General features: G+C 44.0%; 5 protein-coding genes across 7 annotated transcripts in view; 2 read left to right on the top strand and 3 right to left on the bottom strand.

The window, feature by feature from the left end:
* Positions 1 to 15,483, top strand: part of LOC130865228 (L-lactate dehydrogenase C chain-like) — a 16,398-nt gene extending 915 nt beyond the window's left edge. The window contains exons 3-8 of the mRNA XM_057756161.1: positions 4,997 to 5,114; positions 8,239 to 8,412; positions 9,891 to 10,064; positions 11,761 to 11,878; positions 14,114 to 14,237; positions 15,319 to 15,483. Coding sequence (XP_057612144.1) covers positions 4,997 to 5,114; positions 8,239 to 8,412; positions 9,891 to 10,064; positions 11,761 to 11,878; positions 14,114 to 14,237; positions 15,319 to 15,483 — 873 coding nt within the window. The remainder of the gene's footprint in view (positions 1 to 4,996; positions 5,115 to 8,238; positions 8,413 to 9,890; positions 10,065 to 11,760; positions 11,879 to 14,113; positions 14,238 to 15,318) is intronic.
* A 16,214-nt stretch (positions 15,484 to 31,697) lies between these two features.
* Positions 31,698 to 63,855, bottom strand: Tsg101 (tumor susceptibility 101). 2 transcript variants are annotated; one of them, XM_057756663.1, is made up of 10 exons: positions 63,722 to 63,855; positions 57,663 to 57,747; positions 52,261 to 52,326; positions 50,281 to 50,444; positions 48,225 to 48,351; positions 44,746 to 44,812; positions 42,503 to 42,594; positions 34,419 to 34,621; positions 32,932 to 33,171; positions 31,698 to 32,029 (listed from the first exon to the last, which is right to left on the bottom strand). In XM_057756663.1, exons 1-10 carry the CDS (start codon positions 63,761 to 63,763, stop codon positions 31,940 to 31,942), a joined length of 1,176 nt encoding a protein of 391 aa, XP_057612646.1. In that variant the 5' UTR covers positions 63,764 to 63,855; the 3' UTR covers positions 31,698 to 31,939. The 2 variants fall into 2 exon arrangements, with proteins under 2 accessions (XP_057612646.1, XP_057612647.1); XM_057756664.1 differs by lacking the exons at positions 42,503 to 42,594; positions 44,746 to 44,812.
* A 3,025-nt stretch (positions 63,856 to 66,880) lies between these two features.
* On the bottom strand, positions 66,881 to 104,497 carry Uevld (UEV and lactate/malate dehyrogenase domains). 2 transcript variants are annotated; one of them, XM_057756578.1, is made up of 12 exons: positions 104,432 to 104,497; positions 100,886 to 100,970; positions 100,256 to 100,321; positions 94,806 to 94,969; positions 91,235 to 91,370; positions 89,182 to 89,300; positions 86,057 to 86,159; positions 83,687 to 83,857; positions 80,095 to 80,268; positions 73,012 to 73,075; positions 71,937 to 72,060; positions 66,881 to 70,701 (listed from the first exon to the last, which is right to left on the bottom strand). In XM_057756578.1, the coding sequence occupies exons 1-12, from the start codon at positions 104,471 to 104,473 to the stop codon at positions 70,534 to 70,536; spliced, it is 1,416 nt and encodes a 471-aa protein (XP_057612561.1). In that variant the 5' UTR covers positions 104,474 to 104,497; the 3' UTR covers positions 66,881 to 70,533. The 2 variants fall into 2 exon arrangements, with proteins under 2 accessions (XP_057612561.1, XP_057612563.1); XM_057756580.1 differs by lacking the exons at positions 66,881 to 70,701; positions 71,937 to 72,060; positions 73,012 to 73,075; positions 80,095 to 80,268 and having other exon boundaries at positions 83,693 to 83,831.
* Positions 104,498 to 112,820: 8,323 nt separating this feature from the next.
* On the top strand, positions 112,821 to 113,407 carry Misfa (mitochondrial sheath formation associated). Its single transcript, XM_057756003.1, has 2 exons — positions 112,821 to 112,889; positions 113,309 to 113,407. The coding sequence occupies exons 1-2, from the start codon at positions 112,821 to 112,823 to the stop codon at positions 113,405 to 113,407; spliced, it is 168 nt and encodes a 55-aa protein (XP_057611986.1).
* Positions 113,408 to 119,604: 6,197 nt separating this feature from the next.
* Spty2d1 (SPT2 chromatin protein domain containing 1) lies at positions 119,605 to 141,511 on the bottom strand. Its single transcript, XM_057756508.1, has 6 exons — positions 141,228 to 141,511; positions 130,295 to 130,409; positions 127,883 to 129,403; positions 126,092 to 126,260; positions 124,042 to 124,119; positions 119,605 to 122,730 (listed from the first exon to the last, which is right to left on the bottom strand). Exons 1-6 carry the CDS (start codon positions 141,285 to 141,287, stop codon positions 122,637 to 122,639), a joined length of 2,037 nt encoding a protein of 678 aa, XP_057612491.1. The 5' UTR covers positions 141,288 to 141,511; the 3' UTR covers positions 119,605 to 122,636.
* Between the last annotated feature and the right edge of the window lie 1,819 nt (positions 141,512 to 143,330).

Here is a 143,330-nt window from a genome sequence, read left to right as displayed (position 1 = left end):
GTGGGTGTTGGGAATTGAACCTGGGTCCTCTGGAAGAGCAGTCAGGGCTCTTAACCACAGAGCCTTCTCTCCAGCCCCATGTCACTTTGATCAGTGTTGGAAACTTGTCGAGGGAGATGAGAAGCAAAGTCAGCTCTCACCCCCAAGTCATCTCTGCAGCCCTGAGAATGCATTTTTGTTTGTTTGTTTGTTTGTTTGTTGTTTTTTGTTTTTTTTGGTTTTTTGAGACAGGGTTTCCCTGTGGTTTTGGAGCCTGTCCTGGAACTAGCTCTTGTAGACCAGGCTGGTCTCGAACTCACAGAGATCCGCCTGCCTCTGCCTCCCAAGTGCTGGGATTAAAGTGTTTGTTTTGTTTTTAATACAGTCTCACTACATAGATAGCTGCAGCTGGCTAGAACTCGCTCTGGAGACCAGGTTGGTCTCAGACTCACAGAGATCCGCCTGCCTCTGCCTCCCGAGTGCTGGGATTAAAGGCATGGTTTTTGTTACCACTGCCTGGCTCAGAATAAATTTCCTTTTTTTACTATTTTTATTAAAAATTTCCACCTCCTCCCATCTCCCTCCCTCTCCCCCCACTCCCTGTCCCCCCTCCAGTCCAAAGAGCAGTCAGGGTTCCCTGCCCTGTGGGAAATCCAAGGTCCTCCCCCCTCCATCCAGATCTAGGAAGGTGAGCATCCAAACTGACTAGGCTCCCACAAAGCCAGGACATGGAGTAGAATCAAAACCCAGTGCCATTGCCCTTGTCTTCTCAGTCAGCCCTCATTGTCAGCCACATTCAGAGAGTCCGGTTTGATCACATGTTCCATCAGTCCCAGTCTAGCTGGCCTTGGTGAGCTCACATTAGATCAGCCCCACCGTCTCAGTGGGTGGGTGCTCCCCTCACTGTCCTGACTTCCTTGCTCATGTTCTCCCTCCTTCTGTTCCTCATTTGCATCTTGGAAGCTCAGTCCAGTGCTCCAATGTGGGTCTCTGTCTCTATCTCCACCCCTCGCCAGATGAAGATTCTATGGTGATATGCAAGATATTCATCAGTGTGGCTATAGGATAGGGCTAGTTCAGGTGCCCTCTAGAGTCAAGTCTCTTGCCAACCCTAAAATGGCTCCCTTAATTAAGATATCTACTTACCTGCTCCCATATCCACCCTTCCTCCATCCCAACCATCCCATTCCTCCAAGCTCTCCCCTTCTCCCTTCTCTCTCTCCTTCTCCCCTTACCCCATGCCACCCCCACCCCAAGCTCCCAATTTTTGCCTGGCAATCTTGTCTACTTCCAATATCCAGGAGGATAACTATGTTTTTGTTTGGGTTCACCTTCTTATTTAGCTTCTCTAGGATCCCGAATTATAGGCTCAATGTCCTTTGTTTATGGCTAGAATCCACTTATGAGTGAGTACATACCATATTCATCTTTTGGGGTCTGGGTTACCTCACTCAAGATAGTGTTTTCTATTTCCATCCATTTGCATGCAAAATTCAAGATGTCATTGGTCATTGTTATTTACCACTAGGTAGTACTCTAATATGGATATATTCCACACTTTCTTTATCCATTCTTCCATGGAGGGGCATCTAGGTTGTTTCCAGGTTCTGGCTATTACAAATAATGCTGCTATGAACATAGTTGAACAAATGCTTTTGTAGTATGATAGGGCATCTCTTGGGAATATTCCCAAGAGTGGTATTGCTGGATCCTGGGGTAGGTTGACCCCAATTTCCTGAGAAACTGCCTCACTGATTTCCAAAGTGGTTGCACAAGATTGCATTCTCACCAGCAATGGATGAGTGTTCCCCTTACTCCACATCCTCTCCAGCAAAGGCTATCATTGATGTTTTTTATTTTAGCCATTCTGACAGGTGTAAGATGGTATCTCAAAGTTGTTTTGATTTTCATTTCCCTGATTGCTAAGGATTGAGTATGACCTTAAGTGTCTTTTGGCCATTTGAACTTCTTTGGTTGAGAATTCTCTGTTCAGGGGCTGGAGAGATGGCTCAGTGGTTAAGAGCATTGCCTGGTCTTCCAAAGGTTCTGAGTTCAATTCCCAGCAACCACATGGTGGCTCACAACCATCCGTAATGGTCTGGTACCCTCTTCTGGCCTGCAAGCATACACACAGACAGAACACTGTATACATAATAAATAAATAAATAAATAAATAAATAAATAAATAAATAAATAAAATATAAAAAAAAAGAGAATTCTCTGTTCAGTTCACTGCCCCATTTTTTAATTGGGTTAATTAGCATTTTAAAGTCTAGTTTCTTGAGTTCTTTATATATTTTTTCTTTCATTTTTTTATTGATATTTATTGAGCTCTACATTTTTCTCTGCTCCCTTCCCTGCCTCTCCCCTCCTCCCTTCAATCCTCCCCCAAGGTCCCCATGCTCCCAATTTGCTCAGGAGATCTTGTCTTTTTCTACTTTCTACTTCCCATGTAGATTAGATCTATGTAAGTCTCTCTTAGTGTCTGCATTGTTGTCTAAGTTCTCTGGGATTGTGGTTTGTAGGCTGACTTTCTTTGCTTTATGTTTAAAAACCACCTATGAGTGAGTGAATGTGATAATTGTCTTTCTGTGTCTGGGTTACCTCATTCAAAATAATGTATTCTAGCTCCATCCATTTTTCTACAAAATTCAAGCTGTCATTATATTTTCTGCTGTGTAGTACTCCATTGTGTAAATATACCACATTTTCCTTATCCATTCTTCGGTCGAAGGGCATTTAGGTTGTTTCCAGGTTCTGGCTATGACAAACAAAGCTACTATGAACATAGTTGAGCACATCTCTTTGTGGCACAATTGAGCATCCTTTGGATATATACCCAAAAGTGGTATTACTGGGTCTTTTTTTTTTTTTTTGGTTTTTCGAGACAGGGTTTCTCTGTGGTTTTGGAGCCTGTCCTGGAACTAACTCTTGTAGACCAGGCTGGTCTCGAACTCACAGCGATCCGCCTGCCTCTGCCTCCCGAGTGCTGGGTTACTGGGTCTTGAGGAAGGTTGTTTCCTAATTTTCTGAGAAATTGCCTCACTGACATCCAAAGGGGTTGTACCAGCTTGCATTGACATCAGCAATGCAGAAGTGTTCCCTTTTCCCTGCAACCTCTCCAGCAGAAGTTGTCATCAGTGTTTTTGATCTTGGCCATTCTTACAGGTGTAAGATGGAATCTCAGAGTTGTTTTGATTTGCATTTCTCTGGTGACTAAGGATGTTGAACATTTTCTTAAGTCTCTTTCAGCCATTTTAGATTCTCTGTCAAGAGTTCTCTGTTTAGGTCTGTACTACATTTTTTTTTCTTTTTCTTTTTTTTTCTTTTTTTTTTTTTTTTTTTTTGGTTTTTTGAGACAGGGTTTCTCTGTGGTTTTGGAGCCTGTCCTGGAACTAGCTCTTCTAGTCTTTTGGTGTCCAATTTCTTGAGTTCTTTGTATATTTTGGAGATCAGACCTCTGATGTGGGGTTAGTGAAGATCTTTTCCCATTCTGTAGACTGTCGTTTTGTTGACCATGTCCTTTGCTTTACAGAAGCTTTTGAGTTTCAGGAGGTCCCATTTATTAATTGTTTCTCTCAGTGTCTGTGCTGCTGGGGTTATATTTAGGAAGTGGTTCCCTATGCCAATTCGTTCAAGAGTACTTCCCACTTTGTCTTCTATAAGGTTCAGTGTGGCTGGCTTTATGTTGAGGTCTTTGATCCATTTGGACTTGAGTTTTGTGCATAGTGATAGATATGGGCCTATTTACATTCTTCTACATGTTATATCCTGTTATGCCAGCACCATTTGTTAAATATGCTTTCTTTTTTCCATTTGATAGTTTTTGCTTTTTTATCAAAGATCAGGTGTTTGAAGATGTGTGGATTGATATCTGGGTCTTCTATTTGGTTCCATTGGTCCTCCTGTCTGTTCTTATGCCAATACCAGGCTGTTTTCAGTACTGTAGCTCTGTAGTAGAGTTTGAAGTCAGGGGTTGTGATGCCTCCAGAAGTTCTTTTATTGCCTAGGATTGTTTTGGCTATCCTGGGTATGTTGCTTTTCCATATGAAGTTGAGTGCCATTCATTTGAGGTCTTTGAAGAATTTTGCTGGGCATTGCATTGAATTTGTTTTTTGTTTGTTTTCTTTTTGTTTTTTGAGACAGGGTTTCTCTGTAGCTTTGAAGCCTGTCCTGGAACTCACTCTGTAGACCAGGCTGGCTTCAAACTCAGAGAGATCTGCTTGCCTCTGCCTCCCGAGTGCTGGAATTAAAGGCGTGCTCCTCCACAGCCCGGCCTGAGCACTTGCTATTCTTACAGCCCCTTCATCAAGTGGACTCACTACCTGGAATTCCAGCTCTGGAGGATTGGTGCCCTCTTCTGGTCTCTGAGTACTTACTACACACATGTTACACATACACACCATGCAGATACCCACATACAAATAAATGTAAATAATAAAATATAATCTCTAAAAATGTAAAGATGCAATTCTATAAAATTCTTACGGTTTTGTAAAGGTAAAGCAATTGATACTTCTCCTGCATTCACCTGTTCACTTGGACCTCTGGTCTCTCCCTGCATATTAAGCAACTATATCATTTTTACCAGGAAGTGGTGGCGCATGTCTTTAATCTCAGCACTCAGGAGGCAGAGGTAGGCAGATCTCTGTGAGTTTGAGGCCAGCCTGTTTTACAGAGAAAATTCTAGTTCAATCAGAGCTACACACATGCGCGCACACACACACACACACACACACACACACACACACCCTGTCTTAAAAAAAATAAAATCATTCCAAACTAAAACAAAAAATCCTACAAAACCAAAAACAAACAAAACAAAAGCCTACAAGATTTCACTGGTTTTAAAGTGGACATATAACAATTTGTCATTATTATTTCAGTGCTGGAGATCTGGCTTGGCTTTACACACAGGGCAGGGACTTTGTCAGTGAAGCTCCGCCCTCTACCCTGGAACCCTTCTTGGTCTCCTAAAGGTCTGGGCCATGGTATCTGTGATGTTTCTGTGTTTCAGAATCTGGCTGATGAACTCGCTCTTATTGATGCTGATGCAGACAAACTGAAGGGAGAGACCCTGGATCTTCTGCATGGCAGCCTTTTCTTCAACACTCCAAAAATCATCTCTGGGAAAGGTTGATTTTAGTGTGATAATTTCACTTTCAAAGATTCGTAAGAAGTACTCAATTTTGTCATATGTAACGGCTTGGATACCTTATAATCCCAACATTTGTGAAGTGGAGGTAGAAGGACGATCAGGAGTTGAGGCCAGCCTCAGCTACATACTGAGTTTGAGATCAGCCTGGACTACATGAAACCCATTTCAAAAAGTCAAAAAGGTGGGCTGGATAGATGGCTCAGTGGTTGAGAGCTTTGCCTAAGTTCAGTTTCCAGCAACTACAAGGTGGCTCAAAACCATCTGTAACAAGATTTGGTGCCCTCTTCTGGCCTGCAGGGATACATGCAGGCAGAACACTGTAAACATAATAAAAAAATCAAAAAGGTAATTAATTAACTTTACCAAACTGACTGCAATAAGTATATAATTAAAAATATCACTGATCTGAGCAGTGGTGGCACATGTCTTTAATCCCAGCACTTTGGAGGCAGAGGCAGGCAAATCTCTGAGTTCGAGGCCAGCCTGGTCTACAGAGCTAATTCCAGGACAGCTAAGGGAAACTCTGTCTTAAAATATCAAATAAAAAAAAAATCAAAAATTACCAGCATACATACATTAGGACATACAATTTGAAGGCTAATTTCCACTTGATTTATTTATTTATTTTGAGATAGAATCTTAGCATATGGCCATGGTTGACTTGAAACTCACATAGATCTGCCTGCTTCTGCCTCCGGAGTGCTGGGATTAAAAGTGTGTTCCACCAAGCCCAGAGTAAAGATTTCATTAATTCATTTATTGTTTGTTGTTGTTTTTGTTTTCAGACAGATTCTATGTAGCTCTGGCTGTTGTAGAACTCGCTATGTCGACCAGGCTGACCAAAAACTCACAGAGATCCAACTGCCTCTGCCTCTTGACTCCTGGAATTAAAGGCGTAAGCCACCACATTTGCAAGCCTGATTGTTATTATTTTTAAAAAGAATATTAAATTGCAATGGGGGAAATTTGGAAGGCAGAACAATACAAAACCCCTTTGGGGCTGGAGAGATGGCTCAGTGGTTAGTGATGCTCACTGCTCTTGTAAAGGATTTGGGTTGATTCCTAGCACCCACGGGGTGTCTCACAACCATCTGTAACCCCAAGAGATTTGATGTCTGCTACCAGACATGTGGTGTACTGACATACATGTAGGCAAAATACTCAAGCTCATAAAATATTAAATGAGTAAGTCATAAAATGACCACCACTGGTGGTAGTTATTTAACTAAAAAGTATCCTGGAGAAGCCCCGCAAACACTTCATAATTGACCCAAAATATGTAACCGTAATTTTAGTTAATTTTCTGACTTTTCTGTTTATCTATCTACCTGTCTTTCTATCAACTATATGTCTATTATTATTATTATTTGCTTTTTTGAGGGTCTTTCTACATAGTTCTGGCTGTTCTGGAACTCACTATGTAGACCAGGCTGGCTTCACACTCACAGAGAGCTCCCGGCCCCTGCCTTCCAAACGCTGGGACTAAAGGTGTGCACCACCACAACCTGCCTATTTTTAGTATTATTTGTAAAGATTTATTTATTTATTGTGTATACAGTATCTTCAGTATTCTGTCTGCATATATGCCTACAGGTCAGAAGAGGGCACCAGATCTCACTACAGATGGTTGTGAGCCACTATGTGGTTGTTGGGAATTGAACTCAGGACCTTTGGAAGAGCAGGCAGTGCTCTTAACCACTGAGCCATCTCTCTAGCCCCTATTTTTAGTATTTTTTACATGATGTGTCTGTGTATACACACACGCACACATATGTACATGCAAGTAGTTATGTGCACATGATTGCAGGGACTTGTGGAGGCCAAAGGCATTGGATCACCAGATCTGAAGTTAGAGGAAGTTGGAAGCCACCAGATATGGGTACTAGGAACTGAACTTGGGTCCTCTAAAAAATCATGAAGTGTTTTTACCACTGAACCATCTCTCCAGCCCCGAGACCTTGTTTTCATTGTCTTGGTTTTTAAAGTGTGATAAAGGCCCTTCTTACCAAGCCTGATGACCTGAGTTCAACTTGAGGGACCCGTATGATAGAATGAGAGTCCTGACTCCCCCAAGTTGCTCTTTGACCTCCACATGAATTCCATGGCATGGCACACTCACGCACATACACACACAAATAAATGAGAATATAAATGTCTTAGATACTTAAAGGCATTGCTAATTGAAAAAGCATCTAATGTTTAATAATCATAAGCAAAGCTTGTCTTATTAGGGTTGGATATAGTAAGTGAAATAATTTCCAGGCTGATAATTACATTTAGTAACATTTTGGTTTATTACTTGTGTGAATTAGAGATCTGACTTATTTGTAATCTAAAATATGGTTTCTTTTTTTTTTTGTTTTTTTTCGAGACAGGGTTTCTCTGTGGTTTTGGAGCCTGTCCTGGAACTAGCTCTTGTAGACCAGGCTGGTCTTGAACTCACAGAGATCCGCCTGCCTCTGCCTCCCAAGTGCTGGGATTAAAGGCGTGCGCCACCACCGCCCGGCTTAAAATATGGTTTCTTATATAATTAGAGGTAAATCTGTTCTTTCCTTTAGAATCCTAAAACAGATATAGAAATTCTCAAGAGTTCTAAACTTTTTTTCTTTGATTTTTTGAGACAAGGTTCCTCTGTAACAGATCTGACTGTCTGGAACTCACTCTGTAGACCAGGCTGGCCTCGAACTCACAGAGATCCATCTGCCTCTTCCTCCCAAGTGCTAGGATTAAAAATGTGAGCCACTGCCACCTGGCGAGTTCTAAATTGGGTATTGCTAAAACGTCAGGGCACTGGGGATTTAGTTCAGTGGTGGCATGGCTGTTAGTTCAATTCCCAGCAACACAAGAAAGCAAAAACTGAAGCCCGAGAGCTGCTGATTTCCTTGCCCTAGGCCTTTCTGACAACTGGGAATGTGGGTTAAAGCAGGTGGCAGTTTAGGAGGTGGTTTTATGAAAGCTGGCAACAAGTCTGGTATGCCTGATGCTACAGTGTGGGCAGTCTTGTCTTTTTCCAAACCCAGGATGTGGAGGTACAGACGAATACGAGTCAGGCGCAATGGTGTCAGTCCTGGTCCAAACACCGTCCTCTGCTTCCTTCTTAGATTACAGTGTCTCTGCCAACTCCAAATTAGTTATCATCACAGCTGGCGCCAGGCAGAAGGTGGGAGAGTCGCGCCTTGACCTGGTCCAGCGCAATGTTGTGATCATGAAATCCATCGTTCCCGGCATAGTCCAAAACAGCCCCGACTGTAAAATACTGATTGTCTCAAACCCAGGTAAGGACCCCGTCTCCTCTGGGGTGATGATTGGCCTGCACCATTCCATTCTAAACTCCGCTAAGGTTGCATTTGTGTGTTATAATCTTCGTCCACTCAAAGTCTGCCATGCCACAAGTTTTGATAGACGCCATCATGGTGCCATCCCTGTAGATCTGGAGCATCTCTCTCACCGCTGCAGGGCCGCTTGACACATTTCCTGGAACTTCCTAAACAAAACAAAACCAGGCAGAGAGTACAAGCTTTTCTATCCAGGCCCTTTTATAAAGCACAGTTATTTTAGGTTCATCTGTGTCTGGGATGTGTCAGGAATATATATATATATATATTGGTTTTTCAAGGCAGGGTTTATGTGTAGCTATGGAGCCTGTCCTGGAACTAGCTCTTGTAGACCAGGCTGTCCTCGAACTCACAGAGATATGCCTGCTTCTGTCTCCCGAGTGCCACTTGGGATTAAAGGCATGCGCCATCACGATCCAGCCACTTGTCAGCCTTTCCAAAGTGTAGCCCTAGTGTCTTATTTTTGAAGATTAGTATGGCCAGATATTGTGTGCTGACACCCTTTCTACTATCACTTGTGCTTCCTAGCTCTGTTAATTTTTCTTTATTTTATTTTATTTACATGGGTATTTTGTGTGCATGTATGTCCATCCACTGCATGCATGCCTAGAACCTCTGTCAGAGAGGGGTGTTGGATTCCTTGGGACTGGAATTACAGATGGTTGTAAGTTTCATTTGGGTGCTGGGAATCAAACCTGGGTCCTCTGGAAGAGCAGCCAGTGAGTGCTCTTAATTGCTGAGCCATCTCACCAGCCCTCCACAAAAACATTTGCAAGTCAAATCCTCCTCACCTCCAAGTGTGTTGTGGCTTCTTGAGGTTGGGTTTCATGAGTCTGCAGTCTGTAGATTTCGGTTACAAGGCACAGGAGTTTCCACTGCGTTTGTTTAGTGATCAGTTAATGACTGGACAGAATTTTCTTTAAATGGCTAAGACCTTAAGCAATTTCCCAAACCTTCCTGCCCTCCTTTCTTGGGTGTGTCTTCGGGACCCAGATCAGCAGTTTTTGACTGCGCCTTAGCCATCACGTTTCCGTTTCTGCTTGCACAAGTTGCTGTGATCTTTCTGCATTGCCAACACACCTGCAGCCTGCGCTGGCTGTGCCCACGCACTGTTCTAGGTAACGCTGATAGTGCAGGTGGCAATAGAAACAGGAAATCCAGGAGGCTAAAGAGGCAGAAACTGACCCATTATTAGATTTGCTGAAAAGCCTTTAGAGTATCTCAGAAGATGCTGTAAGACTGTACGGGCGAGTGATTTACATGAAAGCCCCGAGCGTCTCTACTCTTTAGATCCACTGTACTTTAAACTCCGATGAATCTGCATTTGACTCCAGACAATGTATCTTTTTATAAAAGTGCCTGTAAATAGAAATGGCTATGGATCTTTCTCTAACGCTGTTTGAAACTGTTCTTCCTAGTGGATATTTTGACTTACGTGGTATGGAAGATAAGTGGCCTCCCTGCGACTCGTGTAATTGGGAGTGGCTGTAACCTAGACTCTGCCCGTTTCCGTTACCTGATTGGAGAGAAGTTGGGTGTCCACCCTGTAAGTTGCCATGGCTACGTTCTTGGTGAGCACGGCGACTCCAGCGGTGAGTGTAGCCAGTGATGGTGTAAGTGCCCTTCCGGGGTTCAGTAACGCTTCTCTTCAGAGCCCGTTCTCGCCGGGATAGATGAATAATTTTTATTTTCTTATTTTCTTTGGTGTATGCTTTTTCTATTTGTATGCTTTCCAGACTGTTTTAATTGAGCTAGGCATGGTAGTGTCTACCTGGAATCCCAGAACTTCAGAGGTAGAAGCAGGAGGATAGCTAGTTCTAGGCCAGCCTGGGCTACAAAGCAATACCCTGTCTGAAACAATGAAAAACATTTATTGATGCATACTTATGCATATGTGGAGAGTACATTGAGGTGTCTTGATCCATATGTATGTGACACAGTGATCACGTCAGCATCTTCAGCTTTGTGGTCACCTCATAAATCTATCATTCTCTGTGCTGAGAACACTAAAAAACCTAGCTAGTTTGAAATAGACAATATTTCAAAATTATTTTTATTATTTTAAATTACATGTACGTATGCTTATCTGTGTGTGGGTATGTTCACCTGAGTGGAGGTGCCTGCAGAGGCCAGGTATTGCATCTCCCTGGAACTGGGGTGTAGGTGGGTTGTGAGCTGCCTGATGTGGGTGCGTTATCTGTTCCTCACTGTTGAGCCTTCTCTCCAGCCGGATCCACTCATGTGCACAAACCCACATACAAACACACATGTACCCCTAAGTAAAAATCACAGTATACAAAGAAAAATGATAAAGTAAATCTTAACAAGAAAAACCCTAACTTCTTGTGTTTATATATGATGTGAGCTAGCACCCTAACATTAAAACACGCATAGAAAATACAACTGGTGGGGAGGGGGGCTGGAGAGATAGCTCAGTGGTTAAGAGCATTGCCTGTTCTTACAAAGGTCCTGAGTTCAATTCCCGGCAACCACATGGTGGCTCACAACCACCTGTAATGAGGTCTGGTGCCCTCTTCTGGCCTTCAGACATACACACAGACAGAATATTGTATACATAATAAATAAATAAATATTTTTTAAAAAAGAAAATACATCTAGGTGCAGTGGTGAACAAGTGTAATGGCAGCACTTAAAAGTCTGAGACAGGGGTTTGCAGACATCCTCAGATACAAAGTTCAACACTCTCAACCAACCAAAAGCCAAAAGTTGTGATGTATGCCTAAAATCTAATAATTTGGGGAGGTGAGGTGGAGGCAGGCAAGTCAGAAGTTTGAGGCCATCTTTGGCTGTACACGGGATTTGAGGCCAGCCTTTCTTAAAAACAAAGAACAAGTGGTTGGAGCGATGGCTCAGAGGTTAGGAGCACAGAGGTTAGTTCTTCCAGAGGTCCTGTGTTCAATTCTTACTAACCACATGCTGGCTCACAACCATCTATAATGAGATCCAGTGTCTTCTTCTGGCATGCAGGCACACACGCAGGCAGAACACTATATACATAATAAAATAAATCTTAAAATAAAAAGAAGGAAACCTGTCAGTCAACTCTAGCCAAGTGTGGTGGCATATGCTTGCCATCCAGCGCTCAGGGCAAAGGCAGGAAGATAGGAATTGGAAGGTAGCTGGGTCCTTTCTTAAAAGAACCAAACCAAAACCAGAACAGAATCCCCTCCCCCCAACAAAACACCCCAGCACTAAACTCAAGCAAGTGACTCAGCTTTTGGCAAGAGGAGCAAAGAGGAGAGCTGTTTTTTCGTTTTGTTTTCTTAGTGCCCTTGTGGAGTGGTGTGAACGTTGCTGGCGTACCTCTGAAGTCACTGAACCCAGCATTAGGAACTGACTCAGACCAGGAACAGTGGAAAAAGATCCACAATCAGGTGGTGGAAAGGTGACAGCGGTTCTGTGATTAATGCCCCAATAATCATTATTAAGAATAAATTTTGACTGTGTGGTGGTGGTGCACAGCTTTAATCCCAACACTTGGGAGGCAGAGATAGGAGGATCTCTGTGAGTTCAAGGCCAGCATGGTCTACAGAGCAAGTACTAGGTAGGATAGGCTCAAAAGTTACAAAGAAACTTTGTCTCAAGAAACAAAACAAAAGGAATAAAAAGAAAAAATTTGCCGGGCGGTGGTGGCGCACGCCTTTAATCCCAGCACTTGGGAGGCAGAGGCAGGTGGATTTCTGTGAGTTCGAGACCAGCCTGGTCTACAGAGCTAGTTCCAGGACAGGCTCCAAAACCACAGAGAAACCCTGTCTCGAAAAACCAAAAAAAAAAAAAAAAAAAAAAAAATTTGAGGGTAGGAGAGATGGCTCAGAGGTTAAGAGCACTGGCTCTTCTTCCAGCGGTCCTGACTACAATTCCCAACAACCACATGATGGCTCACAACAATCAAAAATGAGGTCTGGTGCCCTCTTATGGCATTCAGGCAGAACACTGTATACGTGATAAATAAATAACTCTAAAAAATTAAAATAAAGTTTCAAGCTGAGCTCTGGTGGTGCACACCTTTAATCCCAGCACTTGGGAGACAGAGGAAAATGGATCTCTGAGTTCAAGGCCAGCCTGGCTACAGAATGAGTTCCAGGGCAACTGGGGCAGTTACCCAGAGAAAGAAACCCTGTCTTGAAAAAAATGCAATAAATTTTGCAGGTGTCTGCAGAGTGGTTAAGCGCACTCGCTACTCTTCCAAAGGTCCTGAGTTCAATTCCCAGAACCACATGGTGGCTCACAACCATCTGTAACTCTAGCTCCAGCAATCTGCTGCTATCTTGTGGCTTCTGTGGGAATCAAGCACATAGATGATGCACATACATATGTACATACATGCATACACACATACATGTATGCATACGTACATGCATATACACAATACATACATGCATACATACATGCACAATACATACATGCATGCATGCATACATGCATGCAGGCAAAATGCCCATACACACAAATAAATAAATGTTTTAAGGGAGTTAATTTCACATAGAAAATGCCTGTAGTTTTGTGTTGTAGCTTTGTATCTTTGGTTTTGTGAGAGGAGCATTCCAGGCTTCTGACATTCCTACAGGAGGCCTTCATGGTCCATACCTGCCTCTGGCTCTTTATCTGTACTACCACTCTACAACTTGAGTTACTTGTTTAATCTATTCCTCAGAGTTTCTTTGATGGACATGTCTGATTATATATACGGGTATATATATTTGAGACAGAGTATTATCCTGTCATCCAGGCTGGCCCTGATCCACAGAGATTTCTGCCTTCATCCGCCTAAGTGCTGGGATTAAAGATGTGCACCATCACTTGAGGCCTGCACCACTCACTTAAATTGGTCGGAAAGTTGTATGTAGTAACTTTTAAGGTAATTGGAATCTATGTTTAGATAATTAAGCAGCAATAAAATATTAAAAGTTCACCAAGTGGTGGTGGTGGTTTATGCTTTTAATCTCAGCACTCAGGAGAAAGAAGCAGGCGGGTCTCTGTGAGTTTGAGGCCAAGCCTGGTCCAAGACAGCCAAGGCTACACAGAGAAACCCTGTCTTGCAAAAATCAAAACAATAAGTAAAAGTTAATTCTGTCTTGTGGTGCATATGCCCTAGTATTCTGACTTCATGGTAAAGAAGAACCGATTCTTTTGTTGTTGTCATTGTGCTGTTTTGCTTTGAGGCAGGGTTTTTATGTAGACTAGGGTGACCTAGAACTCTAAAGATCTGCCTGCCTCTGTCTCCTGAGTGCTTGGGTTAAAGGCACACAGAGATCTGCCTGCCACTGCCTCCCGAGTGCTGAGATTAAAGGCATGTGCCACCACTGCCCGGCCGAATTGATTCTTAGGTGAAATAAAATGACATTTTATGTGACTTATTTTTTTGAGACAGAGTCTTATTGTGTACCTCTAGCTGGCCCAGAACTCACTATGTAGACCAGGCTGGACTGGAACTCACAGAGATTCACCTGTGCCCCCACTGTGCCTGGCTGAGATCTATCTTATAAGCCATAAACACTTGTGGAAGAACTCTGAGAAAATGTGACTCGCAGGGCACAGACACACAGACCCTTCAGAAGCAGCACGGTTGTCTCTCCGTCGACCTCTCATGATTTTGATTTCCCTCCTTGTGCACCCGCAGCGGCTATGAGGTCCTTCGGCTGAAGGGCTATACCTCCTGGGCTATCGGGCTCTCTGTGACAGATCTGACAGGATCAATACTGAAGAATCTTAGGAAGGTGCATCCAGTTTCCACACTGGTTAAGGTATGCCCAGAAGAAATGTTCATCTATCATTCCGGGTTACTGGTGAGATTGAGCGTAAAGTAACTTCAGAATGAGGCAGGTGACGGAGAGTTCCCCGCAGGAAGGAGTATCGGAAGAACACAGGAACGAGGGGCCCACCCTGTGCTCCCAGGAAAGTTGTAGAGAGCGTGAGATTCTGGGCATGGATAGGAGGTTGGGGCACTGTCAGTTTATAGACCCTGACCCTCAGTGCTCGGACCTGACATGTTTACAGCCACCCACAAAGGCAGCCCCAGAGGGATGGGCGGCAGGAAGATGGGAAGAGTTCACTAGGCATTTCGTCTTCCAGGGGTGGCCATGGGGTAGGTAGTAGGGGACAGTAGATTCTGGCTTATGTAGGCAGATGTATGGGTTGCCCAGACTATAACGGAGTCTCACAGCTGTTTCTGTAGCCATGGCTATGGGAGTGGAGAGAACGCTGGGCCACTGGCCAGAATTCCACAGCTGAGTACCATACGTCCTCGTCTCCAGGTCCCTGTCCCGCCCGAGAGTCCTAGGGTGTATCTCTAGGAAAGGTGGCAGTTAAGAGGTACAGAGGGGTAGGGTTACATCTCAAGGACATGTCCCCACATATTACACTGGGCCTGTTTGGGTAGCTCTGGGCTTGTCCTTTGGGATTTCACGTGTGAAGGCTTGAGAAGCCATCTGTAGCAACTGCTGTCCAAACTCAGTGGTGCCCTCTATTAAAAGGTACAAAGTAGAGACTTCCTGGTCACCACCGGCTTTAGCCTTCACTGTCCCCTCAGTGGTACCCAGATAGAAAGGTCACAGAAAGACAGCACCACACACTTCCCGTTAGACATCAAGGTCGCCTGTTCAGGGAGGGTGATTTCATCTTTCTGGGACCTGACTTAAGACCTCTGGCACATTGTTCTTGTCACTGGCTGTCCGTGTGGTCCGGGACAAAGACGGCTCTGAGTCCTGCCAAGGATCACTCTGCCTTCTGCATAGCTCTGCTTGATGCTGTAGGCTCCTGCCCGTTTTTAGTCTGAAGTGTTCTTGCATGGTGGCAACCAGACAGTGATGTGAGCTTGTGTTTCAGGGCTTGTACGGGATCAAGGAGGAAATCTTTCTCAGTGTTCCTTGTATCTTGGGAAGAAATGGCATCACAGACATTGTGAAAGTGAACCTGAACCCCGAGGAGGAGTCCCTGCTCAGGAAGAGTGCAGAAACGCTCTGGAATGTCCAGAAGGACCTGGAGTTATAGCCTCAGCATTCGACAGTTTCACATACGCATGATTACATAGTTCACATTGCAAATGTTTCCATATAATAAAAGGTTAAACCTATGACCTGACACCAGTCTCTCTTGAGATCAGAAAGATAAATGCTAAAGATGTTTCTCCCCTCCCCTGTCTCAAAACTCCAGACCCCTGGCTGGCCTCAGGGAGCTCTAGCCTCAAAGCGCTGGGGTTAAAGGCCTGCACCACGAGGCCCAGCTGAAATTCCTGCCTTTTGTAAATCCTCTGTGTCTGCCTAGCAATGAAGTCTGTACAAGGTGGAACTACATTTCCATGGAACCAATGAGTGAGCCGCTCTCAACTCCACCAGAGCAATGTGCCAACTCATTGCAGCACAACTGAGGTTCCCACACCACAGGAAATCCTTCCTCTAGCCCTGAGCTTTCACAGTGTGTTCTCTTCTATTCATGTGGCTTCATCAGTGCCCATGTCTAGGCACAGTCTTTACTAAAAAATATAAGATCATGCTTATCAAGGGGCTGGAGATTCGGCTCCATGGTTAAGGAACTTGCTGCCTTTCCAGAGGACTCTGGTTCGGTCCCCAGCACCCAGCATCATCTGTAACTCCAGTTTCAGATGATCTGACTCCCTCTTCTGCACTCCCTGATCACCAGGCTCACACACACACAGGCAGAAAATAATGATAAAACTTTTTTTTTTATGGTTTTTCGAGACAGGGTTTCTCTGTGGTTTTTGGAGCCTGTCCTGGAACTAGCTCTTGTAGACCAGGCTGGTCTCGAACTCACAGAGATCCGCCTGCCTCTGCCTCCTGAGTGCTGGGATTAAAGGCGTGCGCCACCACCCAGCTTTTTTGGTTTTTCGAGACAGGGTTTCTCTGTGGCTTTGGAGCCTATCCTGGAACTAGCTTTGTAGACCAGGCTGGTCTCAAACTCACAGAGATTCACCTGCCTCTGCCTCCCAAGTGCTGGGAATAAAGGTGTGTGCCACCACCACCCGGCATGATAAAACTTTTTAAAAAGACCATGTATTTCAGAAGAAAACATACAACTTCTGAGGCAGGGTAAGGCTGGGCGTGGTGGCGTCAGCACCCAGGAGGCATTGCTGTGCTGTGACAGGACTCTGTCCCAGTGAGCCACAGTGTTCGGGGTGCTTCAACTAAGGATGGCTGCCCAGTGTTGGAGAACTGTCAGTCACTTTCAATTGACATCCAAGGCAGGGTTTCTCTGCGTAACTGCCCCAGCTGCCCTGGAACTCGCTCTGTAGCCCAGGATGGCCTCGAACTCACAGAGTTCTGCCTGCCTCTGCCTCCCAAGTGCTGGGATTAAAGGCTTCATCTTTTTTTTTTTTTTTTTTTAAGATTATGTATACAGTATTCTGCCTACAGGCCTGAAGAGGGCACCAGATCTCATTATAGATGGTTGTGAGCCACCATGTGGTTGCTGGGAATTGAACTCAGGACCTTTGGAAGAGCAGCCAATGCTCTTAACCACTGAGCCATCTCTCCAGTCCCCAGCTTCATCTTTTCAATGACTTGTTTTTACTGTGTGTGTGTGTGTGTGTGCGCGTGCGCGCGCACATGTGCTTGCTTGTCTGTCCAGGCACCACATGCATGCAGGTAAGTGAAGAGGCCAGAAGAGAGCAGGGAATCTCCTGGAGGTAAACTACGAGCCACCTGGATATGGGTGCCGGGACCAGAGCCCAGGTCCTCCATAAGAGCAGTGAGTGTTCTTAACTGCCAAACCATTTCTCCAGCCACTCAAAAAGTCCTTTTGTCCACCAAATTAGAACTCCACTTTAGGATGAGCCCTGATTGACTATCCAATCCCAAATGGTCAGCCAGCCCTCAAAGGAAAATACAAGCACCTCACTGGGTTGTATTTATATGTTATTTGTACCTATGTGTGGTAACAATGGTTAAAGAGAGGAGGCCTGGGCTGCAGAGATGGCTCAGTCATGGCTTCCCATAGCCTCACACATTATGGTTCACGACTGGCTGTAACTCCAGTTCCAGGGACCTGGATTCCTCCTGGAGGCCTTGCGTCATGAACGTGATGCTCATGAGAGCAAACATCCACCCACACTAAAGAAATCTTTGTATTTTTAAAAAGAGGCCATGACTTTGGGAGGGGGCCAGTAGGGAATGTAAAAGGGAGAAGAGGGAGGGGAAATGGTGGAACTGAATTTTATTACATTTTAACTAAACACAAAAAACTTAGCTGTGATAAGGACTTGGCTCTACCTGAGAAAACATCGGTCAGCCCAGGTTTGGTACTGTGTTCTGCCTGCATGTATACCTACATACCAGAAGAGGGCACCAAATCTCATTATAGATGGTTGTGGGCCACCATGTGGTTGCTGGGAATTGAATTCAGGACCTCTGGAAGAACAGTCAGTGCTCTTAACCTCTGAGCCATCTCTCCAACCCAAGAAAGTAATGTAGTTTGATTTTACTGGAGACAGTAGTTGAGCGACCTTGAACTTTGTTGTTGTGCTTTTTTGTTTGTTTGTTTGTTTGTTTGTTTGAGTCTTGGCTGTCCTGGAACTAGCTCTGTAGACCAGGCTGGCCTCAAGCTCATGGAAATCTGCCTATCAAACTCTTGTGTACTGGGATTAAAAGTTTGCTTCACGGGGGCTGGAGAGATGGCTCAGTGGTTAAGAGCATTGCCTGCTCTTCCAAAGGTCCTGAGTTCAATTCCCAGCAACCACATGGTGGCTCACAACCATCTCTAATGAGGTCTGGTGCCCTCTTCTGGCCTGCAGGCATACACACAGACAGAATATTGTATACATAATAAATAAATAAATATTTAAAAAAAAAAGTTTGCTTCACTACCTGGGCTAAAGATTTTGGAGTTTTAAAGAGACTGAGTTGTGGGTTTATTTTTGTTGTTGTTGTTTGTTTTTGTTTTCTTTCTTGACACAGAGTTTCTCTGTGTAACAGACTTGACTGTCCTGGAACTCACTCAGGCTGGCCTCGAACTCACAAAGCTCCACCTGCCTCTGCCTCCTGAGTGCTGGGATTAAAGGTGTATGTCACCACCACCTGGAGAGACTGAGTTTTGAAGTGACTGAATTTGTAAAGATTGTGGACCTTTTAAGTTTGTAATGTTGTATAGTTTGACATTTAAATATATGATCTTGGGGATGAACAAGAAAGAAAAAGTTATAGATTAACAGTGATGTGTTTGTGTGTCGAGCTGCGGGTTGGTTTCATGTGAACTTTTTTTTTTTTATATTTATTTATTATGTATACAATATTCTGTCTGTATGTCTGCAGGCCAGAAGAGGGCACCAGATCTCATTACAGATGGTTGTGAGCCACCATGTGGTTGCTGGGAATTGAACTCAGGACCTTTGGAAGAGCAGGCAATGCTCTTAACCACTGAGCCATCTCTCCAGCCCCATCATGTGAACTTTTTACTAACTAGAGTCAGCTCAGAGGAGGAAACCTCAACTGAGAAACTGTAAGACTGGGCTGCGGGCTAGCCTATGGGGCATTTTCTTTATTTTCTTAATAATTAACTTATTTTTTATTTCATGTGCTTTGGTGTTCTTCCTGCATGTATATCTGTGTAAGGGTGTTGGATCCTGGAGTTATAGACACTTGTGAATTGTCATATGGGTGCTGAGAATTGAACCTGGGTCCTCTGGAAGAAAAGACAGTGCTCTTAAAGACTGAACCATCTCCCAGCTCCCAGGGCATTTTCTTAATTAGCGTTTGATGGGAGATTAATTAGCCAATTGTGGGTGGTGCCACCCCGGGAAGATGGTCCTGGGTTCTGTACTAAAACAGGTTAAGGCACTAAGCAACACTCCCGCATGGCCTCTGCACCAGCTCCTGTCTCCGGTTCCTGCCCTGCTTGAGTTCCTGTCCTGACTCCTTCACTTATGAACAGTGATGTGGAAGTGTAAAGCAAGTAAACCCTTTTCTCTCCAAGTTGTTTTTGGTTATGGAGTTTCAGCACAACAATATTAAACTAAGGCACCCTCTTAACTGCTCTGCTCTCTCTTCAGCACCCCTCCCCCATTGCTTTTAGTCATAGAATGCAGCGCGCCTTTACACTGTCTTATTGTAGACTGACATTGGTGTGGTTACTAAAGGAAGGGCCCTGGCTTTCAGAGCTAGATGCCATAAGCGTTCATAAAGATCTATTTATTTTAACTTTATGTTTATGGATGTTTGTCTGCATGTGCACCACATGTACTGCTCGTGGAGGCCAGAAGGGGGCGCCAGATCCCCTGGGACTACAGTTACAGATGGTTGTGAGCTGCCATGTGGGTGCTGGGCATTGGATGTGGGTCTTCTGGAAGAGCAGCCAGTGCTCTTAACTGTTGAGTCATTCTCAGGCCCTGCTCCCCTTTCTCGTAAATATCATGTGGCACTAAGAGAAGCAGCTGTGGGGACTGGAGCCATGCTCCAGGGATGCTCCAGGGATGCCCCAGAGATGCTCCAGAGATGCCCTAGAGATGCTCCAGGGATGCCCTAGAGATGCTCCAGAGATGCCCCAGGGATATCCCAGAGATGCTCCAGAGATGCCCCAGGGATATCCCAGAGATGCTTCAGATGCTCCAGAGATGCCCCAGAGATGACTAACCTGCACTCCCTCTCACTTCTCTTCCTCCCTACCCAAGACTCTTCATTCTTCCAAGGAAGTGGCGATGTCCTAAAAGCTTCCTGATAAAGGGGTCCAATAGGAATTCTTTAGCAGTTTTTTTTTTGGGGGGGATGGGTGGCCGGAATTTATGGTAAAACCCTGAAGGGAAATAGCAATGTTTCTAAAAATAATTAAATTGTACTGTAATAATGAGCTTTCATTACTTTGAGACTCACTTTGTTCCACTTAGCGGTGTGCTCTGAGTGTGCAACAGTGGCTATTGTAACAGGCATGTGTTTGCGTGAAAGAATTGCTGGAAGACCGGGGCTAGAGATGGCTCAGCTGTTATGAGTTGGGCACTAACAATATTGCTCTTGCAGAGGATCTGGGTTCTGCGCTCAGCGCCCACATAGTGGCTCACAACTATCTGTAATTCACAGTCCCAAGAGATCTGATACCCTCTTCAGACCTCCATGGGCCCCACTCATACACAGTACACATACATGCAGACAAAAAAAAAAAAAAAAAAAAAACCTCATAAAATGTATTTTGATGTTTTTCAAAGAGTGCTTGTTGCTGTTGTAGAAAGTCTGGCTTGTTTTCCCAGAACCCATGCTGGGTAGTTCATGGCTGCCTATAATTCCAACTATGGGGTCACCCAGCCTCTGCGGGCCACCTACACTCACATGCACATAATCTAATGTCCTTTTTATGAGCCATGCTAACCCCCAGGATTCCCCATCTTCTTGGGTATCTCTAGGCTGTGATGGGTTCAGAGTTTTGCCTTCGTGACTGACTGTTGTCACTGGCAGGTCTCTGGTAGCACCCTCCCTTGGAATGTCGTTTTCCTGTAGTCAGACTAGACAGACAGGAGCCACTTCCATCCTTACCCCCACAGATGCTCGGCCACCTGGTTCAGGCACTGCATCTCTAGAGCAGGTTCTGTTTCCCTGATTTCTATTGCATTTCTTGGAAGTCTCTGTTGTTCACACTAAAGAGACTTTTGCTCTTCTTCTTCAAGGATGGAATATTCCCAAAAGTATTTTCTTTTGCATGGAATATTTGGTTCTGTTCACCTATTTATCATTTATATCATATGGCCTCGTGAATCTTATTTTACTTTTAGGTTATAACATTGACTGTGTGTGTTTGTTAGAGGGGAGTGAATCGAAAGCCTTATACATGTTAGGCAAGTGATCTACCACTGGCCTATAGCTTCAGTTCACATAAATTTGAGACAGGGTCCTGCTAAACTGTTCAGGCTGGTCTTACTTTTTTTTTTTTTTTTTTTTTGTATAGGCAAACCTGAATTTGTAATCCTCCTATCTCAAACTCCCAGAAACAGATTAATAGGCCCTAACCACTCATCTAAAATGCTAACATATGTCCCCCCAAACTGAGAGTTATCTGTAGCATGAATAATAAACACCTAGGGACAGATACTGAGGTTCAAGCACCAAACCACTAGAGAGTTCTTACTTCTACCAAGGCTCAGACAAGCAAAGGGGTGATCTCGTCCTCAGTATGACTATAGACTGCAATGTTCTCCACCAAACCTCAAACTGCAGACTGAGACTCCACATGGAGTTTACTTTCTTTGTGGCACAAGTAAGCCACTGGGCAAGAAAATGCCCTTGCCTAAACTGCTGACAGTATTTTGTCCTAACTGGACAAGCAGGACACAAAAAAAGAGTGACTGCCAAACCTTGTCAAGACAAGCGAGGAGAGTCCTTCCAAAATCCTGTATCATAGAAAAGTCTGTTGAATATGCTAGGCCTTTAGGCTGAGGATGAATGCCCCAACATTGCAGAGGAACTTTGGTGAGTCTCCAGGCAGCCAGCTGTTTCTGTCATTTCTCACAATTTTTTGGAAGTCACTTGTGTGTACTTCCTGCTTACTCAGTTAATATTATTTCTTTCTTGGGTCTCTATAACCAGATAGTTATAGTTTTTCTTGTTTAGGAGACTCAGAAAAGAGAGTCACTAAAGAAGTGTAAAGTATATAAGGTTGAGAGATATTAAAAGTTAGTTTTAGATGGTAATGCAAGTTATGATAGAAAGTAAATTAGGTACAAGACTTTGGATTCACCAAGATAGGATAGATAATAGAGTATTTTCTCCGAATTTGTCAAATGCAAACAGACTAGACATTGTTGATGTACTTATTGCTTGTATGTATTATATATTGTTGTTGTACTTATTGTATATAGTTCTTCTTGTATTAGTTATAATCTCTTTGATTTTAGACAAAAGGGGAAATATTTTATTTGTGTTTTAATAAATAAAGCTTTCCTGAAGATCAGTATGCAGATCTAAGCCACTAGAAGCCAGGAAGTGGTGGCTCACATCTTTAATTCCAGGACTCAAGGCCACCCTGGGCTACAGGAGATTGAATCTGTCTAAAAAGAGAAATAGAAATAGAGGTCACAGGAAGGTGGTCCCAGCACTCAGGAGTCACAGGCCTTTAATCCCAGCACTAGGGAGGTGGAGACAAAAGTGATATGGCTGGGCAGAGAGAGGTGCATAAGGCAGGAGGAGACAGGAGTTCATTACAGTCTACAGCAGTCACGCTGAGGAAAGGATCACCTTTTTGTCTGAGCTTTGGTAGAGGTAAGCCTACCTAGTGGCTGGCTGCTTTGCTTTTCTAATCTTCATCTTGAACCCCAATATCTGTCTCTGGGTTTTTATTATTCGTGCTACAGTTCTCTCACTGAGCCCCTCAAAGCAACGCCTGTTTCTTCAGATACAGCTTAGGTTTGTAAAATAATATCATGTGATCTAGTTTAAAATGAGAAGTGTATAGCCAGGTGGTGGCAGCTCACACCATTAATCCCAGCACTCTGGAGGCAGAGGCAGGAGGATCTCTGTGAGTTTGAGGCCAGCCTGGTCTACAGAACTAGTTCTGGGACAGTCAAAGCTACACAGAGAAATTCTGTCTCAAACAAACAAAAACTGAAAGTGAAGAGTTCAGCTCTGGACTTGTGCTAAGTGGGGTAAAGTAAAACAAACTGATCAAATAATCTAAATTGGGATTGCGCTTAATTTAGAACACAAAAGCATTATTCTGGCAGGGAAAACCATGTAAACAATATAGTAATAAAGACAAACTATGCACTTAATGGGATAGAACAATGGCTCTGGAAGAGAACCAAGTTCAGTTTCCCACATGGCCACTTAGAACTGTCTGTAACTCTAGCCCCAGGGGATGACGCCCTCTTCTGGCCTCCATGGGTACTGCATGCACATGGAGCATACATGTGCATGTGCGTGCGCACACGTGCACACACACAGTTTACTTTTTCAATTCTCTGAGGTATACACTGTAGGGAACCTTGAAGTTGGTTTGACACCCCAAGACAAAATTCTCAGCACAAAGGAGATTTATTTGCCCCAGAAGGACAGAGGGCATAAGGGACAAAGGCAAGAAGTAATTGAAGAGGGAGAAGGGGAAGGAAAGAAAGAGGGGAGAAAAGGGGCAAGGGAGCGGTAAAGGAATATTTGTCTCAGGGGGACAAAGGACTGCCTCTGGGTAAAGAGGAGATAGCTGTGACACATAAGAAAATGGTGGCTATATTAAGGTAAAGGGGAAAGCCTGTGTTGGGATGAGGTGTTTCATTTTAAGGGGGCTTTTGATTGTGGGACTTCAATACTTTCATAGCTGGACCTTTGCAGTCAGCCTCAGGAGGAGGAAGTGACCTAATAAGGGGACAGATCTTGGTGGCTAGTTTTAGGAATGTAATTTAATGGTTTTTAGCAAGGCAGAGGGAATGGGGTAGCCATGTTGGTCATGCTCAAGCCAGCTAGAGCTCCTTCATTACCACGTTTTTGTTCTATTATTAGGTCACTAGGTATTGGGTAAGTGGGTGTTGTTCTCTGGCTGCTTCCTGCTGACATTGGGGCATCATTGTTAGGGGACCCAAGGAAGCTGGGTTGTTGGTCAAGGCCTGGAAGAGCAGCTGTTTTATTTGTCGTACCATAGGGAAATGCAGTCTGTGAGGGTGGACCAGGCTGTAGATTCCAAGGAAACAGCTGAGGTGGAAATACCATTGCTGGAACAGTCTTGTTGGTTTGGAATCTGGCAGGACAGACTAGAAACAGAGGTAAAGTTAAGGAGTTTAGGGGTGTACATTTGAAACTTTGGGTTCATGCCCTGGTAGTTGGGAAAAGGAGTCCCAAGCCCAGAGAAAGGTGGAGAGATTCCACCCTCAGGAATAGGCAATAGGCAGGGAAATGTAGGTTGTTGGTTGGCAGGAGAGCTTATCTGGAGTTCGTTTGAGAGTTCTTGAGAGGAGCCAGGAAAACTTGGATTGGCTATATAAGGTTAATTGGGGGAACAGCTGTTATCTGAAAGCAGGGTCTGGTTGTGTGGGGGAGAACACAGTTTGAGAGGCTTCGTTACATCAGAATAGTCTTTCCTGGTCTGTCCAGGTGGGGTCTGAAATTGAAATATTTTAGGAACATGAATGACGGGAGATGTTCTTGGCAAACGGTAAGAAGGATGGTCTGTAGCAGGTCTGAGGGTTGGTGCGGATAGGTTGAGAGAATTCGGCTTTGGTTACCAAAGGGGGGCTTGGCTGGTTAAAGAGACAAGCAGTCAGCAGTGGGGGCGGAGCACTGACAGTTAGGGTGCTGGCAGTGAGAGGGGTTGCGACTGATGGAGGCCTCTGAAGAGAGGCGCACAGAAAGTGGCTGGGGATGGTGTCAGTGACGTTAAGGAGTTTGTTGACTGACTTTGACCCAAGCAAGGGTTTGGCCATGAGAGCGTGTGTGTCAGAGAGGAGATGGTTTTAGTTATGTATTGTAATTGGGAATGTAGGATTTGTTCAGAGTCTGATGTCTGAGGACATCTGGACAGCTAATGAATTTAGGGGAGTCAATTCATGGTGGTTGCCTGACCATCATTTGCACAGAAGAAAAACAGGACTGTGAGAAGACCTGGGAGCAGGTGATCTTGAGAGAACAGGAAGCAGAGGGTGAGGATGAACATCCATAGCAGGGGTAGGAAACGGTCCTGTGTCGGAGGAGGGTTGAGCATGTTGTTTTCTGGGTTAGGTAGTAGTGAAGCCTGGAGGGAAGTGGGGTGAGTCCTAAAAGTGGGGTAAAGGGCTGCCTAGGCTATTGTGTCAGCGAGATTATAGTCTCTACTGGTACTGGAGGGGGCGGTCTAATGTGGATGCCTGACAGGAAGGAGCTGTCATCCATATACAAAGTGCAAGCAGAAGGAGCTAATGGACCGTCTTGTGTTTGAGAGGGATGGAGGAGGAGGTCTTTGAGAGTTCTGGACAGGAATGCAGAGGATCTGGGGAACACTGAAGCAAAGGCATAAGTATGGAGGGATTGGGGGAGAACAGGTAAAGAGTGTGAGTGACAAATTTGACAACTTTTTGATAAGAGAAGTTTGGAAGCCAGGTGGTGGTGGCGCACGCCTTTAATCCCAGCACTTGGGAGGCAGAGGCAAGCGGATCTCTGTGAGTTCGAGGCCAGCCTGGTCTACAAGAGCTAGTTCCAGGACAGGAACCAAAGCTACAGCGAAACCCTGTCTTGAAAAATAAAAACAAAACACAAAACAAACAAAACACACACACACAAAAAAAAGAAGAAGGAGGAGGAGGAGGAGGAGGAGGAGGAGGAGGAGGAGGAGGAGGGATAGAACCTGAGAGAGTGGAAGGGATTTAGAAGCAGAGGGAGATATTGGTGGGAAGAGATTGTGAGAGGGGATCCCAGAGTTAATTTATTAGATTCAGAAATGGGCAGAGAGGCTGTGACAGGAGTGTAGAAAAGGAGTTCAGCTGTGATGGTGTCTCAAGGTTCCGAGAGGCAAGCGTCAGGGACAAAGGTCCATCCTGGGAAAAGTGAAGGATGGAAAGGCTTGTATAGATATTCTAGGAGTCGGAGTGGGAAGGACATTTCGGTTTAAGGAACAGTTTGTGGATAGGAGGAAGGAGAAGTTCCAGTTGCTTGGTATAGGAAATGTATCAGAGTATTTACGGATCTACAAGCTGAGGAAATTGGCCATGTCGGCAGAGGTAAGGAGTGGATCTGGGCAAGGTGGTCTAAAGTGAGGTGATTATGGGTTGGCATGAGGGAGAATCTTAGGTGACTTGGGGAGAGGAGAGTTGAGCATCGGAAGGCGAGAGCTGGTAACCCTGGAGCTGAAGAAACTCAGAGACAGGACTGCAAAGGAGGAGGCCGTCTACATACTGAAGCAGGTGGTAGGAAGAAGCAGGAGGCAGGCCAGATCCTTGGGAGTACCTGGCCAAAGGGTGGGGACGGCCCCTAAATCTGGGGAAGGACAATACAGGTCAATTGTTGGAATTGTTGAGTATCAGGATCCATCTATGTGAAGACAAAAAGGTCTTAGGGGTGGACATCCAAGAGTGTTGAGAAGTCAGTGTCTTTAAGATAGAAGACTGTCAGGGATGGTCGCCCAGTGGTTAGAGACATAAGGGTCTAAAGGGTCAACAATTAACAGAGTGAAGGTCCTGTTCGTTTTTTTTCTCAGCCCTGACGTCTTTTAGGGTACGGCTGATGATGTGGATCTGTGAGTGTCATGATACCCTCGTTCACCTCTGTTTGGAGACCCGAGCTGGACATCAAGTCTCTTCCTCTCCCACACTTTGCCTCTGTTTGGAGGTGGGCTTTTCACTAGATCTGGAGCTTGTCACTTTGGCTAGCTTGGCTGCTCAGTGAGCCTCCAGGATCGTCCTGTCTTCCATCCTCACACCCAGTGCGAGGATTAGATGCCACCAGGGCTGCCTTTTACGTAAATGCTGGGAATCTGAACGTGGCTCTGCGTGCCTGTACAGCACGCACTACTCATGGAGAGATCCCTCAAACCCCCGACCCCTTTGTAGCTGTTGGACCTGAACGGCAAGATGATGGATGCACAGCATGGCGGTCCTTCTATGAAAATGGCAAATATTGTCTCCTGCACAGTTTAATGCCGGCTAATACTATAAACATTCTTATGTGAATAAAGTAAGAAGATTCTCTTTATCTAACTTTCTGAAGACTTCCTCCATTTTTATAATAGAGCTGGGTGCTTCCAGCTCAGAGCTTTCATTGTGCAGATGTCTTTAGGCTGTGCTTCGTGCACAGACATCCTGCATCACCAGAGCCAGCTCCTCGTACGCAGTGCTGGTAGCTGTGGAGTCCTTAGCCACCCTGTGCCAGCACTGACCTAGACACTTCAGACAGCATTACACCCTGAGCGCTGCTGTTTTACAGATGACGTATTTGCAAACTGGCGTTAAGAAGGATGGGGTAAGGAACCCAGACTGTCTAACTCCAAAGCTAAGCTCTTGCTTGACACCAAGCTCAAGCGTCTGTTTATACCACATGTATGTCCAGGTGAGTATTCTTTCGTAGACAATCCACATTTTAATCTTTCTTTAAACTGTACATATTTCCAGAAATGTTTCCTAGGGGCTGGGCAGTGGTATCGGCCTGCAAGCCCAGCTGCTTATGACGCCAGGGCAAGAAAACTGAAAGTTCAGACAGCTTGGGACTGGAGAGATGGCCTTATGGGAGCCCTAAAGTTCTAGCCTTTAAAGCTTCTGTTCGGTGTTCAATTAGAGACATCAGGATGAGCTGAGGGGTAAGAAATCTGCTCACAACAGGAATCATCTGTCCATGTTTCTTCTTTATTCTTCTCTCTTCAATCCATCATTTCTCATTGTTCCCCCGTTACATGTCCTTGTTATACCCATTACAAACATTCCCAGTCATATATACCCTATGACCAGTAATTCCCCAGCCCTAGCAGAATTCTTTTGCCCCATTAAAAAAATCAGAAAAGGGGGCTGGAGAGATGGCTCAGTGGTTAAGAGCATTGCCTGCTCTTCCAAAGGTCCTGAGTTCAATTCCCAGCAACCACATGGTGGCTCACAACCATCTGTAATGAGGTCTGGCACCCTCTTCTGGCCTGCAGACATGCACACAGACAGAATATTGTATACATAATAAATAAATAAATAAATATTAAAAAAATCAGAAAAGGATTTTCACTCTCTCTCTCTCTCTCTCTCTCTCTCACACACACACAGGCGCGTGCAGATCCACGGGAGTGGCTAGTGCATGTCCAGTGAACTCCTTAATGGAGAAAGTTAGTTAAGAAAGGAATTAGATCATGGGGGGGTTCTAGATGGGAAGGTTAGTACACTATGCCACATTTTTAGGCGGTTGGAAAGGACTAAAAGGTTTATTTTCAGTGAGATTATGAATAGGGCACGGACTGTTTAAATCAGTATGCCACTTCTTTTCTCCCAGCATGCATAGAATCGGGTAACCAGGCAACCTACGTAAACAGGGAGAAGTCATGGCTCCCGATCAGATGGCACACACACCAGACGCCGCAGTTTCTACCAGCCTAGGTCTGGAGTTTTGCTCTAGGCAGTAGAAACAAAGTAGGGACCCAGGCCTCTAAATTATCAGTTCTGGTCTTGGGGTAAAACCAGAGCTGCAGCTCCGGAAGGTAGTAATTCCATGTCCCTGGAATCTGTGCATCTCTTAAATGGGATGCTCTATGCCTGCAGGTAAAGACAATCGCAGGAAGGCAGGTTTCTGTGTTTACCTAGGGGAGAGGAACAAGGCCTGGCAGTGGGAAATTGTTCTCACAACTGTTCTGAACTAGGGAATCAATCCCCAAATATGTAACAGAGAGTTAGCTACAGCAAAGGACAGCCAATTTATTCAGAAAGCACAACGCCAAAAAGCCTTGCTTTTTGGTTCAGCCTTTACCAGATCCCTTGGTTCTGATAAGGCGCTCGTGGGAAGATTGCTGAGCAATTACTGTATAATGTTGCGGCTTGTAGTGATGGCCTGCTGGTAGCTCTTCCAGAGCCCTTGAGTTCAGTTCTTGAGTTGACTACTCGCATTGGGCAGCTCACAGCTGTCTATATTTCCAGCTTCAGGGGATTCAATGCTGTCTTCTGTATGTGGCCACTACATTCACATACACATGCATATAAACACAGATTTTTTTTTTTTTAAAAAAAAAAAAAAAAAAAGCTTGGGAAAATGTAGCAAGACTGCTCCAAACAAAACCCTGAGCATAGTGGGTGATTTAAAGGAGGCACTCTGGCAAACACTGGTTGTTGAGGTTAAATAAATAAATTAATAACCTGTTAAAATGTCAGATGATTTCTAATCACTTCCTTCAAAGCTTTCCTCAGATCACACTGTCACTGCCGGCTTCAGCCCAGGGCAGAGCACGGCAGGTGCACACCAGTGTCTCCAGAGGCAAAGAGGAATGGAGTTTCCATCTCCCAACTAAGGAGCTCATGATTACCTATCGCAGTCCCTCCTGCAGACAGACACTGCTACCAAGCCAGGTCAACTCTAACTAGAGAAGAATTTTCCTGGCGATTTTGTTAATTTCACAAAAACAGAATTTGCGAATTAAATTCTAGATCCCCAGCAACACCTCGGATCTTTGTCAGTGCTGCACGTGACCAGTGCAGCTGTGAGCTCTGTAAACTGGTGTGTGCCGTCTGCATCCCGAAGGCTGGGCTGAGGTTTGTGGAGAGGGAAGCACCGTGGGACTGTGTGACTCTCCACGACTCTCCATGGCTGCTCAGAGCTCATCTGAGCACACACGCTGGGAAACTCAAGGTGTACTCAGAAGATGCTTGCTGCAGTTCTGGCAGTTACATGGAGTATCAGACACAAGATCCACCCGCAGCTCTCCAGCCCCCTGACCTACAAAGTCACCACACTTTTGTCTGTCTGTAGTATCAAGAGTAACAGTGGCTTCATAGAAGTAGGAAAGTTGTTCTGTTTCCTCAGCGATGTGAGGGCCTTTAAAAAAATTGTGTGTGTGTGTGTGTAAGATGTTCGTGTTTGCAGAGGATAGAGAACAGCTTGCAGAAGCTGCTTCTGACAATGCAAGGCCCGGGGATTGAACTCAGGCCACTGGGTTTAACAATAAACTCCTCTACTCCACTGAGCCACGTCACTTGCTCAGGGCCGTTGTTTTCAGAGTTTGGAGCACTGCTCTCGTGAATGCAGCCAGGCTCCCGATTTGCTGTAGAGAGGGTTTTAGATTACCAACTGCTCTTTGTTGTAGGCCCATTCCGACCTTGCATCTGAGTCAGTCTTGACAGTGTCTTCCTGGGAGCCGATGTCTTCTACAGAGATGATCTAATTTGTTGGTTTATAGTTTATTGTATCCCTCAGGGCCCTATGTTCTTGAAGGTCAAGAATGATGGTTGTCTTTTTCATTCCTTATCTTTTTAAAAAAATGTACATTGGGGTTTTGCCTGCATATATGTCTGTGTGTAGATGCAATACATGTGGATGTAACCCCTGGAACTGGGGTTACAGATAGTTGTGAACTGCCACGTGTGTACTGGGAATTAAACCCAGGTCCTTTAGAAGAGCGGCCAAAGTGGCCATGCTCTTAAGCGCTGAGTCATCTCTGCAGCCCCCTCGTTCCTGAGCTTGACCATTTGTCTTCCCTCGCTTTAGATGATGCTGGGACTACGGGCGTGCACCCAAATACCGCAAGATCTTTTAAAGACTCCACCTAGTTTGGGCTTCTTAGCTCTGCTCATGTTTCAAACAATGTTCTCTACGGCTATTTCATTTTTATTTTCACCAAGGATTTATATACTTCTTGATTTCTTTTTGCTTGGATGTACTAATCTTGCATTGTTGCTTTTTTTTGAGAAGGGTTTCTCTGTAGCTTTGGCGGTCCTGAAATTTGCTTTGTAGACCAGGTTGGCCTCAAACTCACAGAGCTTTGCCTACCTCTGCCTCCCAAGTGCTGGGATTAAAGGCATGCACCACCACCATGTATTGTTGCTTCTTAAGGTAGAAGCCTGGGCTATAACTTGAGATCTTTCTGGTTTTGCAATAGGCATTTACTATGTAGGTTTAGTATTCCTTATTTGAAATGTTTGGTACCCGATTGTCTCAGGATTCAGAATTTTTCAGATTTTGGAATATTTGATGTAGGTTTTAATCACTCAAGCCCTCAACTGAAATGGATTAAAAATCTATTTCCCAACCCCTCCCCAAATGCTCTGGACTTTAGAACACACCAGATTTTGGGCTAGGGATGCCCAACCTATATTGGTTTCCCTTTAAAAACTATACAAACTATATGCTCCAAATTACAGCATCCCATTTTAATTAATTAATTTATTTGTTTTGGTATTCAAGACAGGGTTTCTGTATCTCTGGCTGTCCTGGAACTCGATTGTAGATCAGGCTGTCCTTGAGCTCAGAGATTTAGCTGCTTCTGTCTTTTGAGTGCTGGGATTAAAGGCAGTGACACTGCTACCCCGGATATTGTATTTTTTAAAAAAATTCACTTAAAATACTTGAAAATTTCTGTTATGACCCCTCCCATACCACACATGAGCTAAAAGATAACGTATAACTCCTCACAGTGGTCAGACTGTTTCGCCTAGTTAACATGACAGTTCTTCATTTAAAAAAGACTCTTGAAAGAAATACATATCCTCCAATATACAGCTTTCTGTGTTATGCCCCACACTAAGGAGAACCATCTTTACCCTACAGAACACCAACTGCGACTTAAGATGGACACTGTGCCCTGTTTGCCAGTAAGAATCCAGGCTTCGAACTAGACCTTGTGCATCCTTTCCTCAAGTCCAGAAAGAAATTATGCAACAAATTTTATTTAGCCCAGTCAGTCCCAACACAGCACAGAAAGCTTACAGAGGGTAGAAAGTGCATTAATAAAAGCCAGTCTTTACCCAAAGAAAACAGAAAATATATTATTGATTCAAAATATTTAACACTCGAATGATAAACTGCAATAACTTATTCTGGGTCCTACTGATGAGAGAAAGGAAAAGAAGAAGGCTTTACGAAGAGGTCCGTCTCCAGTTGAGCTCGAGTCAGTAGAGGTCACTAAGTCCGGCAGTCTTTCTTGCTTTTTGCATAAGTGCCCTCAGCTGGAATTGTTTACGGGACAGGAGGCGGACATGCTAGGAGGGAGGAAAATGTTGACAGTTTAGAACGGCTTTGACCCAGGCATGAGGTCAGAGAGCATCTACCAATCCTAAATATATTTAGCAACCTTTGGAACCCTTATCATATTACATGTATACATGGCTTTAAAAACCGCAGGAGCTAGCTCAAGGGGCTTTGTTTGGCTTTGCAGTACTGGGATTGAATCCTCGGCATACAACAGGTAAGTGCCCCACCCTGAGATATATTCCCAGCCCCTACCTACACCTCGAGACACCAAGATAATAAGAAAACATGCAACAAGCTTAAGCTTAATACAAGTCACCAAACTGTCTCTTGAAGACAAAAGGAAGAGATGAGGAGAAATGGGGTTAACTCTCGTCAATGTCCAGAAAACAGCTTACTTCTCTTGCCTCTCTATTCACATCTTTTCTTATGCGGCCCTGCCAGAAGACAGTGGTAAAGAGTCTTCTTTGTGATTTATAGCTTACACCCAGCCACTTACCAAAGTGCCCTGCCCAGCTTGCATGAACACTGAGCTGTCAGCAGGAGCCAGGTCAAAAATACAGAGTGGCTGGTGACTAAGCACATATTCTCCATGACCCAACAGACAGCAACAAACAAAGCTTACTACATCTTTAGGTCTGTTCAGTATTAGCAAGCCAGAGGTAACCTGCATTTAAAAGGATAGCCCACTTCCTTCTAGAACTATTTGATTTGATCTGGAAAAACTCATCTAAAATTATCCAATTCTAAGACATTACTGGATTAAAACCAAAACAAAATAGGGGTGGGTGATAATCTCACATTTAGGTGGTGTGACTTGGGAGGCAAAAGAAGGAAGTCTGGTGGAATGCTTATTCCAAGCTGCCCTGCCATGAACCTGCAGCAAAGCCCCGCAAGGAGGAAGAAAGCCTACCTTCAGGAACACATCCAGGTCTATCACTCCCCGCCTCAAGGCCTCTCCCAGGTAGAAGATAGTGTCTTCAATCGCATTTTCCTCTGCGTACAGATTTAGAATCTGTTTATATAGTGGGGCTGTGGGGATGATAACTTCATCAATGTCATTATTTTCTGATTGGTTTTCCATTTTCTCCAGAGCAGAACTTAGTTCTTCATCCTTCTTTTTCAAAAGTTCTATGTTTTTATCAACTTCAGCCTGAAAACAGAACAGTCCACACGTAACTTACACTGATCTGTGCAGGGTCACCTGCCGTACACACCTACATCCCAACCTCAGACAGTGCTTTATGCAGCAGACCGAGTGCTTCCAAGAGCCCACTGGTAAGATGTGTGAGGGATAGCAGTCCCTGAAACGAGCCCAGCTGTGAAAGGGACACACGGTGCTTTCCAAAAGGAAGTCCCTCCCACAGACAACCATCAAACAAGACTTTCCCACAGGAGGACTTCCCCACTGCGGACAAGAGTCAACTCACAGAACTACAACACTTTCTGCAATATTGAGACGTGTGTGGTTGCAGACTCCACCTTACGTTGGTGTCATTCCTGAACGGAAACGGTTGTTTACTGCTATGCTCACTTTACACAAACACAAGAGAAAGGCTGGAGAGTGAAGGGTCACAGGCTGCACTGATGTGAAGCTCTGGAGGCCTCAGATGTCTCTCTCTCTTTTTTTTTTTAAGTATTTATTTATTATGTATACAATATTCTGTCTGTGTGCATGTCTGCAGGCCAGAAGAGGGCGCCAGACCTCATTACAGATGGTTGTGAGTCACCATGTGGTTGCTGGGAATTGAACTCAGGACCTTTGGAAGAGCAGGCAATGCTCTTAACCACTGAGCCATCTCTCCAGCCCCATCAGATGTCTCTTTATGATGACACCAGAGAAGCTGCAGAGATACGTGTGTGCATACACACATGTCTAAGCGTGCAGGTATTAAGAAGGCCAGGAGTAGACGTCAGACTCTTTGGAGCTGGAGTTAACAGGTAGTTGCGAGCAGTCTGATGTGGGTGCAGGGAAAGCAGTAGCATGTGCTCTTAACCACAAAACCATCACTTCAGGCCCCTCAAAGATACTTTTAATAGTGCCTCCAACAACATTTAGAAATACCATTCTCTTAGGTAGTTGAAGCCTGTACATCTTTACCATTTCTCCTGGAAAGGGGCAATTTCCCGCTAGCACCCACTTTCCAGGAGAGCAGATGTGTGCACTCAAGACCCGAGGTGCTCTAGTCTCTCCTTTCCTCGGTGTCCTCAGCTGATGACCTGCCCCAGTCCCTGAGAACCAAGACGATAGGTGCATGGCACCACTCTGCTGAGAGAGCTTCGATGTGTCTGGAGACCCCGCTGCTCACTGAGCTTCTACTTTACACCCACGGTGCACACATCCTCCTTTGCCTGGGCTATAATTGACCCCCAAATGGAAATCTCCGATGTATTACTTACTACTTCTTGATCTAAGCGGGTGACCATCTCTTCCAGTTTCTGGTGGCCCTTTTTCAGATCTTCCTCTGTTCGTTTCAAGGCATTGAGCTCTGCCTGGGCCCCGTCCATCTCCTCTTTCATCCGCCATCTCAGTTTGTCACTGACTGCTGAGATGAGAGACGCTCGAATGGTGTCCTCACTGATTGTGCCGTCTCTGCTGGGACCTGAGGAGACAAGGCACAGACTCTGGACCCCAAGGCTCGCGCAGGCCTTCAGCATTCAAAAGTCAATTGTAATCGTATCCTTTTGCTAGAAACAGCTGCAACCAGCAATATGACAGTTTCCAGAGAGTTGTGGCCTTGGAACTGCTAAGTTTGAGACTACTGAGTTCTTGCCACTCAAGCCTGACAACCCTCGTTCAATTTCTGGGACCCACGTAAAAAGCTGGCCGAGCGGCCCTCATCTGTTACTCCAGCACTCCTGAGACAGGAGGCAGCAACAGGAGAGCTGGACGAAGGTCATAGGCCAGCAGCAGAACCCGGAGAGACCCTGCTTCAACATGCAGAAGGTGAGACACACACGCACACATACACCATCATTCAACATACATGGGACACATGTCTTCTGCGAAACGCATCAAAGAGCTGTATTTCTTAAGTGCCATTCAGACTCATTTTTACTTAAGGAGTTGAGAAACAGTTCAGTGGTCAGGAGCAGCCATGATCAGGCAGCTGACAAGAGCCTGTTAGCTGCAGTTACATGGGATGTGACGCCCTCTTCTGGACACTATGGGAACCAAAACACACACACACACACCCCAAAACACTAATTTTAAAAAAGGACTTAACTTCCAGGGCAGGAACCAAAAAGCTACGGAGAAACCCCGTCTCGAAAATAAAAAAAAAAAAAAAAAGGACTTAACTATTCAGTCATCAGGACAGGATAAAGGTCAAATCGAAATCCCTGGTTCCTTACACTATAGTAATTTGTAAAGTATTTTTTTTTTATTGAAAAAAAAATTTTCCCACTTCCTCCTCGCCTCCCATTTCCCTCCCCCTGTAAAGTATTTTTAAACAAGGATGAGGGGCTGAAGAGATGGCTCAGTGGTTAAGAGCACTTACTAACTCTTGCAAAGGCTCCACTTTCAGTTCCCTGAACACACATGGACACTAGGAACTGCCTGCCCTCCAGTTTCAGGTGCTCTACCCTCTGAGCTCCTGCATGCCCTTGGTACACAAAAACTCACACAGAGCAAACATGCATAAACATAAAAAGAGATACTTCCTACAAAAGTTTAGAATCTACCCAAGAGATGAGAAGACCACTGAAGATGGTTATCTTATTATGTGCCCATTTTGACAAAGCTACATTAGGAATAGGGGTTTAAAGTCTTTAAAAGACCCCGGTTCTTTACAAGTTAATGGTGGCGCACGCCTTTAATCCTAGTACTTGGGAGGCAGAGGCAGGCGGATCACTGTGAGTTTAAGGTCAGCCTGGTCTACAGAGAGTTCCGGGAGGGTGGTTACACAGAGAAATTCTGTCTCAAAAGTCCCAAATCTTAATAATCCATATGAAACTTTATTATGCTTGTCAGACATAAAATGCCCTTGTCCCCGGGGTCAGGTGCCCAGATAATAACAATGACAGTGTGCCCAATTCCATCTATCTGTGCTGTAGAAGTCATCTGAACTATCAAAAGTTAAGGGTCTTTTTGTACACAAACATACCAACAAATTTGGTTCAAGTTACCATATCTGGTCTAATGGATCATGTCACACTGATTTTAAATTTCCAACTTCTATGTTAAAGAACATACATTTAATTTTGGAATTTATATTGTTCTTATAAACTAGGTCAAAGAATTCTCCACAAAAATCCATACAGAGGGGGCTGGAGAGATGGCTCAGAGGTTAAGAGCACTGGCTACTCTTCCAGAGGACCTGAGTTCAATTCCCAGCGGACCTGAGTTCAATTCCCAGCAACCACATGGTGGCTCACAACCATCTATAATGAGATATGGTGCCCTCTTCTGACATGTAGGCATACATGCCAACAGCACGCTGTATGCATAATAAATAAATAAGTAAGTAAGTAAATAAATAAATAAAATCCATACAGAAATACAAAAGGTCACAAGCAGCCCAATCTACCCTGAGCAGAAAGAACAGTGCTGGTGTTACAAACACAGCACAAAGCTGGCATAAAGGGGGCATGCAGACCTGTGAAACAGAAGAGAACAGTCAGAAATAACCCCAAGTATCCACTACCATGTGATTTTACGAAAGAAGTGAGAAACACGAAAACCCAACATTACCGTGTAGAAGACCGAAATTAGTACCTGTCTCTCACCTGCAAAAATCAACTAAACAGGAGCTAAACTGAAAATTCCAACGGCAAACAGTGGGAACACTTCAAGGCAAAGAATATGACTTTCTGAATCTGTCTTCAACAGCTCAGGAAATAGCAAGTGACAAATGGGACCGCATCAAATTAAAAGGTCCTACACAGCAGAGTGGACACCCACAGAACAGGAGAATGTCTCTGTCAACTCTAGCATCCATATAACCTTCAAAAATTAGACATCAAGGGGGCTGTAGATGTAGCTATGACGGCTAATCTTTCTTAAAAGTGCATTTCTGTGCTGCGGGTGTCAATATCCACCTTGTGTGCAGGTGCTCGAGGGGTCCAGAAGAGGGATTTAGCTAGAACTACAAGGGCTGTGAGACATCTGACGTGGGTGCTGTGATCTGAATTCAGGATCTCTCCAAGAGTAGCAAGTGCTCTTAACTGCTGAGCCATTCACTACTCCTGCACCTGTGATGTCAATCTCGCCTGTCAGTTTGACAGGGTTTAGACTTACCATGGAAACAAAACTCAGGGAGACATGGCGGGAAGATATAAATGTGGGTGACACCTCTCCATGGGCAGGGGGCCCAGGATGACTAAAGAGTAGAAAGAGAGCTGAGCTGCCTGGCTGCAGATGCAGTGACCAGCTGTCCTACATTCTTGCTACCCTGGCTTCCTTGGCAAGGCCTCTGGCCTCAAACTCTGAGTTAAATAACCCTTCGGTTCATTCTGTCAGGTATTTTTTTTACAGTCCCTAGAAAAGTAATTAACGTGAGGGCTCAGATGGGAGAGCGCTTGCTCGGCATGTACAAACCCTGGCGCGATCCCTGTTGTCTTACAAATAGGCATGCTGCAACCCATAGGACATAGGAGGGTCTGAAGTTCAAACAGTTCTCAAAAATAATACGAATGGTCAATAAATACATGAAAGCTGTTCAACATTTTTCCCCAACAGGGAAATGCAAATCAAAACCACACTAAGACTATCTCTCCTGAGTCCGATTAGTCATCATCACAACACAAGCAGCAAACGCTGTTGAGAATGTAAGGTAAAAAAAGACCATATAGCAGCAGCAAGTCCAAGACTCTTCTTAAGAGAGGCTGAGGCAGCAATGTCCTGCCTGTAAAGGTCACAGTCCCTGTTAGGCTGCAGATGCTGGGATGAGACCAATCCTAACTTCTTTTTTTTTTCAATCCTAACTTCTTGTCACACAGACTTTACTATAAAACACATCCAAGCTCTCTTGAAATCCAGCATGCTTTCATACAGGACAAGAAATCTAATTAAAATGTGAAAGATGGCAGTTGGATCTCGATGAGTTAGAGGCCAGCATGGTCTACATGGTGAGTTTCAGAACAGTCAGAGGTACAGTGAAACCCTGCCTCAAAAAACAACAACAAACAAACAAAAAAACAGAATAAATAACTTGAAAACTGAAAGGCAAAATAGGAAATTCATGGGTTTCTGAAGTAGTAAAATGGGGCAGGAGAGCTCAGTGGCTGAGAGAAGTTACTGCACTTACGAGAGACCTGGGCTCACGTCTCAGGATTGATATGGAGCTCACAGCCACCTGGACTTCCAGTGTGAGATCATCCGGACCCTCATATACACAGATAAAAATAATCTTAAAAAAAAAAAACAAAAAAACCCCAAACCCAAAATTTAGTGAGCTCCTTGCCACTGAAAGAAGAAAAAAAAGAACTGTTTGAAGCATTTCAATTTTTAGTCAGTTTTTAAACTATTTTTTTAAAGTGCTTCAAGAGAAATCATATGTTCTGTGTGTCTACTACAATAAGCCAAGTTCCCACAGACTGATAGTTCTCCAAGCAATCAGAGCCAACTTCAGTTTTCAGGACTGTAGACTTCTGCAATTCCAGATTAGCAAAAGAAAAGGTCTGGGTAGAGTTGGCACACGTCTTTAATCCCAGCACTTGGAGCCAGAGGCAAGTGGATCTCTGTGAGTTTGAGGCCAGCCTGGTCTACAAAGTGAGTTCCAGGACAGTCAGAGCTGTTACACAAAAAACCTCGTCTCGAAAAACAAACAGGTCAAAGACTTTTATAATAATAATAATAATACTAACAACAACAAAAATAATAAATTCTTAAAACTTTATGTCAGATGATATTCATCACCAAATTTAACCCTTAGGAAATAAGACACAATTTTCCTAGTGTTAGGAAAACAATACCCTCCCCGAGAAGATAATTCCTCAGATAATTAGGTTAATACCTTTAAAGTGCTGTAGGACACAACACCCGATTTAAGGCCACTCGTTCTCTAACAGTACTGTTTCCTGTAAGCCAAAAGGCACCATTTTATACTACTGAATCTATAATTAACTATTAGAAAACAAGATAAACGGTAGTTTTTCTAACTTTTATTATCTTATTTTTAAAACTTTATGTGTATAGGTGTTTTGTCTGTAAATATGTCTGCATATCACATGCATGCAGTATCTGCAGACGCCAGAAGAGGGTGTCAGATTTCCTGAACCTAGAGTTGCAGACAGCTGTCAACCACCAAGTGTGTGCTGAGAATGAAACCTGGGTCCTTTAAAAAAGCACCGTGTGCTCTTAACCACCGAATATCTCTGTGCCCCAACTTTTCTGATTTTTCACCCTTAACCCAAGCCCACAAAATTGTTTCTCAGCCTTGTTTAAAAAATGGAGTATAAGACACCTGAGTTTGACCTCCAGCCTCCCTTCACACATGTGTACACGTATCTGCAAACACACACCACACAGGTACATATGTCTACATAAATATAGAAAAAAAGGACAAATAATACTTAGGGACTGAAATTGACAGTGGATAGAAACTGCTGGAAACAAAACCAAAGATACGGGAGAACACTACTTACTGTATGGTAAGCATGGAGCCCGAGTTATCACACATTATCTGCTCAGAAAGTGGATCAAACCATGAGGATCATTTCTTCTTATGATAACAATACAAAAAGTTGGTTTCAGAAGTAGGAGAAAACCTTCCAAGCAACTACGTGCACAGAATTTTCATTGATAGTACTGAGTGCCAACCTGGAACTCGGCAGAGCTTATGACAGCTTTTATAGGCAGAGAGAGCTTCAACATTGCTCCAGCTTTGTGCAGGCAACACAGTGTGGCTGCTGTGCGCTCATGGCGGAAACGGCATGTCATAGGCTACGATACTTTTCCAAAAAACACAGTATTTGCTCAAGCACTGACTCTTTTTGAAACCCAGATCAAATCTACCTTTAAATGTATCATTTTCCATAACAGCCCATTTTGAGGATAAATGGAAAATTTCTAAGCCATAAAATTCTTCAAGGTTGATGTTATGAAATGAATTAACTGCAAAAGTCTTTGATGGGCAAAAAGGTAATCTACTAAGCCCAATAACCCAACAACCTGAGTTTAATCCCTGGAGTCAGTACAGATTCCCCAACGCGTCCTCTGACCACCAAACTAGTGCTGAAGACAGACATACACAAACAAAAACATTTATAACCAAGATCAAAGGAATTATATTATCTAAGAAACAAGGCAACTAACTGTTCCACTCCATTCCTCTGTTGCTGCTTGAACCCAAAGAGTAGATTTAAAAAAATATTTTCATTTTAAATATATGAGTGTTTGCCTGCATGTATTTCTGTGCACATCTTGTGTGACTGGTACTTGAGGCCAGGGCATTGGATCCCTTGGAAAAGCAGCCAGTATTCTTAACCACTAAGCCATCTCTTCCGTCCCAAATTTAGAAGTTTTGTTCTTTTTGATTTTGTTCCTTTAAACTTATAGATTAAGATCTCCCAGCATTTTAATTTCCTATTCAAGTAATTTAAATTATATTGTTTAGGGCCAGACATAACAACGCACGCCTTTAATACCAGCACTTTTGGGAAGCATAGGAAGGCAGATCTGTGTGAATTCAAGTCCTGCCTGTCTACAAACTGAGTTCTGGGCCAGTGAATTATACAGGGAGATCCTGTCTCAAAATTAACAAAAACAAAGTTTACTGTATAAAGGGAAGTACATTACAGGAAAGACAAGCATATCTTAATTTACCAAAGCTATGCTACTAGGTGATGACAATAGAAGCAGACGCTGTCTGGGTAGCAAAGGCACAGATATGAGCTCCTGATATCAGAGCTCATGACATCAAAAAACATAACAAATACCAGCCTCACGCCATCCTGTATTCATTCAAGCACTTAGCAAAATACACTCGGGTGAGCTGCCACACACCAGCTGTTTGAGGAGACGGCAGCAGAGATTGGGAAGAGTGAGTTTGACAATAATACAAAGGAAATAAGCAATGAACAAGTTCTTTGAGAACAGTAAGAGATAAGGTAACAGAAACGATGAGGGGCAGGATCCCACAAAGCCTTCTAAGCCCAAAACATTTATAGTGACTCATGAAATGAGGCTTTTAGCAGGAGTGACATCACTGACTCATGTTTGAGTAAGATCCTTCAGGCTGCTTCTGTTAGTATCAAGTGCAGGGGCTGCTGGTTCTCATACCATAATTTAGATGAGATAATGGTGACTCGTACTGACTCTAGATATTTTGAAGATAAGATGATTCTAGAGGCATCAAGGACGATTTGAGTTAAGACTACGGAATAGGTATCAGTGGAGATGGGTGAACCGTGTGGAAAGACGAGGTCAACTTGAGTCATGTTGAGTGTAAATTAAGATGTCTGCTAACATCAAGTGGAGACAGCAAGAAGGCAGCTGCATATAAGACTGCAGAGGTCGGGAGAGAGGTACAGACTAGGCACAATTCAGCAACTGGGGGTACAGACAGGGCATTTAAAGCTCTACCACCAGAGTGAGGAGTCAAAGTACCAAGAACTAACTAGGGATTCCAACATTAAGTGGAGGAACCCGCAGAGATTGAGCACAAGGAGGAAAAGAACAAAGTGTGTCCGCTGCAAAGAGCATCAAGCTGGCAGCAGCCCACTGTGTCAGACATGGAAGACAGAGCACGCCAGCCATTGGATTTAAACCCAGAAAGCTCACTATGACTCTGACAGAGCAGTTTTAAAAGATTGGTGGAGGGAAGGCAAGAAGGGCTGAAGATAGCAAGGACAGACTGTAGTTTCAAGGACGCTTGCTGCACGGAGGAAATGGGGTGGTGCAAATCGGGAAATGCAGTTGAAGCTTCAAGTTGTTTTAGGGTATTTTTATGTGCCAAAAAGCAGCAGAGCACGAGGTAAGAGAGGAAATGCTGCGATGGTAACCCAGCACGAGTTAGAAGACATAAGCTCTAGCAGAGAAGTCCTCAGGCCAAGCAGAGGTAGCCGAGTAACAGAAGGCGACAGCGTGACCATGGGGAGGCACGCTGAGCGGGACGGACGGCACCGGCGTGCAACCCTTTCATGCATGACTCGCTCAGGTGCTTTCTGCTAGAGGTACTCTTCCCTGTTCCCACATAGCCAGGACACAGAGCCCTGCGGTCTGCTAATGGTTCCTAACCTTAGGATTATCCCAGCTGTTACCTGCTGGAATAGTGAAGGTGACCTTCAGACCCGCCTCAACACGTGAGATTCACCGGCATGAATGTGGCAAACAGGAAAGTTAGTGAGCCGTCAGCTATACGTTTAGACTTCTAAATGAGCAGAAGGCTCATTTATAGGATGTTAAATCACATTATAGGACACTGATCACTACAGACTTTCCTATATGGAAGAATATTCTAAAATTTTATACGTAAAAATGAAACACACTTTTCACAGGAGACCTTGACTTATGTAAACAATAAAATGCTCACAATACTTACCAACAGTGGTCACCGGAGGCTGGGAAGGGTACTGGGAGCTTGTTGTGGCAGGGTATGGGCCAGCAGGTGGGTAAGGACAGCCAGGATAAGCACTACAGGAAAGAATACCAAATATGAAGATGACCCAACACTGAGTGCTATGAGAACCCCACCGAGAAGGTGAAGTTGACATTGCTAATTAATGAAATTATAGTTTTAGAGATGAAGATATTTATTCAAAGAACAGTGTGTGCAAACTCCACTAAAGACACTGGGTTTAAAGTAAACTGTTAGGACAGCATGGCAGTGTGCACCTGCAATCTGGGAAGGAGGCTGAGGCAAGAATATGAGGCCGGGGCTAGAGAGTTGGCTCAGTGGTTAAGAGTGCTTGCTGCTAAAACAAAACAAAACAAAATAAAAAGAGTGCTTGCTGCTCTTGCTGAGGACCCAGGATTGGTTCCCAGCACCCACATGCTGGCTCATAGTTACCCATAACTCTAGCTCCAGGGGATTCAATACCCTCTTCTGACCTTTGTGGGTACCACACATTCATATGGTACACAGAGATTCATGCAATCAAATTGCTCACACACATTTAAAGAAAAAAAAAGTCAGGTGTGGTGTTAGTGACTCATGACTTTAATCCCATCACTGAGGAGGTAGAGGCAGGTGGATCTCTGTGAGTCTGAGACCAGCCTGGTCTACATAGGGAATTCCAGGACAGCCAGGAGGACTGTCTCAAAACCAAAGAGAGGTCAATGTGGGCTATGTAGTGAGACTCTACCTCAGAAACTGAAAAACAAAGAAGTCAACATACACAGCAGCCTGAAGGTATGGCACACCTATAATCCCAGCCTTTGTGATGGGTTCCAGACCTGCTGGAGAAATGGCTCAGATGTTCTGGTTGAAGAGCCAGGTTCAATTTCCAGCACCCACATGGCTGCTTGCAACTGTCTGTAACTCCTGTTTCAGGGGATCCAAAACCCTCTTCTCACCTCTTAGGGCACCAGGTATGCAAGTGACACACAGACATACACATGAGAAAAACACTCATACACATAAAATAAATACATCTTAAAAAACGTGAGCTCCTATATCAAAAAAAAAAAAAAAAAAAAAAAAAAAAAAAACCCCAAGAAATAGTAAATGGTCAAGCGTTCTTGCTTGGCTCAGACCATATAAGGTTATCTTCATAGAGGTATTCCTAAGGAAAAGACCCCATTAGTAACAGAAGAGCAATTTTACATTGATTTCTAGTCTACAGAGAATGACAGTATTAAAATTTTGTCTGAGGCTTATTGGTAACTTTCAAAGCCTTCAAACATTCAATCTGAAAGCAAGTCTTTATAAAATTTAAAAAACTTTTAAGTGGTGGCGCACGCCTTTAATCCCAGCACTCAGGAGGCAGAGGAAGGTGGATCTCTGTGAGCTGTGAGTCAAGACCAGCCTGGTCTATAAGAACGAGTTCCAGGACAGGCCCCAAACCAAAGCTACAGAGAAACCCTGCCCTCCCCGCCCCCAAAAAAAAGGAAAAACAAAACTTTTGTTTCTGGGTAGTTCTGTGTCATTCATGTATTCTAATAAATAGTCCTAAATTTAGATTCTGGAAAATCCAAAGTTTCTTTCTAATGATTTATTTTTATTTATCTTACTTAATGAGTCAGGGTCTTGTTATATATCCTCGGTTGGCCTGGAATTCATAAATATCACCTTGCCTCTGCCTCCAGAGTGCTGATTACCCAGCTATTTTTACTTTATGGGTGTATATGTGTGGGTGCCAGGAGACAGAAAAGAATGCTAGGTCCCTTGCAGCTGGAGCTCCCAGTTTGGGTACTGTGAACCAAACTCAGGTCATTCTGGAAAAGCAGGAAGTGCTCATAACCAATAAGCCATTTCTCTAACCCCTTCTCAAAAAGGAAAGAACAAGTATTTCAAAGCCCCAAACCAATCAAAATCACTGTCATTGCCAACCCTAACCCCATCTTTATTTATTTATTTATTTTAAAAATAAAACAAATTTGCATTTCTCTAGATAACCTAAAACTCTTTTGGAATTATATGCATAATATCTGCAACAAAATATGACCAACAAGCCATAAATGGCAGCCTGAACCTATAATTCCAAGGCTGAAATAGGATTATGAATCTACAGAGCCAGACCTATCTCAAAAATACCAATAAACCTTTCCCTGAATTTTAACTAACCTTATTTAATTTCCCAGTTAGCATTATTTTGATTCCAAACATAATAGAATTTTCATTACCTGGGATTGGGAGGGTATCCAGATGGATATGCAGAGATTCCACTCGGCATGCCTGGCATGTAGGAGGCTAAAAATAATTTTTAACATTTGAAAGTCATATGCACAGTCCTGAATATAAAGGCTGTAGAGTATTACACATCACTGTCAAACCACAGCAAAATTCCACACCAAGAATCAAATCTCAGGCTCAAAACAAAATCAACACCTGTATTTCTTTAAGGAACTAACAGTTCTTTAAGGAATAAATATTTTGAAGTCAATTAAGTCTCAAGTCATTAAACTGTGTGACAATACTCATGCAAACCCCAACAAGAAGTGACTGGCAGATAGGTCAATCTGGTCAGCTCTACAGCATCATATTCATCTGTAGTTTAGAAGGTCACACTGGCCCCATTTGCTCTAAGACCTGCTCCTTAGGAGGTAACCTGCCTCTGCATCTAAGAAACCCTGGCACATTGAAGACCATATTGACTGATTTGCACAGTTGGTTTTGTTGGCTTGTTTGAGAACCCAAGACTCCAAATCACTGTAAGAAATCCTATAAAAAACTTACATCCATACCCATCTAGACCGGTTAAAAAAAGCTTGGAAATACTATGGGAAAAAAGTTAAAAGTCATTAGTCTTCAAGAACTTTCATTCATTCAGACCCACTTACGGTCAGTGGTACCAAAGGCTAGCTTTGGCCTCGATGGAAAAGGACTTGCCTTCAGAGGCAACTGCACTCAAACTTTCCTTATTAGATCCAATGGTGAATCAGCACTTAAGTCAACAAATGTTTTATTGCCTTCCATGTGATAGGAACCAGGGTCTGACGAAGGGGAGATGGAGGAAGGTGAAGAGAGAGAAGAGAAGAGGATGATAAGAAGGGAAGGCACGAGACGAGAAGGAATCCTTGTTGCTTGGAATCTAGTTGGGGCCACAGAGAGTCACAAGCGGTGTGTTCTGTTAACTGTGCTGACAGGGAAGGCACAGAGTGCTATCTATTGGATCATCCAGGGAAGGAGCTAATCTAAACAAAAGTGATCCAGTAGAGGAATGGCAGATGAAGCTCGAAGAAAAAGAGACACGGAGCCGTCAAAGAATGACCTAGAGGACAGAATATAAGCAAGTGGGAGAAGTACGCTGGGCTGCTATCAACAACAGGCTTGGAAGCCTTTACCAGCCCAACAATCAGGGTTCACAGCCTTCTTGTTAGAATGTTTCAGTAGATGCGGTAATACTTTGCCTAAGTATAATGAAGGATGAGATTCAGTATTTCATTAAAAAACAAAAAGTCCCCAAAATGTCACAATTCCGTTTCACACACAGACACTTTTCAAGTAGGATCTCGGAGAAAAGGCGAGTCCACTGTTAAGTATCAGCAGCACACATGGTCGATATCATTCACTTCCATGCTACTTTCTCCAATGTGCAAACCAGTGTCTCAGAGTAGTAATATTTCTTTTCTTATCTTAAAAACTAGTTACTGAAGGGCCTGGAGAGATGGTTCCATGGTTAAGAAGCAACACACACACACACACACACACACACACACACACCCCGTTTGAGGGGCTAGAGAAATGCTCAGAGGTTAAAAGCAGGTACTGCTCTTGCAGAGGACCTGAGTCCTAGTCTTAGTACCCACACCGGACAGCTTACAAATGACTGCAACTCCAGGTACAGGGGATCTGCTGCCTCTGGCCTTCTGAGGCACCTGCCCTCATATGCACATACCCACATAAACACACTCACATGCAACTAAATAAATCTTTTTTTAAAAACTGAGGTTTGGAAATAATGCTGGCTTTAATTTTATGTGTCTGAGTGTCTTGCCTGCAATTACTTAGATGCTCCATATGCGTGTCTGGTGCCTGAGGGTTCAGAAGAGGCAAAGGATTCCCTACAAGTAGAATTATAGATAGCTGTAAACTTCCATATGGGTCCTCTGCAAGAGCAACAGGTGTTCTTAACTGCTGGGCTGTCTCTCCAGTCCCATGATGCTGACTTTCTACAGACTCAGTGTCTCACTATGCTGCCCAGACAGGCCCTGAACCCCTAGGCTCACACAATCTCTTGGCAAAACTTCCAAAATCTTTGGAACTACAGGCATACACTATTGTACTTGTTTTTCATAATGTCTTGTAACATGACTCATCATTCAAAAATTACCCTGAAGCGATAAAAAATTTTCTGAGCAGTGATTTCTCAACTATTAACTATTTATTCAAATATGTACCAAAGCCTCTTGGCTATTATTTAGGATACGTATAGAAGCAACCCAGACCTTTGTTCACAGTCATACCTGATAAGATGGCTACTACCTAAATGTCTAAAATGCTATTAAAACTGGAAGAGATGACAGTACAGTGGTCTCTTAGTGCTTGACTTAAACAGCTTTTCAGTGCCTGAGGAGACAGTGAGTGCAAAACTGGACTGCAACATTGACCAGTGCGGCTTCTTTCCGGAATACTCTACCTCCAAAGCAACGTGAAACTGAAAGAAATAAATGTTCCCTTTGTCTAAGTGCTAACAAAGTGATCTGAGCAAATAGATGAGGGCATCAGACTAGGAAATATTTAGTGCTTTAAACGTAAAACCCTCAGTCAACAGGACTTCACTAAGACAAATCACTAACATCCTTAATACAGGAAGCACTAGTCCTAAAGCCAAGTTTACTCTGGGAGGAAAGGGAGGGAGAGGAGAGGAGTCACTTCTTTTACATTCCCATTCTGCCCATGGATCAAGATACTCCAGCAAAAACAGATTAAAAACAAGAGAATGAATGACTTTAGGTAGAAAGAAATAAAGTTCACATAATTGGTCATCAAAGAGAAGTTTGTGAGAATCACAACTTAAAACACCATAAAAACAGTACAAAACAAAAATGTCAAAACAAGTTAAGTACAACCAACTCTTAATTACCCAGGATGAGTGTGAAGTAGCAGCAAGAATTGTTTACATAAACAGAACAAGGACAGAGCTGTCCCAGGAGTGGACCAGTACTGTGCCCGTGCCCTCATCCCTCCAAGGTAGTCACAAATTGGCTGTACCGTAGAGAAGCACCACAGAGCTAGATGTCCAATTGTGTATACCCAGAACAGCTCAAGAGATGAGCTAGTTGACTGCAATTAATTCTCTACCACACTGACCCTGGAGTCTCAGAGAGACCTCAGGCTACCTTTCAAATTACACCTGCTTTCCAGGTAGTCAAATAAGGCTTTTCCATGGCATGCATAATTGAAAACTTCTAGCTCCATTTGACATCTTCTCTTCCACTCTGGAATCTAGAACATTCACACTTTGACTTCTACCCACAGACGGAAGCCCAAATACCAGTCTTTGGTAGGAACCTGTATATGTGGACATGGGGCCTCAGGATATCTCCCCAAACTCCACTAACAGGACAAGCTAAAAGGCAAAGGAACATTATTTTTAAGAGTTTCACAAGGCTTCTCTTCGTTTCTGCAAACTTTAATATCAGATCACAATCATACTTACTATTTGGTGGCCCTGTTGCGGTGTATGGCGGGTAGGACGCAGAAACAGTGGGTCGGGAGAACACTGGGGGCTCCTCTCCAAATATCACAATCATGATCTGAATAAGCTCCAGCAACTCTGACCGTGGCTAAAAAGAGGTGAAACAGGAAATCAAGTCAGCCATAATTATTTCTCAGTAAAATAGAAGAGTTTGGCATTTTCTGTTGTTGTTATTACTAAAGTCTGAACTCAGTCTGACTTTTTATTACTCGATGTGTGCACAAGCACATACGCCAACCAGTGTGCACAAAGGTTGGAAGATAGCTCTGCAGTTAATTCTCTCCTTCCACCTTGACTTGAGTTTAGGGGTCAAACTCATGTCACCAGGCTGTGTGGTCTGTACCCGTATTCATGAAGTCAGATGGCTGGCCCCAGCTATTTTCCTGAACACATCAATGTTCACAGCAGACAATGGGTTACATGAGCATGGAAACACGGATGAATCTTTTTAACTCACAGTTCTTTTGCTGTGGTAATCACTTGTGAAAAAGTACAGAGCAGGCACAAGCCTTCCAGAAACAGCAACTAGTGAGGATCACCGCAACAGAAGGGACTGGGCCAGGTCAAGGCCAGGCTTTCACAAGCTCACTCTATCTCTAAGTTCTCCCTCTTAAGAGGTTAGAGGGCAAAGCAGCGTTGCTTTTTCCCGCCCACCTTCCACTTCTAGGTGTGAGTGCATCTATGTATCTACCCCACTGCCACCACCACTTGGAACCCAGTGTCTGAGGTTGGGCTTTCTAACGCAGACTGAAAACCACTGGATCTCCATGCACTCTCCAGGCCCTCAGCACAAACTGGGACTGCTGAGGTATTCATCCTCAGGGACTGAGGAGCTATTGGGCTCTCAGCCTCTCTAATGTATAGACTGCCACTATTGGTTTACCCAACACTATCATATAAACCAACCTTGTAAGTCTTCTTTGTGGGGCTGGAGAGGAGGCTCAGCAGTGAAGAACACCGGCGCAGAGAACCTGGGTTCAGTTCCCAGCACCCACATGTTAGCTCACAACTGCCTGCCAACACCAGATCTAGGGGATCTGATACTCTCTTCTGGTTTCCACAGGGACCAGGCACACATGTGGTTCACACACACATACAAACAAAACATTCATACACAAAAAATAAAAATAAATAAATCTTAAAAAATAAAAAAGCTGGGCTGGAGAGATGGCTCAGCGGTTAAAAGCATTGCCTGCTCTTCCAAAGGTCCTGAGTTCAATTCCCAGCAACCACATGGTGGCTCACAACCATCTGTAAGGAGGTCTGGTGCCCTCTTCTGGCCTGCAGGCACACACGCAGACAGAATACTGTATACATAATAAATAAAAAATATTAAAAATCAAATAAAAGCTTCCTTTGTAACATATTCACTGTACTGGTTCTGTTCCTCTAGAGAACACCAATACAATACAGGCCTAGGTTATCTGTAGTGCAAATGCTGCCCTGCCAGTTACACTATCAGTAGAAACACAGGATATTATCCTGGACAGCAATATTTTTAAGAATAAGATTGAGTTCCTCAAACAGATCCCATCAGTGTACTTATTTTTATAAAAAATATTCTACCTCTGAACCTTGTCTGTTTTTGTAAGTTTAATTCGAGTAAATACAATGATGAATAAGCATTACAGATTCTGTTACGGAACCTTTCCACCTGGTTAGCATTGTAGCTTACGCCTGCATCTTAGTACTAGGAAACTGAGGCAGCACGGGTCTTTACGTATTTGAGCTTAGCCTGCATGACACCCAACCAACAAAACCACCAACCAACCAATCAACCAACCGACCGACCAACCAACCAACCGACCGACCCACCAACCAACCAACCGACAAAACCACCAACACCAAAAACTAAACAAAGGAATAAATGCGTCTTTTCTAACTGCCTCAGTTCAGTGACTGGTCCACTGTCTGAATTTACTCACTGTCCTTGGAATCTTCCCAAAGTGTAAACTGAAGACAGATGCCAGTGAGCAGAACATACATGCAAGCACTCAAGGAACCACAGGATACGTACGTGTTTCCAGTCATGTAGATACGGTAGGTAGATTTTCCCGTTTGCATCCACATGCTTTCCTGTTTTAATAGTCATTGAACTAGTAGGCTTCACGAAACAGATAGGGGGATTATATGGGTATGTGTCCAGCAGCCACAGGCATATTGGAATATTATACGTATTACCTGAGAGAAAAGAAGAAATCTCAATTACTCTACTTTTACTAGTTTCCAGGAGTATAATATATGAAGTTGAGAGCAACAAACATCACCACTATTGCCCGCAAAAGTGTTTTTTGTATTTTAAAATTTAAGCTGTTTCTTGGAGTTTTGGTTTGTAAGCCACACCTGAGGGGTAAGAGTGCTGACTGCTTGCTACTGGAGAAATTCTTCTGACTCAACCTAACATTTGCTGCTTGACTCTTGTCATTCCAGCTAAAGGCCTGGCTGGGACAGGGGAAGGGAGGCCAGTGACACACCCACTCCCTTCCAAAGCCAGCGTCTACCCTCCAACGGTAGCAGGTGCCTTGCTGTGTCTTCCCCCAGACCCATGCTTGTGACAGCTTTGGTGGTAATTACTCAGAATCAGTGCTGTTACCCTCTCCTCTCTTTATGAAATAGAAACCTGACTACCGCAGTTCAATAGTGGATCTCAAAAGATGCAACAGTTACCACATTAAACACAAACCAGTCTTTGGTGCTCTCAAATGTCCCAAGCAACCATTTCAACACTGGAGTACATGGGTTTCACTTTCTCCTTTACCAGTCCAGCAGAAAGAAATATGTAAGCATGTTTCACCTAAAGAAATCGGATGCTAGTGGAGCTTCCAAGTTTTTTCTCAGCTCCCAAACACATCTACGATGTGTAACTGTAATACACAAAGCCTTAGGTTTATTACTAACAGTTAGAATTCCCTTTTTGGAGAATGCGGTGGTGGGAAGGAATCCCTACAGTAACTTGGACCTGTATGCTGACTCATGAAGAATGGCTGAGGGAAAAGCAGGCTTCCCTTAGATAAAATCAATATTCATACACTTCCACAACCTGCATTTCCACCAGAGCTCACTCCCCCGTGCAATGGTGAAGGTAGTAATTAGGCTTACGTTCATCACAGGTGCTCTCAGTTAACCCGGGACTATGTCAGGCACAAATGACTGACAGTGATCTTCCTATGTGCCCTTCTTCTCCCTTTGAACCTCACTGTACTGCAATCACAGACTGCTGTGTAATATCCCCCAAGGTCAATGCTTGTTCCTCAGATGATGGCAATATTCTGGTGCCTAGGTTACAGACCTAGGTCACTAGGGCAGGGCCTCTGAAGGTGGTCCTGGCCCTGGCTCCAGTCCCTCTCTCTGGGGACATTTATGTCCTAGCCAGCCATAAGGAATAATTATCAAACACAACTGTCCCGGGGCTCTTAAGAAACTAAATGCTCACTTGTCACTTATACTCAGCAGAAAATCGACTGGTTGAGAGAGACAAGTGATCCAAAGCCATCATTATCGATAGCATAGCCGTAAGTAACAGGTGCCTTTTACTGTTTGCTTAGTACACACCAGGCTACGTGCCAAGCCTTACAGGTATCGCTTCCATGAACTGTCAGTGCCTGAGTTAGGTACTATTCCCGAACGCCGTGGGCGCCCAAGGTCACAAAATTCAGACTGCACAACAGGAAGACAAATCTGTGTCCCTATTTTAAATTAAAGCACCACTTCACCACAGTCCAACTTCCCACAGTCAGAAAGGTGTGAATGGTGAGAGGCTGAAACAGCAGACACCTAAGACCCCTCTACAGTGCTGATCCCACGAAACAGCAAATCCCATCCACTGTGAGGCACCTCTTTGCTGCTACCTGACAGAAAAGTTAAGACAAAGCAAAACTGTGAGGTGCTGCTGCTAAATAAAGGGGAGTCAGAACTGGAGTTAAAAGGCTCTTTTGTCAAGAAGGCCGTAACTCCTTGGCAGCATGTTCTTGTCAGCAGATACATAAATATCATTTACCTCTATAACGCACAGGGATCGTTCCAGTGAGGTTCACCAGCTCCCTGGAGCTACCATCATTAAAAACTGAAAGGAAAAAACAAAATTTAATCATGAGCATTTTTGTAGAGATCACCATGTAAGTTACTCTTTCAGAAACACCAGTTAACTAGGAAATGAGGTTAACTTGTCAGTGTTCAGTAGTAAGACTCAAGCTTTGGGTTACCTGTGAAAATGGATCTGAGTGGGACATCCCCAAACACGAGCTTTTGGTCTCCAACTAAGACAATTCCAAGTCAATTTAAAAAAAAAATCACTCTAGCCGGGCGATGGTGGCGCACGCCTTTAATCCCAGCACTCGGGAGGCAGAGACAGGCGGATCTCTGGGAGTTCGAGACCAGCCTGGTCTACAGAGCTAGTTCCAGGACAGGCTCCAAAGCCACAGAGAAACCCTGTCTCGAAAAACCAAAAAAAATAAAAAATAAAAAAAATAAATAAAAAATAAAAAAAAAATTAAAAAAAATCACTCTAGGCCGGGCGATGGTGTCGCACGCCTTTAATCCCAGCACTCGGGAGGCAGAGGCAGGCGGATCTCTGTGAGTTCGAGACCAGCCTGGTCTACAGAGAGCTAGTTCCAGGACTGGCTCCAAAGTCACAGAGAAACCCTGTCTCGAAACCCCCCCCCCAAAAAAAAAATCACTCTAAGAGTCAGGCAGTAATGGGACATGCCTTTTAATCCCAGCACTTGGGAGGCAGAGGCAGGTAGATCTCTGTTAGTTTGAGGCCAGTCTGTTGTACAGAGGGAGTTCCAGGACAGCCAGGGCTGCACAGACTAACCCTGTCTTGAAAAACCCAAAACAAACAAAAAACCCATAACATTCTGAAATTACTGGACTGTAGGCCTGAGATGGATGCCTATAATTATGCCAAAATTATATTCCCAATAAGTTGTTTTTTTAAACAATTTTAAGAACAATTATTGGGGGCTGGAGAGATGGCTCAGAGGTTAAGAGCATTGCCTGCTCTTCCAGAGGTCCTGAGTTCAATTCCCAGCAACCACATGGTGGCTCATAACCATCTGTAATGGGGTCTGGTGCCCTCTTCTGGCCTGCAGGCATACATACAGACAGAATATTGTGTGTTTTTTTTTTTTTAAATATTTATTTATTTATTTAGTATACAATATTCTTTCTGTGTGTATGCCTGCAGGCCAGAAGAGGGCACCAGACCTTATTACAGATGGTTGTGAGCCACCATGTGGTTGCTGGGAATTGAACTCAGGACCTCTGGAAGAGCAGGCAATGCTCCTAACCACTGAGCCATCTCTCCAGCCCCCAGACAGAATATTGTATACATAATAAATAAATAAATAAATATTTTTTTTTAAAAAAAAGAACAATTATATCAGTAAATAATAAAAATCATCAAGACTGAGTATAGTTTAAATGAAGCAAGACCCTGGACTTGATCCCTAGTGATGCTAAAAAGGAGGAAGAAGTCACTGACAAGTGATGCCATACGAAAAGCTAACCATCATAAGCCCCACTCGCTGTGGCCAAGTTGGAAGAGTGCTTATGTGCTTTAAGCCTTGGGTTCATCGCCAGCACTGCCTAAACTGGGCACGGTGGTACATGCCTATAATCCTAGAGCTTGAAAGGTAAAGACAAGAGAATCAGAAGTTCAAGACCACCCTCACTTACACAGAAATCCTGTCATTCTCAATCTCAAGGTGGAATCAAACTACAGTATTGAAAACAGAGACACTTCCACAGTTAAGTACAGACACCTTTCAACATGCATTTATGTTTACATTATGAGTGTTTTGCTTGCATGTATATAAGTGGACCATGTGTGCATGGAGGATAGAAGAGGGCACCACATCCCCTGGAACTGGAGTTACAAACTGTTGTGACTGCCATGCAAATGCTGGGAATTAGACATGGGTCCTCTGGAAAAGTAATATGTGCTCCTAACTGCCGAGCCATCTCTCCAACTTACTTACCATGTCTGCCTGCCTGTCTCTCTCTTTCATTTGTTTTTGAGACAGGGTTTCACTATGTAGTCCTGGCTGGTCTGGAACTCACTCTGTAGACCAGGCTAGACTTGAATTCAGAGATCTGCCTGCTTCACTAGTGCTGGGATTAAGGGTGTGGGCCACCACGGCCTGGCTCTCTTTTTTCTTAAGACAAACAAACAAATAAGTAAACCAACCCATATTTTAGGTGAATGAGTATTTTGCTGACACGTATGTCTGTACTGTGTACATGCTTGGAGTCCACAAAGGCCAGAAAAGAGTGGCAGATCCCTTGGAACTGGAGTTATAGACAGTTGTAAGCTGCCGAGTTGGTGCCGACAATGAAAATGAACCTCAATGCCTTTTCTATCTTTTGCATAATTTGTGCTGCACGAACTGCTTCATTTTTAATGATTGTTTGGAACAAACACTGTAACACAGGGCAAAGGCTGTACTACGGATTTGTAGGACACAAGGTTAAACATACAGGCTTTTCTTTAACAGAAGAAAGTAGCAATGTTTACATGGAAAGCCGGAGGAGATACTGTTTGATACCCTGATGATCTTTTGTTAGTCTGTGGAGCCAGTTCTCACCCAAATTCCCCCAGAATTCTGAGATAGTTTCTCAGTCACTAGAACCTAATCACATGAGAGGTCCCATGCACTTTACGCAAGTTTGCTATTATGCTTATTACAAACCTTTTCTCCCCAGGCCCTTGTCCTGAGCATTATTTCTCAGTAAATAGACCCATTCTTGCTGAAGAGGTCCCAGGTGCTCTTCAAAAGACAAATACTTTGCAAGGGAGTTTAGATGTAGTCATGCCTGAAGCTTTGTTGTGATAGTTATCACGAAGAAACTTTTTTCCAAAGTTTCACTGTATTTAAGTATGTAAAAATTAAACTGCCTGGCATCATACTCCATAAGTGTGAACCAGCCTGGCTAAGCTGTGCTGAGCCAAATTTCATTTTTGCCTCTCCACAGAACATTTTGCTGCTAGTTGTGAAGCTTGTAGGAACCCCCACATGGATTCAATATGAAACACCCTTCAAAGGTTCTTGTGTTGAGGTCTTGGTTGCCTACTGATGGGCCCCAGAGAAGTGACCAGACCATGGGAACCACAGCCTCAGCGGTGAATAATCAATCACCAAAGTGTTCATAGTGATGGCATTACCAAAGTGGGTAGACCAAGCTGGAGCATCTCTCATCCCGGACCTCTCTCTCTCTTCCTTCAGCTTTCCTCCACCATATCCTTCCGCCACAATGCTTTCTCCACCTCAGGCCCACAACAGTGGAGTCAAGAGATCACTGACTGCAGTCCGAGACTGAATCACAGCCTCTCCAGCAAGTTGGTGGATTTTCCCAGATAACTTCTCAGTGAGAAAAGCTGACACGTGCTATAACAAACAAGGCAAGCACACACAGCTACACTGGCGACACCGGCTCTTCTGCTGACAACTGTCTAACTTTGTGCACCTTAGAGTTACAATACGTTCCTGAAAGTACCTGGGACACTGAAGCAGGAGGATCACTATGAGTTCAATGACAGCCTGAGCCATGTAGTAAGTTCCAGGACATCTTAGGCTAGAATTAGACCTTATCTTAAAAATCAAACAAAACAAAATATTCCTATGTTGAAACACTACATTTAAATTTACAGTGTTGTTTACTCTAAAAGTATTTTGATAATAGCTTAGGCTGGGTTTAGCCATATAAAATCTGTGTGATGGTGTTAGACTCTATCAGTTTTGATTAACAGTTAGTTTCAGCATGCAGTAAAAGCCACACACCTTTAATCCCAGCTCTTAAGGAGGCAGAGGCAGGTTGATCTCTTGAGTTGGGAGTCTAGAGCCTGGCCTACTGGAGCCACTTTGGCATTAATTTTGGTCCCATGAGGAGTTTCATAGTCAATGCATTATGTGGGCAGAAATAAGGCAGACCCTCTCTTACCCCCCACCTCTCCACAGACCCACTGTTTTCAAGTCCTGCAGTGAATGCAGTTTACAAAGTCTCAGCGACAAAACCCAGTTTTCTGCCTCCAGAGCCAAGGACCTCATAGTGGACAGGAGGCAACATGGCTTCCTCTCAGCCTTGGCACCCTTGTGTGTTCAAAGTGTGACTAATGGGAATAGAAGCATTCTGTGAGGACAGAAAAGCCTGCTGCACTTAAAAATAAACAAATAAATAAAACACTCCAGGAGTTACTTCAGTTACAAATTTATCTTGTCTCAGGATAAAGACAAACTGGCACCTAAAACTGAAGACCGTTATTAAAAAATACTTTGCAGCCAGGCAATAGTGGCTCACACCTTTAATCCCAGCATTCAGGAGGCAGAAGCAGGTGGACCTCTTTGAGTTCAAAGCTGTCTGGTCTACAAGAGCTAGTTCCAGGACAGGCTCAAAAACTACAGAGAAACCGTGTCTCGGAAAACAAAACCAAAACCAAAAGTTTGCAGGTTTATAAAACATAAGGGACAGTTAGTCCCAAGTTGTCTTGAGCTGTGCTCCTGAGAAGAGAGGTGCTGTGGGGAAGGGGGTGCTGAGCATCAGGAACTAAGATCCTGGCAATCCCTGCATGGCGCACCACCTCTCAGCTTCACCACAGGCTGCACTTTGGCACACCGATGAGCCTAAGACACCTTGCTACAGTGAAACTGAGTTTTAAAAACTGAGAGGCGAGGGGAGACAGACACAGAGACAGGCAGACTGACTGACTGACTTCATTTAATGCCCAGGCTGACCTAGATTCCTAGGCTCAAGTCATCCTCCGATTGCAGCTTCTTGAGTAGCTGAGATCATAGGCTCATGCTTCCTGGATACAGGTAATGTTGTTTAATCTGTAACTGTTAAAACTTAACCACTGAATTCTGCTCTTAGCAGCTGTCTTCACAACTCTGGTAAAAGGCCTGGCAAGATGACTCCCTGGGCAGAGCACAGTTGCAGAGCCTGATGACTCGAGTACAATCCCCGTAGCTGACACGGTGAAAGGAGAACAGACCCCTCTCGGTTGTTGTCTGACCTACACGTTTGCTGTAGCATGCTTCTTTAAATATTTTGGGAAAAAAACTTTAGAAAATGATAAACTAAATTATCTTTAAATTTTCCTCCTATGGGCTGGAGGTATGCATGTTCATATGAGACTTTAGGTGTGATCTCCAGCACAGAAAAACAAGTATCTCCCAAACCTAAACTTGTGTAGTATTGTGTCAAGGTAACACTTTTTAAGACTTAGAAGCACTCGCTTTTTTTTCAGACATACACTGTCCTATGTCCTGATACCTTTATTAGGCGTAAGTTCAACCCTTCAGCTGGAAACCCAATAAACTGAAAAGGAAAACAAGAAAATTGTAGCTAAGAACACAAGGAACAAACTCAAACACAGTGATGGATATTCTCGATCCATTAACTTACCATACGAATCCAATACAGGTTTGAGATCTTTGTACATAGCGATGACATTGACAGTCTGACGGACAGTTAGATCTCTGTATTTGTACTGAAAAGAAAAAAGTACAAAGTTTACTCAAAACCAATGTACATCACTTTATTGACCAATTTGCTTTCTTTTTTGAAACAGAGTTCTGTGTAGCTCTGGCTGTTCTGGAACTCACAGAGATCCGCCTGCCTCTGCTTCCCAAGTGCTGGGTGGTGCGTGTACCACCACCACCAGGCTGGATTTTCTGAAAATGTTATTTCCTCTATTGCAGTCTTTTTGGATCTCCTAGTCATCATTAACATTAAAGTCCGAGGGCCCCAGGCTCTCTTCTCTTTACTGCCACCTACGTGAACTCTTACCGGAGCTCACTACTACGTTAGCACTCAATCAGATTCAAAGGCCCCATCCAAAGGGCTTGGTGGTTACGAGCAGGTAAGAGCACTAGCTATTCTTCCAGAGGACCCAGGACAGATTCCTAGCATCCACATGGCAGTTCACAACACTGTGTAACTCCAGAACCAAGAGAGCCAATGCCCTCTTCTGGCTTCTGCAGGCAGTAGGCACGCACAATGTGCATGGACATACATGCAGGCATTAAAAAAAAAGTTACCGCAGGGCGGTGGTGGCACATGCCTTTAATCCCAACACTCGGGAGGCAGAGGCAGGAGAATCTCTGTGAGTTTGAGACCAGCCTGGTCTACAAGAGCTAGTTCTAAGACAGACTCCAAAGTTACGGAGAAACCCTGTCTTGAAAAAAAAAAAAGTTCCTATCCAAAAAAAAAAAAAAATTCATGGGGGTTTCCTTCTGTTGACTAATCTAGCTGCGAAATAATGATCTGCCTCAAGTCCTAAGACACTGGGGACTTAGAACTACTCAGAGACTATGCCGTGTTTTTCTCTTTTAACAAAATCTTTCTGAGTGGAGCACTCACTGTCAAGATCACTCACCGCGCTGTTCTCACCCACTGGTCCTCTCCACTCTAGAACGAGCACACTGCCTCAGGCACACCTGGCAGGAGCTAACGGCCATAACACTGACACTCATAGGTTGACAAGCTCCATCCATGCAAAGCTCTTTTTTTTTTTTTAAAAAAATTCTTATGGTTTATTTAACTTTATTTTATGTGCATTGGTGTGAAGGTGTCAGATCCCCTGGAACCGGATCTTCAGACAGTTGTGAGCTGCCACGTGGTTGCTGGGAATTGAACCCGGGTCCTCTGGAAGAGCAGTCAGTGCTCTTAACCGCTGAGCCATCTCTCCAGCCCCCCATTCAAAGCTTATAATGGGCTTGTCTTAAAAAGCAGAAACACACTTAGCTGCTGGGGATGTCACCCAGAGGGAAAGCTCACCCAGCATGCCTATGGGCCTGGGTTCAATTCTCTCAGTACAGAAAACAAAACCAAACCATAAATAAGCCATCAATTATTCCAACAGGGACTAATACAAGCACAAGGCAAAGCATCAGTGTAATGGCTCTTTATTGCTAAATTATATTAATCATACGGAGAGCCCACATTTAACCTAGTATTCAGCTGACAGTGAGAGCCTCACTGCTAGTTTAACTTCTTGGAACTTCTTTGTTGCAAACCTGTCCACCTGACTTATGAAAGGTCCCATAATTTATAAATGGCTGCTCATTTCATTCTCTTGGTATATTTTAATATACACGATCCTTTAAATTAGTTTTTGGATGTAAAAGTTATGAGAGTCAAGATTTTTATGCTCTTTATCTCTTTAGCAAGGTCACTGCAGAGATGGCTGGCCATTCTTCACTGGGAAGAAACAAGTGTCTGGCTATTTCTGTGGTGTCAGCAATCACTGTGTAAGGCTGTGGACATTCCACCATGGAACAGCGAGATGTGAGCAGACCTGGCTATGTCGGAACACAAAGCGTGTAGAATTTTCTGTGGTGGGAAAAGAGGTTGGAAGGGAAGCATCCATGATTTTGGCCTCAGCAAAATCAGCCTTCATCAAAAGTGCTTATTAAAGTCATCAATGCCTGCTATATGGTCTGCTGTGTCCAATTCTATCTTTGTTTTATTTATAAGTGGTATTTGACCAAGCTGATTTCTTCCTCTTAAAATGTGTTCATTGGGTGGTAAGAAGGCTCAGCAGGTAAAGGCATGAAAATCTGAATCCAATCTCCCAAGACTCCATGGCAGAAAGAAGGAACCGACTTCTACAAGTGACATTCTCCTCTCCATATGCTCACTGTTGCGTGTGCAAACACACGCACATAAATGTAATGAAAAAGTTTAAAAAACAAAAACAAAGTTCATTTGTTTTTTTAAAGTATCAAAGCTTCTTTCTCGCCTTTTGTTGTTTCTCCTCTTTTTTTGGGGGGGGGTGGTTACTTTTTAAGACAGGGTTTCTCTGTAGCTCTTGCTGTCCTGGAACTTAGACAAGGCTGGCATCGAACTCACAGAGATCCACCCGCCTCTGCCTCCTGAGTGCTGGGATTACAGGTGTGCAGCACCACCATCTAGCTAAATTGCATTTCTAAGTAGCATGGCATCTTGATGAAAACTCCAGTTCCACTGCCCTGCCCAGGCAGTGAGTCATCTCTTTATCCAGCATATCCACACTATACAGCTACCCCACCTGTTGGTGACTGACAGGCCTAAGGTCAACTGTCCCAGTGCTGTGCTCAAAGATCTAATTTACTCAATGGGCCTGAAGTTCAAGAGCAATGCCAGAAATTGTATTAGAATATAGTTTCTAATTATTGTACCCTGCTACATTTATTATTATTAACCTTACTGTAACTAACTTGTAAGTTAATTTTTTTGGAGGGGGGTTCGAGACAAGGTTTCTCTGTAGCTTTGGAGACTGTCCTGGAACTAGCTCTTGTAGACCAAGCTGACTCACAGAGATCCACCTGCCTCTGCCTTCCAAGTGCTGGGATTAAAGGCGTGAGCTAAGTTAAATTTTCTTATAGGGATACACAGCAAAAAGTACTATATATACGGGTTCACTATATCTGCTTTGTCTTGGAAAGTACTGCCCGTGGGTAGGGGAAGAGGGAGTACTGGGTATATCCAGTTGCTATTTTAACAGATGCATATCCAATGAACGTTAAGCTGATTAGGAACAAAATTCCTTACCATCTTCCTCACTCTTGCAGCTGTTCCAAACCTTGGAGATTACCCTTGAGCCTCTCTCTCTCAACCCACAGCAAACCCACCTCAGTATTACCTTTAAAATGTATCCAGAATCCTGGGCTGAAGAGATGGCTTAGTGACCAAGGGCACCTGCTCCTCTTACAAAGGAACCAAGTTCGGTTCCCAAGACTCACATTGGGAGATTCAGAACTGCCTATATATAACTCCAGCTCCCGGGGCTCCAATGCCCTCTTCTGGCTTCCGTGGGCACCCATATGTACATATACATACAGATGTATACTTAAAAATAAATCCTTTAACAAACCTTAACGATACATCTATCTCCAGAATCTGACTTCTACCTTCACAGCTACAACCACGGTCTGCGGCAGCGGCAGCAGCGGCGGCAGCAAAGGCAGGTGTTGTCTCCCTCCCACTCTTACACTTGCGGAACACCTGAGCAGTCCTGGTACCATTTCCATCAACTTGGCTGGGTGTTGTGGCTTATGCCTTTAGTCTCAGTGGATCTCAGAGGCAGGGGGATCTCCGCTAGAGGTCAGCCTGGTCTACATAACGATATCCTCAAAAAGGGGGAGGAGGAAGCTAGAGGCATTCATGGTTAGAGGAATGCACTGCTCTTGAAGACGACCAGAGCTCAGTCTCCAGTACTCATGCTTAGGTGCTTCACAAATGCCTGTAACTCTAGCTTCAGAGGGATTCAATACCTTCGGTCTCTGTGTGCACCTGCATTCATGTGCACACACCCATACATATGCTTTTTTGGGGGGTGAGGGGAACAGAGTTATACTGTGTAGCTTTGTCTGATCTTAAAGTCACAGAGACCTGCTATTAAAGGCATGGGCCACTACATCTGGCTCCAATTGTTTCCTATCATAATCCAATCAAATGTCAAAGTTCTCACACTGGCCTGCAAGGTCCTCCGAATCTCCCACATCACTGATACTCGATGTCCCGCCCAGCTCTTTAGCAAGCCACACCACTACCCTTTAGCTGACAGACCTCTGCTTCAAGCCTCTGCACTTGCTTCTCCTTTTCCTAGGATGTTCTCAGCCCAGATTACTCCCAAGCTCATTTCCTTTTACTGTCAGGGTTCTGCTGAGATGGCACGGCTCCCTTTACTACCTGACAGAAAACTGCGGCCTTGCCGTTGGGGGCTATTTCTTCCTACTCAACTTTCTCTCCTCAAAGGCTGTTGTCAACTTTCCTACACTATCACTATGGCTTTGATAGTGTCGGTTTCTATGTGATTAAATTCAGAAGTACAATTTTAGTCTAATTGTTCACACTGTTGCATCTCACAATTTATGGTACAAGAACACTTTTTAAAAAAATTTTTGAGGCAGGGTCTCACTATGAGGTCCAGGCTGGCCTCAAACTCAGATTTGCCTGCCTTTGCCTCCCAATCAATAAAGGTGGGTGCCACCACATTCAGCTCAACAGCAACTTTGAATGTGACCACTTTCTTCTACTCTGTTAGTAGTGACTCATCTTCTATTGTAAACAAAATATTGTGCATAGAAACAGAAGGTTGATGGTATGAACAAAGTTACTTGCATAAAGCAAAACCGACTTACAGTAGAAATATACTTAATTGATAAAATCTCAACCAGTATTAATGAAAACCTGTTTAGGATGGGAGCTAAGATAATGTTCAAAGGAGAAAAATGGTCTGTAGTAATATTAAAACTCTATCTCTGCAAGGGCCAGAATATCTGATTCCCCAATCAGATGAAGTTAATGGGCTACATCAGGTTCCTCTAAAACAGTGGTTCTCTACCTGTGGGTCATAACCCACATTGGAAAACACAGACGTTTATGTAACTAGCCGTAACAAGCCAGTAGCAAAATTACTGAAGTAGCAATGAAATAATTCTATGGTTGGAGGTCATCACAACATGAGGAACTGTATTAAAGGGTCAAAGCACTAGGAAAGTAAAAGCTTAATTGGAGCTTTGGAAAAGAAATGAAGATAAACATCACTACATAGATAAGGTTTCCCCTAACCCCACTCTGTTATTAGGGATAACTACAGGGATTATTAAAAAAAAAAGAAAAATTAAGACTCCTAAAAGATACGCTTAGACAACAACGAAAACATAGAGGTTTAGCCTTCAAGGACTATGGTCATGAATTTACTAGAAAAAGTCTATTTTTATATATTTTTTTAACATCGTTTTTTGTTTGCTTTGAAACAGGGTCTGTATATCCCAGGCTGGTCTGGAACTCACAATCTGTCGGCCTGGGAGTGGTGGAATTAAAAGGCCTGCGCCGCCACGCCCAGCTTATTCGTGTTTCCTTGTAAACTGAAAACCTCTTAAAACTACGATTTCTATCCTTCTTGCCTTGATAAAAGTATCAAAGCCAACTCGATGAAACGGAAGAGTTAGGGCTCAACCTTATTACATAGATTTTATTTCAATTAAATTTGGCAAATTAGAGAAAGCATCCTGGAGTCGGCTGTCCCGTGATTAATATGTAAAGTATTTAAAAGTGAAGGAAAAAATCCACACCACCAGTCAAGCAAAGAGAATTTTAAGTTCAACTCAAAGTAAACAAGCGAACAACTGAGTTAATCACAGTTAATGCATGCAATGGAACGGAACTGCAGAGTTCGCCAGAGTGGGGAGGGGCTGGCATTCTAGATTTTCTGGCCACTCTACTTCAGCGAGTCAATTTCACCAACAGTCCCCGAGCTCGGGCGGGCCGGATCTGAGCAGCGCCAGGCTCCAGCCCGCTGGACAAGGAGACGGCAGGGCCGCTTGGGACAGCAAGCAGCGCCGGGCGGACAGCAGTGGCCGCGCCAGGCACGATCCTGCTTTTGTTTATGGAGGCGAAGGCGGGAAGGGCCGCTCCGCTGAGGGACGGCAGCCGCAGCCCAGCCCGCGGGGCCGCCCATTAGGAAGCGGGCTCACCTTGGACATCATCTTCTTCAGCTGACTCTCGGACACCGCCATGGCGCGCGCCTCCGTCCCCGCAGGCAGAGGGTCAGCGCCACGGGGCCGCCCCAGGCCGCCAGACAATCGCCGCCGCCCCGCCCCCGCCAAGCAGGAAGCCGGCACGCCGTGCTTCCGCTTCCTTTGCGTCACTTCCGGGAGCGCCGCTCTGCGGCTGGAGCTGTGCGTGGGGTGGCGTCGGATCAGTTCCCAAAGTTGTGAGCGGGCTCGGTACTGACGGCAAATCTTTCGGCTGACCCCTAGCAAACCTTGTTTGGCAGGGTCCCACGGAAGGCCCTGGTCCTGCGCCACCCGCTCTAGCTTGTGGGCATTTAGGCGACGATGCCCGATGTCTCTCTTGATGTATCACATGCGTTTTTGTTACAGTCTTTTTAGACGCTCGAAAAAACCTTTATGCTGTGTTCGCCAGGGCAATAGTAAGGAGCTCTCTTTCTCAGGAAGACAGACATTAATTTAATTATTATTTTCTTAATAATTCCTGTGCACCCACCATAAAGATAGCACAGGTCTTTGACACAGGTTTATTTTCAAATTAAAAAGAATTTTCCCCTTTAAACTTCTGAGCCATCTCTCCAGTGTTAATCCCAAAGATGCAAAGACCCACAGACCCAAATCATCATGGCCAGATTAGTTGAAGCAAGCAATTAAGGCAATGTTTTTCATTTGTGTGTACTGGCTACCTCCCCCTAAAGCGGAGTGCAAGAGGTCAACCTTGGACACATGAAAAATAAGGGTTTTTATAGCTCAGGAGTGATGGGGAATTTGGTGGGCAAATAGGCAGGGTTACAGACATGGGCATAACAAATTGGTCATAACAACCTCCTGTGAAAAAAGGACTGGGTTGCAAGGTGGTCATATCTTGGACCAGGCAGTACAGAGCCATTTGTATGTAGTTAAGGTTACAGGTGAGTCATAGCCCAATCCTTGAGAAAGAGAGATTTAATCATAACTAGGAATGAACCTAGTTTGTCTTTACTATAAAATGGCTTTCAAGCCAGACAATGGTGGCGCACCCCTTTAATCCCAGCACTCTGGAGGCAGAGGCAGGACGACCTCTGTGAATTCAAGGCCAACCTAATCTACAGTAAATTCCAGGACAGGCTACAAAGCTACACAGAGAAACTCCATATCAAAAACCAACAACAAAAAGATGGCTTTCAAGCCTAAGATGGAGGTAGGCTGATTCATCACAAGCCCAATTTTCAGATCATAATTACTTTGTAGAATACAAGAGGTGGTATTCGAGCTAAGCTAAATTTCTGTTTCCAATAAAAGCTTGTTATAGGGACTGAAGAGATGGCTCAGCAGTTAAGAACACTTGGAGATCTGGCAGCGGGTTAGGTTTAGGTTCCCAGTTACAGGGGATCCCAGTGGCCTCGGTGGGCACCAGGCATGCAGGTGATGCCCATATACCCATCATCTTTATTCTTTTTTATTTAGTTAGTTGGTTTTTTGAGACAGGGTTTCTCTGTAGCTTTGGTGCCTGTCCTGGAACTAGCTCTTGTAAACCAGGCTGGTCTCGAACTCACAGAAATCTGCCTGCCTCTGCTTCCCAAGTGCTGGGATTAAAGGTGTGCACCACAACCACCCAGCATACCCATAATCTTTTTTAAAAAAAAGTTAGTGACATATCAACCATTAATCCTCATTAATTCTATAATTACAGTCACTTACAGTATAAGGCCTAGGATAGACAGTAGGGAAAGATGATACAGCTAGATGACCTCAGCATACAGTGCACTGGTATCAATTCCTTTCTAAGCCAAAAGTCATGGGCAAAAGGGGTCTAAAGTGAAAGGGAGTGGCATGAGTCCACATAGCCCATTCCGATAGGTAACATCAGCCTTGAGTAACGGTTAGTTGTATTCACACCGCCATCCACCCTGCTGTACCCACTGTTTTCAGGTTAAGTGTGCCTGGGAGCTGGAGAGATGGCTTGGTGGTTAAAAGCACTTGTTCTACAAGTATGAGGGCCAGAGTTCAGCTGTCACAGGGCATTCCTACCCATACCTGTAACAACATCTAAGCGCTGGCCTCAAGAAGGATGAAGGAGGATCACTGGGGCTTGCTGGAATCCAGCCTGGTAAAGATGTGAGTCCCAGGTTCAGGAGGAGACCATGCTTCAAAGAACAGGAGGAGAGTGATGGAGCAGGACACCGACTGCCTCCTGCCCCCCGCAATCTCTTTAAAAACACCCCAAAAGCACAATTTTAAACTTATTTAAAGTTGCAGATTACTTAGAAATGCCTTTAACTGGAGCAACTGTTTCTACAGCCTGGAGGAGTGCTAAGCGACACACGGCTTTAGTTTTCTGAACTAGGTGTAGTGATCTATGGTCCATAACTGAAGTCCTTGGGAGCCTGAGGCAAGATAATTAAAAGATCAAGTCCTGCATAAGCTATATCACATTACCCTGTTCCAAAAGTTTTCTTTTTTGGATTTAAAAAATATATATAAAGCCGGGCGGTGGTGGCGCACGCCTTTAATCCCAGCACTTGGGAGGCAGAGGCAGGCGGATCTCTGTGAGTTCGAGACCAGCCTGGTCTATAAGAGCTAGTTCCAGGACAGGCTCCAAAACCACAGAGAAACCCTGTCTCGAAAAACCAAAAAAAAAAAATAAATAAATAAAAAAAATAAAAAATATATATATATACAGTATTCTGTCTGCATGTATGCTTGCAGGCCAGAAGAGGGCACCAGATCTCATTATAGATGGTGGCGAGCCACCAGTGATTGCTGGGAATTGAGTTCAGGACCTCTGGAAGAGCAGTCAGTGTTCTTAACCTCTGAGCCATCTCTCCAGTTCTTTTCAAAAGTTCTCTATCTAATATATATCTCTATCTAATATATATTGATATATTAGAATATATCTAATATATAATATAATATGTTATATAATGTATATAATATATATTAGGATATATTCTAAATTATATCTGTATATAATTTAGAAACAACTGATAAAGGTCATTTTTTTCATTTTGCACTTGAATGAAAAAACCCTTTAATCTGAATATATTTTCTTTCACTTAATTAGACATCACACAGTCCTTTTAAAGTCAAAATTTATTTTGTTCATTATTTTTTATATTTAAGGAAAATAATGTAAACCAGAAAATGAAAAATACACCTTACAGTATCAAAAAGCATTTTAGTCCAAGCCCCAATAAAAACTATGAGGTACTGCATGATTTTGGAAAAATGAGAGTTGCCCTCTCCTTGTCAGATGGCAAGAAAAAACATTTTACTTAACACAGTATTTTTTTTTTTTTTCGAGACAGGGTTTCTCTGTGGTTTTGGAGCCTGTCCTGGAACTAGCTCTTGTAGACCAGGCTGGTCTCGAACTCACAGAGATCCACCTGCCTCTGCCGCCCGGCCTTAACACAGTATTTTTTAAATGAGGAAATAAATCTTTCACTAGTTTTTCATGAAAGCTTGAATTTCAGAACATAATAAGGTTAAAAAAAATCAGGATTTATAATGATGTGGGACTGAAACTTATCGGACGGTAGATATTACCTGGGACATGAGCATTACTGCAGAGCCTGCGCTCATGCCTCAGGTGAGAAATACGCAAACACTGTACACTTGCCCCCTGGTTTTGAGACTGACAGAATATAAGGGTTAATCAAGTCAACATCATCTAAACCATTAAGACACGTGGAGAAAATGAAAGTTACCAGACAGACGCGCTGTGATTATTAAGCACCAAATCAAGATGAGGTGGTGATGGTGCCACCTGATTTAATGGAGGAACTGCGAACAAAGACTTCTGTACTATGACCTTTTGAGGGTGAGATCAAACTCTAACAAAATACTTGGAATAACAGTGAGTTCTCAATAAATATCTGTTGTATTGGCATTTCTTTCTATAATCAACATAGTTCTTGGCAGTTCGCTGTTATAACATCCTGCAGTTGGCTTATTGTTCAAGAGAGTTATTAGCTTTTAGAAACTACGTTCCAGATGAAGCACAATGGTGGAGGCCTGGCCTAGCATGCATCAGACCCTGGGTTAGAGCCCCACAAACAGAACAAAACAAAACAAAAATTGTTGCTGGGTATGGTAGCCAGCACTCATGAGGCTCAGGCAGGATGATTGCTGAGTTAGAGACTAGTCTCAAAAACAAATGAAGAGAGCCAGGTGGTGGCAGCAAACGCCTTCACTCCCAGCACTCGGGAGGCAGCGATAGTAAAGATCTCTGAGTTTGAGGCCAACTTTGTCTACAAAGTGAGTTCCAGGATAGCCAGAGCAGTTAGACAGAGAAACCCTGTCTCGAAAAACCAATCAACCAACTGATGTGGGATTCCCCTCTGTATGCTGTGAGTCCCACTGGTTAATAAAGAAACTGGCTTGACCTGATAGGATGGATAGGCAGGGAAAACTAAAGTGAATATTGGGAGAAAGGAGGCAGAGAGAAGCCATTTAGCCTGCCGGAGACAGACGCGCTGAAACTGCTGTTAGGTCATGACTTCGTGGTGATGCACAGATTAATAGAGATGGGCTAGTTTTGGGTATAAGAGTTAACCAGAAATATGATTAAGCTATTGGCCAAACAGTATTGTAAATAATATAGTTTTTGTGTGATTATTTTGGGACTGAGCAGCTGGGAACCAACAAGCGGCCCTCCTGCAACAACCAACAAAAATAAACCAAAAACAAATGAAGAGAAAAGAAATTCTATTTTAGGAATTACTGAATTCCTAATTAGTTATCACCTAGTAGAAAACACTAAAACACATAAGAAATTGTTGTTTCAACTTTACCTTCCTATCTCGTATAAAAGGTCAGTAAAAACAACACCAAAATCATTTACAAAGAGCTAATGCTTACCTCCTCAACAACCCCAAGTTTTGTGGTTCTGGGACCAAACCAGGGCCCTATTCTTATCAGGCAAGCACCTAACTACTGAGGTACATCCCTAGCCTGTATGGCCAAGGTTTAACCCAGTTAAGTCTGGAGGAAGTCTTCCTCAGCACGTTACTTTTCTACTTCCTCAACATTGGCTTGTCAGTGTAACTGCCCAGAGTCATGACTCCTTTCTACCTCTCAAACCCCTGAGCTCCTCTCTGAGCAGCCTGGATTCCAAACACTCTGGATTTCACTGTACTTAGCACACTTGCACTCATGTGCTATTTTGTTATTGGGTTCCTCTGCTAATCCGTAAATTCCAGGGCTTGTCCCTAATCTGGGCATGCTCAGCAATAGTGTTTTCTGTTGTGAGAAGCCCCTAATAAATGCTAGCTGAACGACTAAACAAACAAACACCGTCTTTGGCACATACCACCTCTGCTTTCTGCTGAGTCTCTGGGGGTCAGGCTAATCAATCTTTGTAAAAAAAAATACTTTAAAAAAATATAGCCAGGTGTGGTGGTGCATGCCTTTAATCTATGAACTTGGGAGGCAGAGGCAGCAGATCTATGTGAGCTGGAGGCCAGCCTGGTCTTTAGTAGTAAGCTTCAAGACAGCTAGGACTACATAAAGACCTTGTTTAAAAAAAAAAAAAAACAAAAAAGCTCCCGTATGAAAATAAAAGTAATTCTTTCATAGTATCCCAAGCCTCAACTTTAGCTAGTGTCTTGTGACAGCTTGGCTTTTAGGCCTCTAGGCTTCCCCACAGCCTCTGTTGCTACCTATAAGAGTAGAGGTTGTACAGGTAAGTAACATCCTTAGAACCCAGCAATCTTAGACACCAAGGTTCAGTCTCCTCCTCTGTGATGAAGATAAATAGTTCCTACCTCGGCCAGTCTATGTCAGGACTCTACAAATAAGAGCTCACTATATAGGAGTTGTCACCTGTGTGTCACAACAGCCACCGTGTGTCGCAACTGTTTCTTCTGGGGTGACTAAGGCTCGCTCGGAAGCAGACGACCAAGGCCTCTCTCCTTTAAGAACAATGTTTTTTTGTGAAAGCCTCACATTTTGCTTTCAAAATATACTGCTCGGCTGTTACTCTTTACTTATGGCCACAGAAACACGCATCTCTCTTTTTCTAATAATACAGTTTTAAGATACATTTAAGATCTTTTAGCCCAAGAAGAGGTTATTCTAGAAATTTTCAGAAAGGAAGTGTCATTAGAAATTATATATTATTTTTCATATATTTAAAATTCCAGCCGGGCGGTGGTGACGCACACCTTTAATCCCAGCACTCAGGAGGCAGAGGCAGGAGGATCTCTGTGAGTTCGAGGCCAGCCTGGTCTACAAAAGCTAGTTCCAGGACAGGCACCAAAAACTACAGAGAAACCCTGTCTCGAAAATAAAAAAAAAAAAAAAAAAATTCCATTTAACCAATTTAAAGCATACTAAAATGTATGCTTTCTAATGTAAGTGAACTTGAAGAAGGAAGGTAAAACACTTTGCCATTATCATCAATGGGATGGTGCAGAAGATGCAAACAGACCCGTGAAGCTAGGAGTCTCTGAACGTACACCTGTCACAGGCTCTGTGCCCACCCTGCCTTCAGCTTACCATGCTCAGAATGAGTGTCCAGTAAGAACCTTTAAGGAGTGCACGTATTTCAGAACATCTCCAAAGTGCTAGGTGTGCTGAAGTTAGGACCAAACAACAGTGTAGGTATGTCAAAAACTCCACAAGAAATCAGATCCTTTCCCGTTCTCTGACTCCTCAAGGATTCAAATTACAAAGCTAACTAAGACGTTGTCTACTATAAAGGCTGTTTGTGAAATACCAAGTTGTGGAAGTTGCCAAAACTGTGTGTGCTGGCAAAATTAAATAAGCTTCCCCCTTCCGGTGACAGCACTCGGGCATCAGAGTCTCAGCTGTTGCTGGAGATTGTGGATTGAAGAGCCACTGTTTTGGAGTGTCTCAGTCATTGTGTCTTCTCCTGCTGTGCTTTTGATGACTTCGGACACTCCACTGGTTCCCAGGATGCACGGCAAACTTAAGAACACTTCATTATCTAAACCATAACATCCCTGAAATGAAAAAGTTGGGATTATAATAAAGCTGAATTATACAAGATATTAAAATCATGGGGCTGGAGAGATGGCTCAGCAGTTTAGAGTGTGTACTGCTCTCCCATAGGATCGGAGTCGTTCCCAGCACCCATGTCAGGCAGCTCACAACTGCCTGGAACCCCAGCTTCAGGAGTCATAGCTTTCATGGGCACCTGCATTTACTTGTACAACCCTTGCCAGATAATTAAAAATAATAAAAACAAATTTAAAAAGATAATGAAAAGAATTCTCCCTTGCTTTTCTAGTTATATTACAAAGTGATGGGGTTGGAGAAACGGCTCAGAGGTTAAGAGCACTGGCTGTTCTTCCAGAGGTCCTGAGTTCAGTTCTCAGCACCCACACAGTGGCTCACAACCATCTGTTGGGATCTGATGCCCTCTTCTGGCCTGCAGGCATACATGCAGGCAGAACACTATAAACATAATAAATAGATAAATCTTACAAAAAACAAACAAACAAAAAAAAAAAACAAAGTGATACAAGTTCAACTTAATTTGCTCACTGATTTTCTAAACTCAAGTTATGGCTCCAGAAAATGTCTGATAGGAGGAGCCTGGTCAAAGGTGCCCTCTTTGCAGGGAGGTAAACGAGCTGTGTGCAGTATTAGCAGGCTGGAGGCTAATCCAGAGATGGACAATAGAGTCCTTGGGGAAATACATCATGGGCTTTGGGCCCAGCCACACACTGCAAGTTATTTTACGTTTTCTTTCCATGTTGTTATTTCCCTCCTGGTGTTCAAGAAAATATGCCCCAGGGAGGCAGAGGTAGGCGGATCTCTGTGAGTTCGAGACCAGCCTGGTCTACAAGAGCTAGTTCCAGGACAGGCTCCAAAGCCACAGAGAAACCCTATCTCGAAAAACCAAAAAAAAAAAAAAAAAAAAAAAAAAAAGAAAGAAAATATGCCCCAGCATCTATGCTTCATGTCAGTTGTGTTTTGGGTAAAAGTTATGTTCTGGTAAAAGGCAGAAAACTGCCGGGGTGACTTGCTGGCTCAGGAAAACAGGTTACATGAACGCCTTCGCGACGCCCCCCAAGTTCTGTGGGAGTGAAAGGACAAGCTGCAGACTTCCCACAGAAAAGCACGTTCTGTGCTCACCCCAAAGCTGCCGGTGCCGACACCGCAGTACTGCTGACTTTACATTATTAATATCAGAGATACCAAAGTCTAAAACACGTGAGTGAAAATAAGTTACCTTTGCTAGAGTTGATACAGAATGCACCTTCTTTTTATTGTTTACAATAGTGTCCACCAGGTCAGCCACAGACAGGCCAACAGACCAAGATCTCTGACCCTTTACCCTCAACAGTTCCATGGCTCTAGATTAAGGGAGAGAGAGAGAGAGAACCTCAGAAAATTTAAGAAGTCTTGCTGATAATACAATTATGACTTAAGCTTTTCCTAAGATTTGAGAGCCACAGTTCACAGAGAAAACACAAATACTCCCATAGCATAAAAAGATGCTTACTGGCTGGGCGGTGGTGGCGCACGCCTTTAATCCCAGCACTCGGGAGGCAGAGGCAGGGGCATCTCTGTGAGTTCGAGGCCAGCCTGGTCTACAAGACCTAGTTCCAGGACAGACTCTAAAGCTACAGAGAAACCCTGTCTTAAAAAACCAAAACCAAAACCAAAACAAAACAAAAAACAGAAAACTAAACCAAACAGCAACAAAATAGAAGAAGTTATAAAGCAATAATGCACTCTTACATACCTTGTGCACTACTCTTTCCAGCTGTCACATGTGCTAAAACTCACAAGCGGAAGATCTACAAATCTACACTTTTCGACCTCTCCAGACCTGAGTGAGTACTATTTGTGATGGTGAAATAACAAGGGGTCTGAAAATAACGGCCAGGACAAGCCCCGGGGGGCCTCCAGATAAAGTGTGTGCACTGCACCCCCTCTGACAAGACTGGGAAACTTTGATCTTACCCTGACTCCCAAATGTGTTCACGTGTACTTAGTCTGTATCCATTTCTGGGTGCTCGTAGAGATGAGTTCTCTTTCCCATTAACTTAGTATTGGATGATTAGACATAAAGGAGGCCAACCACTGTTTAAATAAGGACATTGCTCTTTCCTTTAAATGTCTGAACGAGCTTGCAAAGCTCTCCTAGAAGTCCAGGACCACACAGCACTGGTCCTTGCTCCAGACTTCCTGTTAGCTAGTCCTGTTTACAGAAGTCTGGTAAGAACCTGCTGTGGAAACAGCTGCCATGTCAGCTATGAAGCACGGGACTTATCTAGATATTTGAAAATTTTCACCGTTACCTGCTGGACAGCTGTGCCAGAGAGCTATGACTCATTACCCCGTCTCGGCCATTCCATGAGCACACTAAAATTAAACAAAGAATTAGTTATATTTTGCCAATGATGTGTGACAATGACTGAGAGTGATGGCTGATGCTTTAAAATGCAGCCATCAGGAGGCAGAAGCCAGAGGACAGATCTTGAGTTCAAAGCCAGCCTGATCTACACGAGTTTCAGGACAGCCAGGGCTACACAGTGAAACACCGATTACGAAACAAAAATGGTGTGGCAACCAAGGGACCCATCTTTCTGTAGTGTCTCATCCTCCTAACAACAGTTACTTTCCCATTGACGGCACTCAACTTTCTGTGCTGGAATAAGAAAGATTTTGACCCTAAATCTCCTAAAAATGTAATCCCTAAAGTCTACACTGTGGCTTCTTTACCTGTTCTCACTCATCAGCAAAGATCCACAGGAGCCACCCTACTGTTCAGCTTGGAAGAGCTGCTAATTCAAAGAAAACATGGTGACCTCTTTTGGGATGGAATTTCTACAATCATAGGAGAAGCAATGACTTCCAGGCTACCTGAACCCTCTAACCGTTGTGTTCACAAGGCAATCAATCTGATTCAGCACAAACAAGCTGCAGCTTTTAGAGCATGATGGGACCTGAAACCTTCTTTCTGCCACTGCATCCGAGCATCCGAAGTGCCTACAAACTGGTTATCTGTGCTGCTTTTTTCTTTCTTTTTTTTTTTTTTTGGTTTTTCGAGACAGGGTTTCTCTGTAGCTTTGGAGCCTGTCCTGGAACTCCCTTTGTAGACCAGGCTGGCCTCGAACTCCCAGAGATCCGCCTGCCTCTGCCTCCCGAGTGCTGGGATTAAAGGCGTGCGCCACCACCGCCCGGCTTCTGTGCTGCTTTTTAATACTGGCCTGAAACTGTAACATTTGAACCATTCCAGTATTCATCAACATAAGGACACTTTTTAATATAAATCTGTTCAGAGTAGGCAAGCAAAAATACATTTGGCTATAGAAGAATACCTTATGTCTAGGATTCACATACTCTAATTTGCATTAAGAACAAACAAACACCAACAAATCAGACTATTTAGTGTTGTGTCAGCCACAAGGGACTTGGCAATAAGCGAATGCCACCCTTCTTCAAGCTGACTGAGTATAAGCTGCCCTGGCGCAGGGACCACTTGCTCCTCTTTTGGGTCCTCTCCAGTACATTTTCCTTTTTAAAAAAAATAATTTATTTAGCTTTTCTTTTTTTATGTGCATTGGTGAAAAGGCATCAGATCCCCTGAAACTGGAGTCACAGACAGTTTTGAGCTGCCATGTGGGTGCTGGGAACTGAACCCCGGCCAGTGCTCCTAACCTCTGAGCCACCTTTCCAGCCCCTCCAGTATATTTTCTATTATGGTGCTGAGGACAATCAACCCCACACACCATTCAACGTTATATTTGGTAACAACAGCGACAACAACAAACAGACTTGTAGTAGTAGTTGAGGTGACAACCACGGGAAGCGTCATGCCGCTCTTACACCGCTGGGGCTGAACCTAGCTCCTTGCTCGCTCTGGGCAGAGGCTCCACCACTGTACTCTACCCACTGCTGTCTCACCTCCAAAACAAGAGCAGCAAAACCCAAGTCCCGTTTTGCAAGTAAAAAAGAACACAAACCCAGGAACTGCGACACAAAAATATACATACGTACAGTGTTTTTGTTGTTCTTTTGTTTTTATTTGAGACAAGGGCTCACTGTATAGCACTGGCTTGCCTGGAACTCCTTTTGTAGACCAGACTGGCCTTGAACTCCCAGAGATCCTCCTGCCTCTGCTTTCTGAGTGCTGAGATTAAAGGTGTATACCACCATGCTGGGCCCAAGAATTTTAAAATGATCTACTTTGAAGGCTTATATAAGAATTATTTACTTAAGTTTTAATATGTTAACAATATTTAAAAACTGGGATATGGAGAACACTTGGTAACACTGAAATACAGTCTTACAGACCTTAAAAGAATAAATAAAAATAGCAAGATAGGTATGAGAAAAGATTCACAAAGAAAACAAATAATCAGAAAATTATGAGTATCGCTGCCAGTGTGCATAGTTAAGATGGGGCAGATGAATAAGTAGGAATTTCACATCCTTTTTTGTACTCAAATTTTTAAAAATTTTTGTTTATTTATGTACATGAGTGTTCTATTTGCATGCACGCATGGCAGAACAGGGCATCAGATCCCACTATTATAGATGGATGTGAGGCACCATGTGGTTGCTGGGAATTGAATACAGGACCTCTAGAAAAGCAGCCAGTGCTCTTAATCCATAAGCCATCTCCGATCCTTTATTTTATGATTTCCTTACTTTATGCCTACATCTGTGTGTGCATGGAAGCTATGCTGGAAGAGGCCAGAAGAGGGCAGCAGAGGCCCAGAAACTGGAGTTCCAGGCAGTTGGGTACCATGTGGTGCTCAGAGGCAAACCCAAGCCCACTGCAAGAGCAACAGGTGCTCTTGACCACAGAGCCGGCTCTCTTGCCTTGTGCATCTCACATCTTTTAATCTTTCCTCTCTATAAGCCCTGATCCATAAGTTAGGAGAAAAAATGTTTAGTGTTCAGATCTGCTTATCACACAATAAAGTAAGTTAGGATTCACTTAATTACTTCATTTTCTGTTTTACTGCCCAACCCTTTACATCCTGATGTAGATCTATCTTTGGTTAAGACATTTAAAATAATGCATTTAATCATCTTTATTTTCCAGTCCCCAATCTTCAAAAACAGGCTCCAAAAATTTTAATGAAAAATGCCCGTAGAGGACACAGGCTGTGGTTGGTCAGTAGAGGGCTCACTCAACATGTATGAAGGCCTGGGTCCGACCCTCAGTGCTGGGTAATCATAACTGACTGGTGACACACACGAAGGAGGTGAGGGAAGGAGGGTCTGAAGTTCAAAGGTCATCCTCAGCCACATAGCAAATTTAAGGCTATGCTGGGTATACAAGACAGTAAAATACTGTCTATAGGACTGCTCTCTACTATTACACACAAAACCAAACCTGTGCCAAAAGAGATGACACACTCCGTTCTGAGGCCCAGCCCCAGAACTGCTGAAATGCCACTGCAGTGATCTGCGTTTACGTATGATTTCAGTACCACAGTTTAAAAACAGCAGCTCTTGAGCAAATGTTCTGCTAACCATCTTACTTGGTGCACAACAAATGACTGATTTTTGGTCAAAACAAGGGGGTGTCAGGACCATTCATTCAACCCAAAATAGGAAAGCATTCCAAGCTGAAGGAGATGGCCATCGTACGAAGAACAAGCATGTATCATAGCATGGTGATGATGATACAACAGACACGAGGGACACACACTATGCTATTGCTTGTAATTCAGGCACAAACTCAGCTAACCTCGCTCTGGGAGAACTGGTCCTTACGCAGTCATGGAGGTAAGCAGGAACTAGCTAAGTGAATGGGTGTCCGGGGAAAGGAAGCAGCAGGTACAATCAGAGTGTGTGAACCACTGGAAGTGTACATCTGGCTAGCACCAAACACCTGGCGGAAGGGCGCTGAAGCTGAGAAAGGGAGCAGGAATAGAGCCGAAAGGTCTTGTTTACCCTCGTACTCCTCCCTGGCTGTGAATCACTAAAGAACTAGAAGAGAAGAGTTTTACTTAGACAATTCTGTTCTTATAACTGTCCCAAGACGTAACATCGCTCCACTTCCCAGTGCTCTTCCCTGTCTCCCTTTCCTGATTCTCACTCATCACGATCTTGGAACAACAATTCACTGAGTATTCACTATGGGCCAGGCACAGCATAAAATTTTTTTTTTTTGTTTTTTTGTTTTTTTGTTTTTCGAGACAGGGTTTCTCTGTGGTTTTGGAGCCTGTCCTGGAACTAGCTCTTGTAGACCAGGCTGGTCTCGAACTCACAGAGATCCGCCTGCCTCTGCCTCCCAAGTGCTGGGATTAAAGGCGTGCGCCACCACCGCCCGGCACAGCATAAAATATTTAAGTGACATTAAATGACAGCAAGAAAGAGCAAATCTTTAGCATCGATTTAGAGCAGCTCTCATTGGATAAATCACCCTCAGCAGCTCACTCATCCTTACTGGGCTCTGTATTTCCTCTTCTATACATTTAGAAAACAGGCGCTCAGTCAGGCAGTGGTGGCGCACACCTTTAATCCCAGCACTTGGGAGGCAGAGGCAGGCGGATCTCTGTGAGTTCGAGATCAGCCTGGTCTACAGAGTGAGTTCCAGGACAAAGAAGCCCTGTCTTGAAAAAAAGAACATTGGCTACTTGTCCAGAGGACCTGGGTTTAATTCCCAGCACCCATATGACAGCTCATTACTGTCTATAACTCCAGTTCTAAGGGATTTGACACCCTCACACAGACACGCATGCAGGCAAAACACCTCGCACATAAAATAAAAATAAATAAAGAGAAAACTACTTCTTCCTTCCCAGGATATTTATAAAATTTAAGTGAGATACCTGTATGAAAAGCACTCCATAAAATGATAATAATTAAAAATCAATTTTAATCACATTGCTCTTGTCACTTACGCAAAAATTATTACCAGTGGTTTCTTACATGCAGTCAGCAGAGGGAGCCTCTGATCCATTTCTGCCTTTAGGGCCATGTAAGGAAACCTGGCCATGTTTATATGCCACTGTGAGCAGGAGAGAGCCAGGGGTGTAGTTCTGTGGTTAGAATTTGTCTAAGTAATTACAAGGATCCCTGGAATGGATCCTAGCACTGTAAAAGACAAAACAAATAAGTCATCTGATTCTTCCTAGACAGTAAGCAGGACGATGGCCTGGGGCATATGAGTTACTTCCCTAGTGCTCACGAAAATCCTGACTGAGGGTACATTCATGAGTGCTTGCTCTATTAGGTTTCAAAGTCTGCACATGGATCTCTCTATATATTTATACAGATATATGTCAAATATTACAACACCGAATTTAAAGAATCCAAATTTGCATTCTCCTATATTCTTCTGTTTCTGGTTCTCAGTTGAGAACACAAGTCAGAAATACCACGTCTATTCCCTGTTTTCACTGCCTCTTGACAACAAACCAATCCTGGCTTGTGGTCACTCTTACATGAAGCTCCAGGCTTCCAGGAGATGGATCAGCAGTGAGCACCATAGTATCTTAGGCAACACAGGTGATCATTTTAACTTTCTGAAATAAACCCCTACATTTGGGGCTGGAGAGATGGCTCAGTGGTTAAGAGCACTGACTGCTCTTCCAGAGGACCTGGGTTCAATTCCCAGCACTCACATGGCAGCTAACACCTGTCTGTAACTCCAGGATCCAACATCTTCACACATAAGTACAGGCAAAATGGCAAAGTACATATGATAAATTTTAAAAAGAGGCATGCTATAAATCCCTACATTTGAGATAAAAGGCCATTTAATTTTTAAACAACCTACTTTTTAAGTAGATTTTAAGTTATTCTTGTTTAAAGAACTCAAATTCCATTAAATTATTTTTCTTCCTTCACCTAGACATACTAGATGAAGACATACTTCCTCTTTGTGACTTCTATAAGTTACTACACATATGAATGTACAAAGACTATGACGGAGGAATAGGTCAGGCAGTAACTACAGTACTGACTGCCTAATACATTTTAAAATGCTCTCATTCGGGCTGGAGAGATGGCGCAGAGGTTAGGAGCACTGCCTGTTCTTCTGAAGGTTCTGAGTTCAATTCCCAGCAACCACATGGTGGCTCACAACCATCTGTAATGAGATCTGGTGCAGAATACAGTATATATAATAAGTAAATAAATCTTTAAAAAAATAAAAATAAAATGCTCTTAGTCAACTCAATATTTATTATACATGAAAAACTTCTTCCTGGGGGGACTCACTAAATACATTATGATATATCCTATACTTGAAGAGAATGCATGAGCATCCATATCTTAAGGCCATCCGCAGGCAGTTCCTAGCTAGTGCCTCTGCCTGGTTCTGACTTCCCATTCCTGGGATGTTTTCTCTACTCTATACTAACTATTCAAATCCTACCCATTCTTCTAACACCTAGCTGCCTTTACCATCATTCGAGGCACTACAGGAACAGTATTATTCTTTTCCTAATAATCCCAACCCATGTCAAATGTATGTGTAAATGACTAGGTACCAATACTCAGTCAAAGAGTATCCTGTAGCTTGTCAGCTGAAATAGCTGGTATTTCCTTCTCTCTGAAACAGACTGTGTTCCACACCTCCCTTTACACGGCAGCTAGGGACATAGCGAGTAAGCGTCGACACTCAAGTTTTTGTACACGGGTGGAAGAGATGCATCCAGGGCAGCCACAGTGCTATCTCCTGAGCAGCCTGGCTTCCCAGCATGCAACAAGGCATAAAGGAAGGCATCTCAGATACAGAAAGCCTTCTTTTGGGAAAAGAAGAGGGTTTTGCTTTTGTTTCCATACAGAGAGCTGAAGTTATGCTTTTGTGATAGGGAGAGAAGTAATAGCTCATCTAAAAGGCCATGGGCTGAAAATTTGTTCAAAAAGAAAGAAAGAAAGAAAGAAAGAAAGAAAGAAAGAAAGAAAGAAAGAAAGGAAGGAAGAAAGAAAGAGACAAACAGGAAGCATGCATTTAGGAATGAAGACTGAGCTTAAAAGCAAAAAGTTGGATGTGGAGAGAGTAATGGGGACTTCTAAATGCTTCAGGTATTGAAATGCTTAAATGGAATATTAAAACTTTTAAATTAATTCTAGACTCCAAAATTCAATTAAAAATATAAAACTTGACAGAGGGGGTCTTTCCTTAAGCTCAAGGAAAACAAATATATGAGTAGAACAGGGGCCAAGTTGCAGCTCAGTGGTACTGTACCTGCCTAACACACTTGAGGTCCTAGGTTCAGTTCCCAGAAGCACACACACACACAACTGTGCACACATATGTGTTAACACACACATACATGCACAACAAATGATCCTCATGAAGGCTCGTTAATAGAAGGTACTCACTAAGCTCCACAATTCTCAGGTCCTGAACAAATCTGAATGTCATGACGTCAGAGAATCAGCAGGAAAATTAATAATGCCATACTTACCTTTGTTTTCTCCCTGTTCACCAATAACCCATACTTCTTTGCCTGGAGTCTGTGCCTTCAAAACATTGGTAATAATGTATTGTAATCTCTGTGAGTCCAGATTGCATCCAATCCCAATCACTCTATTTGTGGGAAATGTGCTCAGCTTCCATGTCACATAGCTCATGATTTCCACTAAATAATACACACAGAAAGAAAACTTAGAGATTTTTTAAAAAATGTATGCTTCTTACCTGCTCACAAGTGTCAGGAGCCGTGTCCCCCCAAAATTTACAGGAAGCACCGCCGTGAGGAGTTTTTGCAGAGGGCTTCACTTCTCAATTGTATTGAGAATAGTCTTATTGACCAAGCCTATCCCGCACCCAAATTAACTGTTAATAGAGAGTTATCTCTTAGCAGAACCTGCCTCACATTCCAAACTATCTAGACAACTAGGTGGGGTCACCTTGTGACTTCCTGACCAAGGAATCGTGACCTGGCCTAGGTGATGGGCGTGGACCACGTGGCAAGACCCCATGCCCCAGCCCCCAAGCTCCCCATTCAGGGGCTATATAAGCTGTAACCATGACTCTAATAAACGGAGGCTTTGACAAATAAGCTTAGCCTCCTTCCTGCTTATCAGCCTATGCCTTTCAGGTGGTGCCTCTCCGTGACCCTGGAATAACTGGCCAGCCAGGCGGGTTACAAACCCTAGACAGAGTGACCCGTCGAGGCCGCTACACACAAGGAAAGCCCTGTTTCACTGGAGAAGGGAGTCAGAGCCTCTACAGACTCTGGAAGTCTTAAATGCACTGAAGCGTTATACTCCCCAAGGCAGGTCTTGTTACATAGTCTAGCTGGCCTTCCTCCCTCTGCTCCTGAGTACTGGGATTACAGAAGTGCACCAACATGGTTGGGAGTATGTTTATAAAGTAGACTAGCCATGCTGAAGCATTTTTATATAATTTTCTCATGAAACAAAAGTTGTTAGGGGTAGAAAGTAAATAAGAGAGAGAGTGCAGGCGTGTGCACATGTTTGCACGTATGTGAAGGGTTTTGAACCCAGGGCCTCATGCACTCATGGCAAGCACTCTATCTCCAAGACATAATCCCCAGCCCAATAATTTCATTTCACTCATAAATTTCTTCTATGTTTTAGGCTTAAATTAAAATACCAGTTCATATATTATTATGAAAAACAAACATGACAACTCCCTTTTTCTTCTATGACAAAAGTGTCTCACAGGCCGGGCGGTGGTGGCGCACGCCTTTAATCCCAGCACTTGGGAGGCAGAGGCAGGCGGATCTCTGTGAGTTTGAGACCAGCCTGGTCTACAAGAGCTAGTTCCAGGACAGGCTCCAAAACCACAGAGAAACCCTGTCTTGAAACCCTCTCCCCCCCAAAAAAAGTGTCTCACAGGATATAGAGACCAATCACAAATGAAACACAGAACTCTGGAATATTTCAAACACATGCTCGTCGGCTGAGCCCAAACCAACTCTTTGGAAATACTTATTTCCTTAAACAATCTACAAAATATAGAACGCTGAAGATGAAGTGAGGGTGGGTGAGGTGGTTGCCATTTAGCCTGACAGCCTGAGTTCAAGGGCCAGAACCCACACTGCGGAAGCAGACCTGCCCTCTGACATTCACACAGTGGGTGCGTGTGCACACATTCACAGAGAAAATCAAGGAAAGAAGTTTCTTTGGATGTGCAGTGTGCTTCCTAACATCTTTGCGACACCAGAGACTCAAGTTCTTACACGTAAACACCGCTACATGTTTCTCTTGGGGATTTTCACCATTTTCTCACCGAAGGAGGTATGGTTACCAACTGGAAAATAATACCACATTTTGTCAGTGGCCACGTCAGAGGAGCTGCAGCCAGCAATGGAGCGTTTGGAGTTCAATTCACTGAACAGCAAAGCTACAACAAATAAACCCTGGAGAAGCAAAGCCCGGGGGAGGGGAATTGTCCCTAGAATGCCCCTTGCTGCTGCTGTTCTGCTGTATTTGGCACGGTGATTTACTGTGTAAAAGGATCCCACTGTGATTGTTTCATGGGAAAACCCCACTCCTCACTAGGCAATTTAATTACAGATCATGATGAAGATGACTTTTATAAGAGCAATGATGCTTAGCTAAATCTATGAATTAAACTTTTTGAGTCAGCCTAAAAGATACAGTTATATGGGACAGTTAGTAAAGATAACTAAAGAAATGGTTTAGGCTATTCTGCCTAAGTGCTCCAATAAAAGATACAAAAAAGGCAAAACCAGGCTAGAAGTTACCTTCCTTGGTTAGATCTGAGATTTTCAGAAAATGAAAATGAAGAACAAGGAAGTTTCATGCATTATAGACCCATGAATTCTGCCTGTGGAAAACAGGCTGATGACTAAAGACAGCAATTCTGTCCCCACACCCAAGGCTAGGCCTGAGTTTCCTGGTCAAGTAGCTTACAGAATTAATCACAGGTTTTGGTGTGCACCTAGGAAAAAACAAAATTGTGAAAGGAAATTAAATGACCTAAGTGTGTGTAAAGAACAAAGAAAAATAGATGGTTAGCTAGACCACTTGAGTCAAGTTTTTTTTTTATATATTTATTTATTTATTATGTATACAATATTCTGTCTGTGTGTATGTCTGCAGGTCAGAAGAGGGCACTAGACCTCATTACAGATGGTTGTGAGCCACCATGTGGTTGCTGGGAATTGAACTCAGGACCTTTGGAAGAGCAGGCAGTGCTCTTAACCACTGAGCCATCTCTCCAGCCCCGAGTCAAGTTTTTTTTTTTAAAAGAATTTGTGGTCGGTGGTGGTGCACACCTTTAATCCCAGCACTTGGGAGGCAGAGGCAGGCAGATCTCTGTGAGTTCGAGTCTAGCCTGGTCTACAGAGCAAGTGCCAGGACAGTCAGGACCACACTGAGAAAAACAAACAAAGAATTTGCTCCATGGAAACTGCAAACAGCCACCTGCCAGGACAAGAGGAGCCGGCTGAAACACACTTGGCTTGCTGCAAGTTTAATCATGGCTTTGGAGTGAAGATGTTATGCTGAGAAAATTAGTACAAAGAAAATGTTTAACTATATGTGGGCTTCTAAGAAAAACACGTAACTTGTGATCTTAATGTGATTCCTTCTTATGTAAAGATTTTAATTTGTTTTTGGAAAATATGTAACTTGTGGTTATGAGGTAATCTTTCCTTGCATAGAAATCTTTGTTTTAGGTGGTATAAAAGGGATAAGGAGAAAATACAGAACAGAACAGAACAAGCAGCAGAAAGAAAATAACAAAATCAAGAACTAAGCTTTGACCCTCAGAAAAGTGTCCTATGTGTGTATGCAGCTTCGTCAATGCCTCATCTCCGCTCCAGTTTCTCTGACCTGCTGAGAGCTGGTCTCCCGGCAATATTTCATGAAAAGCTGTGATCTGTAATCTTGGTGATACAGTTACAAGGAGTAACTGGTGATGGCATATGGTTGTACTGTCCCTTGTAAGAGCAGTCTTACTAAAGATACCTTTATATAACAGTGCTTTGGCTTTTTAAAACCAGCAATGGCAACTATACTGATGGCCGGGAACATCGTTTGAATTTCAAATAAAGCCTTTACCTGGTTGAGATGCAACAAGCAAGACAGCATGTTGACTGTAATGTCCCAGAGCCGGGACGAGAGCTCTGAACATGTCCACATTGCTTTGCACGGCATGAAGGTAGGATTCAGAGCCACCCAAAGAGTTGGCTGTGAAGATCACCACCTTGGAATGAGCAGAGGCAGACAAATCTGATGAACAAAAAGAAACAGTCTGAGTTCAAGATAGTCTACACTAATGCTAGTACATGATAAAATGTTTCTCCAGTCTGTGAACAGAGAGCCATCAGGCATACACGTCCCTATAGCTGTCAGTCAGAACACTGAAGAGCAACAGCCTGGATCCCAGGGCCAAGCACAGTGGTACAGAGCTGTGATCCAGCACTCGGGAGGTAGAAGAAGCAGAATGGCTTCATGGTGGAGGCCAGCCTGGGATGCATAACAAAACAGGCAGGAAGTTGGAAAGAGCCAGCACCAGTACACAAAGACTGAGTTTTCTTTGTGACTCTCAGCTCTTAAAGGAGAAATGAGTAGTATGCTGTAGGTAAAATGAGCAACCACTGGCTTCTGTGCTGAGCCTGGGAGTCTCGGGATTCCTTCCAAGTGACTGTGCTACAGCCCGGGGAGAGCGGGAGAAGTGAAGGGCTTGGGTAAGTCAGCAGAGGGCTGGAATTCAGGCCCAGGCAGTCTGGTTTCAGACTCTATGCTATTAACCCTCACCCCCAAGGGAAAATGGTACTGGGAGAGGTTAGGAAGCTTGTTCAGAGCATCAAAGACCAGTGACCAGTTCAAGTTACAACACCACACCTTGGCTTCAACCCAATTTGCCAGAATCTTCCTTTTCCTCCTTTTCATCTGAATGATAAAAATGTCCTCATCCTCATGGGTAATTCTGAGTCCTTGCTTGGTGGCAAGTCCCATGTACTGAACATTTCTTCCAAAGATTCTGCTCTTTCAATCATTTCACCAGTTACCAATGGCTAACGAGATGCACAGGAAAGAAGGACTTCCTTAGGTCTTAAACAGTCTCTTCCTCTAGGGTTGGGGACTAAACAGTCTCTCTTACAGGATCTGAAGAGTTAACAGGTCCCTTAAGAACCTCAGGGCCTGGAACAAGAGAATATCCAGCTCCCCAAGGAGCCTCACGTGGCCATTAAAAGAACTACAGTGCTCTCTCAGAGGAGGAACAGGAGCCTATTGAACCGTGACGTACTATTTTTAGAACAGACAGACAAGTCAACCCCCCACACACACACACACACCACCACCACCCTCAGTGCATCTTAGCTTGTGTAACTGCTCTACACAGCATTTGGAAAGCAGTCAAGGAACGGAGGAGACCTAAGGAAAGACAAAGAAGCCCACAGTACTGTGGCGGCGTGTATAAGACGGTCTTCTCTATAAACTGGTAAATATGTTTTAGGGGACACATTCATTCGCAGATCTGTTTTTAATATATTTTTGATTTTTAAAATTTATTTTTAGTGTCATGCATCTGTGTGTGGGTGCCACACATACGGGTGCTCATGGAGGCTGTTGGAACCCCTAGAACTAGAGTTATAGGCAGCTGTGAGCTGCCTCACCTGCATGCTAGGAACCAAATTTGGGTCCTCCACAACAGCAGTATGTGCTCTTATCCACTGAGCCAGCTCCCAGGCTTAGTAGGCTTGTTTTTTAAAACTATGCATTCCTGGTAAAATATTTTAAAACCAACAATCCCTAAATATGGTATTTATCTAGATAAATATATCTGTACTAACATGATGTCACATACACTATAAAATGACGATTTTTTTGAAAAGGCAGAAGCCTGGCCTTGGTGGCAGGTGCCTATAGTTACCACTAATTGGGAGAGGCAGGAGGGCAGCAGGGAAACAGCAAGACTGAGGCTCATACACACAAAAAGGATTAGATGGCAAAAACTTCTTTTTCATTTTCTTCTTTTTGTGGGTGTGGGATTGAATCCAGGGCCTCAGATATGATAGGTAAGTGTTCTATACCCCCGACTGCCTAAAATAGCATTTTCAAATCTGATTTATTGCACAACAACCTTTCTGTTCCCATTAGAGCTCATGGTAAGAATAGTTTGAACACAAAGTGAACCAAGCGCCTTTTGTTAGTCTTGGCTTAGATGTCTCCTGTGCAACATGGCAGACAGTACATTCCCAGTTACAGCTGAGAAACTGAACTTACTTTTCTTATGTACGAGTGCTCTGACCACATGTATTTCTGGAGGCCAGAAGGGGTCATCAGACACTGTTACAGATGGTTGTGAGCCACCATGTGGGTGCTGGGAATTGAACTCAGAATCTCGGGAAAAGCAGTCAGTGATCTTAACCTCAGAGCCCTCTCTCCAGCCCCCATAACCATCTTTAAATAGAATAATCAAACCTTTGCTGATCTCTACATTAGGCAGGCTGAAGATATCAAGATCCATCGTTCCTTGGTTAGTCCCATCGGAGAGGTCTAAAAGGAGCAGCTTGTCTGCAATGCCCTGTATGGAAAAATTAGAACAAGAACAATGTTCTACCAGTATAGCCAGTTACTCAATATGAGCTCACTGAGAAATGAGGGCTCCTGCACTACTTGAGAAAGAAAAGAAACAAAATAGCAATACAGAAGATGTGCACATTGTGCAGGTGACACTGACCCTTCAGACTTGACTACTCAATACCGGGACCTAACATGGCTTACTCAGGAGGCAAACTGTATCTTCTTTTCGAATGAATGACAAAGGGAATATGGTAGGCATGCTACTGTTCCTCTCAAGTTTTGATTTTTAATGCCATAGTATCTGTTGTTATTGTTCTTTTCTTTTTTAGGTTTTTCTGAGACTTGGTTTCTCTGTGTAGCCTTGGCAGTTCTGGAACTCAATTTATAGAGCAGGCTGGCCTTGAACTCACAGAGATCCTCCTTCTTCCTGCTTCTGCCTCCCAGGTGCTGGATTAAAGGTGTGCACCACCACACCTAGCTTAGTACCTATTCTTAAACAGTCTAAAATGATTTGGGGGGGGGGGTCTATTCTAACATACCATTCCCTGCTTAAAAGTAAAAACTCTTGCCAGGTTCTTCAAAACAAACAAATAAACAAACACTTTCTGCCGGGCGATGGTGGCGCATGCCTTTAATCCCAGCACTCGGGAGGCAAAGGCAGGCGGATCTCTGTGAGTTCGAGACCAGCCTGGTCTACAGAGCTAGTTCCAGGACAGGCTCCAAAGCCACAGAGAAATCCTGTCTCGAAAAAGCAAAACAAAACAAAACAAAACAACCAAACACTTTTTTTAAAAATATTTATTTATTTATTATGTATACAATATTCTGTCTGCATGTATGCCTGAAGGCCAGAAGAGGGCACCAGACCTCATTACAGATGGTTGTGAGCCACCATGTGGTTGCTGGGAATTGAACTCAGGACCTTTGGAAGAGCAGGCAATGCTCTTAACCTCTGAGCCATCTCTCCAGCCCCCAAACACTTTTTATGTAGAGATAAATAGAGAGAGAGAGAGGGAGGGAGGGAGGGAGGGAGGGAGGGAGGGAGGGAGGGAGGGAGAGCACACCACAATCAAAACCTGCTATCATGCAGTATTTTCACCAAAGATGCCACAGAAAAATACTCCCGATGCCCAAGGATGGCTCCCTGGGAGTACGGTGAGTGGACTGGAAGCGACAGCAAGTCAATGACAAGAGTGTGGGGGAGTGGGAGCCCTGAGGTCTCGAGATACCCAGAGGCCTACTAAGAAGCACTCCATCTATGATCTGGTAACTACGCACCACACCAGCCTTAGCCTTATTTTAGGTGTTTGTGAGATTAAGTATATGGCACAGGGCCAGCCACGGTAGTCCTTCCTAAAGCATAGCTATTATCTTATTATTGTGAACCACACTAGGAAAATGCAAAGAAAGTGTATGTTTCCATCTTCACATAGTCCACACACAGATCCAAATGTGTGAGAATAATTAGTACAACTGACACGGCAGACAATTTGACTCTTTTTTTCCTCCCCTCTTTTAATTGAGATGGTTTCTCTGTGTAGTCCTAGTTGTCCTGGAACACTCTGTGTAAACCAGGCTGGCCTTGACCGCAGAGACTTTTCTGCCTCTGCCCATGGAGTGCTGAGATTAAAGGCACATGTCCCTTATGTTCAACTCAATTTAACAATTTTTTTTTTTTTTTTTTTGGTTTTTCGAGACAGGGTTTCTCTGTGGTTTTGGAGCCTGTCCTGGAACTAGCTCTTGTAGACCAGGCTGGTCTCGAACTCACAGAGATCCGCCTGCCTCTGCCTCCCGAGTGCTGGGATTAAAGGTGTGCGCCACCACCGCCCGGCCAATTTAACAATTTCTATCAAAAATTTAAAACATTTTAAAAATTCCTAAATTAATAATCTGCTAGTCTCATTTTTGAAGTTATCCTATAAATGTCTAGTACATGTGAAAAATGACATGATGTGTATAGATCTTCAAGACGAAAACCAACCCAAGTATTCACTTCAAACGAGATAAGAAGCACTTCAGTTCAGAATTCTGGAAGAGGGCTCAGGCTACCAGACCACTCAGTCACCCGTGAGGCACTCATCACCAGGCTGCGGTAGAATGGAGATTTAGCAGAAGACTATGAATTTCTAACCAATTCTTAGGAGATGCCAGTGTTACCACTCTTATAGCCACACTCTGAAAGCCAGGTGTGGCTGTCCATGGACAGAGGCTGCTTGTTCGTTTCCCAGCTGCCCAGAACAAAAATAATCACATAGAAACTATATTAAACAAATCACTGCTTGGCCTAGTAGCTCTAGTTTCTTATTGGCTAGATCTTACATCTTAAGTTAAAATTAACCCATTTCTATTATTTTGTATTTTACCACCAGTAAGGTTCTGGCTGGCGGCTCGTGTCTTTCTCCTTTGAGGCTACACAGCAGCATCTCTCTGACTCCGCCTACTCTCTCTCGACATCTCTATTTGAATTTTCTGCCTGGCTTTACTCTGTTAAGTCACTGGCAGAGAGCAGCTTCTTTATTAACCAATGGCAATAAAACATATTCATAGCATACAGAGGGGAATCCCACATCAGCTGCCAATGTTTGTAATCTCAGCACTCAGGAGGCTGAGAAAGGAGACTATTTAAGAGTAGGTTAGGTTGCACAGCAAAACCCTCGTAATGATCTAGACTACAGGTCCTGATCCCCAGAAGCCCACGCAAATAAATGCGGGAAGGGGATGGCAGCCCACATGCCAATTGCAGCCTCAGAAGGCAGAGCCGGGGGTTCCCAGAGTAAACTGGTTGGGGAGACTCGACCCACTGTCCAGCTGTGTCTGACTGGAAGATCCTGCCTGACGCGTGAAGTGGCAGACCAATTGAGGGTGATCCCAACATCACCTCCGGATCCCACACACCCACGCGTACTCATGCACGCCAAAAAATGCATACACATACGTGCAATACACATACATGTAACAATGGAAAAAGAAAATTAAAGTCCAATGAAAGTACAGATATACTTCCAGCAACTAGGTTTACATACCTTTGCTGAAATTGCCATTGTGCAGGCAATACCCAAATCTCCACTTCCGACCACAGTAATTTTATTCGCTATTTTAGTCTCATGATTTGTCCAGCCCCTTGAATTTATGTCTGAGACACCTACGAAATAAAAAAGATCATCCTGAGAATTAAAAAATAATATTAAAAACTTTATTTTGTAAATGTCTTTATTTATTAAACTACAGTTGAAATGCCACTACATTTTCCCTTTTTGTCTAAAATAAAAAAGGCTATAACTAATATAAGAAAACTATATATAAGTACAATGACTATATACAATATATACAGGCAATAAATACATCAACAATGTCTAGTCCATTTGCATTTGACAAATTCAGAGAAAATATTTCATATCTATCCTATCTTGGTGAGATGGCATACATTTAAAATCCTAACACTCAAGAAGTTGAGGGAGAAGGATCGGAAGTTGAAGACTAGCCTTAATCACACAGCATGACCTTGATCCCTTACCCCCCCCAAAAAATCCTTTCTAGCATCTTTTTAAAAATAAAAAATAAAAAGCTCTGATAGAGATTCTATAGATTAATAAAACAACAACAAAACCCAGCCAATTTGCTGAACTAATGAAGGCAAGGGCAAGAGACTGAAACCAAGCATGGCAGCTCAGTCCTATAATCCCAGCAACCAGGAGACTGAGGCAGTGCCTGGGCTACACAGTGACACCTAGTGTAAAGAGCAGGAGGCTGGGCACTTCTGTGCACGCCTGGAATCCCAGCGTTGAGAGAGGGCAGAAAGGTCAGGAGTTCAACATGATCTTCAGCTGCACAGTATTTGAGGCCAGTCAGAATTACCTGAGATCTGGTCTCAATGAATACCCCCAAGAAAAACAGTGGTCTTCTATTGAATGTTCTTTTACATAGAGTTCTTTTTAAAGACAGTATTATAAACATTTAAAACTTTTTTTTGTTTTGTTTTGTTTCTTGAGACAGGGTTTCTGTGTGTAGCTTTGGAGCCTGTCCTGGCACTGGCTCTGTAGACTAAGTTAGCCTCAAACTCACAGAGATCCACTTGCCTCTGCCTCCCAAGTGCTGGGATTATAGGTGTGTGCCACCACCAGCCAGCAAATGTTTAAAAACTTTTTATTTGGGGCTGGAAAGATGGCTCAGAGGTTTAGAAAACAGGCTGCTTTTCCAGAAGGCCTGGGTTCAATTCCTAGCACCCACATGGCAGCTCACAACTGTCTATAACTCCAGTTTCAGGGGAATCCAACACCCTCACACAGATATACGTGCAAGCAAAACACCAACGTATATAAAAACAAAAAATGAATCATTAAAAAAGAGTGGGAGAGCACAGGAGAAGGGTACAGGGTGAATAGTCCAGAGACACATTGTAAGCACATATGAAAATGTCACACTGAAATTATTATGCATAATTGTTATATGCCAGTAAAAGATTGAGGAAGACACTCAACAGTGATCTTTGAGCTCACAATATTCACAAAAACCCTACTGAAAATTTCTAGGCATGAATATTTGGTTTTTTGTTTTTGTTTTTGTTTTTTTTTTTTTTTTTTGGTTTTGTTTTTCGAGACAGGGTTTCTCTGTGGCTTTGGAGCCTGTCCTGGAACTAGCTCTGTAGACCAGGCTGGTCTCGAACTCACAGAGATCCGCCTGCCTCTGCCTCCCGAGTGCTGGGATTAAAGGCGTGCGCCACCACCGCCCGGCTGAATATTTGGTTTTAACACCAATAAGAAACTTAGACTTATATCCCTCTGGACTTAATAAGCCAATAATAAGCCAAAGCTACAGAAACATGAAATGATAAAGGTTTGGATAATTAATTTATAAGGGGCTCTGAATAAAGCAAGAACTATTGTATCTGTCTATGTAAGAGTAACATTTTTATATTTTAACAAATTTTATTTGGAACTATATAGAGGAATTTTTATTAAACATATATATATACATATTCATATACTTATTTATTGAATTTAAGTAGCAAAGAGTACAGAATATTAGTGAGAAATTCTAATTTCTTAACCCATAGGTGATCTGACTGACAATACAAACCTTCAGTGATTTTTGCAATATAGGCTAGCAAGTCGACCTGCTGCGCTTCGTTGGATGATGGCACCGAATAGAGAGGAAGTTCCTCTTGAAACTTGGCGATCATTTCTTTAATTAATCCAACAATGACAGATTTAGGCTGAAGAACACAGGCAAAGGTAACAGTCACACAACATTATTTCTCTAAAGAATACTAGCTTTATATTGTCAGTCAGCTAAGGCGATCCTTGAACAATGCGCAGTTGAAGACCTGCATATACTGACTCCCCAGACGTCTTCTAAGAGCCTGCTCTTCATCTTCACTGCAACTCCTGCCTGTTTTCTTTCTTCAGCAGTGCTGGGAACTGAACTCACAGCCTTGAGTGTGCTAGGCAAGCACTTTACACTGAGCTACCCCCCTTACCAATAACAAAAGTAGCACTCGCGTTGTAAGCTATATCTACTATATAGCAGTGCGTGGCAGCCATCCCATGTCATTTTTACTATTATGCAGAATTTTAAATAACCAGAGAATCACGAGAAACTTCGCATGATGGAAACAGAAGGAAGCCTCAATGGTATAACAATACTCTATATGGTATAGCTCACTTTATGCAGCTTTAATACTGCGCATTTGTTCATACTGTTGTTACATGTAAATGGCACCATAGCTTTCGCTGTCCTGGAACTCGCTTTGTAGACCAAGCTGGCCTCAAACTCACAGAGATCTGCCTGCCTCTGCCTCCCCAGTGCTGGGATTAGAGGAGTGCACTACCACCGCCCAGTTTGTTTTAATATTCTTTTTTTTTATTATATGCTCTTTTTTTTTAATATTATTTATTATGTATACAATATTCTGTCTGTATGACTGAAGGCCAGAAGAGGGCGCCAGACCTCTTTACAGATGGTTGTGAGCCACCATGTGGTTGCTGGGAATTGAACTCAGGACCTTTGGAAGAGCAGGCAATGCTCTTAACCACTGAGCCATCTCTCCAGCCCTGTTTTAATATTCTTAACTGAAAGTACAAACAAATTCTGTCATACAATAAGTAGCTTCCCTGGAAATCCCATGGGAAATATTCCACATAGCTGTACAATATAAGCAGGAAAATGCTAAACCAACATCTTCCAAATGCAGGAAAATAGGATAAACGTACTTGGTAGCAGAATACACAGGGTTGAAACTTTTTGCTGCAATAGTATTTTTTTTTTTTTTCGAGACAGGGTTTCTCTGTGGCTTTGGAGCCTGTCCTGGAACTAGCTCTTGTAGACCAGGCTGGTCTCGAACTCACAGAGATCCGCCTGCCTCTGCCTCCCAAGTGCTGGGATTAAAGGCGTGCGCCACCACCGCCCGGCTGCTGCAATAGTATTTATCCGCCATCCAGGTTGGGACACAACACTTTATCCCTAAGCCTATTTCCTAATTTATTTTGTATTTCCTTACAAAAGAAAGAAGGAAGGGCTGGAGTAATGGCTCAACAGTTAAAACACTGGTTGTTCTTTGAAGAGACTGAGGTTTACCCAACTGCCTATCACTCCAGTTCCAGGGGATCTGATGCCCAGTTCTGGCTTCCATGGGCATCAGGCACGCATATGATTCACATACATATATGCAGGTAAACATTCATATACATAAAATAAATCTTTTAAATTTATTTATTTTCATGTGCATTGGTGTTTTGCCTATATGTTTCTTTGTGTGAGAGAGTCAGATCTCCTGGAACTAGAGTTATAAGCACTTATGAGCTGCCATGTGGGTGCTGGGAATTGAACCTAGATCCTTTGGAATGGCAGCTGGTACTCTTAACCTCTGAGTCATTTCTCCAGCCCCCATAAAATAAATCTTAAAGGGGCTGGAGAGATGGCTCAGAGGTTAAGAGCACTGCCTGCTCTTCCAAAGGTCCTGAGTTCAATTCCCAGCAACCACATGGTGGCTCACAACCATCTGTAATGAGGTCTGGTGCCCTCTTCTGGCCTGCAGACGTACACACAGACAGAATATTGTTTACAAAATAAATAAATAAATATTTTTTAAAAAAATAAATAAATCTTAAAGAGGGCACAGATATCAATACATATTTTGAAGATAGTTTAAAAAAAGGTAAGGTAGGTAATTCAACAATGAAACAGGGCTGAGGAAACGGCTCAGTCGATAAAGTGCCTGCAGTGCAAGAATGGAGACCCGATCAGATCCTCAGCAACCAGTTAAAGCTAATATGACAGTGTGTGGCTGGAACCCTAGAGCAGGCGAATATCTAGAGCTTGATGGCAGGTCTGTCGAGCCAGAGAACTCTGGGCTCAGTGTGAGATCCTGTCTCAAAAACAAAGGGACAGAAAAGGGTCAGCGAGATGGCTTGGCAGGTAAAGGAACCTAATGCTAAGCTTGACAGCATGAGTTTGACCTCTGCAGCTCACATGACAAAAAACTGACTTCCACAAGTTGTCCTCTGACTTCTACATACGTGCCATGGCACATATGCATGCATATGTGCACACACGTGTGCAATAAATATATAAAATTGAAATTTAAAAAAAAGTAACGGAATGCCAGGCTGGGGTGTAACTGAGCAGTACAGTGCTTGTCTGGTATGAGCAAGGCCTGAGGTTCAATTCTTAGCACTGCAAAATTAAAACCTTAGTAAGGCCTGGAGGACAGAACCATAATCACAGCTGTTTCAGACAGAAGGGCAGAAGGGCAGAAGGGTCACAGTTCAAGGCCTGGCCAAGGCCAACATGGACAAAACTCAGCAGCAGAATGTTTGCCTACCATACTTCAGGCCCTAGGTTCCTCTGTCTCTGTCTCTCTGTCTGTCTGTCTGTCTGTCTGTCTGTCTGTCTCTCTCACACGCACACACACACCATACACACACTCAGTCAGTTAAACAAAGCACATTACAGATTACATAGAGTGTGATGAACTTACACATAGTTAAAAAACAGGTAAAATTACACATATTACACATATCTACATAAGAATTATACAGCGGCCGGGTGGTGGCGGCGCACGCCTTTAATCCCAGCACTCGGGAGGCAGAGGCAGGTGGATCTCTGTGAGTTTGAGACCAGCTTGGTCTACAAGAGCTAGTTCCAGGACAGGCACCAAAGCTACAGAGAAACCCTGTCTCGAAAAACCAAAAAAAAAAAAGAATTATATAGCGTAAGAATTATTAATAGGCAGAAACTAGGAAATAGAGTTCCAGTATTTTGCTAGTAGCTTTTCGTGTATCCCCTCGAGTGGCAAATGAGAATAAAACAAGGAACAACGTCAGCTGGCTCCCTGACCTGGAGAAGGCAGGTATACAGGCTGATGTCATCAGTGTTTTGGTAACGTCAAAGACTCAAGAGAGCTCAATTTCAAATTCTTTCTAAAGATCACATGAAGAATGTAATTGAAAGATTATCCCGGTGTGATGGCACATAGGGAGGCAGAAGCAGCAGCTCTCTGAGTTCAAGGTCAGTTTACATAGTAGATTCTGACTCAAAAATAAAACAACAATAAATAAGAAAGGAAGATGCAGTATGCTTACTTATACTACCAAGATCAAAGACAGACATTCAGAAAAGAAAACTTAAAGGAAATCCAATCTGATCTTACATGGCTCCAGTTTTGGAGATAGGGCAAGTATATTCTGCCTTTGGCGTCCACATGTTTTCCAACTGAGATTTCCATGTTTGCAGTTGGCTTCAAGAAGCAAATGGGTGGAGCAAAAGGGTGAGAATCCAAAATCCAGAAGCGAATGGGTATGTTGTACGTATTACCTATTTGAGACACATAAACAATCATGACACATACGTATGCATGTACAATGCTGCTAGATGGTATTTTAGAAACAGGCAGCCAGGCACAGTGGTAAGAGCTTATAATTCAACCTCAGGATGCTGAGGTTCCAGGAAGACTGAGTTTGAACTCAGTCTAGACAACATCAAGACCCTGCCTCAATATAAAAAGGGGCTGAGATGGAATTGACCAGTAGAGTTTTGGCTAGTGTGCATGAGGCCCTGCATTCAGTCCCAAGTACAGAGATAAAGGAAGAAAGGGTAGCCAAGCCTACGGTATGTAAAGGATGGGTGTAAATCAGCCTGCTTTTCCTTTTCTCTACATTGGAAAGAGGGTCTCACTACAACACCAGCATAACAGAGAAAAACCGACAGTGGCCAACTCTTCAGTTCAGAAGCAATTGACAGGATATGCTGTATTGTAAGCTTGGGACACAAAATCTTTCTGGGGTAGTTACCTTTGCTCGTCCCAAGCAGAGACACTGTCACCTCTCTACTTTTCTATCTGTTCTACCCTGAAATCATTTGCTTATCCAGCCTGCTTTTCTACTGTGGATTCTCTCTCATTCGTTTCTCTATCCCTAGCATGAGGTACTATGCCTATTATACTGGCTGCTAAATAAGTCTGTCATACAAGTAAGAAAGGACAAATGAGCCGACTGCAGTTCGGGTACTTGCCCTCAAGCAGCTCAGTAATTACAGCTACTGTGAACCATGAGCTGAGCTAGACACACACAACTTAGAGGAGAAGCTGAGCCACCTTTCCTTAGTGACCCTTAAATTGTAGAGCATGTCAGAAGGCTGCACAAAACTGAAACCATGCAGATTCCAGAACTTAGTGAGGGAGGGGAGGGCCAAAACGCTCTGCATTTTCTTTTTTTAAAAGATTTATTTATTATGTATACAGTGCTCTGTCTGCATGCTTTCCTGCAGTCAGAAGAGGGCACCAGATTTCATTACAGATGGTTGGGAGTCAGTATGTGGTTTCTGGGAATTGAACTCAGGACCTCTGGAGGAACAGTCAATGCTTTTAACCTCTGAGCCATTTCTCCAACCCCAATGCTCTGCATTTTCAACAACCCAACATACACCTACACTTCAAAAGTGAGAGCGGGGTAGGGTTCTGAACAACACCCACCACCACCCACACCCGCACCCAATGGTACATGAGTCTTTTACAAACACTATAAGCGCTTCAAATTCTTTTCAGGAAAAGACACAGGCTTATGATAATAGGTCAAAGATGAGTCAATGGGTCTAACTCAGCAGATCATCTGCCTGGTGTGAGGCCCTGGGTTCAAATGCCAGCACTGCAATTATGTTAGATCAGGACTGGTCAAGGCCACATGAAAATAAGAGACCAACCTAAGCAGAGGCGATTGTCCTTTATCTAGAACAATAAAGGAGGGACAGCCATCTCTCTGTGGGAATAGGGACTGTGCCCACACACAGGGGATAAAGGAGGGACAGCCATCTCTCTGTGGGAATAGGGACTGTGCCCAGACACAGGGGATAAAGGAGGGACAGCCATCTCTCTGTGGGAATAGGGACTGTGCCCAGACACAGGGGATAAAGGAGGGACAGCCATCTCTCTGTGGGAATAGGGGCTGTGCCCAGACACAGGGGATAAAGGCACTTTGAGGGTAGACATTTTTATTGGTCGACTTGTTCTTTGTAGTCTTGGGGCCAAGTAATGCCAGTGGATGTTGTTCTCATTGCCTGATTGATGGAGGAAGGTCATTGGCTAATAAAGAAACTGCCTTGGCCCATTTGATTGGCCAGCCTTTAGGTGGGTGGAGTAAACAGAATAGAATGCTGGGAGGAAGAGGAAGTAAGCTCAGATGCAGGGCAGCTCCTCTGAGAGACAGATGCCATGCTCTCCTATCCAGAGCAGATGCGATGAAGCTCTGACCCAGGATGGACGTAGGATAGAATCTTCCCGGTAAGCGCACCTTGGGGTGCTACACACATGAACAGAAATGGGCCAAGCAGTGTTTAAATGAATAGAATTTGTGTGTTGTTATTTTGGGGCATAAGCTAGCCAGGCGACCATGAGCTGGGGCGGCAGGAACACAGCCCACAGCTCCTTCAACACCTGATCTTATCAGTCCACTCCTGGCTGCCTGCAGGCTTCTCATTACTCAACTTTCCTGTCAGCCAGGCACTCTTACCACAACTCTGGGAGTTCCTCAGCTCATGTGAGGCTCTGTTTAACCCTTTACCACAAAATAAACCACTTTGGAGGAAGAGAGAGACATGACTGCATGCTCTTCCGATTTTAACCATGTAGGTCATACCTTCCAAGAATCAGTGCCTGCCTTGGTTGCCATGAAGCCCAAAGCTAAATCCAACGTTAAGTGAAAACTAAAGTGTTGACCAGACATCTAAAATGTAATTATTCTATCCTTAGCAATCACTCCGCTTCAGTCTATGCCCTACACTGTATTGAGAACGTTCTGCTCGGAACCAGGATTCCTACTTCAACATATTAGCCGTGTGACTTCGCCCAAGTTACTTAGCTTCTTTCTGCCTCCATCCTTTCCTCTGTAAAATGAGAGTAATACTTGTTCTTATTTCATGGCACTGTTGGGATGAAGTCCATGTACGTAAGATGCCTGTTACAGTGCACGACATGACAAACACTGTGAGCTGTTCTTTTAAACCACTTCACAGTAATCTGTTTCATACTATGGAAACCTTCTTTCAGGTAAAAGCTGCTTTTCTCATCTTGTTTCCTCCCCTCTAGGCACAACACTCAGCATGACTATGTATTTTATAAACATGTAAAGCACTTTGCCCATCTCCCTCACCATTCTGATGCAACCCAATGGGATATAGACAACGCTGGGATTAAAGGCATGTGCCATCATCACCCAGCCTAGACAACATTTCTTAAAATCTTCCCTTGCCATGCTAATGTGCATCCAGGACTGCAATTAACACATTACAGACATGTTAAAACCTGGCAACCTACCGGTTTTATATTGGTCTTTCTCAGAACCATCCCTTTATTTTTACCTAAGTATTTACAAGGTGGGTATGGGCATACCCCTATCTGTTGGCCCAGAGAGAATCCTATGATTACAGAACCATGTGACCACAGAACACAAAGTGACAAGTACAGAGATACACCATCATACTCCAGAAGGTAGTTATGGTCAATGGTGACATACCTGGAGCAGAGTTTTCCAAGTGGCAGCTGCAATAACCACTCGTGAAGTGTGTAAAGCCCAGCGCTTGAGCTCCAGTATTGGAGTGGGGGGAGTACTGCAAACAGTATTACTGCTCCGATGAAAACAGGGGTCAATGACCACACGCAGAGCATCAGCACCGCACGGGGCTGGCAGTATTAAACGAACCCCTTCTTGGGGCTGGGGTGTGGAGTGCAACACAGTGGTAGAGCCTGGCATGTGAGGTGTGTGGAGTCTGAAACCCAGCTCTGTGAGGGGGAACCACAATACCCCGAAACAGTGACTATTAAAATGATAAAATTGAGGGGCTGGAGAGATGACTCAGATGTTAAGAGCACTGGCTGCTCTTGGCTGCTCTTCAAGAGGTTCTGAGTTCAATTCCCAGCAACCACATGGTGGCTCACAACAATCTGTGATGAGATCTGGTGCTCTCTTCTGGTGTTCAGGCAGAACACTGTATACATAATAAATAAATAAATAAATCTTTTATAAATAATAAAATTAAAATCAGCAGAGTACTAAGAATTATTCTCTTGCCTCAAAACAAATTACTTGAATCAGTTTCCTTCCCCATCTCTTTCCCTCATTCCGTTTTTTCTTAATGTCTAACCAAGCAAAGTAGAGAGCGCAAGTAAATGACTCCCAGGTACGAATGAAATTCTGACAGCCAGACAACAGGCTGAGATCCCGGCAGGAGAGAGAGAAGGAAAGCAAAGGCAAATGAGCGCTGCCTGTCCTACCTCCCACTCTGTAGCCTCTGCAGAGCCTATGGCCAAGGCTTTCATCGTCAATCACAGGCAGAAAAAAGCCTCTGCACACTTATGGAAAGTCACTAGCTGGCTGGGGAGACAGGAAGTAGGGAGGCTTGCGATGGTCTAGGAATTAACATGGGGAAATGCCTGATATTTAAAGAAGTCTTCCAAAATCTCACTGTCCAATGTTGAGCCCTTTCTTAAGAGATTTTTTTCTCCTATTTGATTGGTCTCCCAAAGCCCTCTTCTCTTTCCATCAAGTTCATTTATTCCCATTCCTTCCAGTCGGTAATCAAGTAACCCACAGCAGGAGAAACACTTGCTGATAATTTCTAGTAAGTATCAGTTACTGTGTATCAGTCATTCCCGGCGGTGCTCTCTCGGGGCTGATCTGCACTGTGAATGAATGACATTTTGTTTTGTTGGAGATGGGGTTTTTGGCTCTACTGTCTCACATCCTAGGTCCAGGATTACAAGTGTACTCCTTCCCACACAGCCACAACAAATGCTGAATGGTGGGACTGTGGGCCCTGCTTCAGGTAACAGCTCTGAACAGAGCTGTGCTGCTGTCTTTCTAACGGCATCGCATAGCCGATCTTCTACTAGACCAAAGGTTATGTTGCTGAACAGAACAGCAGGTAGGGAACAGTTAAGTACAGAAACTGTTAATGACTTCTTTTTCTTTCTTTTTGAGCAAATCCTTACTATCTCAGGCGTCACTGAACTCTAAAATGTCCAGTAATGCAGGACAACACTCGTGACCAGGCTGAGCTTCAGTTTTTTTTTTTAAATATTTATTTATTTATTATGTATACAATATTCTGTCTGTGTGTATGCCTGCTGGCCAGAAGAGGGCACCAGACCTCATTACAAATGGTTGTGAGCCACCATGTGGTTGCCGGGAATTGAACTCAGGACCTTTGGAAGAACAGGCAATGCTCTTAACCTCTGAGCCATCTCTCCAGCCCTGAGCTTCAGTTTTATCTAGAGAAACAGAGAAGGACAGAGAGGGACAAGCACAGGTGCCAAAGGGAAAGCACAGGCCTCTGGCCTTCCACCACTGACAGCAAGGTCCTCTCTCCCCAGTGCATGTCACATCTGTCACGCTCTCTTCTGTCTTCAGACCCCACCAGCCTAGTGGACAGTATTCAACAAGTATATCTTAAACAGAATTAGCATCGATCTAGGCCTTCTTTGACACATACAGGATCCTGCCAGATCTGTTAAGGTCCTGACCAGACAAACCTCAGGAGTATGTCAAAACAGTGGTGTGCTCTAAGGAATTGAGCTGAGAAGTCCCACATTCTCTCAGCTTCTGGACTTACCCTGATACATCACAGGAATAGTACCAGTGAAGTTCAGCAGGTCTTTCTGGGAAGTATCTTTGAAAACTAGAAGAAAAAGTTCCAAAATGTCAGTGAGAAGAAGAGAGAACAGCAATCAACGTGTGTGACTGCACATATAAATTATGCGAAAATAAATAAAGAAGTAAGAAAGAGGTGTAAAAACATAAAACTTGGACACTGAAATTCAAGTTCAAAGCCCACTTCCCCTCTTACGAGGCATGTTCCTTGTGAGGCATGGTGTCCTACACTTGTAACCCCAGCACTTGAGAGGTAGAGACGGAACTGCCATGGGTTCAAAGTCAGCTTAGCAAGGGGTACACATTGATCCTGCTTCAAGAGCTGGAGTATAGCTCAGTTGGTAGAATACTTGGGTAGTATTTATGAAGCCCTGGCTTCAGCCACCACCACTAAAGAAAACAGAGTGCAGGTGCCTGCCTGTGATCCCAACACTCAGGAGATGGAGGCTGGGGATCAAAAGTTCAAGGCTATCCCTGGATACAGGGAAAGTTTTGAGATTAAAAAAGAAAAGAAACATAATTTGGAAGCTCTTCAGACCAAATAATCAGTAATCCAAATAATGCGGCAAGGACTAGAGGATGCTACCCGTACCGTAGGTGTCCATGGAATATCTGAAGTGCGGGAAAAACATGTTCACATTCTTCAGCTCTTCTACAGTCAGATCCCTGAACTTGTACTGAAATGAGAGGAACAAGCAAGGAATGAAAATAAAACCGTGAACAAGACTAACGCCTGCTGGATGCCAGGACGGGGGCAGGGCTTTACCACTGCGGGTGTCGCCAGTATTTGGCTCATTATTAATCTGAGACAGGCTCTCTCTTTAGAGTTCAGGCTGGACTCAAGCTGGTCATCTGCCTGTCTCAGCCGCCCAAAGGTGAGGAATGTAGGTGTCCACCACCAAGTCTTTCCAATTTGCTCTTTTAAACCATGGTGCTACGGAGTAAGCAGAGTTTACAACTGCTCTATTTTATAAAATAAAATCTAAAGAATCCAAGAAATTTGCTAAGTCAGACACCAAGTAAAGTAGTAAACCCCAAGCTTAACTCAAGACCTATGCCTTGATTAGTTAAGTCTATATGTCTCCAAATACCCCAGAAACAGTATGGAATGCACCGCTCATCACTACTGAACATCTACTTTAACAAAAAAAGTGTAATTGCATTTTAATGTATTGATTTAATGTAGTTCTGTATGTGTGGGTGGACATGTGGAGGGCAGAGGAGAACTTGCAGGAGTTAGCTCCCTCCTGCCACCATTCAGGACCAGAGTCAAGGCTGCCAGGCTTATGGCAGGGTCTAACCAAGCTGTCCATCCCCAACTCTCTTCTGTATGCCTCTGTCACCAGAGACATCTTGACTTTCCCTCCCACCTCTAGTCCTGTATCCTGGGTTTCAAGGGGAAACGAAATACCAGCAAGAGTTTGCTACAAGTAGATGAACTGCCTCTCACTGCCTTTCTTTGTGGCCCTGCAGACAACCTCGTGTAACTTCTTTCCACTCATTTTCTTCCCTGCAAAGAGGATTAAATGAAAGGAAGGAAATCTATCAACATACTGGAAATAGAATAAAGATACATGGGAAAAGCTTCAGAAAGGTACAAAAGTGATGTTGAAAACATAACACTGGGTGCCGGGCGGTGGTGGCGCACGCCTTTAATCCCAGCACTCGGGAGAGGCAGGCGGATCTCTGTGAGTTCGAGACCAGCCTGGTCTACAGAGCTAGTTCCAGGACAGGCTCCAAAGCCACAGAGAAACCCTGTCTCGAAAAACCAAAAAAAAAAAAAAAAAAAAAAACAAAAAAAAACATAACACTGGGAAGAAATAAAATGGGAAAATACCCTGTGTTTGTGGATCTAAAACATCAAGATAGTAATATTTCCCAAAAGATTCAGCAAAATCTCTGAGTGAAACTTCAGCTGAGCTTTTTGTCTGCTTGTTTCGTTTTGTGTGTGTGTGTGTGTGTGTGTGTGTTTTGTTTTGAGACAGGATTTCTACATCTAACAGCTCTGGTTATCCTGGAACTCACTTTGTAGACCAGGATGGCTTCAAACTCACAGAGATCCTCTTGCCTCTGCCTCCCAGAGTGCTGGGATTAAAGACATGCACCACCACTGCCCAGCCAACTGAGTTTTTAAATAAAAGTCTGAAAATTGGGCTGGAGATGTAGCTGAATGATAAAGCATTTGCTTATCATCTCTAGGAGGCCTAGTTTCTGTCTGAAACACACGCACATATCTCAACTCCAAACTTCAACTAACATGGAACAGCTATCTTAGAACAGTCAAAATAATCTTGAAAGTGAACGAAAAAGGCTGGTGGGATCACCACATAATCAAGATACAAGCCATAGTCATGAGACAATAGTAAGTGCTGGAGAGGATACAGGGCAATCAAAACTCCCCCATACCCATCTGCACTGCTATAGGGAAGATACAGCTACACTGGAAAACAGAGATGCTCAAGTCACGTGTGTTGGAATATGCCTTTGATCCCAGCAATTGGGAGGCAGACAGGAAGATCATGGTGAGTTTGAGCCAGCTTAGTTTACATAAAGAGTTCCAGGATAGCCTGGGTTACATGATGAAACCCTGTCAAAACCCAAAACAAACAGGTACGCAGGCTGGTGAGATGGTTAAGAGTATTTGACAATACTTCTTCCATAGGCCTGGGCTTCAGTTCCCAGCACCCACATTAAATAGCCCAAACCTCCTATACTTCATGACCAGGGGTTCTGATACCTCTTTGGCCTCCTACAAGCACCCACATACAGCAAGTAGTATATATACAAGCACACACATACACATAAGTAAAAACAAAAAAAATAAACCTTTTTAAAAAAGGAATGAGGAGCTGGAGAGATGGCTCAGAGGAGAAGAGCATTGGCTTCTCTTCCAAAGGTCCTGAGTTCAATTCCCAGCATCCACATGGTGGCTCACAACCATCTGTAATGAGATCTGGTGTCCTCTTCTGGTGTATCTATACATAATAAAGAAAACTTAAAAGGAAAAAAAAAAAAAAAAAAAGGAACTCTGTGAGTTCGAAGCCAGCCTGGTTAGTTTCAGGACAGGCTCCAAAGCTACAGAGAAACCCTGTCCCAAAAAAACAAAACAAAAAATAAATAAAAAGTAAAAAAAGGAATGTTGTGGCTAAGAATATAGTGATAGAGTGACTTCCTAGTATGCACAAGGCTTTAGGTTCAATCCCCACTAAAACACACACACACTCATTGGCTACATTGGCAACATGTAAAAATTAATAACATTCACCTTAAATTTATGTTTTAAGGTGATTTATCAGGGAATAGAGTATTGTAACTAGGGAACCAAAGTTTTTTGGTTTTTGGTTTTTGTTTTGTTTTTTTCTGAGACAGAGTTTCTCTGTAGCTTTGGAGCCTGACCAAACTGGCTGGCCTCGAACTCACAGAGATCTGCCTGCCTATGTCTCCAGAAATTAAAGGTGTGCGCCACCACCGCCCGGCTTGAAAACTCTAACAGATGTAAAGTGTGTCCCAACAAAGAGAGACACCCCCACATTCAAGAAAACCAGAAATCTGGTTTCAACGGAAATCTGAACCTTCAGGACCAACTAACTTCTGAGCGAGAGGGCTCTGGCTGCCCGTGGGCAGGAATCAGGAATGCTGAGCATCCGGCCTCTGGGATGCAGGTAAGACCTGACGGTGGGGGAGCCCTCCACCTTTCTACGGTCAAGCTGTCTGCGGCGATATCTCCTCGTGGGCGCCTACGCTGTGGTCACAGCCTAGGTGAGCGCAACACAGAAACAAGAGCACAGTCAGTGACTGTCCAGAAGGAAGCACTGCGCAGAATCGATCGCTTCCACAGTGTGATAATTGGGACTTTCCCAAGCAGTCACCTGCAGGGAGTGACTCATTCAAGGGAGACGAGGGGCCGCCAGCCTCTGACCCCACACCCGAAGGCTGAGGCAGGGGGACTGCTGCAACTTCCCAGCCAGCCTGGGTAACTGCATGAGTCGATGTGTCAAAGCAACACAACGATTTTGGGGGGGGGGGGGGGAAGGATATGGGTGGGGGTTAGGGGGCGTCGAGGGAGGGTGTGAGCTGGGGCAGCGTGACGTGACGAGGACGCTGGGACCCGCCCGGCCCGCCGCCCGGCCGCCCGCACCTTGCCCAGCAGCCGCCTCACGGCCTCACAGTCGAACTCCATGGCCGGCAGAGTCGCGGTCCTCGGCTACTCACGAACCTGCTGCAGACGGAAGCCGCCGAGGCCCAAAAGTCCGCAGAGGACGGTCCCCGCCCCTTCCAGTTGGCCGATTCCCGCAGGACGCACGCCTGGGCGGTGCTCGGAGACGGGCGTTGATCGGAACCCCGAGCTCTCCTTCCAGCCGGGCGACTCGGCGCGTTCTGAGCCCAAACCAAAAGCCGAAGATGGAAAACAACCCGGAGCTCCGGGGACCGCAGCGCCCTGCCAGACGGAAAAACACCTTGGCTTCCTGAGGGAAACTTAGCTAGGAAGAACCCATGAGCAAACAGGTGCAAGCAAATTCCGGGAAGACTTGATTTCAGCCCAGAATGCGAGCGGTGGGGCGCGGAAGGGGCGGACCATCAAAACCAAAAACTGTAGCTGGATTTGGATGTTCAAAATCAAAGTTTTGGAGTAGTTAGGGGTAGATGAGAAATCTAGTGGAGTCTCGTCAGATAACTGAGCTAGTGAGGCCGATGATAAAAAAGACCGAAAGGCCAAGACGACGTGGATAAGGGAAAAAGTCCCCTCATTTATCTGGATTTGGTTAATTTCTACGAAGAGTCAAGAATTTCTAAAAAAAAAAAAAAAAAAAAAAAAAAAGAATTTCGAAGCCGGGCGGTGGTGGCGGGCGGATCTCTGTGAGTTCGAGGCCAGCCTGGTCTACAAGAGCTAGTTCCAGGACAGGAACCAAAAGCTACAGAGAAACCCTGTCTCGAAAAAAAAAAAAAAAAAAAAAAAGAATTTCGACAAGAGCCCTTGGTGCACCTCCAGAGGACATGAATTCGATCTCAGCACCCATATGCCAACTATCTACTGCTCCGGTTGCCTTCTTCTGGCCCCCACTGGCACCTGCAGGTAAAACCCTCATACACGTAAAGTAAAAATAAATTTAAAAAAGTAATAATTTTGACATGACTGACCAAAAATGAAATTCTCTTTCCTGAAAGCATCACAGGATTATTGAAATGGCTAGTAAGCTATGCTTACAATCAATCAGAACACATCAACCTTGTGAAACCTATGCATTGCAAAATGGCTTTCATTCTTTTGATCCATGCCTACACATTACACCTCATAAATCCCCTTATAATATCACTCACCGTAGAAGAATCCTGTGAGGAAATAAGCATACCACCATATTTAAGAATTAGTCTTATAGCCGGGCAGTGGTGGCGCATGCCTTTAATCCCAGCACTTGGGAGGCAGAGGCAGGCGGATCTCTGGGAGTTCGAGGCCAGCCTGGTCTACAAGAGCTAGTTCCAGGACAGGCTCCAAAACCACAGAGAAACCCTGTCTCGAAAAAACCAAAAAAAAAAAAAAAAAAAAAAAAAAAGAATTAGTCTTATAGACCACCTTCCTTAAACCACATAACATGTTGTGTTTTGTATTTTTGCCTAATAAACTGCCTTTTTCATTCTAACTTTTCCTTAAAGTCTTTGTGCAGCAGGGGTCAGGATCCCTGCTGTACCTGAGGGAGAGTCCTCGGGCTGAGGTTCCTCCAGCATCATAGCTAACAAAATCCATCTTTTTTTCCGGTATAGTGCACTCACAGTAACTTGCTGGAAATACAAATTCCTGAGACTGGAGAGATGGCTGGGCAGTTATGTCAATTGTAACTCTGGCTCCAGGCCTGTGGGACACCTCTGGCCTCCCAGGGCACCTGCACTCACGAGCACAGACACACATATGTTGGGGCATATTATTCTCAGATGTGTGACTTTTGTTTATGCTGCATTTGTTTAACTCTGTGAAGTTGTGTTACTGTGCCTGTCTAGAACACCTGATGGTTCTAATAAAGAGATGAACGGCCAAGAGTGAGGCAGGAGTAAGGGTAGGCAGGGCTAGCAGGCAGAAAGTATAAATTCAAGGCAAAATCTGGAAAGGAGAGAGGAGGAGCACAGAAGAAGGAGAGGAGGATATCAAGTCAGCCACCCAGCCAGTCACAGAGTAAGAAGGAAAGAAAGGTATACAGAAATAGATAAAGATAAAAGCCCAGAGGCAAAAGGTAGTCAGAATAATTTAAGAAAGTTAAGAAAAGCTGGCAAGAAACAAGCCAAGCTAAGGCCGTGTATTCGTAACTAAGAACAAACCTCCATGTGTGATTTATTTGGGAGCTGGGTAGCAGATCCTTCAAAAAAGCCAAAAGAAAGTCGAGTGGTGGTGGTGCGTGCCTTTAATCCCAGCACTGGAGAGGCAGAGGCAGGTGGATCTCTGTGAGTTCAAGGCCAGCCTGGTCTACAAGAGCTTCCGGGACAGGCTCCAAAGCTACAGAGAAACCCTGTCTTGAAAAACAAAACAAAACAAAAAAAAAAAAAAACAACAAAACAAACGCCAAAAGAGTAAAACATCATACAACACACATATATAATTTAAATAGTGCAGGTGGAGTGGAGAGATGGGTTAGCTGTTTGCTGCAGCTTGCTGCTCTTACAGGGAAGTAAGGTTCTATTCCCAGCCCCCACATGGCAGCTCACAGCTACCTCTATCTTCAGCTCCAGGGGGCTGATGTCCTCTTCTGGCCTCCTCAGACACCAGGCACTCTCATGGTGCCCGTACAAGCAGCTGAAACACTCATACACATAAAATAAAAACAAATACTTATTTAAAAAAACAAATAGGGGAACTTTGAAGAACTCATTTGTTGACACAAAAGTGTATATCCTTACTGTATGATGTCTTGAAATATTTATACATTGAGAAATGACTAAAATCAGCTTATTGAACATGAGCGATCTAGACTTAGTTGACCAGGAACTCTAGGGACAGTCTGAGAAAGCGGTTTGTTTTGGATGCTGGGGACAGAAATCAGGTGCCTAGCTCTGTTGCTGACCAATGCTCCCAGCCGCCAGGCAGCCAGTTCAGCCAGCCTTGGTGGTGAAGTCGGTCACTGTGCTGTGGGACTTTCTAAAGATAATTTTCAGGACTCTGGCTTGAGGAGACTTAGCTACCAGAAGCTGGAACATAGCTGTATTTAAGAAACTAGGTTTATTGCTCCTTACAGCGAGGGAGCAGGTTTGTGAGGGACACTGGTACAGCTCAGGGAGATGGTGTTTGAAGCGTTCAAATTCTGTTACGGGATTTGGACACTGGGTGGAAGCTGTAAGGGAAAGAGGCTCATTCTGGAGCCTCTTTGTGTGGTATCGGGAGCAGAGTCGTTTCCGTGACTAACTTACCAGTGAAGATCTTGTGTAAGATGGCACACTTGGGTGACGAGAAGGCTGTGACTGGCAAAGCAGCAGAGGTAGTGTGGTTTAGCAGACAGGAGGCTGTTTGGTATTTCATTGCTTTCATCTCTGCAGTGTTAGTATTCTATGGGATGTCTCTGTCCAACAGAAGAATGAACTGATCTAGCTCAGAGCCACAGGGCAAATCCTGTCAATATCGAGCTTAGCTATATAACAAGCAGCTCTGTGTGTGTGTGTGTGTGTGTGTGTGTGTGTGTATCAAGATGCATATATGTCATATGTCAGGGATTGCTGTCTTCTTTCTCAGGCCATTAGTAAGAAAGAAAAGCCACTGGAAGAAGGTTATGAAGAAAAGAGTGATATAGCTGAGCTTTTTTTTTTTTTGGTTTTTCGAGACAGGGTTTCTCTGTGGTTTTGGATCCTGTCCTGGAACTAGCTCTTGTAGACCAGGATGGTCTCGAACTCACAGAGATCCGCCTGCCTCTGCCTCCCGAGTGCTGGGATTAAAGGCGTGTGCCACCACCGCCCGGCTTTTTTTTTTTTTTTTTTAAGATTTATTTATTTGGGTTGAAGAGATGGCTAAGTGGTTATGAACACTGGCTGTTCTTCCAAAGGACCTGGGTTCACTTCCCAGCACCCACACAGAGGCTCACAGCAGTCTGTTAACTCCAGCTCCGGGGGATCCAATGCTGTCTTCTGGCCTCCGTGGGCACCAGGAATGAATGGAAGTGGTGTGTAGACATACAGGCAGGCAAACCACCCATACCAATACAAAGAAAACAAAAAGGATGTCTTCACTTTTATGTGTACATATATGTGCCTGTGGGAATGTACAAGTGCCGTGGGAAGGCAAAGGGTGTCAGAGCACCTGGAACTGGAGTTACAGTGAATGTTAGGAATCAAACCCAGGTCTTCTGGAAGAGCAGCCAGTGCTCTTTAACTTGCCCCATCTCTCCAGCCCCAGTTATCTGAGATGCTTTTGATCCCATAACCCCACTTTTAAGTCTATTTTACAAGTTGGACATAGTGGCGCACGCCTTTAATCCCTACATTCAGGAGGCAGAGGCAGGTGGATCTCTGTGAGTTCCAGGTCAGCCACAGTGAGACCCGGTTTTGGGGTGCAAAGGGGCCTGTCTTACAGAAATAGAAGCACTCAAGAGTGGAGGCTGCGGAGAGTCCAGTCAGCTAAGTGCTTGCTGCACAAGCACTAAGAACCTGGCTTTATTCCCTCGAACCCACTTCAAACAGCCAGGCCAGTACCAGGGAGGTAGAAACAGGTGGGTTCTTGGAGCTCTGGGAACTCAGTGGGAGAACTACCCCAAAAACAAAAAGGTGGATTTCACTCAAGTTCCTGGAATCACATGTCCTTACCTGGCCTCCACAGGCACTACCTGCAAGGGTGCACAGACATACAAACAGGCAAAACACCCACATGTGTGGTATAATGTCCCGCTGGTCTGGCGCCAGAGGGATAGCAAGCAACCTGCACTTAGCCACAAAACCCCGCTGGGTTACCCCTGACACAGCCCCTAGGTCTTCCTTTGTGTTACAAATACCTCTTGTTGCCCCTGTGAATCTTGACTGAGAGTTTCCCATGGACACAAAGCCTATGCAAAACCTGGTTTAGAGGAACCCAGAAAACCGTGGTACCTCCTGAATCAGGTACGTGCACCTGGCATTGTATTGTTGGAAGCTTCTATTAGTTTATTTTGAAATACGAGAATCGACTAGCTAAGTGTCAATATAGAAAAAAAAGATGCTGAGGAGAAGGGAAGGTGCTTCAGTTCACCAAGACTGAACCCCCTGCAGTTACAAAGGCTAAATTCATTCTCGATGTGTGTCTGAGTTTTCATTTCTCAGACCCGTGTAAACCCACACTCCCAGGCTGAAATATTCGCAACACACACACACATATAACATAAAAAAAAACATAAAAATTATCTGGAGAAGTTGAAAGATATAAAAATAAAGGTGGTGGCACACGCAGTTAACCCCAGCACTTGGGGAGCAGAGGCAGGTGCATCTCTGTGAGTTCGAGGCCAGCCTGGTCTATAGAGTGAGTTCCTGGACAGCCAAGGCTGTACAGAGAAACCCTATCTCAAAATAAAGAAATACATACATACATGCATACATACATTAAAAAATAAAAACCAACCAAACAAAAAAGTTCAATTTCTAGCACCAACATGGTGGTCACAGCTGTCTGTAAATGCAGTTACACAGGCCCCAAAGTTTTCTACCAGCCTTTGTAGACACCAGGCACTCAAGTGGTGTACAGACAGACATGTAGACAAAAAGCCATGCACATTAAATAAAATATGAAAATTAAAAAAAAATACAAAAATGTACACGTGGTCTCAAGAACCCGGTGGCTGGGTGCACAATTCTTAGAGGTGCTCAGAAACATTTCCTTTTTGATAATGGTAGGTACAAGACTGTTGATGTATTTTTCAAAACTCGGTGTTTGCTTTAATCTTAAGAAAAGCCACTCTGCCTACGCAAATAACGCCAATTAAACCAGATTAGACCAAATTAAAATGCCCGTGTTTAATAAATGCGGCACTCAAAGGTGAACCGAGACAGCAGGGCGGGGAGAAGAGCTTACACAAATCCCGGAGACCATGTATTCCTCCCCTCTTCCCGTGAGCCTAAATAGCGTGTGGAAGTGGTCCTGACCCTCCCCGGGGAGGGGTCAGCGCTTGCCAGGCTGGGGAGCTGGAGTCTGGACCAACGCAACTCCCAGGCCAGGGGCTGGAGTGACACTTCCAGTCATTCACTCAGTAGCAGGTTTCTCCTCTACACTAAAAAGAAAGAATAAGTTTTATCAGCCGGGCGGTGGTGGCGCACGCCTTTAATCCCAGCACTTGGGGGGCAGAGGCAGGCGGATCTCTGGGAGTTCGAGACCAGCCTGGTCTACAAGAGCTAGTTCCGGGACAGGCTCCAAAACCACAGAGAAACCCTGTCTCGAAGAAAAAAAAAAAAAAAGAATAAGTTTTATCATATGTAGATTATACTTCAGTAAGACTTCACATTAAGAAAAATGAAAGAAAACAGCCAGGTGGAGGTGGTATATGCCTTTAATCCCAGTACTCGGGAGGCAGAGGCAGGCAGATCTCTGATTTAAGGCCGGTCTAGTCTACTGAGTGAGTTCCAGGACAGCCAGGGCACACAGAGAAACCCTGTCTCAAAAAGCAAAACAAAAGAAAAACAAAAAGAAGAAAGCTAGACATGGTAATGCATGCCTTTAATCCCAGAACTCAGAAGGCAGAGGCAGATGCATCTCTGAGTTTCAGGGCAGCCAGAGCTACACAGAACTTGTGTTTAAAAAAAAAAGTGTAGGTATTGTTGTTTATTTTGAGATGATCTTGCTAGGGAGCTCTGACTGGAAGGGAATTTACTAAGTAACCATGCTGGTTTAAACTCAGCCATCATCCTGCCTTAACCTCCCTAGTGCTGGAACTGCATACACCACATGTGGTTTGCAAGACTCATTTTAATGACTTGGGTGTATCGTTTGGGGGTGGGGGGAGGAGCAAGTTTTTCATGCGTGAAGTACGGTCATCTTTAGCAGAATGACGCAAGAAGACTGTCTATATATACGGAGTTGCGTGTACGTAGAAGAACACGGGTGCGTAACGGTCAGACATACCAAAATGTGTTGCTATTCTTGCCAAAAGTGAGGTCTTCGATGATGTCTGAGTGAGCATCGACATTCCAAACTAGGGGCTGGATCAGAAGGAGACACATGGGAAAGGTGTCGACTGTAAAGGAGGGATTTGGATGTGGGTCACTCATCTAGGAAGTTTGATCATAAAAGGAAATCGACCACAGGACAGTTGGGAAGAGAACGGTTGTGTCAACTGGAGGCTTTTTTGAGAAAAGGCCAGGGATTTCTCTGACTTTTGATAACCAAAAAAGTGTAGAGAGCCGCGTGGAGTCACACCTGATGGCTATGTGTAGAGAGCTGCGTGGAGTTGCCCCTGATGGTGCTGGCTCCCGCCCTCCGCGATCCCGAAAGCAAGTGCTCTGTGTGATAATCAACTCCTAATATCAACTAGGCCTGACTTATGCTATTATCACGCAATGATTGTCAGCTGCTTGCATATGCGTGGACCTATGAGCAGTGCCCACCTGGAAATCCAGGATTGGTAGCCCATGCCTACTTAAGGGCTGGGAGAGGTTTGCCGAGGAAGAGAGAGGAGGAGAGAGAGGGAGAGGGAGAGGGAGAGAAAGAGAGAGGGAGAGGGAGAGTGGAGAGAGGAAAGGAGAGAGGAAGGGAGAGAGGAAGAGAGTGAGTGTGAGTGAGTGAAAGAAAGAGAGAGATTTTACAATTGTTAACAAGGTCCTGAATAAACTGCTTAGCAAGGAGAGCTCCGGTGTGTCGTGCGTCCTCCTTGCTGGCCGAGGGGGACCGTGACAAAAGAGGACCAGTGGAAAAGGGACCATGGGTGAAGAGATTTGAGGGAATATCCCTCCTCTTAAAGGGACCCCATCTTAAAGATAGGAAGAGAGGTCCTGTACGCGCAAAATAGAAGTAGATGGAAGAAATGGGTTAGGGTCCAAGGACAGTGTTGGCTAAATAGCGAGTTTGAGGCCAGCCTGGAATACATGAGCCCCTATCTCAAAATAAAGTAAAATCAAACAAAATAGATGTGTCACTTCCCTAGACCCCAGTTTGTCTCGTCGTCAGCTGTTGTAGTGATACGCCCTTTCAAACCTGTTCTCACGTTAGTGTGTGCCTTGGTACCCCCTAGTGTAAGGCATCTGGGCTTTCTGAACTTTGATTTTTCTCAATAGTGAAATGGGGTCATAGGGATGGTGCCTACCTTGTGGCAGTGTTGTGCAGGGAAGTACAGGAAGTACAGGAAGAACTCACAGGGCTGAGGTACTGTCTGGGGGAAGTATCGCTAACATGTCAAACCCAAGCCCCACGACCGATGATGTCACAATGCCTTCCCAGACTCCAACTTGAGAGAGTCTCAGATCCTTTGGAATCAAGGAATGGAACTAGCGTGCGACACGTCTATCAACTGAAGGTTTCATGAGTTCGCGCCTTTGCCAAGATCTTGGCGAACAGTCTCTCACCGTGTGATTGTAGCTCAGAAATTATTTTTCTTTTGGTGATGATCGTGCTGGGCTGGATGCTTTTTGTTGGGCTTGCATCCTACATGGGGACATTTCCAGAGGTGATGGTAAGCACCAGCCTTGCATCCCAGCTACTTCGGGCTCGGCGGCTTTATGCTCCCATCTGGGATTTCTGACCAAACAGGGAAAGTCACTGAGGTTTTTACCAACTGGAAGTCAGGATGTGACAGGAACATCTATCCCATTGGGGCATCCTTCTTTGGAGGGTTTAATACCCCCCCACCTGCTTTGATAATGTCATTCGTATTCAGGCATTATGGCATTTTTAAAAACAGCTTTTTTACAGTTCTGCTGGTCACAGTGCCTAACTTCGGAGTTTCAAGCCAAGCAGATGAGGAGTTTCTATTAGGGACAATGTGATGAGGCATTCCCTAACCGGCTCCTCCGTTCACCACGCAGAAACACTGACTTCCCACGGGGTTAATGAGTGAGGCGCTGTCTACCTCTAATTTTCTTTCTGACTCAGCCTCCGACTCTAAAGTGGAAAGAGGGGTTGCCTGTTTGGGAGACCAAGGCACGGCGAAGAAGCCAAGCTTTGGAGGATGAGCTGCTGCTGCTGCTGTGAGATCAGGTCTGTCGGGCTGGGTCCCTGTCCGTAGAATGCTCCAACACCCTTCCCAGACACAGGCCAACCGTGGAGGGGATAGCTTTAGATATGTATTAGGGAGAGGACTGGGGGGTACTGCTAGGGAAAGCAGGCTGAGAACCAGCTGTCTGTAAATAACCATGCCTCCCAGGGTTCCTTCTGAGCAAATTCCACGTATTAGTCCATTATTTCACAGACACTATTATATTAGCGTATGATAATTATATATTTTGTCCTACACACACATATGTTATAGTAAAAGGGTCTGTATATCCATGTGTATAGCCGACTTTGATGTAGTACCCCTCCTCTCTCGTTTTCCTCCCTCATCTCCTTTCTCTTCCTAAATTGATCCTTTTTTTCTCTCCTTTTTTGAGACAAGGACTCGCTATGTACCCCTAGGAGCCCACTAAGTAAACCAGGCTGACCTCACACTCCAACACAGAGATTCCCCCTGCCTCTGCCTCCGGAGTGCTGGGGTTGCAGTCGTGGGCCACTGCGCAAGGCTCAGATAGAAATGACTGAGGCAGTGCCATCCTGTCACCACCTTATTTTGTGCACGCTTAGATACTTCTCAGCCTTCTGCCCCTTCACGACAGCCATATCCGGCAACACCCTGACCATGGTTCAGATGTATTAACCAGAATCATTAATGTTTGTCCACGCTAAAACATAAAGCTAAAATAACTGAAAGGAAGCGTGAATCAAAGCTAATGCCACGTGGTATCTTGAAAACATGCCGAGTTTTGCAAGAGAACAGATGTTACTAGGTCACTCCAAATCCTTCACTGATGTGACCACCACCCCCACTGATGTAATTGTGGCCTTTATCTTTAAAAACGCTGCACACCTGAGCTTGGGCACTGAGACATTTTGGAGGCATAAACCCACTCTTGGTATGGCTGTTAATAAAAAGGCTCATGCTGCCCATGGGCTTTGCCACACGGCTGTCAGGAACCCTTGCCTGGACCATTTCCAGATGAGTATTTCTAATGCCCCTTCTAGATAGCTGGGAAGCTAGAGTTAACAGGAACCTGAGGTCAAGACCCAACTTTGCAACTTACCGCATGAACTGGGGAGGTTTAGATTCACTGGTACAACGGGAACTAGTTCAGCCTTTTACTATTTTTATGAATATCATATTTGGGAACCCATGTAAGGTGTCTAGTGCAAACCTTGAAAATTAGCAAATTACAGATTTAACGAAGTGAAATGAGAACCTATTAGCAAACATTTATAGATGATGGTGGCCTTGGGTACACACAACACACAGCCAGCTCATTGTGGGGGTGCAAGCCGGACCTCCAAACACCTCACACTCCTTCCACTGCAACCAGGGAGACCCCCTTTCTGCAGGCCCTCTCCGGGACTTCTGCCAGTTTGCCCATTTCAGAGCAGTTAACATTGCGGGACGAAGTTCACTCTTGGTAGTCTTTTTGTTTGTTTGTCAAGACAGAGCTGCTCTGTAGCCCTGGTTGTCCTGGAACTGACTTTGTAGACCAGACCTGCCTCTGCCTAGTGAGTGCGGGATTACAGGCATGCGCCACCACCACGTGGCTTCTCTTGGTAGTCTTAATTTGCTGAGTCGAGAGCAGAAGGATTTGTAGGGAAACTACTCCAGAAGGCAGGGGACGGTGACCCTGGCCCCAGGTATAGTAAGAGCGGGAAATGAGAGCTGTCGGCTGTTCTCCCTCAACCCACTGACTCAAAGCTATCCCATTGGGTGTGTGAGAAGTGACACTTGTTCAGCCAAGCCGCTGCCACAGAATGTGACTCTAAGCCACTGAAATTATTTTGTGTTTGGGAAAGAGCGCCATAAGCAGCCGATATCGTCCTTCTGTTCCTTTCCCAGGGAGGTATTAGGAGGTTTAGCTGGATGAGGGTTGGATTGCCGTCTTACAAAATACGAGACTTCTTTAGGTGGCTTAATTGTAGCCTTATAAATAAATAAAGCTGTTGTCCACCTAGTTTATCAATTCCCCTAAGTCCAGGTGGTTTTTATGTGTCACAGAAGTCTTTTTCTGCCTTTGATTCATTTAAGCCAATGCGTATGTTATGTACGCATAGCTCCCTTTTGAGGTTTCTTTCAACCCAAAGTACCTCTGTCCTGGCCAACCTATTGATGCTCTCACCCTGGAGGCCCAGTGTCGCGGGGACTGATGTCATAATCGGTGCCTGAGCTTTACCTCCCCAAATGGCCATTTTAGTCTAGGCCACAAAGTTCACCAGTCAGGAACTGCCATGCTGGGCCAGACACCATCTGGTCTGGAATGAAGCCAGACAGAGACCCAGGATCCTGCAAATAGAACCAGACCTTCCAGTAACCGCTCCCCGCCCGCAGCAGCCAAGAGGGTCCACGATGATTGTTGTTTTATGGATGGTTCTCATTGCAGGAACCATGTGGAAGGGATATAAATATCCCCCAGGAGGGGTAAGTGTACATTTGACTTCTTTACTGTCAGAGTCTCTAACATTAACACGGAAAGCATGAAAATCCGGTCTTAACAACTTTAGAAAAATTCTCTTTAGTATTTGAGAAAAAGTTCCTGGAATGTGCCTGCTTCTACTGTTAGCCACTCTGCTTAGAACGGGGAGCTTTCCAACTTCCTAGAATGTACTTCTAAAGGGCAGATGTCTCACTCAGCCAAGGATGGTCTGGAGCTAGCAATAGAGCCAAGATTGCCTTGGTGGTTCTCCACCTCCACCTCCCGACTGCTGAGATTATGTAGTGCTGCAGGTGAGAGCCAGGACCTCCTGCACACTGGGCACCTACCATGTGGACTACACCTCAGTTTCTCAGGTGTGTTCGTACACATACTTTATTATTTATTTATTTATTTATTGGATTTTTTCGTGACAGGGTTTCTCCGTAGCTTTTGGTTCCTGTCCTGGAACTACCTCTTGTAGACCAGGCTGGCCTCGAACTCACAGAGATCCACCTGCCTCTGTCTCCCGAGTGCTGGGATTAAAGGCGTGCGCCACCACCGCCCGGCATACTTTATTTTTTAAAAGACTGGCGAGCCGGGGGGTGGTGGCGCACGCCTTTAATCCCAGCACTCGGGAGGCAGAGGCAGGCGGATCTCTGTGAGTTCGAGACCAGCCTGGTCTACAAGAGCTAGTTCCAGGACAGGCTCCAAAAAACCACAGAGAAACCCTGTCTCGAAAAACCAAAAAAAAAAAAAAAAAAAGACTGGTGGTTCAAAGCTAATCTCTGCCGATGCAGACAAAATGTTTAAAAATGTCTTTGGGGCTGGAGAGATGGCTCAGAGGTTAAGAGCACTGGCTGCTCTTCCAGAGGTTCCTGAGTTCAATTCCCAGCAACCACATGGTGGTTCACGGCCATCTATAATGGGATCTGGTGCCTCTTCTGGCAGACCACTCTATACTTAATAAATAAAATCTTTAAAAAAGGGGCAGGCAATATCATTTAAAAAAAATGTTTAGTCTTCAATATCACTTCCTACATCAGCCCACCAAGCCCAGGTGGGGTTCTGGTGGCAGAAATCTCTGCCCTCTGCCAGTTCCCGCAGTGCCGAGCACTTTTTGGTGGCAAGCATAAAATGCTTTGGGTAACAGGATGAGGCAGCCTCTTTCAGTCCTTGGCACTTGCCTCAGCCCTACAGCTTAGCCTAGCAATGCTAGTCTTCTGACATATGCTTTTTCTTTCCCTCCCCAGACCCCCTTGGAAGTAAACAAAGATGACCCTGGTGAAGTCATGCAGCTGTGAAGAACACCCAACTGCCCAGTTCCTGTTGTGGGTTTCACATAAAGTAATCGCACATTATTCTGTCATATTCTGTGTAGTTACCACACCTAAGATGAACAAAGACAATATTCTCCTAACAGAGATAGAGGGTGAGTTGGTAGGTGGGAGTGAGTGGGTGATGGCCAGGTCCTATTTGTCAAAGCTTCTAAGGCTGAGACACCTCGTTTAAATTGTCCCCTCTTGGGTAATCATAAGTAATGATTTTTAGACCCACTTCCCAAATACTATATCCCAAATCCTGGGTCCAAAAGTAAAAATTATCCCATGGGGCTCATTTAAATACAGAGGGGAGATGCTAAGGTGGTATTCAGCCCTCACCCAGACCTGCTGAAGCTGGGTCTTGGCCTCACTTGAAGTGACCGAAGAGAAGTTAAGAGGCTCAGGTATCTTGCCAGCACAGACCTGGACACAGTAGAGATGCAGGCTTCTTCCAGGAACACCTATGTGTTGTGTGCTAAGGCAATGGTCTCCCTCACCTGAAGTTATCCAATGATCCTTTTAAAAGATTTTTTAAATTATTTTTAATTATAGGTAGGTGTATGTGTAGGTCTGCATTGGAATGCAACAGAGGCCTCAGTTTCCCCCTGGAGTTAGTTATAGGTGATTGTGAGCTGCCAATGTGGGTGCAGGGAATGGGCTCAGGTCCTCCCCAAGAGCTCTTGGGTAATTTGTGCTCTTAAGTCCAGCCACCTCTCCAGACAACATATGTATAAACAAAACCTAGCTGCAGCTCTCAAGATAGATGCAGTAAATTTAAGTCCAGGGCTAGGAGCCTAAGCACAAAATCAGCAGATAATAAATCAGTCTGAGCGTCAGTATCTTAACCCTCTAAAAATGAGATCAGGGAGGTGGTGGTGGGGAGGGAAGAACATTTCGGTGACTGATGGCTCCACTGTTCAAGAGAACAGACGTACCCAGCAAAGCATTCCTGCCGTTTACACAGAAAACACATTGTTATTCCTACCATTTGTTAAGAGTTACTCTGTGTGTTTGTGTGCTCACCCGCGTGGAGACCGAAGGTCAGCGCCTGGTGTTTTCTAACATCCTCCAGTGTAGTTTTGAGACAGTCTCCCACTGAACCTGGAATCTGCCACTTTGATTAGACTGGCCGGCCAGCGAGCCACGGGAATCCACCCATCTCTGCGCTGCCGAGTGCTGGAGTTACAGATGTAAGCCACCATGCCTCTTTTTTTTTTTTTTTTTTTTTTTTTTTTTGGTTTTTCGAGACAGGGTTTCTCTGTGGTTTTGGAGCCTGTCCTGGAACTAGCTCTTGTAGACCAGGCTGGTCTCGAACTCACAGAGATCCACCTGCCTCTGCCTCCCAAGTGCTGGGATTAAAGGCGTGCGCCACCACCGCCTGGTCTTGCCTCCCTTTTATGGGGGACCCGCAACTCTGACCGCAGACTCATTTGTGTGACAAGCACTTTACACATCAATCCACCCCACCCCCCACCGCAAGATTATCTTTCCTATGGAAAGGAAAATGAATCCAAAATGCAAATGCAGTACTGAGGAATTTGGGACTAGACACTATTAGTATTTCCTGTTCTTCACGACCTCACCCAGCACATTGCAGTGGGTCATTAAATACAGTCTCGTACTTGCCTCATGTGCGGCACTAAGGGCGCCCATCCATCCGTTCAAGTATGTCTCTGTGAGCGCATATACTGAGGGAGGTCAGAAGGCATCGGGTATCCTTTATCACTCTGCCTGTTCCTTCCCTGCAAGGCTGGAAGCCTTAGTAATCCTGTCTTTGCCACTCTTGGAGCTGGGCTTACAAGCGGGTGTGGGGTGCTTACTTTGTTGTGTGTGCTACATGGCACTCCCATCTCATGGCTGTACCCTGAGTACTCTACCCACTGAGCCGTTTCTCCAGCTCCTGAAGCTCATTTGTTATAGGGGATTTGAACCTGATAATTCTGACAAGAGAAAATCATAAGCCAGCTCTGCTGTTTCTCTTCCTTTTCAATAAACCTTCGAAACCCTGAGCCACAAGATTAGATCTCATTGCTCTAACCACTGCGCAACCTCTACAGTTCTCACTTGTCATGCTTGTTTTGTTTTTTCTTGAAACAGGGTTCTGTGTAGCCCTGGGTGTCCTGGAACTCACTTTGTAGACCAGGCTGGCCTCGAACTCACTGAGATCCTCCTGCCTCTGCCTCCCAAGTGCTGGGATTAAAGGCGTGCGTTTCCAGTTTTTTAGACTTGATGTCTGAGAACACAGTGCACTCTGTTCTAGACACTCCAGGTGGTAGAGGAAGAGAAAGCAGCGGCAGCTTCAACAGCCACAGTATCTAAGGGACAAGCCCGATCTCCGAATCTACCAGGTCTACAGAGGTACTCGCTAGCGGTGTTCCAGGTGATAAGGAGTAGCTTCAAGTTTTGATCAATGAATGGAAACCAGTAAAAATATCAATAAAATATTTTAATGCCTACAATTTCTTGTATACATAAATTGCAAAACATTCACCTGTATATGCAAAAGTATATTCTTCTGCAGGTCAACAGCACCAGAAAACAAGCTAAGCTATGTCCAAGCTTTCTTCTTTTACATTTGATTTGTCCATTATGTAAAAGACATTATGGATTTAATAATTCCAAAGAAATCTATATTTCACTCTTAATCATACACTAAACACCTGAATATGTATTTCATCACATCCACTCACAAAATAAATAGTCTAATCAGCACACTGAAAATAAAACAACCAGTCTCTCTGCATATATTTATTCTCTTTCCAAAATGTTTTGGTCTTCTGCTATATCTCGGAAATGTACTACTAGCTGCTTTTAAGTTATAAAATACAAAATAATTTATTTCTTGGAGAAAATCTTGGGGGTTACCATTACAAAAATGAAATTCCGTGTTCCCTTAGACTTTCTGGTAAGTCTTTGAACTTTCTCATGGCACACACAGGGCTGCCCGGGACATGTGGTACCCTGCCTCTCAGTGGACACAACTGCATCCACTGCAGAGAGAAAGTACAAAGACCAGTTCTGAAGTGCCCTTTGCTTTAGCAAGTGGGACTGTGCAATCAGAGCCACGAGTTTTATGAAAACTACTTTCTTGTCACATAATTTGTTAGAGAATGCCACACCCATGATCATGTAACATTACAATTGTGGAACATTACTACATTCGAGAATTAACATCACCCAATAAAAGGCACATCTTCAAATAGTGAATCAAATCTGAAAATCAAGACAGTAGAGAGCATACATTAAAAATCAAGCACTTAATTTGTAAACCTTGAAAAAAGAATAGCCTGCTCCTGTTTCCTCCCAGGCTTTGTAAGCTTTTCTCGGTGGTCAGGAAATACAGAAGAGCAAAATGGAAGACACAATTTGGACTTACAGTCTTTCTTTCCTGTGTTTTTTTCAACATAAAAGTCGATGCATATCTGTTAACAGAAATGCATTCAGACATGACAGACATCACAACCTGACTCTTTACCAAGTTCTGAAACTTTAATCCAGCATAATGGCTCCTTCCTGTGCAAACAGCTGCACCCTGTAACTGAGTACAGTGCTTTCAGTTACCAGAAACCTTGACTGCAGTTACAGCTTCCAGAGAACGAATATTGAAAGGTTATCCAAGAAAAATCATGGAGGGGAAAGCACACAAGTGATAGCAAATAAAATAACGTTCCAATCCTACTTTATCAAGTAGGATATCATACTCCCTTTAACAGTGGGATAGGGAGCCAGGAGGTGGTGGCGCGTGCCTTTAATCCCAGCACTTGGGAGGCAGAGGCAGGCGGATCTTTGTGAGTTTGAGACCAGCCTGGTCTACAAGAGCTAGTGCCAACACAGGCTCCAAAACCACAGAGAAACCCTGTCTCACCCCCTCTCCCAAGGGGGAAAAAAAAAAAAAACCACCACCACCACCACCACAAAAAAACCAAAAAACCATATTTGCATGGTGAGTTAGGATGTCATATACCATCTAAAATTTAATCCTTGCACTTTTGAATTGAGTTTGAAATTCAATTCAAAATGAGTAAGTTTTAAGGACTGGGTCAATGGTCCCACAAAAGGAAGGCTAAAAATGATCACTCATAATATTCAAGCTTAAAGAATGAAGACATCATAGACAAAAGACAAAATCTGGACCTGTTGAAAAGCAAGAGCTCTCTGTAGACCAGCCTCTCCAGCACCCCATCCCTCATGGCTTAAGAGCTGAAGAAGCCAGATTCACTGTGGAATTGCCCCACAGACCAAATTCTGACTGCTTCCAACCCTCGGGTCTCTAGCATCCTATCTCTTTCTCTGTTGCTGACTATCCTTGAGACATGGCTTCCTTCCAACCAGACCCTAGATCAGCCCGGATGGACTCTAGGCTTAAGTGACAGAAAGTCTGTAGGCTGACTTTTGAGAAGGACAGAAGCTTCACAGCTCAGTAAATCACCAACAGGAAAACCTTTCACCACAGTGCATAGTTAGAAATCAAAGTGCAATACGGACAGAGGAGAAGGCGGTACTCTTCTTGATACACTAAATACTTAGTTTCTGGTTTTTTTGGTCATTAACATTTTCTAAGAAATTTAAGCTACAAATGCAATGTTATTAACATCAAGAGGTACGGGGCACCTTAGGGTCCCAGAATATCTTTCTGAGTGGGGAGTAGAGCAGAGGGCACAACACATGTCACTTGCTGATTTTTTAAACCATTACTCTTTCAAATCTAATATCCAAATAGTCATCTTTCTTTAATAAAAGGAAGAAAGAAAAGAAGACAAACAAAACAACCAACAGAATAGTAAGGACCTCATCTACTTCATACTAAGGTCAGTGTGACAGGAAGCCTGAAAGGAAAACTAGAAAAGAATATTTCTTATTCTGGAAAAATTTATATTTTAACTTAGAAAAATTTTATCACCTAATCATACAAATTAAGAATGCTTAGCATCCAATCTACAAATAATGCTGAATACAATATAATTCTATTTTGTATGTCAAAGTCACAAGGGTGACATTCATGTAATTATAAAGCCTACTCTTTCCTGGGTTTTCAATTCATAGACTGGGACAGGTCACTTTATTGCTGGCAGCATTCACAGAAGTGCTAGGCCCTTCCTAAAGACAAGTATGACTGAGATCTGGGTAGAGCCCCACTCACACATCAACCTTTTTCTCCTTTTAAAGTAGCAAAGGAACAATAAAAGACCAGCTGACTGGTAAGTGGCCCCACAGTAGCGTGCATAGCTCATCATGATCAAGCCGGCACCTGTGAATCGTTAACGTCATCAGCGCACACGGCAACCATCGTATCATATGCATTACAGCGCCCACCCTGGCTGTCTGAGAACACTGTACGCTCAGATGACAGGACAGTAAGCATTCCTTCCCGAGTGTCCGGGTGCCGACCTAAGGGTAAGGGCTTGCTCAGTCTGAAGGCCGAGTCCTTGCAGCACGGTCCCAGATTCACACATTCAGCAGCGGCTAATGTCGCTTCAGCTTCTTGGCCTTTCGACGTTTCATTTCTTCTTCTTCACGTCTCATTTCCTCCAAGTCCTCTTGCATACCTAGTCTTAAACTATGGAGAAATTGTTTTAAAGGGTATTTGTTAATACACACAAAATTACAATGTCAAAAAGCAAGGCTGGTATCTTTCGTGTGAATTGTGCTGATGAGTTTGCTCATGTAAAAGGGAGACATTTATAAACATACATACACATACATATGCACACATGATACACACAATCTAAAACGGGGTCACAGACACAATGTGGAATAAAGATTTTCACAACAGAAATCACAAAAAAAGCCTTAATATCCACATTTAAATTAATAAAATATAAATTTATCTCAAATTCAAAAAAAGATTGTGAAGTCAGGCAAGGTGGTGTACACCTTCAATCCCAGCACTTGGACTGAGTTCCAGGACAGCCAGGACTACATAGAGAGATCCTGTTTTTTTAATTTGTTTTTTAAGCTTAAAAAAGGTGTAGGTATGTGCACGCGAATGCAGATGCCTGTCTAAGCCAGAACTGGGCAGATTCTATGAAGCTGGAGTCGCAGGCAGTTCTGAGCCACCTGATGTGGGTGTAGGAAACTGAACTCAGGTTCTCTACAAGAGCAAGCAGGTTCTCCTCCTTAAGCACTGAGCCATCTTTCTATCCTTTTTAAAAACATTTAAAAATAAAGAAGACTCGTGATCTGAGTTTGTCCTTGGCACCCACATAAAGATAAATAACTGACCTACACATACAAAGTACAAAATCCAGAAAACATTCATTCATCAGTAATAATCGAATTCTTCTTTCTAATACTTATTTTGACATTTTATGTAGTTACAGGAGGGAGGGTCAAAAGAAAGAAAGCTGTTTGTGTTGAGACTGAGGTGAATTATTTCTCTGTAATAGGAAACTGTTAACACTATAAGCAAAGTAATCCTTTATCATCCTTACCCAGGAAACTCCCAGGAGCTCATGACTGGACAGCTACACAAGAAGGAGGTAGAGGGAATCTAATCTGCTGCCCCTAGGTTCCTGAGGCAGCAAAATTACAAGTTCCACGACTGAGACAAGTCTGATGGGCAAGAAAACACAGTCCATGGCAGACTCAGAAGCCTCTGATTTCAGTGTACATTACACACGAGATACTGCAACCACTTTGGCTACATAATAATCCTTACAGTGCTTCAATGAGTAAAGCAATATAGCCTCATTTTACAAATGGGAAAACCTTAGAAAGGCAAAGGAATTTGTCTAAGGCTTTCACAGCCAGCCAGTAGCAGTATCATCCAGAGAACCATGTGGTCTGGCCCCCATTCCAAACCCCGCAGCTGCAAGCTTTTCAGACATTTTTACATAAAATTACATAATGTACCAAGTCTCCCGCTCACCTCTTGGCTTCCTCCTTCTGCTGCTCCTTCCAGCTGCTCTCCATGTAACGTAAGGCATAGTCACTTTCATCTTTATATCTGGCAAGAAAGCAAAGTAAAAAATGAACAGAAATTCAATTTTCTTTTTCGAGACAGTGTTTCTTTGTAGTTTTGGAGCCTGTCCTGGAACTAGCTCTTCTAGACCAGGCTGGCCTTGAACTCACAGAGATCCACCTTCCTCTGCCTCCTGTGTGCTGGGATTAAAGGAGTGTGCCACCACCGCCTGGCAAGAAATTCAATTTTCTTATAGAGCTATATCCTCATTAAACCAAACCAAACCAAACCTACTTAACACTAAACAACTCGGTTTTAGGATTCTTCCCACCTTGTTTGGGAGTGGAAAGGCCAGACAATGGGTAGAGTTGGTTTTCCAGTAAAGACATTAAATGAGCCATAGACCCTTACAAGGCAACTCTTCCTGAGCCCAGCATTAACAAAAGCACCGAACCCAACAAGCCTTCTTCAATCAGCTACATTCATTTAACACCTTACATTAAAATCCTGAAAGCACAATATGAAAATCAATACATATTAATCTCACTAGACCATTATGACCCAGTGGAGTGAGAACTTCCAACAGTAAACCAGTCAGTCAACGGTGTGACCAGAAACATAAGCAAGTGTCACTGCTTCCCAGGCTGCCCTGAACTCACCAGCTCCGACTTCAGCTCTAGAGCAACTTGACCTTCCTCCCACTGAGAGCCCCAGATGTTAAAGCCTTGCAGATGGCCGAGCTTCTCAGAGGGGCTTCTAAAGATGTCAGAGGAAATGTGACAGGTCTCATCTGTCCTACATACATACGACAATACTTCCAAAGTGTTTACCTCACAGGTACACGGTGAAGCTTTATTTCTTTACACTAATGGCTCACAAAGTCTTACTTGGGGACTTTATAAAAAACACGTGCATTCAACAGGACTAAGGTTGGGGCCTGAGACCCTGCAGTTTTAATAAGCTCCTAGACGCATCAATAATAGTGATAGTCCCATACTAGTGACCAGGGTCCACATTCCTGGGTAGCAAAACATTACACCCAAGAAAAGAGGGTGTTGCCGGGTGGTGGTGGCACATGCTTTTAATCCCATTACTTGGGAGGCAGAGGCAGGCGGATCTCTGTGGGTTCGAGACCAGCCTGGTCCACAGAGCAAGTTCCAGGACAGGCTCCAAAACTATAGAAAAACCCTGTCTCGAAACTGCGACCCCCCCCCCAACAAAAGAAAAAACAAAAAAAAACAGAAATAAAAAGAAAAAAAAAGAAAAGCAGGTGTCTTACCAGAATGACTTTCTGACTTCAAAGCCTATCTATTTGTATTACACGAGGCCGTTTTACCCCCTCTTTTAAAGAAAGCAGCTTACAAGCAAACATCACCAAACACACTGAATTCACCAGAAACTATTTTGTGCCTTAGTTAAGGTTTCTATTGCTGGGAGCAAAACCAACCCAGGAAGTAAAGGGCTTATTTTATTGTACAACTTTTAAATCCACTATCCAGGGAAGGCAAGCCAAGAACTAGAGGCAAGAACTACTGCAGAGGCTGCTCACTGGCTTGCTCTTCATGGCTTACTCAGGCCACCTTCTCTGTTTCTTTAAGGATTTTTGGAGACAGGGTTTCTCTGTGTAGCTCTGGCTGTCCTGGAGCTCACTTTGTAGACCAGGCTGGCCTTGAACTCACTGAGATCCACCTGCCTCTGCCTCCAGAGTTTGCACCACCATGGCTGGCTCAGCCTTTTTTATGTGGGCAGTGTCGGCCTAGATCAAGAAAATGTGCCACAGGGTTGCCCAGAGGCCAATCTGGCAGTGAGCATTTCTCAATTCAAGGTCTCACTTCCCAAATGACTCTAGACTATGTCAAGATGACATTAAAAACTAATCAGCACCTGCTCTAAGACTAAATCATTTTAGGACCCCCACCACCTAAAGGTTCCTAACTAAGCACTCAATGCCTCCCTGTTAATGTTTCTCTCCTACAAACGACAAAAAGTTGATATTTTAGGTAAACCTTCAGCTTACTTTTTTCGGTCATAGCCAAAGATTTCCCGAATGTGCTTGGATATTTCTTCCTGAGGTTCTCCTTCATCTTCGATGAAATCATCCATTTCTGAATCATATTCATCATCATCATCATCTTCATACTCTCGAGGTCTTTTGTAGCCAGTCGGGAAGGGGAGCCTTTGAGGACCTAAGCACAAAGCCATGACTTTTAAGTACATTGTATGGCAAAGTATTCCTTGCAGTGGACTATATCACCTGGAGTTCAGAGAAACAAATAGTAAGATGGCATCCCTAGCAGGATAGTGGTGGCCCATACCTTTAATCCCAACACTCAGGGGGCAGTGATGAGCAGATAAATCTCTGTGAGTTTAAGGCCAGCCTGGTTTACAGAGCGAGTTCCAGAACAGTCAGGGCTACACAGAGAAACCCTGTCTTGGGAAACCAAAACAGAGGCGCGGCTGAAAGCAGAGCATCCAGCTGGCGCTCAGCACAGGGTACACATCCCTGTTGGATGAAGTATCTGGAGGGACTGAGCCTGGTTGCTTGTCATGCTTTCTAGCTTAGTTATACATACTTCTGGTACTTAAAAGATCAGTAATATTTCTGGAACTGGGTCGTTACAAACTGCCACAGAATCAATTTTTAATTCTACCAAATGAAGATACTGAAAGTAGTTCCCTATTTTTCTTGTATTTCTCTTAAAAATTCTAAGTCCTGCACATGCCTTAGCTACAGCTATCAGGGCTTGGAGCCTGAGCCAGCAGTTTTAAGACGCTCTAGGCAACACAGCAACACCATACCTGAGAAAAGAAAAAGTCCCAAGTATAAAACATTTTCAGAATTATAATTGTTCAAAGAGAGTTAAAAGTATGACTGTAAGAAAAACTCACTTTATTATTGTATTTTTATCCTAATGACTGAAAGTAAAAAAATGACCCGGGGATGTAGCTCAGCAGAGAGCTTGCCAGGATATATGAAGCCCTGGGCTTGTGTCCCAGCACTATAGCAGACCAGTGGTGGTACACACTTGTAATCCCAGCATTCAGGAGGTAGAGACACAGGGTACCAGACATCAAAGGTCACCCTCAGCTGTACAGTAAGTTCTAAGCCAACATGGGCTACCTTCTCTTAAAAAAACAAACTATAACATTAATTTCCTCAGTCCCTCAACAAAAACAACAAAGAAAAAAAAAAACCCAAAGAACAACTTTGCAAAAGACGCTTAACAGACAGTGTCTGAGAACAACTTTCTTCTAGTCTCTGAAATCGAAAGCAAGGGATTTGGGCATTGGTTTCTTTTTATCCTCTCTATGGATCCCAACAAATACTTTAGCAAGTACCTATGCAGCATGCAGTGTCTACAGGAAGCAGCTGGCGGGGCCCATCAGAGACTCCAAACTTGGAGATGGCAGATTCCTAAAGCACCAGCAGCAAGGCTCTTCACCGTGCCGACTACAGGAACAGAACTCAGGGCAGTCTAAAATAGAAGCTGGGGCACAACAGGTGCCAAGGAGCATCCGCTGGTGAATGGAGCACCAAGGCTTCACGCTCATCATTATTCTCTCATCTTTAAACCTCACGGTCTTCAAGTAAAACACTATCCTATCCACCAAGCCACCAGCCATTTCTCTCACAAATCAGTCAAATTTGCTACACGTGAGAGAACAAGGTGGGGGGTATACAACGGATCCCAGACAAGCCTCTTGCCTGCTATCAACAGTCAGTACATTACAGGGCACCAGGACGTGGTTGCAGGGTTCCTGGTCACACAAAGCTAGGTACTTTCCCAATGCCATGGTGATATTTTACCTGGGGCAGATCTGTAGCCAGACATGGGAGGCTTCATTCCATTTATCTGTCCGTTGCTTGACCGACTAATAATATTCTTTGAAGAAATTGTTTCTGAGACAACAGTGCACTTGGGTTTTATGGGGAGGCCTGGGCTACTAACTGTTCGTCCAGGTCCTAAGCTGCTCACTGGTCTTCCAGGGCCTGAACTGACAGTCCGTCCAGCTGGAACGGAACCACTTATAGATCTTCCAGGGCCACCGACTGACCGCCCAGGGGGGCCTTGGTTGCTCACTGGTCGTCGAATGTCATGTGGACTGTTTACAGACCGCCTAGGACCTCCAGAACTGCTCAAAGGTCTCCCAGAAACTCCAGGGCCACTGATGGGTCGCCCAGGGCCAGTGGAGCTGCTGGCAGGTCGTCCAGGACCATTTGTGCCATTGACTGTTCGTCCAGAGGGATGCGGATTGCTGGCAAGCTTTCTGATCCCACTGACGGATTGCTCGGGTCCTAAGCTGGAGCTGCCATTCTGGCGCCTGGGCATAGCGCCAGAACTAACTGTGGGCCGAGCTGTCCCCGGGCTAGGTCGTCCAGAAGCTGAGTCCGTGTTGCTGCCTGGCTGTCTGATACCTGGACTCTTAGCTTTGTTGTGTGGGAAGACTGTGGGCCCAGGTTTGGAATGGCTGGGATGAGAAGGAAGAGGTTTTTTGGCTTTGTGCTCAGAAGCAGGTTTCTGAGTCCCACTAGCAGCAGTCTTCGGGACACTTGGGGAACAGGTGCTGGGGTGAGGCTTTCCAGCCCCATTGAAGACAGGTCTGTTGTGTGAGGCCTGGGAGCTACTGCCAGATCCTGCCTTGGTTCTCTCTCCTGGCATGGATTTGGATGAAGACAAAGCTACTTGCTTTTCACTGGCTGTGCTGGGTCTGGGTTTCTTCTCAGCATGAGGAGACAGCAATCCTTTGGAAGAAGGCTGCCTGTCCCCAGAACCCTTGCTGGGTTTTGTGCCCACACTGTCTCTATGAGAGGGGGTCCTTTTGGACATGGGCGGAGGTAGTTTGGCGTCGGTCTCAGGTTTCTTTTTCTTATGCTTTCGTTCAAGAAACTCTCGCTCCCTGAGTTCCTCTGCAGTCATGGGCCGCTCCTCAGCTTTCCTCGCTGCCTTGATCTCCACTGGTTCAAACTGCTTCTTCTCAGCTAACCTCAGCAAGTCAGTGAAGTTCATGGGGGGAGGGGCACTCTTAAGGGGGGCTTTTGGTTTGCTTTCAGCTTTGAGAGGCTCTTGCTCCTCCTCGAAGTCCTGCTCCAACTCATCCTGACTGTAGTCTAGGAACTCTTCCTCCTCCACCTCACACTCTGGGTCAGTTCCCTGGTTCGGGCGGCTTTCTGCTAGCTGCCTCTTCTTTGTCTTTTCCTCCACAGGAATCCCATCGTAGCCATGAAAATTGTCCTTTGTCCTCTTGGCCATAGCTCTGGCTTTCTTGTCATGTTTGAGCTCAATTCGCTTTCTCACTAGTTCTTCCTTCCTCCTTTTCTCTTCTAAGGCTGAAAGGAACAGAACAAGAACACACTGTTGCAAAGTCTCAGGACAGCTCATGTGACACCGTCCACAGTCAAAACACAGACAACATCGAGATATCTAGGAGTCAAATGAGGAAGTCATCTAACAAAATCGTGAAATTTTTACACAAGTGGGTCCTATATGAGCTTCTCTTTATGTGTAAACAAGTAAAGGACTTGGTTTGCTTTATATGTAAAAAATGGCTCATAAATACACCAAGTTAATGGAACACCAGCACCCACTGACGTTAAGAATGAACCAACGAATACCGAAACCGATGTCAGGATCAAGGTAAAGAACAAAGACTTGTTATGGAGAGTTAGTTGGTCGCTACACCAGGCCTTTTCACCCCTCCCCTCAAGACATAAGGCCTTGCTATGTTGTCTGGGCTGCTCTCAAGCTCATGGGCTCGAGGAACCATCACCATGCCTCAGCCCAGTGAATACTTGAGGCAACAGGTGAACATCACTATGCCTAGCTCCACGAAGCCTCGAGGGTGGGTGGGACAGGGGCAGATAAAACAATACAATAGTTAACCTATGAACAGGCACCTATGTATATGTCCAGAAAGTTAGCTTAGAGACACGTATACATCATCCCCCAAATACAAATAGTTAACCTATGAACAGGCACCTATGTATATGTCCAGAAAGTTAGCTTAGAGACACGTATACATTATCCCCCAAATACAAATAGTTTACCTATGAACAGGCACCTATGTATATGTCCAGAAAGTGAACTTAGAGACACGTATACATCATCCCCCAAATTTACTAGTCTGTTTCGACATTTTTACAAACACACACTGTTGAGTCGAGGATGGCTTTGGTGGCAGACACTGAGACTAAGAGACACAACACAACACAAGCACATACCTTTCCGTCTAAGCTCCTCTTCTTTCCTCCTAAGGAAAGCTTGCACAGCTGCCGACTGGACACCTTTCACTTTTGGGTCTTTCTTGGGAGGTCCCACTGCCAAACTGTACCTTTTCTAAAAACAAAAGCAGTATAAGAGCTATAAGCAATTCAATTTTAAGGACATATGAAGAGTCCAAGAATAAAAAAATAAAAATGTAGATTCCAGACATAAGAATGTAAAAATAAAGAAATATGAAGTTCTAAGTCTAGGAGAATGAGAACAGTAAGCAGCTTTCTCAGCAGATCAAGGATCAATCGTTCACAGTGAGCTATTTTCTCGGATGCTTGGGAAGCCTCCATCAGCTTAGGTCATTCCATTTTACAACTGGCTGTTCTATTTACAAGGCCGGAGTTTCTCTCTGAAAACTGAGAGTAGTGTCCTGGCCATCCTTGATGAACTGAGTTAACCCTTAGGAAACAGAGATGCGTTAGGCACTGTGTCTGTTACGGGAAACTGGCACTGTTAAAGGGGAGGCATAGGGCTTCAGTTTAACTGCCTGGAGGAACCAGGAGAAACAGAGAACTGATGTGGGAGTGATTTCTTTCTAATCTGTTGCTTTATTGGTTAATTAATAAAGAAACTGCCTAGGCCCATTTGATAGGCCAACCCTTAGGTGGGTGGAGTAAACAGAACAGAATGCTGGGAGAAAAAAGCCGAGTGAGTGTGTCGCCATGATTCTCCCACTCCAGACAGACGCAGGTTAAGATCTTTCCTGGTAAGCCAGCTCATGGTGCTACACAGAATATTAGAAATGGGTTAGATCAATATGTAAGAGCTAGCTAATAAGAGGCTGAAACTAATGGGCTAGGCAGTGTTCAAAAGAATACAGTTTCCGTGTAATTATTTCGGGTAAAGCTAGCTGGGTGGCGGGATGCAGCCCTGACGCCGCTCCTATTACAACAGAGTGGCACCCAACGTGCTAATGAACTCCACGTAAAACCTGAGAGGGCTTAAAAAGGACACAGAGAACACGGTGTGCAAACACCTGGTTTAACTAATGAGCTCTGATAATGGAGGTTGATCGTAAAAATTCCTTTGTTCAGACCTAGTGCTTGGTGCCCCTACTAAAAAAAGATGGGTTCTAGAAACTGGCCTTTTGTCACAGCCTAACAAACACCATCTCTGGCTATGGTCTCAGCTAGCTGATAAGCTTCTGTGCCCTGCGGTGTTTGTTTCCTTATTTATTATTTTTAAGTTTGCTTCTGGTTTTCCTGGGACCTGGTTTCTGGAATAAAGTCTGCCTCTGGTTCATTAGACTTGGTGGTGTTCCCATCTTTGTGCAACCCCCCCTGGACCCAACATATACAGTCTATGTGGCTCAGTGACAGAGTGCTTGTCTGCCAGTGCTTGTGCGCAGCTCTGAGTTCAATTTTCAGTATTGCAGAAAATGAGGTAGGAAAGAGTGGGCCCAGTAATCTTTAACTGTAGCATTTAAATTTGTGAAATATTAATTTGCTACACAAGTTCCGTTAGACTGGTTTCCGTATTACCAAGATCACCACTACAGCACAGGCACAGATGGTGTTTTCCTGGACTTTGGTTTTTAAGTAACCGCATAAAGAAAAATGAATGATTGAGCCCTGAAAGAAAAACATTTCAATTTCTTAAGTATCTACTACTAGAGAAGCATGGTAAGCAGCTAATCCTCATGTCTGGGACATGGGACATAAATCTATGGGCCAGCAATTTTTTTAAAAATTACAGAACTGAATAAGCCAGTCTCACACATACAGGTACTCTACTGTATTCCATCCCTAAAGACAAGAGTCTTAAAGTGCCCCCCTCTTCTGTTATATGAGGCAGACATCCTTTTTAAGTACTAAATCTTATCTGTGATGATAATAAAAGAAAGTCATCTTTGTGGGAAAAGCCAGCAGTCTGTAAACCCCAACGCCTCCCCATCCAGCGTATGAGAGTTTGTCAACCCCCATGTTCTTCCATCCTGTGTATGCCCACCCTTGGAGGGAAGCCTAAGGATCTGCTTACTATCGGGCTGCCAGATACAATGTATCTTTTTTCTTTTCTTTCCTCTATTGATACAATGTATCTTAAACTCAAGGCGTAAGGTTGCCAGATACAATGTATCTTTTTCTTTTCCTCTCCTCTATTGATACAATGTATCTTGAAATAAGCTCAAGTTGCAACTGAAAAAGTAGCTGGACAAGACCCGCAGGCCTCATCCAACCTGAAAATCCTGCATGATGGAATGTTGACAACTGACTCATTCCCGATGGAGAAATCCCAAGACAGTTCCAATTGTTTTCCAGTCACCCAAGCTAGGACACAATCAGATTCCTTAGTCCACATCTTTGTAAACTGAATTGAGAGCTCTTTCCTGCAGGAATACTATGAATATAAACGACACCTGATTCAAGTGTCACACAGCTCCCAGGCAGCATCACAACTGAAATGATTTTTGGTATATTCAGAGTTTCACAGCAACCATCTCTGGTTTTCAGGATATTATAACCACCTTAAAAAGAAATCACTTACTTAAGTGATGGGTCTGGCAACCATTAGTGAACTTCCTATCTCCATCTCCTTCAATAGCTGAGTAATATTGCAGGGCATAGATCCATACCCTATTACTTATCTGTTCACCAGTTGGCCATCTGGATGATTTCCATTTGTTTTTGCCTTCATAAAAAATGCTGCTGGGACATTTGTATGCAGTTTTAGGCAGATGTACATTTAAACTTCTCTTGGGTATTTTTTTTTTTTGAGACAGGGTTTCTCTGTGTAGCCCTGGCTGTCCTGGAACTCACTCTGTAGACCAGCCTGGCCTCGAACTCACAGAGATCCATCTGCCTCTGCCTCCTGAGTGCTGGGATTAAAGGTGTACACCACCACATGGCTATGATCATATATTTTAACACTAAACTCAGTAGACTTTTCCAAAAAGGGCTGCAAGCATGCAAGCATCAAAGATTAAAATATGTTTTGATGGACAATTTCTCCCCACCTCACAATAAAGCATGATTTAAAAAAAAAGCCTAAGGCTGGAGCACACTGTGTTCTCTTTAAGACAGAAGAGTCATTTGGCCCCGCCCCTGATCAGATGGTCATAGATAGCAGCAGCAACAGCACACCAAGGTGTATGCATCAATTCTGACTCTTGATTCCAAAGCACCAGACCCCTTCATTGTCTGGGTTTTATGAGAAGCAGCCGGACACGTTTCTTTTATCCTAAACATATCCGTTTTACCATCCTGCAAAGCCAACTTCATCATTCTGTAGGACCCCATGAATGATCCCCAATGGTGGCATTGCTGTCATTTAGTATAGCAACAGAGATTTTGCCAAGATTTTGTAATTCTAAAGCCAACAAACAGGCTTAGAAAACATCAAGCCATTTAAAAACATACTCCTCTCATTGAAACCATCCTGTGGAGATCCGATTAAGAAGCAGCATGCGGTCTGGAAATCTCGCTCAGCAAGTGCACAGTCAGGACCAGCATGTTACTCCCCCTTATTCCCCAAACTGCTCCTTAGGAGAAACAAGACTGTTGTAATAGAAAATAGAAAATTTCTGATGATTTTACATCACTTATTATTGGTTAGAGTAATCAAACAATATATTCTTTTAAAAAAATAATTTATTTATTTTACGTACATTGGTATTTTGCCTGCACGTATCTCTGTGTGAGGGTGTCATATCTTGGAGTTACAGACAGTTGTTAGCTGCCATGTGGGTGCTGGGAATTGAACCCAGGTCCTCTGGAAGGACAGTCGGTACTCTTAACAACTGAGCCATCTCTCCAGCCCCCAAACAATATATTCTTAACTTTAATCAACACCACAAAGTTTTATACACCTTTTCAAGACATTAGTCAAGAATGAATGCAGGAAGCGGCTCTTTGCACAGCTAGCTCAGCGGGGTGGGAATAAGACATGCAGAGCATCTATTCAGGTTGGCTATGTTAAACATCAAAATCAACCATCACAAGGTTTTTAAAACATTCAGTAAGGGTTGGGGTACAGCTCAACAGTAGGAAACTTGCTGGCAAGCTGGAGGCCCTGGTTCAACCCTTGGTGCATTATTCAAATCTACTATAAAACCCGCACATCAAATGAGTTCTTTGTTAGAAACAGCCTTCAAAAAGGGTAGTTGTTTTCCTGGTGCTCAGGCACAGGCTTTGTAGCTGAATGCATGTTGAACGCAGGTCTTCTGACTCAGGACCAAACATGTTTTCACACTTCACTTTCTATTTGACTCCAACACTGGTTTCCTCAGGCCCACAGCCCAATCTTAAACAGAATTCCCTAATTTCCATGCATATCTACCCCAGACAGTTAGGTCTACAACTGAACGTCCCTATATTCTTCTCCTTTCCCATCCTTTAGGGGAGGGATTACTCTTTTAGAACAGACTTCAAATATCACCCGTCAGCCAGTTTTCCATCCATGTACTAACGAGTATCAGTCCTGTTTAGCTTTAGAGATCAGATAAGATCAGGTGGGCCCATTCAAGTGGTCTGGTCGAGTGGGCTGTCCACCGTTTCTAAATGCTATTGGTTTGGCCTTTATATTATCTTTCCATCTTTATACTGAGAACGTCATAAATATCCAACAGTATTATCGCTTAAAGCTGTATTAAAGAAGAGCTGAGGCAGGGAGCTTGAGTTCTATCTATGAAGATGACAAACTCAATATATTCTCTTCAATCAACAGAGAGTCTGGGACTCTGAAGCACAGGGCGGGATTAGATCCTCCCCCTTCAGTACAACCAATCCTAAAACTCACTGCTGTGGCCTTGGGCAATTTCTTCACCTCACTAGGCTTGTTTGTCATCTGTAAAATCTCTTTCATATGCTCATTATGGCGACTAAATTAATTAACATATGAAGTGCTTAGAACAATACCTGGCAAAAGCTCAGCACAACGAATATTAATTGTTATCACCATTATTAAGAAAGAGATTCTCTAAGGTGTTACGAGAAGAGAGACAACAGAATCCCTGCCGGGGAAACATGAACCCTAGTTTCTAAAGACAGCTTCAATCCTTAAAGCACTGGTTTAGAAGTACTGCTCTACCCTAGAGAGCAGCTATCTGAGACACCAGGGATGTCTTGTCAGCTCTCCCAGAAGGCCAAAATCCAGTTTCTGTAGAGAAATCACTACTGCAGCAAAAACTTTTGTTAACTCACACCATTCTTCACAAGGAACCATCCCAGCACTTGGGAGGCAGAAGCTGGCAGATCTGTCTGAGGCTAGCCTGGCTTACATAATGAGTACCACAGGCCCACCAAGGCTACAGAGTGAAATCCTGTCTTTTTAAAAAAAAAAGCCAGTGACAATGACTGGTTGCATCATCTTGATCAGCTGTTATTTTTGTATTCAGAATTCCACTGAGAAGAGTGTGTACCTAACACTTACACACATAGTGCAATCTTACCTTTGTTTTAATTAAAACATTAGGATGATTGTTTCATTGCAAATCAAGAACAGTGAAGGAAGTGTTAGTACAAGCTGAGCATCCTTAATACAAAAATTCAGAATCCAACACGATCCAAAATCTGAGATGTTTTGAGGACTGATAGTGAACTCAGGCAAAATCCATAGGAGACAGCTTGGTTTGAGACCCCACTTAGTTTTGGCTTATTCTCAAACCCCTGGCATAATGTATTTGGCAGGCTGCTTCCATTACTTGCACATACTATGCACACATAGCCACTGCAAACAATGTACCTAGCAACCGCAGAACCACACAATCCCTCACTTGTATGGGTTACACGATCTCCCAACTCTGAACAATGGGATACTTTCCCAGCCACTGGTAACAATCAAATTTACAATTTTTATTTAAAAGTATTTCCAGTTTCCAGGTATGGCAATTAGAAGGGCCAATTGAGCTTAAACTGGTTTTCAGAGCATGCACAGTAAGGAAAAATTGCATTGTCTTGTAACCCAGGGAGAATCTCTACTTACCATCTTATGCCTATGCATAATTGGAGGAATGGACAGAATTAAAGTCAGATACATTATAGGGAGGGACATGCACAGCAAAGAAATGATTATATATAACCCATCCATCAATCAAAATAAAGAACCTACCCTAACTGTATTCAGAGTAAACCAGGGCCCTTTTCCCCAGGCTGCATCCTAGGGCCCTGAGCACCTTTACTCTTGTTCTGTCAAGTATTATCTTATTGCTTTGTGCTAAATAAAATTATCATGTTTCTTTTGCAAATGTATGTGTGTGCCCTTATTTTCAACTCTTTGGATAAGAGGCCAAGGATCTGGAAACACCCAACTCAAAACTATGATCCCTCTAACAATAGGACAGCACAAGTTGAAAATTTCACACCATGGGTTAAAGCCAATGCAGAGGCACTCTAAGGTGGTCCGTGCTTAAGAACACACAATGCTCTTGCGAAGGATTGAGGCGCAGTTCCTAGCACACATACCCTCTGTAACTCCAGTTCCAGGAGATTGAAGAGTACAAGAATAAGGAATATAAAAACGTAGATTCCAAAAATAAGTAGAAATAAAGTTGTAAGCCCAGGAGAATGAGAGCAGACTGTCAGCGGCTTTCTCAGCAGCTTAAGGATTAACTATTAACAGCAGGTTACTCCACTTTACAACCCATAGCTCTATTTGTGAGGCCGAAGCTGCCCTCTGCAAACTTAGGGTCGCTCTGCAAACTGAGAATAAGCTTTTAGATACCCCCTGGCCACTCATGGCCAGCAATTGATGTGAGCTGAGCTAACTTTTAAATGATGGGATGTATGTGATTTTTGACTGTTTGGTTTTATATTTTTCCCATACCCTTCCCTGCCATGCGAAACTGGCAGTGGCAGGGAGGTGCAGAGCCTTGGCAAACACCATCAGAGAGCGCCAGGGAAAACAACGGGCTAAATACAAACTCTAGTTTAACTGAAAAACCCTGTTAATGGAAATTTCAAAGAAGGGCAATTTGTGTCTGAGTTTTACCTTGAGACTGTAAAAGTTCTTTTGTTATTACCTAATGCTTGCTATAAAAGGAGGAGTTTGGAAGCTGGCCTTTGCCACAGCCTTAGGAGAATGAACGCTGGCTGTGGTCTCGGCTAGCTGGTAAGCTTTTTGTGCCCCATGGAGATTTATTTTTTTAATTTTATTTTCCTGGAATAAAGTTTGTTTCTGGTTTACTAGACTTCGGTGGTCTGTCCCCATATTTCCACGACCCCATGGAGCAACTGGATCTAACGCCCTCTTCTAGACTCTGGGGCACTGCACTGCACATCTGCACAAATGTACATGCAGGCAAAACACCCACATACATAAAGTAAATTAAAAAAAGGAAAATTGTTTTTAAAATATTGTATGAAAGTAATCTTCAAGCTCTGGTTACCTGAACAAAATCTACGCAAGATAGAGCTGACATTCCCAACATCATGTATAGGAGAGAGGCTCATGAGACCTGTGATAGTTTGGATGATAATGGTCTCCATGAGTTCACGTTTGAATATTTGGTCCCCAGTTGGTGGAGCTGTGTCACTAGGCTTTGGGGTTTCATAAGATGACATTTCCAGTTAGTTCTCAGCTACTACTCCCCCACCATTTCCTGCCTGCCTGCTGCCATGCTTTGTGCCATGATGGTCATGAACTCTAACCTTGTAAACCAATAAACTGCTCTATAAGTTGCCCGGTCGTGTGTCTTATCACAGCAACAGGAAAGTAACTTAAGACAGGACTCACTGCTCCTTGATAGTAAATAAAGGTTGATGAGCTAGGGGGCAGCAGCTGCTTAGGGAGGAGAGTCATTTCTTTAGTGGTTGAGTCTCTGGTAAACTGCCCATGCTCACGCATGCTCATGCAAGCGACCCTATTCAAACCCAATGGAGCTCGCTCTCTCTCTCTCTCTTTTGGCCTCACTCACACACGTCATGAAAGTAGGAGAGGGGCGTGGGAGAAAGAGGTATAGTGGGAGAGGGGTGAGAGGATAATGGAGGGTAACAATAACTATCATTATTTGTGGATAAAATTGTCAAAGAATAAAAAAACTAAAAATACCTCCACACTACATAAATTATACACATATATATGAAACAGATTAATTTTGTGTTGAGACGCCATTCCTATTCTCATATCTCATCATATTTATATGAATATCACAAAATTCTGGGGGAAAATCTGACATGCAGAATCCTTCTAGCACCAAGTGCTCCAGGAAAAGGGTATACAACTGTAGCTCTGCAGCCAGATACAGACACCTACATCTGTGACAGGCTCTTACCCATCATTAGCCTGGTCAGCTTTCCTCAGCAAAGGCAGGTCTAAGAACTCTAAAGTTCAGATAGGATCCAAGAAGGTGAGGGGACAAATAGCTAAAGGGGAAAGGACCAAGCACACAAACTCAAAGTCCTTTGATTCCCTAATCAGGTTTAGGCCAAGTGGATCATATTATGCATGACACACAGTGGGGTGTGTGTGTGTGTGTGTGTGTGTGTGTGTGTGTGTGTGTATTTATCAAAATGCTTCTTGAGCTGGATGGTAGCATTTATTTAGCTATTTAGAGACATGGGCTCATGTAGCTTAGGCTGGTTTACAACTGCTTTGTAGTTAAGGATCTTGAACACCTGGTGAGAACATCATCCTGTACCTCCCAAGTGCTAAGAGTTCAGGCTTTCAGTGGTCCACAGGCTAGGGGTAGCTGTTAAGGTACTTATTTTGCAAAATTACCTGTTTAAGTAAAAGAAACACTTAAATAAGGGAAATACAAATTTGGAGACTAGTCATATTAGCTATATCTTTCAGAAACAGGTAAAGGATTTGGAGGTGGAGCCCAGAAATTGAAGCTCAGTTGCAGAGTACTTACTTGCCTTACATGAGAGGTCCCAAGCCCAGTCCCATCACTGAGAAAACAATAAAATGAAAACAATACACATATAAAATAACTTAACTCTTGTTAATGTATGTTAAATACTAAGCACGGCACATATGGATTTGTAAATACTCTGTTTATAATTGTCCAAATATTTTGAGCTGATAAAATTAAGATGCACAGATGAATCAGTTTATGAAAAATCATGAATTAAATTTAATACTATTTAGCTAGGGCCTGGAGAGATGGCTCAGAGGTTAAGAGCATTGCCTGCTCTTCCAAAGGTCCTGAGTTCAATTCCCAGCGACCACATGGTGGCTCAGAACCATCTGTAGAGGGGTCTGGTGCCCTCATCTGGCCTGCAGACATACACACAGACAGAATATTGTATACATAATAAATAAATATTAAAAAAAATACTATTTAGCTTGTTTTATTCCAACTGCTTTTTATGACTTTAATTCCACATAAAAGATAAAGGAGCTAATGTTGCAAACAGAGTCAAACTTCTAAGTTCTAAGTCAAACTTCTACGACTTGGGAGAAGAGAAAGATGATTCATAAAATGTGTCTTATTCAATTATTAAATTTTAAATTACTTAACCAATTTACCTTTCTTCATTTCCTGTTAGTGCAGACACATCAACAAATACCATGTATTTTGAAATTTTTGGATTATTTTTCTGCCTCTCTCCCAGTAGCTATTGGCTTTTAATTAATTATATTTTTTTGAGACAGGGTCTCTCTCTATATAGCCCTGGCTGTCCTGGAGCTCATGATGTAGACCAGGATGGTCTTGAACTCACTGAGCTCTGCCTCTGCCAGTATTGTAACTAAAGGGATGAGCCACCACACCCACCCAGCTATTGGCTTTTAAAATCTGGGTTCTCATTTTTCCACAAGACAATTACTGGGCATTAAGGCTAGTATCGTAGGCTTGTGCCCACAGCTTCAACCTGCAAGGATTATGAGTTGTGGCACAGAATGTTTATTCTGAGTGATTATTATCGGGATGTGAGATGGCTATTCATATAGATTCATATATAAAACATATGTATATGTACACATACAAACATATAACTACTCGTCATTTTAGTTTAATATATTCAAACGAGTAAAAAAATAGGCTGAATTAGAACAGAAGTGGTAAGAGAGGGGGAAAAAAAACCTGCAATATACAAAACTAGGAAATGAAGAGTCCACGTGAGATCTCAAATTCCAGCTGACTGAATCGAAGAGAGGTGTTTTGAGTTGGACACTTCACTGATCAAACCGCAAATATCAAAACGCGAAATATCGGTTTACAGCTGTGCTGGGGGAACCTTCTGATGATCCAGAAATGATTAGTTTATGCAAAACAGCTATAACCCCAGAAACCAGATGTCGGACCACTTCAGCATTTAGCTCTGGAACTGTGCAAACGGAATCTAAAAGTCTGGAAGTCCACTAGGAAACGAAAGCTGAAATCGGCTTTGCCTAACCCGCTCGAACAGGAAATCCATCACGCACCTTAGGCAAATAAAAGGTCTATCACACACCCGCAGCCCACGTGGTCACCTCACAGTTGGCCTTGGGTTTCCTGAAATGCTCTAACTTCTCTTCCCAACGTAAAGACGCCTCTTTGGCAGGTGATAACATCTTTGGCTCAGTGGGTAGGGCCACGAACAAGAGAACCTTTCCAAGAAATCACGCTGAAACTGGTATTAGACTCGCCAAAAAGACCCAAAAAGCTGTATCGGGCCAAGTCCTTAAAGTGCCCGAGCTTTCTGGCAAATATTGGTCTTCAATATAGGGGCTGAAGTTTTTTTCGAAGCCAGGCGCTACTGTGCTAGACAGCATCCTGCCAGGCGCGGCTCACTCACCCACTTTGCGCAACTCTAAAATCCCCCAAGCCGCAAAGTCCACCTTTCGGGAAACATGGTTTGGCGGAAACTAACCCCCCAAAAAGCTCCCCTTTCGCATCCCCGGATAAACTCCAGAAGAGGGCGTAGTCCAAGTTTCCGAGGCCGATAGGCGCTCGCTTAGAAGTTCCACCCGTCACATACGAACTTGACGCCCGGGATTCCTCCTGCAAGACCGGAGACTCACCGGTACGTGGTTGACACCTTGTCCTTTGGAAGCGATCAGGAGGATTTCCCTGAAGTCCATGTCTGGCCGAAGAGAAGAGCCCGGCTGGGCCGGGGACTCGGGACGCGGCGGACTCACGTCTCGCCGCTGCGCTCAGCTCCGCTGACTGGCTTGCTTTGGTGGCCCCTCTCCCGCCGCCCCTCGACACGGACACTTCCGGCGCCTTCTAATGCCGTGTGCCGCCCCCGCGCTGCAGCTGACTACAGCACATCTGTGTGTGTGTGTATATATATAAACACACACGCCCGGCGCCGCCGCAGCGCTGGCCACGACTGCGCAACTTCCGCTTTCGGGGGCGAGACACGTAAAAAGGCGTACGTGGCTGTTGGCGTTGTCTCAAGTGGGCGGGACCGAAGCTTTTGTCAGCCAACCGGACGCAATATTAACAGCTAGGGGTGTGGCCAAGAGCGGGAGCGATCCTCACCGTCTTCGCAGCCAGAGGGTCGCGGGGACAGACAGCCGGTGGGGGAGAAGAGGAGGGACCTCCTTCCAGGTGTGGGTCCTGTAGGTATCACGCGTGGGTATTCAGATTTCAAATAGCAGCGTTCCAACGGCTGAACCGAGAGGTCTGGAGAAGATTTCGGTTGCGTTTATCGGCTCCCCGGGGGCTGCGCGTGCGCACATGGCTTCGCCTGGTCCTCGGATGCTAGTTGCTCAGAGCACAGAGGCGCCTGCTGCTTTTTGTCCAGGGAATGAGAAAAGCCTATGGTCACATACCGAGCCGGGTTTGACCCTGACGCACTACCAAACAAACGTGCACTGGGAGTCTAGCCTGGCGTTCATTTGAGTTATCCTGAGTTTGCAAGGTTATTTTGTCTCAATAAAGTACACGTGAATAACTAGGTATACCAGGGTCTGGGGTGGGAATGGATCATGGATCTTTTGGTGGGATAGAAATACCCCAAACTGGATCGTGGGGGCGGCTGCACTAGTTACTATTGTACAGTTGAAAGGGGTGAACTGGTATTTGACCGCTGTATCAGAATGACTCCACTTCAGACTGGGTAAAACACCAAGATGAAACCTTTGCCATGTCACAGAATTGAAATTCTTAGTTTTCCTCTTCCTCAGCCCACAGGTACTTACTCTTTCCCCAGCTCAACATAGTATTCCTTCTATAGATGCTTTTAAAAATACATTTTATGTGTATGAGTGTTTTGCCTGCATGAGTGTCTATGTACCATGTGCATGCAGTGCTTGGTGCGCGTGGAGGCTGGAAAACGGCATGCTGTCCCCTGGAACTGGAATTACAGATGGTTGTGAGCTGCCATGTGAGTCCTGGGAATCCAGTTTGGGTCCTCTGGAGGGGCAGCAAATGCTCTTAACCAAATGATCTCTCCAGCTCTTTTTATAAAATCTTACAGCTCCCAGTATTTTCTTTCACAGTTTTTAATTACATACTTAACACTTTCCCTTTTTTCCTAATTACTGGCTCTTAGACTAAATGTGAAGATCTGTGAAAACAGGAATAAATCATAAGCCCTTTACCCATCACTGTCCCATCTCTAAAATACATCTCTGCTCATGCACATTAGTGGATGGATAAGAAGTTCCTAACTCTGGGTCATGATGGCTGGCATGCAATATGCTAAGTACATCATATGGGTTGTCTGATTAAATCTTAAGTGATTTAATCTTTTTTAAATTAAAAAAAATCGTGTGTGTGTGTACATTTGATGTGCCACAGTGCACATGTGGAGAGAATTTGTGTGTGTCTACATTTGATGTGCCATAGTGCACATGTGGAGAGAGTTTGTGTGTGTGTACATTTGATGTGCCACAGCGCACATGTGGAGTGTGTGTGTGTGTACATTTGATTATGTGCCACAGTGCATATGTGGAGAACAGAGGACAATTTATGGGAGTTGATTCTTTGCTTCCACCATGTGGGTCCTAAGAGGCACCTTTATCTGCTGAACCTTCTCACCGGCACAATTGATTCAAACTTAACTAACTTAATCTACTTATTTGCTGCTATAGATGAAAAGCTGAGACAGAAAAGAGATTTTATAACTTGCCTGTAGTAAAAGGAGCCACCCGGCTAGCTTTACTAGAAATAATTAC

This window comes from Chionomys nivalis, chromosome 23 (genome assembly GCF_950005125.1).
Source record: "Chionomys nivalis chromosome 23, mChiNiv1.1, whole genome shotgun sequence".
Taxonomy (NCBI): Eukaryota; Metazoa; Chordata; class Mammalia; order Rodentia; family Cricetidae; genus Chionomys; species Chionomys nivalis.
This window is presented reverse-complemented; position numbering and strand designations above follow the sequence as displayed.

Coding starts and splice junctions, on each gene's coding strand:
- Tsg101 (XM_057756663.1), bottom strand. CDS start 63,763: ATGGCGGTGTCCGAGAGTCAGCTGAAGAAGATGATGTCCAAG. Junction 57,748..63,721: donor TGAAGAAGATGATGTCCAAG/GTGAGCCCGCTT, acceptor TTTTCTTTTCAG/TACAAATACAGAGATCTAAC. Junction 42,595..44,745: donor GGATACCCTCCCAATCCCAG/GTAATGAAAATT, acceptor TCTTTCCTGTAG/TGCTTATCCTGGCTGTCCTT.
- Misfa (XM_057756003.1), top strand. CDS start 112,821: ATGATCGTGCTGGGCTGGATGCTTTTTGTTGGGCTTGCATCCTACATG. Junction 112,890..113,308: donor GGACATTTCCAGAGGTGATG/GTAAGCACCAGC, acceptor TTTCTGACTCAG/CCTCCGACTCTAAAGTGGAA.
- Uevld (XM_057756578.1), bottom strand. CDS start 104,473: ATGGAGTTCGACTGTGAGGCCGTGAGGCGGCTGCTGGGCAAG. Junction 100,322..100,885: donor ATATTCCATGGACACCTACG/GTACGGGTAGCA, acceptor TTTTTCTTCTAG/TTTTCAAAGATACTTCCCAG. Junction 91,371..94,805: donor ATCTCCAAAACTGGAGCCAT/GTAAGATCAGAT, acceptor TGTGTTCTTCAG/CCTAAATCTGTCATTGTTGG.
- Spty2d1 (XM_057756508.1), bottom strand. CDS start 141,287: ATGGACTTCAGGGAAATCCTCCTGATCGCTTCCAAAGGACAAGGTGTC. Junction 130,410..141,227: donor AAGGTGTCAACCACGTACCG/GTGAGTCTCCGG, acceptor TTTTGTTTTTAG/AAAAGGTACAGTTTGGCAGT. Junction 126,261..127,882: donor TGGCTACAGATCTGCCCCAG/GTAAAATATCAC, acceptor CTTTGTGCTTAG/GTCCTCAAAGGCTCCCCTTC.